The sequence below is a fragment of the Zootoca vivipara genome, chromosome 5 (assembly GCF_963506605.1).
Source record: "Zootoca vivipara chromosome 5, rZooViv1.1, whole genome shotgun sequence".
In the NCBI taxonomy this organism is placed as follows: Eukaryota; Metazoa; Chordata; class Lepidosauria; order Squamata; family Lacertidae; genus Zootoca; species Zootoca vivipara.
The window spans coordinates 91,158,978-91,303,156 of record NC_083280.1 but is presented as its reverse complement, the minus strand read 5'-3'; the positions used below and the strand labels follow the sequence as shown (position 1 = coordinate 91,303,156).

General features: G+C 44.4%; 1 protein-coding gene across 4 annotated transcripts; it reads right to left on the bottom strand.

Moving 5' to 3' along the window:
- Window positions 1–32,547: 32,547 nt before the first annotated feature.
- Window positions 32,548–105,402, bottom strand: NTF3 (neurotrophin 3). Of its 4 annotated transcripts, none has more exons than XM_060275138.1 (3): window positions 104,885–105,402; window positions 47,396–47,449; window positions 32,548–40,226 (listed from the first exon to the last, which is right to left on the bottom strand). In XM_060275138.1, exon 3 carries the CDS (start codon window positions 40,203–40,205, stop codon window positions 39,429–39,431), a length of 777 nt encoding a protein of 258 aa, XP_060131121.1. In that variant the 5' UTR covers window positions 40,206–40,226; window positions 47,396–47,449; window positions 104,885–105,402; the 3' UTR covers window positions 32,548–39,428. The 4 variants fall into 4 exon arrangements, with proteins under 4 accessions (XP_060131121.1, XP_034993817.1, XP_034993816.1 ...); XM_035137926.2 differs by lacking the exon at window positions 104,885–105,402 and adding an exon at window positions 102,336–102,626 and having other exon boundaries at window positions 47,396–47,453; XM_035137925.2 differs by lacking the exons at window positions 47,396–47,449; window positions 104,885–105,402 and adding an exon at window positions 102,336–102,626.
- Window positions 105,403–144,179: the final 38,777 nt, after the last annotated feature.

Below are 144,179 nucleotides of genomic sequence, written 5' to 3'. Positions count from 1 at the left end.
GATTTTGCTCAACACCTACACAAACGACAGGGGAAAGCCCAATTCTGCTTGCCCTAAATAGTGATGTGCTCATTTGGAAATCTGGACTGAGTACAAGAATCCATGAAACATCACTTAAACTAGCTTTAATCAGGAAAATTTCCATTTTAGAATACTGAAGTTATCATTGAGGTTACGGTGCTGTAAATGACTGGCTGATATAAGTGATAACCTTTAGCTTCATCTTCAGCTGAAGCACAGCATTTTAGTTCACTGATATCCCTAAGAGGGATTTAATGTAATTTTATACATTAATTTAGTACTTGATCACACTTATTACTTGCTGCTGTACAATTACAGTAAATTAAGATGTTCCCATGTAAAATTCAGAAAGTTAGCACTTAGGCATGCTATCTAAATGTATTTAAATAATACTGTTATGCGGGGCATTTTGTTATGAGGGGATTTTTGGCTGCCCCTCTTAGTCCTTGATCAACTTTCTATTAGTTAGAAAGACAAATGGCCAGAGTGGAGATTTGAGCAATGTGCACCAGAAGCTGGATGCAAAAGCAGCAGGCTGAGAAGCCAGAGCGAAAGAGATTCTGCTGAAATTTTAGGCTGCAGCTATGTGAGAAGAAAGACACCTTTGAGTGTTGATGCTTTGAACCCCTCCATCATAGGCTCAGGTTGTACATATGTGTAAATAAACCATACATCATAAAGACACCAGAGTCTCCGCTGTCCCTCATTCCCAAAGGAAACACAAACCCCGAGTAAGTTCCTGAATCTCCTGGAATCTTACACTGCTAAGAGGTAGGGATGGTGGCATGCAACAATAATTTTATTTCTATCAAGATTGGGCTTGCACCAGGGGGCAAAAAGTTTTAAAAACCCTGTGGTGAACCCCACTTCATAGACCCTATAACCACCACGGGTTATCTTATGGGTTTTTGTGTGAGGTAAAACTTTGGTATTTGGAGACTTCACTCATTACAGTGGTACCTCGGTTTATGAACACAATTGGTTCCGGAAGTCTGTTCATAAATTGAAGCGTTCATAAACTGAAGCGAACTTTCCCATTGAAAGTAATGGAAAGTGAATTAATCCGTTCCAGATGGGTCCACGGCATTCGTAAACTGAAAATTCGTAAACCGAGGTGTTCATAAACCGAGGTTCCACTGTATAGTAAATCAAGTGGATGGATGTTACAGGCTTCTAGACCAGTTGGTTGAATGTTCAGCTTGTTTCTAGTTTGGCTACTTCAGTTCTGAAAACTTCATTGCATAGGTCAGGCACCCCCAAACTTCGGCCCTCCAGATGTTTTGGACTACAATTCCCATCATCCCTGACCACTGGTCCTGTTAGCTAGGGATCATGGGAATTGTAGGCCAAAACATCTGGAGGGCCGCAGTTTGGGGATGCCTGGCATAGGTGTTAGAGCTTAACACTTTGATTCTCAGACAAGGTGGTACTTTCTGTCAGTTTCCCAACCTCTCATCAATCCCACTCCTGTGGTATTTCCAAATAGTATAACAGACCCAGGGGATCACCACCCGCTCCTAAGCTGGTTTGAGAGTCTTCTCTTTATGGAAAATCTATCCTCTTGACTGGAATGAGACCTGAGGAGACTTTATCTCCTCAGTTCTTCTGCAGTTCAGACTCAGCCCTCCAGTAAACTCCTGTCTATATACTTTCACAAGACACTAAGCACTGTCTTACAACCAAACTCAGAGACTCCTTTCTCTGGCTGTAGATATTTTCCTCAGAGTAGATGTTATACACACAGAGATCAGAACCAATTCTCCAACTCTCCCTCCAACTATTTCCCTTAAACTATATGCCAAACTATCTGAACCCTCCCTCAGAAACGGCTATTTTCATTTTCCCTCCAAAAACTGCAGGCGCCACCAACCCCGTCTGCCTACCTGCCTTGGTAACCAATCAGAGAGAAGCTCCGTCCTTCTGATGGAATTTTGAGGCACTATATCACCACACTGGTCTGGCTCAGCTGTCCGTCACAGCCTCATGCCTCCCCATGCCAGGGTCTCGATTCTGATTTTGGGCCCTTGGCCAGTTATTTATGAAGGAAAATCCTGCTCTTATGGGGGCAAACCACATAGTGCAAATCTTGTGCACAATGGTCCATGATATGCACAAATGGGGTCACACCAGAATCACTTAGCGTGATCTTTGGAACGTCTTGGACGGTTGTGTCCTCATTTATTCATAGATCATTCAGAGCACCTCGAGGAGAAACATTTCCAATGTTTAATGCATTTTCATTGTATATCGCCTCCATTGTTCCACAGAATCTGAGAAAGTTGAGCCACCCGGGGGGGGGGGAGAGAACGAGCAGGTGGCTGTGGTTAAATTGCATCTAGAATTTCATCCTTTTTCTGTGAAAGTTAATGTATGTTAGTCTACTGGACAGCCTCTGGAGTCTTGCATAGTTCCCCACCCCTCCACCCCATCCCCAAGCTCAAGCAAGCCTGGGAAAAGAAAAAGGCTGGTTTGCTGGGTTATCAAAGCCTTGACTGACAGCAGCTTCTCTGTCTGCATATGTGATACACTATCTATTTTTATCTTGATCCTGAAAGCTCAGTTTAATAGAAACTTGGCAGGTTGGTTCTTAGAGCTGGTTCGGTCCCCAAGGATTAACATTCCCACAGAAACCTTTCACTTCTCTTCCCATCCCCCAGGTCGCAAATGAAAGCCTTTCCTAAATGCCTATAACTGGAGATCTGCCGATTGCCCTTTCCTGCCCAAGTCCCCATTCCATTGTTGAACTCACCATTTTCTCACAGTGCAGTCCTTCCTTATCAGCCTGAAACTGGTAAGGCTACCCGTAAAGTGAATGCCATTGTACTTTCACCTCTCTGAAGGGTCCTTTCCCCCTCTCTTTCTCCAGCACAGTCGCCCAAACAGCTTTGCTCAATAGAAACCTAAAAGCATATGGAAATATAAAGTAAACCCAAACAATGAGCAGTGCTCAATCCATTAAAAACGATGAAAAAATGTTCTTGGGATATGATGGGAAATGATGGAAGACCACACCCAACAGAATTCTGCACAGCTAATACTGAAATCAGTGGGTTCAAGTACACTTTTATACACAGTGGGAAAATATGAGGAACTATCTCCATGACAAAAATGCTTTTCAAAACCAAATACAAAAAAGGGCTCCGTTCATCTTCTAGAACCAGAAAGAGTTTCTCTGGTGCCACAGCTAAAGTGCGGGAAACACACATGAAGAAAAAGAAGAGTTTTGTGTGTGGGAAGCGAGGCAGAGAGAACGCAGGGGAGGGATAAACGAAGAGAAAATTACTAAAGCTAGGCATTTCCATTGCACTTGAACTGCAGCTTAAGAGAAGCTGAGCTTTAGTGCATTTTGTTCGGATGAAAGATGTTGCAATTAAGGTTAATACTTGGAGACAGGAAATGACCGTGTGATGTAGATGAAAATAAAGGTAAAGGGTAAAGGGACCCCTGAGCATTAGGTCCAGCCGTGACCGACTCTGGGGTTGCACGCTCATCTCACATTATTGGCCGAGGGAGCCAGCGTATAGCTTCCAGGTCATGTGGCCAGCATGACTAAGCCGCTTCTGGCGAACCAGAGCAGCACATGGAAACGCCGTTTACCTTCCCGCTGTAGCGGTTCCTATTTATCTACTTGCATTTTGACGTGCTTTCAAACTGCTAGGTTGGCAGGAGCTGGGACCAAGTAACGGGAGCTCACCCCGTCGCAGGGATTCGAACCGCCAACCTTCTGATCAGCAAGCCCTAGGCTCAGTGGTTTAACCACAGCGCCACCTGGGTCCCTACGTAGATGAAAATACGGCAGATTTAATACTCGGGTCTCCTATCACATCTGCAGCAGCACCAAGTATGGAAACAGATTTTTGCTCAGGGGTCTACTTCACCTTTGAATCTGGCTGCTATCATATGCACACTATTCATACTCTTCTGCTTCTACTACTTCCCCCCCGACCTTATACTATCCTGTCTCAAAGGCAAACTGAGGGTGGTGTATATAGTGCCTCCCCTTGCTTATCTTCACAACAGACATGCGAGACACATCAGACTGAGAGTTACTAGCCAGCCATGACCCAGTTAGCTTCACAGTTGAGTGGGGACTTTGAACTTGGCTAGTCCAGGCTTGCAGCCCCTTCAGCTTAGTCAGAAAGTTGCTTCTTCCTGTCAGGGACTCTGGTAACCTCTGACTGCAAACTGACAACTGTGTGAGCTACCTAAGGCTTGTCAGGCTCAGTCTGAAAGGAAAGGGAATGTGTTCCCTAAGGTGCCCGGTACTAGCAAACAATATATCACTTTGGACATTTTTTTTTAAGCACAGGTGGGGGCAAAAAGGATTCATTCAGAATCAGGGCAATCCAGGATCAAGGACCTTCCTTTTTTTTTTACTTACAAACTGAACACGCCAAGAGGGCTGGTTAGTAACACAACCAAACCAACAGCTGGTTCTGAGCTATGACTAATCTTGTGTCTTAGTTCATGGTCGTTACCTAGTTCATGGCTTATGGTTGTGAACCATACTGTTTTCCTACAACATGCTTGCACTTGTGTCAGCCAAGTCAACCACAGTCTTGTTGGTTTCTCGGGAGTTCACCCAGCCTCCCTTTTTTTGCTGTCTACAAAGGGATTGCAAAAGCAGTGGAGAGGTTAGGAATCAGACAGCCCACAATTCGGGCCAGGAGGCCCAAGCTGTACCTTGCATGACATACCTTGCATGTTCAGTCTCCAGCTCAAAGGATATGAGGCAACCAAGCCGGAAAGGACCTCTCTGAAAGCCCTCGCTGGCTCATATATTGTGCAAGTGTGTCCTACAGTAAGTGGCTAATAACAGAGTATGCAATCACAATAACAGAATACTTGCTTTTTAGATATATATTATATGAGGAAAAATGTCCCATATGTTTACATGACTTCCTTTTTATGATACGGTACTTTCTTTCATCCTTAATGGAACACAATTCCATTAATAGAATGCCTCGTGGGAATTTTCTTCTTCAATTACATGGCTTCATAAAACGGTCTTCTTCTTATTAATATTAATAATAAATAATTTATAGTTTAAAAGCCTGATTTTATTCAGCTCAAGTGTACATTTTTCATAGGAGAATTTCATAGTGTACCGTATAAAGTGCTTTTTTTAACAGGACATGCATTTGCTTTCCCTTTAGTCAGTGAGGTTACTTCCCATATGGGCTAAGGTGTGTATAAAAAAGGATACACACAGACAAAGACACACACACACACACACACACCAGTCAATGGTGTAGATGCTCAAAGACAGATTAAACAGAATGCTCTCTTGCGCAAGGCTACTGAAATGAATAGGCACCGTGCAAGACCATAGTCCTTGACACAAGAGCATGCTAGGTCTTCTGTGGTTCTTGGATAATTTAATAATGAATAAGCATTGGTGCTTTTTTTTCTTTTTACTACCCATGTTCTTTTCATATTATTGGTTTAACTGTTCTGGGAACAGTTTGTTTAAAAATAATGAACTATGTCAACATTCTGCGGGAAATGAGGCCATAAGGAGAAACAGTCTTTCTTCTTTCTAAGGATCCTTCTCTACCATGCCAGCATTGTATTAACATTCAGAGTTTTTATTTTTAATTCATAGGAAAACTTACGACATCCGTAACCAAGAAGCAAACAATGTGAAAGAGAGTGACTGTGATTAGATCTATCCATGGACATCTATTGTCTTATATGACAGGGGAGAAATTACATATGTAAGTCATGCAATAGACTCCTGGCCAGAAGGTCTGCAGAATTTCTGACCCAGCACAGCTCCTCAGATGGTGCCACTGCTCAACTCCCTTTCTGAAGATTTGTGGGGTAGACTCTCCAAGTGTCCCTATTCAGTTCATGTCCAGAGACCTCACTGCTCAAGGCTGTCGCTTTCCCAGCTCCCCCTATTTGTAGCTTAAGGCCTCAGTTGCAGCAACTGACTTCAGAGACCTTGGGCTGGAGAACAGACCTTCCAGGTAGATTTGGGTAGAGCACCCAGTGGCCTACTCTGCATGTGGACTGACTTTCCCGCGTGAATTTGAAGCAACACCATCAAAATTGCAGCCTTTTTCTTTGATTCAAAGTGTTGGTGCTGACCTTTAAAGCCCTAAATGGCCTCGGTCCAGTATACCTGAAGGAGCGTCTCCACCTCTGTCATTCTGCCCGGACACTGAGGTCCAGCACCAAGGGCCTTCTGGCGGTTCCCTCGTTGCGAGAAGCCAAGTTGCAGGGAACTAGGCAGAAGGCCTTCTCGGTGGTGGCGCCTGCCCTGTGGAACGCCCTCCCAACAGATGTCAAAGAGGAAAACAACTACCAGACTTTTAGAAGACATCTGAAGGCAGCCCTGTTCAGGGAGGCTTTTGATGTTTAATAGATTATTGTGTTTTATTTTTCTGTTGGAAGCCGCCCAGAGTGGCTGGGGAAACCCAGCCAGATGGGTGGGGTATAAATAATAAATTATTATTATTATTATTATTATTATTATTATTATTGATTGCCCAGAAGGTGGCATTTTGTTTCATCATGGCAAATAGAAACATAATAATCACAGCTATGCAAATCCTGAAACCACACACAAAAAGCCACAACTAGTGACCATACCCAAACTATTTGCAGATTTCCCCCCCCCTTAATAAAGAGCAATACCAGAAGCAGAAACAAAATTCTTAAAATACGTTCAGATGTCATAAGGAGTTAATGCAGCTATGGTAAAGCAGTGATCCAAAAATGGGAGCTGAACCACTCTTGGTCAATTTTGCTAGACTCCAGGGAGATTGGGGACGGAGGCGTGAAGGGAAAATAATAGATGTCAACATGATTCATCCAAGTATCTCGCACTCTACGTATTTCACAACACATCATTTTACAGTAGCCAAATCATTACCAATCAGGCAAATAAAAAATGGCTCATTTTAAAAGTAATGTTGATGTCTTCAGTGCGAGGAGCAATCCACACGGCTACAAACTGGGCTTGTATTTAAATCCACAACTTTACCTTATAATTAATGGAGCAGCCTGGTTGATCCTGTTATGGAATATTGTGTGACACTTAAGACAGCTTCTTGCGAGCCAAGACCCCCCCCCCCAGAAATTCCCCACCAATAACTCAGACAGATCCATTATTTTAGGTTTTGTTTTTGGCATAATTTTGGCCACAACTTTATTAAAAAATTACAATTAATTTTGAGTGTTGGCCTTAGGCTTTGGTTAATCTTCTGCCCCACAGTGGGACAGGACCAGCTCTGACTTCCTACAGTAGGAAAGTCAAGTAAACACCCCATGGTGGAGGAGATAGCTGAGACCAGGCCATCTCCCCCTCCAGAAATGTTCCCCAAGGCTCCTGCTCTGTCTTGGCCCCAGCCCTGCCCCATTGCGGGGGTGTAAGGACTAGAGCCCCGGAGCCCCAGGATTCATTTAATACTTCTGTAAGAGCAACACTGAGGGCCATGCACCTCCATGCCATGCCCCTCCCAAACTCATCAACCAAAGCCTAACCCGCCAACCTAACAAGTTGTGACTATTGCTAAGCAGTAGGCGAAAAACCAGATGGCAACAGCCAATCAGCCAAATGGAAAAAAATTCCTACTGGCCGCTGAATACAGGCGGCACCATAGCAAGGCCATCCTAAACCAGCAAAGAAAAAGGAAGTGGGTGGGAGGGAGATTGAATCACTAGCAGGAAGGAGCTCAACCCCAGAAACGCTGAATATTTAAGGATTCCCCTTGTCAATCAAGAATTGGATACATGCAATTCTCCGCAGCGACAGTCAGCCCTCCAATCGTCTTCTTCCCATTGGCTTAAACCCACCCCTACACACACACACAGTCATTTCTGCCAGGCCTGGTCGCAACCCTCACTATTCCCTATGGGGGTTAGTGAGCTTTGCCCAGGCAGAAACCTGAGTGAGGAGTTGAGGGGCAGGGAGGTGGGGGACATAAAAGGATTTCAGTGACACTAGTAAAATCCCTCTGCAGAGTTTTGCACATTCTTAGCATTCCACCAGATACCAAGATGCACACGAATAAGATTCAATGCTGTTTAAAAACCAACAAAACTCTGCAATGTTCCTCACAACGTTGTGTCCTCAGCCATGCTCTGTAATCGACACCTTTGGTTACAGAACATAATTGAAGATGCAGAGCATTTTAATGCATAGAGCTATTGCACCTTTAATCTTATGCACCTTTGAGACTCTGCCTCGCCTTCTCTCCGTGTGTCTGGTGCCTTCCCTCCTTCCTCCTCTCTTTCCACTGCAATTCACCAAAAGCAAAATGTGAGGCAAGGCTGGAGATTCCCGCTCAGGTGAAACTTCTGAGGGCTTGCCAAAAGTAGAATGGGTTTCATTGTAGCAGCAATAACAGCAAGTGGCTTAAACATGTTTCTGCTGAAGGCAACACATGTTTTTATAAGCAGAGACTGTGGGGGATTTAAATACCTGAATTCTCTTTTCAGTGCATACTTGCCACCCTCCCAGGAGAGGTTCACCTATTCCTCATGCCGTCATCAGGCAGGAGTGAACTGCCGATGTGAAGCCCAGTGAGATGAGAGGCCCAGACGAAAAAACCTGTTCGTACATGTAGCCCTCAAACATCCGCTGCCACTGGCTGCTACTGCATTTTATTTCGGAAGAATTTAACCATTTTTGTAGGAAAAGCAAAGAAGAGTGGAAGGGAGGGGAGAGAGCAAAACAACAGAAGACTTTTTCATTTATTTTATTTTATTTATTTATTTTACAAAGGTCCTGATTTTGCAAGTTTGAATTATGGCCATTTATTTTTAAACCACAAGTGTTACGCAAACAATTAAGAAACACCTTTACTATAATTTCCAGCTGGTGATCCGTTTTGATTTGTGTGTGGTTTTTATTGCATTATAATTGTTCTTAATGGCTTTGATATTTTATATGAAATTGCAGTACACAAATATTTTTGAATAACATGAACACAGAATAAAAAGTTAGCATATCAATAATGGTTCCTACCTGCTTTATTTGACAGAGGCCCTATGGCCAGGCAGAAATTCCACTGGTGCACATTTTCATAGCAGAGGAAACCAGAAGCTGTTGATCCTCTCTCCCTTGGTCAACTTCTATCAGTTTTTTTAAAGAAATATCTTTGACAATTTTTTCTAAGTTAAAAATGCAATTCCCATTTTCTATGTTAAAAAACAAACAACCTTAGGAATCAGTCTTACATATACAAACCATGACGATCTCTTGCATTTTTAGAGGTGTTTTTAAATTTTAATTTTCTTTTAAGTCGCAGAGTTACATTCCCCAAGTATGCAGAAGCCATCCCCTTATTTTGGGGGCATAGCTGCCAAGTACCCCGTTTTCCCCGGGAAACCCCCCGTTTTTACTTACCTTTTCCCGGTGGTCCCCCGAATCACTTTGTCTCCCGTTTTTCTCCGTTATTTTCTCCTGACGGCAGCCTTTTTTTTCCGATTTGCCCTTCTATGGGCACCAAAAATGGCCACCGCCGGCTTAAAAAGTCGCATCTACGCATGTCCGGAAGTGCATAGACGCGACTTCCGGTGTCGGCGGCGGCCATTTTTAGTGCCCATAGAAGGGCAAAGCGACACCGGAAGTTACATCGACACAACTTCCGGTGTCACACGGCTGCTGGTCCTGGATTCTGCAGTCCGGGACTTGGAAGTTAAGTTTTGGGGGTGGTCTCATTTCACTTACAAACTAGTTCATCAGTCAAACATTTGTAACAATGACTACCTGCTAAGTGCTCAGCCTCGGCTCTTTGTGGCATCTTGCATTGCATCTTTGGTTGTCTCTGCAGCTGAAGGAGGGGAGGACAGAGACTGAAGAAAGGAGCTGTGAGTGCGGTGGGCCGCTTTCCCCATTCTTTGGACCCCCGGGGAAACCCAACGTATCTGCTGCACCTGGAACAGGGTGTGGAGAGTGAAGCTGAATGGGACACAGCTGTGGGCAGCCTGAGGAAGGATCATCCACCTTGGGCCTGCGCATAAAAAGCAAGTCTAGAGGGAGAGACTAGAGTGACGTCCGCTGTTTCGAGGAACTCTTCTCATTGTGAGCTGAGAGTTTGTTTGGACTCTGGGTGAGAACCTGCAAACTCAGAGGGAGGTTATGTCAGAAGAGAAATGAACTGATATTGAATTCTATGCAATAGTAACTTTGTATTCATGTAACATTTTTATATTTAACTCTGCATTGTTGTAATATTTTTGTTTTGTCAGTTGTTGCTTCAGTTTTCCATACACCGCTTTTAGAGATATTTTTAATATATTAAACAGAATAGAAATCAAATAATCCATCAATCAATTAGTTGCCATCCTTGTATCACTCTTGTATTGACATGTGCTTGGAAAGGTTTGCACTACAATAATCAATTTTAGAACAGTTTTTTAATGGTGTTCCTGAAAGAGTTAAAGAAATGATCATTTTAGGAGAGGATTCTGTGTCACTCAACCACAATTTCCATGACTCCTTGGCAATTAAATTGTTTTAAGGCTGCAGTGCAGATGTGAGTCAAAACATCAGCTGACCATCTCTTGATTAATGGTGTGTGTTTTGGAAGTCAGATGGCAATTACAATCATCATCAAAGTATAATTCTAAAAGACTTAATAGTACACCTGCAGGATATTAGCATAATGAACAGTCAGAGATCATATCCTTCAGTTTGGAAATCTACTATATTCCCGTCTTACTGTCATGGGCTCAGTCCAAATGGAAAGCAGCTTACAACAACCCTGCAGTGTAGTAGTCTGATAATGTCCTGGGCCTGTTGTTGTTCAACATCTTTATAAACAACCTGGATGAGGGAACTGAGGGGGTGCTTATCAAATCTGCAGATGCCACCAAACTGGGAGGGGTAGCTAATGCCCCAGAAGACAGAATTGGGATTCAAAGTGACCTTCACAGATTGGAGAACTGGGCCCAAGATTAAAAAAAAATTAATATCTATAGGGACAAATGTAAGGTTCTACACTTAGGCAGGAATAATCAATTACACTAATATATGATTGGAGACACCTGACTTACCAGTAGTACATGTGAAAAGGATCTAGGGGTCTTAGTAGACCACAAACTGAACATGAGTCAACAGTGTGATATAGCCACAAACAAGCTAATGCAGAAGTATAGTGTCCTGATCAAGGTAAGTAATATTTTCACTCTATTCTGCCTTGGTCAGACCACACCTGGACATAGCTGCCAAGTTTTCCCTTTTCTCGTGAGGAAGCCTATTCAGCATAAGGGAAAATCCCTTTAAAAAAGGGATAACTTGGCAGCTATGCACCTGGAATTCTGTGGCCAGTTCTGGGCACCACAATTTAAGAAAGATATTGACAAGCTGGAATGTGTGCAGAGGAGGGCAACCAAGATGATCAAGAGTCTGGAAGCCAACCCTTACAAGGAACAGTTGAGGGAACTGGGTATGTTTAACCTGGAAAAGAGGAGAAGATGATGGTGTATTTATTTGCTGCCCATCTGACTGGGTTAGCCCAGTCACTCTGGGCAGCTTCCACACAGATAAGATAGCCATCTTCAAATATCTCAAGGGCAAGGTGGAGCAAGCTTGTTTTCTCTTGCTCTGGAGGGTAGGACTCGAACCAATGGCTTCAAATTACAATAAAGGGGATTCTTACTAAACACCAGGAATAACTTTCTGACAGTAAGAGCTGTTCGGCAGTGGAATGGATGTATTTATCCTGCCTGAAATACAAGCCTGTGGTTTCTTCTTGGAAGGAAAGATTTCCGAGCAACATTTTGATGAGACCGGCTTTGTATTCACCCTAACAATGGGACATAAACTACACACAAGCACCATAAGGAATGAATTGGAATATGAATTCCTAAAAGCACTGGATAACTTGCCATGAAGGCACTGCGGAAAATACATAAAGAGAAGAAGGTGATGTGAGAAGAGAGCCGTGTGCATAATCTTCAGCAGTCATGCAAAGACCACCTGGGAGAGCTCGTCTCATTTGGTGAACCTCTTCTTACAAATGGAGTGGGGAAAAACCAAACACAACTTCACCATCCTTGCAGAAAAGGGATTTTGCTGAAACAAATATTAGACCCAAACCTCCTTGCCAAGACTGTTGAGTCCGGCACCTTTTTAGTCATTTCCATGGCCCACTTCCCCTGCTCGTGGGCCAATTCGAACCCAAAGGAGACAGCTGAGTAAACTGGTATTTTGGGGGGGGGACATTTCTGGACCTCCTCAGTGGTATAATTTATTAGGGGATCTTTAGTTTTGCTTCTGGAGCAATGTTGACATATCTACCTGGGCAAGCGAAGAGGGGAGGCTGTTTCCTCATGCCCATCCCTGTACATTTGTGAGCACTACAGTGGTACCTCTACTTACGAATAACTCTACTTACAAATGTTTCTACTTACGAATGGAGCTCTGTCCGCCATCTTGGATGCGGTTTAGATAGATTTTTACTACTTACGAATTTTTAGATAGGGTTGCTTCTACTTACAATTTTTTTCTCCCAATGCATTCCTATGGGATTCGACTTACAATTTTTTTCGACTTACAAATGTGTGTTTGGAACGCATTCAATTCGTAAGTAGAGGTACCATTGTACATACATCAGTGCCATACCTATGGGGGGGGCAGGGGGCTAGCCAGGTTTTTTGCCCCAGGTAAAGCCTTCAGAGGGGCGCCATTGACCCAGGTGAAAGAAAGCCCAGTTTTGCCCCTGCATAAATCTCAGGCCTTCCTCTGGTCTGAGCCTTCTTCCTCTTATTCCAGGTTTGTGGCATTCAGCAGATTAGTTACAGGTGGGATCCGTAGTTGAAACTGTGTGTGGCGGCTGAGGAAAAAAAGCCGAATTCCATTAGGGATCGTAAGGAAAGGAATTGAAAATAAAATGGTGAATATCATAATGCCATTATGCATATCTATGGTGTAACTGCATTTGGATTACTGTAGTTCTGGTCACCTCACCCCAAAATGGTATTATGGCAGGCATCCCCAAACTGCGGCCCTCCAGATGTTTTGGCCTACAACTCCCATGATCCCTAGCTAACAGGACCAGTGGTCAGGGGAGATGGGAATTGTAGTCCAAAACATCTGGAGGGCTGAAGTTTGGGGATGCCTGTATTATGGCATTGGAAAGGGTTTAGAAAAGGGGATGGAGCAACTCTTATGAGGAAAGGTTGCCATGTTTGAGACTGTTTAGTGAAAGTGTGAGCGAGAGGCGACATAATAGAAGTCTATACAAATGCATGGCTTGGAGAAAGTGGAAAGAGAACAGTTTTTCTCCCTCTAACACTAGAACTCATGAACATGAAGTGAAGCTGAATAGTGAAAGATTAGGAACAGACAGAAGAAAGTCCATCACACACCACATGGTTAAGCTACGGAGATGGCTTCTCCCTTGGATGGCTTTAAAAGAGGATTAGACAAATGCATGGAGAGGGACAGCAATGGCTACTAGCATCACTACCAACTCCTAGAGGTCCAGGTCCCTCTAGGAGCAATAAAATATTTGAGGGGCCTGGGGCCTTGCAGCCTTTCATTCTCCTCCACCTTTGGATTTTGTTTTGCAACAAGTCATGCAAAGGAGCTTGTAAAAGGGTTGCTGGATGACAAGAGAGCTGGGATTGGGGGGAAAAACCTCTGGCACCATTTCTTACGGCCCTTGCAACTGGAGGAAAGAGAGAGAAAGAGAAAATGCAAGCTGCTTACTCTGTGAGCAGGTTCACTGCGCTCTGCTAGGAGAAGAGAGGAAACAGCTTCCAGTTGCTTATCATTTTTTTAAAAAAATTGAACTAATTCAGACAACTTGGAGGGTAAAGCTCCCCACCTATAACGTCATCATTAATTTGCCATTTACCCCAAGGTACCTGGGTGCATTACGAGAATTAAAACCCAATATTTAAAAGCAATTTAAAAGAACTTACCGTAACAGAAATAAGGTGGGTCCTAAAAATATGCCCAAGCAGGCAAATGCATAATTTTGTAGCCAGCCCTCGTTGATTGGGGGGGGGGGGTGCTGAGAGGGGCCTAGAAATTTGAGCTTGGGGAGAGTTGAGTTAAAGTCCCTTTTAGTGTTAAGAATTCAGAGTAGCCCTGGACCAGTCGCTATTCCTGAGACCAGTCAACCTCACAGAGCTGTTTTGTGTATAAAACGTGGTGTGATGGGGGGGGGGAGTAACTGTTTCACCAACACTAGATACGTCTGTTGCTAGGATTGGGGGCAGGGGCTTATCTCCCCCCCCCAATAATATTTTGTTGTGGCCCTGACTACCCAAAATGTATACCAAAAAGAGTGTCTATGTTAGGAAACTTTGTTATGTGTTTAAAGAACAACAAACAAATACTGTGGGCTTGCCGATCAGAAGGTTGGCGGTTCGAATCCCCGCGACGGGGTGAGCTACCGTAGTTCAGTCCCAGCTCCTGCCCACCTATCTGTCTGAAAGCACGTCAAAGTGCAAGTAGATAAATAGGTGGGAAGGTAAACAGCATTTCCGTGTGCTGCTCTGGTTCGCCAGAAGCAGCTTAGTCATGCTGGCCACATCACCCGGAAGCTGTCTGTGGACAAATGCCAGCTCCCTCGGCCAGTAAAACGAGATGAGCACCGCAACCCCCGAGTCGTCTGCGACTGGACTTAACATTCAGGGGTCCGTTTACCTTTACCTATATTGCAGGTCAGAATGTGGGAACATTTTGTTCAATTTAGTATTGTTTTAAAAATCACTTCTTTGAATTTTTAACGTACCAATGCAATATTCAAATATTGGCCAATGAAGAGCTCCTCTGTCGTATCCTGCTTTATATGAGTATCATTGTGGGCAAAATTCCCGTAACTTTTTTTTAAAAGGAACATCCCACCTGATCAGAGATAGTTGGCCATCTAGATTCCAGACAGTTCGCATTGCAAGGCTCAGTTACAGGAAGTATGTCTAAATCCTAATGTAGCTTGTCCCCCACAATGCCTGTGGGAGAGCAAAGTATGTTGGTCAACTTTGTTTCTTTCTTATGGTCCCATGCATCCATTATGAGTGAGATAAGCAGCTCCTTTGTTCATAATTAAAAATAAGTCATGCAATAACAGGAGCCGAGCTGAGATTTTTGTTGTTGTTTAAGAAAATGCAGAAACTGCGCACATTCAAATGGACAATGGAGAGTTGTTTGCTCCTGTTGCCATTTTTGAGGGAAAGTAAACATTCATCCATGCTACACCTGGCAGTCTTAGGTGTAATAATAATAATAATAATAATAATAATAATAATAATAATAATTTATTATTCATACCCCGCCCATCTGGCTGAGTTTCCCCAGCCACTCTGGGCGGCTCCTAATCGAGTGTTAAAAACAATACAGCATGAAATATTAAAAGCTTCCCTAAACAGGGCTGCCTTCAGATGTCTTTTAAAAATAGGATAGCTGCTTATTTCCTTGACATCTGATGGGAGGCATTCCACAGGGCGGGCACCACTACCGAGAAGGCCCCTCTGCCTGGTTCTCTGTAGCCTCACTTCTCGCAATGAGGGAACTGCCAGAAGGCCCTCGGCGCTGGATCTCAGTGTCAGGGCAGAATGATGGGGGTGGAGACGCTCCTTCAGGTATACTGGACCGAGGCTGTTTAGGGCTTTAAAGGTCAGCACCAACACTTTGAATTGTGCTTGGAAATGTAAAGGTAAAGGGACCCCTGACCATTAGGTCCAGTCGTGACCGACTCTGGGGTTGCGCGCTCATCTCGCATTATTGGCCGAGGGAGCCAGCGTATAGCTTCCAAGTCATGTGGCCAGCATGACAAAGCCACTTCTGGCAAACCAGAGCAGCACATGGAAACGCCGTTTACCTTCCTGCTGTAGCGGTTCCTATTTATCTACTTGCATTTTGACGTGCTTTTGAACTGCTAGGTTGGCAGGAGCTGGGACCAAGCAACGGGAGCTCACCCCGCCACAGGGATTCGAACCGCCGACCTTCTGATCAGCAAGCCCTAGGTTCAGTGGATTAACCACAGCGCCACCTGGGTCATTGGAAATGTACTGGGAGCCAATGCAGATCTCTCAGGACTGGTGTTATATGGTCTCAGCCGCCACTCCCAGTCACCAGTCTAGCTGCCGCATTCTGGATTAATTGCAGTTTCCGGGTCACCTTCAAAGGTAGCCCCACGCAGGACCATCTTAAGCGCCCCTGGCGCCGTGGTGCACCGGATCTCTCCCAGCGCGGTGGGCGGGTGGGCGCAGCGCGCAGCTGCACAGCAGACCAGCCGGCCAGCGGGCGGGCAGTCGCAGCAGCTCGTGGTGCCCTCCTGGCGGGCTGGCACCGTGGTGCCCTGCGCCACCCAGCCTGCATGTAGGGCCGGCCCTGGCCCCACGTAGAGTGTAGGCCGGGGGGGGGGTTGCTACCCTGCTTAAGAGAGCAGATACAATGAAGCTTAACCAACCACCTGCCTACCTGCATTTCAGACTATTAAATGGGATGGATCTGGTCAACAAATGGACAATCTCTGAAGGCCGAGAAGGGTTTTATTTATTTAAAATGGGGGCAAGACTTCTGCATCCTAAAACTAGACTGCACAATATATTTTTTTAAGCTGAAAAGAACAAGGATTCCCCCCACCCGCAACTTCTGCAGCCATCTGGAAGAAGCCTGGTGTGTCATGACTTATAGGGCAGGGTGGAGGGAAAGGGATCTTGTTGTGAGGCAACCACAGGCAGCAGCTCTGTCGACAGCAAGCTAAGGTTTTAAAAGAAAGAAAAATGGGGGGGGAGAGTTGCTGCCTGTATCACTTATGGGCAAGATTTTATCCCTCCACATCTGTAAGAGGGATTTAGGACGCCTTTCACTAACCCAATATTTGAGATGGATTTTCTCATTGGAGAAATGCTGGCTGAATTCTACAGAAGGTCCATATGAATCTGCCTGTCTTTCTGTTCAGTGCAGAAACCAAGCTGGAGCACACAATAATGTATCTTTTAAAAGCAGTATTAGGGGACCCAGGTGGCGCTGTGGGTTAAACCACTGAGCCTAGGGCTTGCTGATCAGAAGGGCAGTGGTTCGAATCCCTGTGACAGGGTGAGCTCCCGTTGCTTGGTCCCAGCTCCTGCCAACCTAGCAGTTCGAAAGCATGTCAAAATGCAAGTAGATAAATAGGAACCGCTACAGCGGGAAGGTAAACAGCGTTTCCATGTGCTGCTCTGGTTTGCCAGAAGTGGCTTTGTCATGCTGGCCACATGACCTGGAAGCTATACGCCGGCTCCCTCGGCCAATAATGCGAGATGAGCGCGCAACCCCAGAGTCGGTCACGACTGGACCTAATGGTCAGGGGTCCCTTTACCTTTACCTTTAAAAGCAGTATTATAACTGATGGCCGTTTCTCCAGGCTCTGGGAGATTTCCACTGAGACTAACCTGATAAGTTTCGCCAGGTAAGTTTCCCCAGGCTTTTCTGAAGGAGCAGCAGAGAGGAAGGATATCATTTGTTTACCTATTATTTTAAAGGGAGAGGGAATACTACACACTCCCTAGGCACCTGGCAATCTGTGAGATAGGCAGCCATATGCTTCATTCATTCATTCATTCATTCATTCATTCATCCCTTTGTCTGTCTATCTATCTATCTATCTATCTATCTATCTATCTATCTATCTATCTATCTATCTATCTATCTATCTATCTACCTACCTACCTACCTACCTACCTATCTATCTATCTATCTATCTATCCATCCATCCATCCATCCATCCATCCATCCATTCACTGCTAACAGTATTTAACAGAGCAACGGAGAAATAATCCAGTGACACAAATTAACCTGCATGTCTGCCTGCATCTTGGATGATGATCAGAGGTGGTGCTGGGGAGTCTAAGTGAGCCTCCTGGCTCAGCTAGACTGCCCCCCCCTCCCGTCACAGTCTGGGATGTTGACAGTTTTAAAAACTAAAACTAAAAAGGCCCCTTTGCCCTTATGAAATTGTTTCTTTGCTTCTGTAAAGTAGCAATCCCATGAGGGACTTTGTTTTTGTTTTTTGTTTTTACTTTCCCATGCCAGGATATCAAAGGCAGGCAAACAACAAAACAAAACAAAACAAAACAGAACCACCTCCCTTCGTTGCAGTGGAGTCCTGACTGTATTTTGAGACTGGCTCAGACTCCTCTGGAGAGCAAGCAGGCTTTGCAGCCATTCCCTAAATGCCTCCACCCCCACCGGAAACAGTGATTCCGGCTCAGATTCCAATGGGGGTGGAATTCTCCCTGTTTGCTGTGCTCTGGTTCAGAGTCTGGGGCTGCAGGAGAAATCACCCACATGGTTGTGCAGGATTATCAAGTGGAGTTGATAATGCCTGGTCTGCCATCAGATTCCATGTCAAGTGAAAATTCAGGGTTTTTCTTGGAGCTTTATGCTTGGGGGGGGTGGAATATGAAGAAAAGAGAACATTTCAATTGCCAACATTTCTCAGGGAATATGGGTCCATGCATCCTATATCTGTGTACTGTACCGTATGTACCCTGTTTCTCATATTTTAAGACATACCCATAAAATAAGCCATAGCAGGATTTTTAAGCATTCAAGGAATATAAGCCATACCCCGAAAATAAGACATAGTGATAGGCGCAGCAGCAATGCTGGCCACGGCAGGAGGAGGAGGAGAAAAATAAGACATCCCTTGAAAATAAGCCATAGTGTGTGTTTTTGAGGAAAAAATAAATATAAGACATGTCTTATAATATGAGAAACACGATATGTATGTATGTATGTATGTGTAAGTATCGCATATACATTGATTAGTCTATACTGTATTTATTGTGCCCTATGGTGGAAGTTTTTAATTTTGAAATTTATTTCATTAAATTGTTCTGTTTTGATGTTTTATAATTCCTCCTCTGTAATCTGCCTTGTGAAGGCAGTGTGTGTGTGTGTGTGTGTGTGTGTGTGTGTGTGTGTGTGTGTGTAGAACAGCTTTGGACAGAATCCTTTATTTAAACTGAGGTTTCAGTTTCCGGTTGAAACAGGAATGAATTGCTTCTGTTAAATCATTTAGGACAGCGGCATTTTCCTGCTATTAATTTCCAAAGCATTAAAATCCCAGCTAAGAAGGTGAAGATGAAAAGACAGTCTTTTAAACTAGGAGCTACAGCTAATTTGTATGGTTTGTCCTGCAGTGGCCACTGAACACCTCTCAAATAAAACTCTGGGATGGTTTTAGCCATTTCTGCTCAGGTAGGAAAACTGGTACCCAGGCTCCTGCATTAGTTTGCTTCTTGCCCTTTCCTGCTTTCTTAAAACACAGGGTACCTTTCAGAAAGGTACGGGCTATACAGTATGTTCTCATGCATGCAGGACCTCAGAACCCTACTATATAATTTTTACTTCATTCTTCTACACGTGTTTATAGTAGGTTAATATGCCCTAGATCCTCTTTGCCCTATTCTTCTGATTGTAAATTGTTTTAAATGGTTTCATTACTGCATTTTTATATGTGCTTGTATCCTGCTGCCCTGGAGCCTTAAGGTGACAGGTGGGTAAGAAATCCAGTCGGTATTATTAACCACCACCACCAGTATTATTAATTAAGTAATTAATAGCTAATTAATGCACCACTGCCAAAATGGCTCCTAAGCAGCTAACCACTATAAAATCACCCCATAATTAAAATACACAACATTAAAACATCCTTACTTAAAATATATAACAAAACAAACAATTAAAAAAAATAAGAGTTAAAAATAGTTTAAAAACCACAAATTCAATTCAGCGGAATTCTTGTCTGAATAATTATGTATTAAGGAGCCAGTAGGATGCCAACACTAATGGGGCCTCCTTTTTTGTTTCAGCAGGGAGAGGCATTCTAAACTACTAGTGCCAACAAGGGAAAAAGCCCACCTCCATGTGGAGAAGGAGGAGGAGGAGGCCCCTAGGAAGTCCATTAGAAAATGAGTTTCAGGCATCAGCATGTTAAAAAGGCATCCTTGCAGATCAGTTGTATGCAGATTGACAAGAAGGTGTTGACAAGAAAATGACTCTGAATATCCTTTTCAGTGCTATATATCATTGCACGGAACAGGTTAGGCTATGAATTCTGAACCTAATGAACTTAAATGAGAATACCAAACACCGCAATGAAGTTAAGAAACTATACTGCCAAACATATAATAGCAGTGGAGGTCTCTCTTTGACCAGCAAAGTGCTAGGAGGACAGAAAACCAGCAGAGATTATGGCCATTGTAACAACCCCTCACATCTATTTCAAACCTATTTATCACATATATGGTAGCCAACTCATTTCCTATAATTTGCTGCATGGAACGTCCAATTTGGACATATTATGACTGTAAATGGGAGACACAGCCATGCCCGTGAGGAAGGTACAATATGAAAAGCACATATATAAAAATTTGGTAAAAAAATTCCTTCAGTAGCACCTTAAAGACCAACTAAGTTTTTATTTTGGTATAAGCTTTCGTGTGCATGCACACTTCTTCAGATACGAAAGCTTATACCAAAATAAAAACTTAGCTGGTCTTTAAGGTGCTACTGAAGGATTTTTTTTATTTTACTTTGACCCAGACCAACACGGCTACCTACCTGTAATAAAAATTTGGGTTATGTACAAACACTCATCTTCAGTTACGCAAAGAATTATTATTCTGATTTGCAGAATAAATCAGCACCTGATTATCACTTGCATAAGAAATCAAAGAAAAAGTAAATGCAGTCATGTCAACCCATTAAGAAAAATTCCAAAATACATATGTAGGCAATATCTTTATTAGGCCAACCTAAAGTGCCCCAAAATAGCATGGAACATCTTGAGTTCACAGAATCGTAGAGTTGGAAAGGTCCTTGGGCATCAACTTGTCCAACCCCTGCAATGGAGGAATCTCAACTAAAGCGTCCATGACAGATGGCCATCCAACCTCTGCTTAGAAGCCTCTAGTGAAGTCTCTACCACCTTCCAATGGAGTCCATTCCACTGTCAGAGGATGGGACCCAATGGCTTCAAATTACAAGAAAGGAGATTCCAACTAAACATCAGAACTTTCTGACAGTAAGAGCTGCTTGTAATTGTAATTGTAATTTATTTATGCCCCACCCATCTGGCCGGGTTCCCCACCCCCCGCGCTACTCTGGGCAGCTTCCAACACACATTAAAATACATTAAAATATCACAGATTAAAAACTTCCCTAAACAGGGCTGCCTTTAGGTATTTTCTAAATGTCAGGTAGTTGTTTATCTCTCTGACCTCTGATGGGAGGGCGTTCCACAGGGTGGGTGCCACTACCGAAAAGGCCCTCTGCCTGGTTCCCTGTAGCTTTGCTTCTCACAGTGAGGGAACCACCAGAAGGCCCTCGGCACTGGATCTCAGCTGCTTGACAGTGGATCCATGATTCTATGATTTGGCCAATCATTTTCAAACTATTCCTTACATAGAATGCTACCTCATACCAAGTCAGACCATTTATGCATCTAGCTGAGTATTGTCCACACTGACTGGTGGTAGCTCTCCAGGGTTTCAGACAGGGAATTCTCATGGCCTAATCTGGAGATGCTGAAGATTGAATTTGGGATCTCCTGTATGCAAAGCAGATGCTCTACTAGGGAGCTACAACCTGTGAAGCTTATCATGAATCACTCGATAAGATGGTCAGAAGTGACGGACAAGATTTTCTGAGACAGTGTGCCATCCAATACTCATCTTTCCCTACAATGGAGAGGCCAAGACAATGTTGGATGTGTTCTTGGTCACACTATCCTGGCTAATGTCCCATATGAGAGGAGCATAAACCCTTGTAGATTCACTAGAATCATTTGCAATGCACTAATGTTGCAATGCCTCTTGACAGATGAGTCGATATGGGAAGGGGAGTTCTTTGGGGGGTAGAGAGTTTGAAAACCACTGCATCCAGAAACATACACTTCCTTCTCCCTTTAAATCTCTTCTAATCTGAGTAATGGTACCCAATTTATACTTCACAGTTACTTTTGGGAAATTTTAATAGCACGGCATGTTTAAGAGGATAAGCTGATCCTTTTCAAAAAAAGAAAAGAGGATTTTAAAAAATCTGGCTCTTATTAACTGTTGTGCTTGCCAAAGAAAACTAAGTGTTCTCATTTTCTGAGAACAACTGGAAAACATTCTTTCTCCTGCTGCCTTTTTGCAGTTCAGCTGCTTTTGTTGGGGAAGGTATTGTTTTTATTATTTTGCGCAGTAATGCTAAATATATGTCCTTGATAGACTAGCCTCGAGGTCTGTGTCAAAACTCATCAGCACCTCTGCGTGTGTGTGTTTGTGCGTGCGTGTAAAGGCTACACCTTTCTGGAGACTGCTCAGGTGTGGCAAATAGAGTGTTAGACTCAGACTGGAGATACTTTACATTTCCACTCAGGCTGGGACTATGTGAGCTGCACGCCGTGGGGGGAAAGGGAAATCCCGTGCCGTGTTATTCCCTTGTACCTCCCAATGCCAGCAGAAAGCGATTTGGAGCATGACGGGGATGTCGTAAGCAGGCAAAACACAGCGCCATTCCCCCAGACGTGCATGTTTTATTTGTAGATGCAAATCCCTCTTTCTAGTTCCAGAAGGAAATGCCCACAACACTTTACACCCAGGAAGCAAAAAAAAACCCTGAAAACATTAGGAAATCAACAACAGCGGGTGCTTCCACATTTTCAGTTTTCTTGAAGTGTTCCAGGCACTCATTTTTGGGTCCATATCCATATGGCATTGTGCTGGATTTGAGCATGCCCCAATTCCTCCCTTAGATTATTTAAGTTTCCCCTAGCTGGGAAAATACCAACCCTGATAGGCACAGAAGAGGCATGAAACGTTTCAAAACTGATTCAAACAAAAACCATTCAATATTTGGAGTCGTTATTTGTCTGGCGCCTTAAAGTGAAACTTCTTGTTGTGGGTTTGCTATCCCACCTCAACTCGCCTGTACCTTTTTAAAAAAATATTATTATTCAGTTTTCCATTTTAATAATCCAATAAAAACCACATTAAAACATTCTAAATGACAATACAGTCAAAATAGCCAAATATATAATTTGCCTTTTATATACAGTGGTGCCTCGCTTAACGAATGCCCTGCTTAACAAAATTTCCGCTTAACGAAAGGTTTTTTTTTCTAGCGGAGGTTGCCTCGCTAGACGAATGCATTTTACGAAAAATTCGTCTAGCGAATCACGGTTTCCCATAGGAATGCATTGAAATTCAATTAATGTGTCCCTATGGGCAAAAAAAAAAAAATTCAAAAAAAATATTCAATGCATTCCTATGGGATTCGCTAGATGAATTTTTCGTTATAAGAAAAGACCTGTGGAACGAATTAAATTCGTCTAGCGAGGCACCACTGTATAATCTTTGGGATATATATTCAGTGCTCTGAATTTCACGGATCATCTAATATCACATTGTATTTCTTAGTTAGTCAATAAACCATTCCGATGTTGATCCTTCGTGTAATATTCATTTATGTTTGCAACCACTGGTCTGTCCAACTTTCGCCTTCGTAGTTCTGTATGAAATATTTTTCCCTGTTTCAACTCACCTCTTCCATTTTGGTACAGCACAGCAGACCCGGCACACTTCAATTAGGCAACAGCCGTAAAAGTCTGCCTTTTGCTTTCACCTGGACTAACAACCACTAAAAAGAAGCAGAGGTTGCAATGGCGGCAGCAAGAGACCCTTGACAACAAATATCAGTTGGGGGGAAACAAAAATCCAGGAACAACTCAGCAGCCGTCACAGATATTTTGATTATTTAGAGCACCTTATTCAATATCTGTTTGCTTGGCAGCACAAAGTGGACAACAGGAGTGCCACAAGAAAAGTAAGAAAGGGGAAGGACTCTGCAGTGTGGTGTAGTGGTTAAGAGCGGTAGACTCCTAATCTGGTGAACCAGGTTCAACTCTCCGCTCCTCCACATGCAGCTGCTGGGTGCCCTTGGGCTAGTCACACTTCTCTGAAGTCTCTCAGCCCCACTCACCTCACAGAGTGTTTGTTGTGGGGGAGGAAGGGAAAGGAGATTGTTAGCCACTTTGAGACTCCTTAGGGTAGTGATAAAGCGGGGTATCAAATCCAAACTCTTCTGCATGTACAAAAAAGTGACATTCAAATAGTGACAGGATATAGCAAATGCCAATACAGTGGTACCTCACAAGATGAAATGAATTCGTTCCACGAGTCGTTTCGTATTGCGAAAATTTCATCTTGCGAAGCGTGGTTTCTCATAGGAATGCATTGAAATTTAATTAATGCGTTCCTATGGGCAAAAAAAAAGCGCAAAAAAGCCACGGCCGAAAGGCGGGAGGAGCCGCAGAGGCCTCCATGACCACTGAGGAGGGCAAGGCTGAGGCGATGAGCATCGCGCTGCCGCAGGAGGCAGAAGCAGCGGCCGTGGACATCATCCCTGGCCGCAACGGCAGAGTCCTCAAGGTAAGCGGTGCCGGCGGGGGGGTGGGGGTGGCCGCTGCAGTCTGAACCCCGAGGGAAAGGGGCGAAGCGGGCGCCCGAGAGAGGACAAGAAGCCTGTTCGCCTCCCTCACAGCCCCGGCGCTCACCACCATCATCTCCGGCGGTGCCGCTGAGGCCCGAGCCGGCCGAGCCGAGACTCTGCTCTGAGGGAAAGGGGCAAAGCGGGCGCCCAGCAGTGGGGAGGCGTGGACGAGGCCTGCTGCCCACCTGGGCTGGACGGAGGGCCAGCCTTATTCAGGGGGCTCCTTTTCTCCTCAGTTGTCGTGGCGGTGGCGGTAGCGGCTGCAGTGGCTTTCCTTCATCTTGCGAAGCACAGCCATAGACAACTTCGTTTTGCGAGTCTTTTTAAAAAAATCGCAAAACGCTTTCGTCTTGCAAGGTACCACTGTATATAAAATTTGGAAAGTTGTGGAAGAGGCTGTGCCAGTCCTGACTCTGATTAAAATGGGATGAGGAGGAGAGGAAAGCAGAATAGTTTATGTAAAAATAAAATAAAAAGCCTACTGGCAAAGTGGGAGGCAGAAGAACCTCCTGGGGCAGAGAGTTTCATGTTTGTTCATTCTGGGCAAGTTATGCCAAGAGTTAAATACCCCACATAGTTGCTGAGAGGACAAAATGGACTAACTTCAAGAAGGAAAAAGAACTGTGTAAAAAGAGGAAGTGCCATATATTTCAAGTAAAACTTATTTTCATAGGAAATAGTCTTTAGAAACAAGTAGTGTAATTACATCCACTCACATTTGCAACATTCATCCTCCCCGCCCCCCTTTCCATTGCTAAGTCTCTGAAAGAAAGGCAGTGGGCTACCTCCAACCTTTGTTTAAGCATGGGGACTGGCTTAAACAACTGCTTTAAGAGTCATTTCCCTTGAAAATTATTTCCATTTGAAATGCATCAAAAATAAAGTGTAACAGCATTATCGTCATTATTTTCCCACCTGCATATTTTACAGCTGTTTTTATCTCTCTTGTCTTGTCTCATGGTGCAGCTACCGGTAGATAGTTTTAGACAGTGGACTCAATGTTCTTAATGGATATTACTTCAAATGCGACCTGCACAATTATTCCTGGTCTTAATGTCTTTATTCAGAAATTCCACTGTGTTCAAGAGAAACTCGTTCCATCTAAACGAATTCCTCTTAATTTATTTCTCCAAATTAATGTTCTGCACAGACGATATATATTTCTCAAATTCATTACCCACTTAGATCGTGCCTCAAATCAATTCTTCCTCAATTAACCTGTAGTCCCTTTTCTGACCCCAACTCCAGGCATGGTGAGATTAGACACTGTTAAAGTGTCCCCCCCCCTTTCTTATAAGGACGAAGAGCAGGCCGGCAAGGCACTGTATCCAGGAAATGCTGTATGCTGGTGCAAAGAGCTGTCTTGCTGCATGTTTGAATGCTTCCTAGGAGAGGGGACCTTCCTGACATAGAAAAATAACATGTCAAGGGAAAAAAAGCCTATATTGAACTCTTCACCATGGCATAATTTTATATTTGCAGAGGCTGGGGAAAAAACAAAGTTTCACCTGGAACTTAAAAATAGGGATATCAGCGAATTCTGATGGAAAGGGAAGCAGCAATTGCTGGCTTTTACTTATTTGTCCCATATCAGGAATGGAAATCAGCCCAGTGGCATTCGCTGTTATTTGGTCTGTCCACATGGAATAGGAATCGGGACTTCAGTGTTGCAGCACCCACCCTTTAAATATTAGACAGAAGGGGTAGATCATTGCTAGTCTAACTCTGTGAATAGATCACAGTCCCTTGGGAGTTGGCCACCCCTGCATTTACTCAAACCTCTGCCATTGTTTTAAAATCACCACCTTCCCCCCTCTCAGTGTTACTCCACCCCTGCTTTATTTGAATCTATGGCATTTGCTTAAAGCCATTTTTCTCTCGGGGTCTCTCCACCCCACTTTACTAAAACTTCTGCCAGTCTTTTAAACTACCACTTTCCCCTATCAGTGTACCTCCCTTCTTGCTTCCATGCCACAACCACTGATATTGTGCAACTTTGCCTTCAATTTTTATTATACAGAGAAATGTCAAGCGCATTTGTACTCATGACTATATCAGTTGTATGGCTGGCAAAAAATCATTTTGGCTTTATTTTATATGTGGCATTCCTCTCAACCACTCCATCACCTAACCCAGGCTTCCTCAACCTCGGCCCTCCAGATGTTTTTGGCCTACAACTCCCATGATCCCTAGCTAGCAGGACCAGTGGTCAGGGATGATGGGAATTGTAGTCTCAAAACATCTGGAGGGCCAAGGTTGAGGAAGCCTGACCTAACCCTCGGTATACACATACAGCAGTATAATCTGGAGGCAGTAGAAAGAAATATATTATTTCAAGGTCGAAGGTCACATCTTGAATTCTTCCCTCCAAAAACTCCCTGCAAATAGAAAATTACAGCAGGGAATTGTTTTCTGCTTGTGAAGAGTTTTTGATTGATTTGGTGGTTTGTTTGTTTGTTTTTTAATGGTATCTCTACTTGTATCTGAACTGGTACAATACTCTCCATCACTTTAGGATTCCACCATCTCATTGCATTGCAAACAAACTGGAGTAATAAAGAGGGGAGAGTCTGAAAAAGGAGAGAAATTTTGGAGAGAAAACAGGTAGGAAGGAGAGGTATATATAACTAGCAGCTTCAGAGGTGGAAAATTTGTGATACTATGAAGTGAACAGACAAACTTTCTTTTTTCAGATTATCATTATTCTCTTGGCATTGAACTGATCTTCAAAAATCCTCTGACTGAAGGCTGGTGGAGTAACATTTTTCAAGAGAGAAATGTGCAAGTTGACTCTCTGCATGTTGGCTTGAAAACAAGGCTCATCTTCAGTAGCAATGTGTACAGGGCTCCAGCCTTAGTTTACAAACTCACCTCATTCATTTACATCTCTTCCTCCCCTTGCTTAGACTAATGCATTTGTTATATTTTTGACAAACAAATGTATTTTCCATCACCGTTTCTCTCCGCTTCATCTACACTGGTGGTCGATTTGATGTTGGCTTTGAAAATTCCATCTGTTGAGCAGTTTATGCAGATTGATGTCCAGCAGCCGTCAGCCGTATGGTATCAAGTTGCCATTTTAAAAGGTCTTTGGGCTGTTCAGAAAAGCAGGTGTGGGTCTGGGTAGAGGTGGGGAGAAATACAAAGCTCGACCAACTATTTCTTTATGTCTGGCTCTATATAGATTATGTTTTACTTACCCCCACCCCACGATTTCCAGACTCTGACTGGAGCAGGCCTTCAGGCATTTAGAAAAGGTCAGTATCTGGGTCTTATTCCCTCGTGTTCATCCCACCTCTATGACATCAAAATAGTAGTAGTTCATCCCTGCTCAGGAGAATTATTTATTCATAAAATAATAACATATTGATATACTGAGAACTCCTCTTCCTGCTTCAGTTCATTTTAACCTGCTGCCCTGGTTGTTCACCGTTTCTAAAGAAAAATTATATACATTTGCAAATTGATCATATTCATTTGCAAATTGCTACAGCAGATATATCTAACAATTGTTACTTCTTTTTGTAAATTTATTGTTAAAGAGCATTTATATCTCTTTCCTCGTTATAAGGGTGGCTTATGTTTACATGTTACAGCAGCCTAAAGCCAAGGAGTCGGAATAATGGCAGCCGTGATCCAAGATCTCAAGGGCAACAGAGGAAAGATACTTAGATGCCCTTTCATTGCCATTGCACCAGTATACATATGGCTTCATAAAATAACACCTGCTGTCAGAGGTACTTGCGGCTACTCTTGAGTAACAATGCTCCACACCTGCTTGTCTTTAAGGTGTTTTTATTGTGCATTCTATTTACACTGCAAAGAGTCTGGAAAACATGTCTGCTTAGTCTGAATCCGAACCTCGCAATGGCTTCTTTCTGTTTCGCGCCCAACATAACAGCTTGGAAACCCCAAAGCGCAGCCTTCTCGTCCTACGGGGTGCCGTATGCATCAATTCAGGCGATGGGCCGCCCTTCTGACTGGTCTCCCGTCATTTCCTCCCCAGCTGCCTCCTCCTTTACTCGGTGTTGAGGCCCTTTCATGCTGCTAGAGCCTCTTCCCTCCCTCTCTGCTCCCTGACTCCTGTAATCTGATCCGCTACTGGACTTACTGCTCTGAGAGGAACTCGACCTGATGAGGGGAGGGGGGGTTGTTCCCTATAAGCCCTCTCCCTTACACCTGCATAGAATAATAGAACTGTAGGGACCCCAAGGGTCATCTAGTCCAACCCCTGCAATGCAGGAATCTCAGCTAAAGCATCCATGTCAGGTGGCCATGCAGCCTCTGCTTAAAAACATCCAGTGAAGGAGAGTCCACCACCTTCTGAAGAAGAGTTTGGATTTGATATCCCACTTTATCACTACCCTAAGGAGTCTCAAAGTGGCTAACAATCTCCTTTCCCTTCCTCCCCCACAACAAACACTCTGTGAGGTGAGTGAGGCTGAGAGACTTCAGAGAAGTGTGACTAGCCCAAGGTCACCCAGCAGCTGCATGTGGAGGAGCGGAGACGCGAACCCGGTTCCCCAGATTACGAGTCTACCGCTCTTAACCACTACACCACACTGGCTCTCTCTATGTGTGATCCTGCTATCTGCAGCCATCATCCTGAAAGAGTGCATTTCACTCTTAGTCCCCAACTAAGCCTAAGTGTGAGCAGAGAAACGAGCACATTGCTCCTGTTTACACTTGTGCCACCTTTTCCTCTTTTCCACACATGTCAAATTTCCAGCCTCTGTCCTTCCTCTATCACCAGCCCTCTACACAAAATCAGCTAACCTTCCTAGGGAAGGGCTTGTCCTGTTGCACTCTGCAAAGTAGCACAGATATGGATGGCCTCTTGCACAATACCAATAATAGCATAAGCAAGAGAAACAGTCCTTTCCCGGAGAAGCAGGGAGATGGTGATAGATGAAGGAAAGGAGCTGGAAAGGAGCAAACCCTGGATCGATGCCAGAAATACTTCCACCCCACCTGCAACCTGCGGTTCCAACCTGGATTCCTGTCAGGGCGGAACTCAACCCCATGCCGACAGAGAATTGTGCTTATCGCAACATCTGTAAAACAAAAAAACCAACCACGAACCTCCAGCCTCCTGTATGCATTTTGAATGTTTGGAATTAATTATTAGGGGAATACAAACACACAACTGACAGAAACATACTGTCTGAACATTATATTATGATATGCCTCCCTTTGAGCTGTACCAAACTTTACGCTCAGGGAGGGAGTGGAGCTTGTGCAAGAGAATGTCACCCACTGATTTCAGTAGAGCAACTCTTCACTAGCAGGAGAATTACCGTATGTGTTTAAGGATTTTGAATGGCCCAAGTTCTGCTTCTGACAGCAGGGGAGACACGCGAGTAAACACAATTCTTTGCACATTAGCCTTAATGATCTCTTAAATTAAACCCACCCCGAATACGTGTTCCTGAAGAGCTAGCCTCTAAACCCACCCCCTCACACTTGGCTGGACTGAGTGGGAATACAGGTTTGCGTGAGGAATTTGCTAGGAGAGGTGTTGTCCTGATCGTAGACAGAGACCTACATAACATTGTATGCATGCAAATCTCACCGACAGTAGAATCGCTGGTTAGAGTAATTATTACTCTTTCTCTTGCACAGCAAGGTAACAGGTTTAGCAGGTCCATAATCTGGGAAGGGTAAGGCCTGTTGACAAAAGCCAAATAAAAAGACTGCAAATATCAGTTCTCACCTGATCTACTTTTAAAGGATGAAAGGCTTCCCACTGCTGACCTTCACCTTTGCTTGGGGCTCCTGAGAGTGGGTGGTGATTTCTGCTGAGCTTTCAAAAGCAATTTACACTTCCTAATTCTCCTGCCCAGTGGAACCTGCCTTTCACATCTGTATGTGACAAAATGTTCCATGACTGTTTGGTAGATCTTACACTCACTTATTCTACAGCAGGGGTGGCCAACTCCCAAGAGACTGTGATCTACTCACAGAGTTAAAAACTGGCAGTGATATTTTGGGGTTCAGGTCAAGGTTGTTGAGCTTTTTTTTTTAGGAAGGAAAGCCCTGTTTTGGGGGGGGGGGTGTTCAGGTCAAAGTTGTTGAACTTTTTAGGGAGGAGGAAAGCCACATTTTGGAGGGTGCAGGGCAAAAGTGTTGAGCTTTTCTTTAGGGGAGCCAAAATTGTTGAGCTTCTTTGGGGGGAGCCAGTGATCTACCAGTGATCTACCACAGATGTCCAGTGATCTACCGGTAGATCACGATCTACCTGTTGGACGTGCCTGTTCTACAGTAACCTCCACTGAACTCAATGGGACTTGTTTCAATGTATAGCATTGTACCGTGAGTTCAAGGAGAAAATATTCCCCCCCTGAATATTTTTTATTTTATTTTTTGCACAAATTTAACAAAATAATTAATTTGGACAATATTGTACAGTACCAGAGGGGCACCTGCATTCACCTGTTTCAGCAAGAAATTTTGTGGCACATTCAAAAACTGAACAATTTGTTATGCTTAAGCTGTCATGGACTGAAGTCCACTTCACCTGATAAATGACCCCCCCCCCCATTTCATTTCCCTGATTCTACTCCTAACAATTCTTCTCACCCTTTGCAAACATGTGCACAGAATCTGCAGTTGAAGATTAGGCTTCGTGCCTCTGAGAGTGGTGGTCTCTAGTCTATGAAAGGGTTTGCCATAATATAAGGATGCCGTGATGTGATATTACCATGCCAGGGCCTACAGGCATTTGCTCAGCCCAGATCACTGACCAGCTGAAGAAATGTGACAACCCTTTAGGTATTTGAGGAGATAGGATAGCCATCTTCAAATATATAAAGGGCTGTCCCATGGAGGATGGAGCAAGCTTGCTTTCTCCTGCTTGAATCCCAAGCCAATGGATTCAAGTTACAAGAAAGGAGATTCCAACAAAACACCAGGAAGAACTTTCTGACAGTAAGAGATGTTCAACAGAGGAACAGACTCCCTCAGAAGGGAGGGACAGTCCTTCACTGGAGGTTTTTAAGCAGAGTTTGGATGGCCATCTCTCATGGATGCTTAAGTTGAGATTCCTGCATTGCAGGGGGTTGGATTAGGTGTTCCTCAGGGTCCTTTCCAACTCTTCAGTTCTGTGATTCCATAAAATGGGCAGCCCCACCCTGGCTAATGTTTAGCATGTGCACCTAACTGGGAGATAGTTGCTGAATTGCAACTCATTAGCAAGCTTAAAACCATGGAGCCACCTGGAATGAACAAAGACATAGGATTCTTATCTCATTATACATGATCAAGCTTTCCTTAGCACCTCAGCCCTTGCTTCCCCCCCCCCGCAAGACCAATTGCAGTCATTAACAGTCGTTAACAGTCATCAACAGGTTTACCACTCCTATCAGCCCATCACCCCCACCCTCTGAATATACATAAGGGTCTGGTGGTTCCTGTTTCAGTGTATCTGATGAAGTGTGCATGCACACGAAAGCTCATACCAAAATAAAAACTTAGTTGGTCTTTAAGGTGCTACTGAAGGAATTTTTTTTATTTTGACCTAACTGGGAGTAAGAGAAGGGCTAGGCTTATTCCCATGTATACTGCCCCAGAACAGCTGCCCCAGAAGAGCACACAAAACACAATGTTGTTTACTTTTTCTTTGGGGAGGGGTGATTTGGGGAGGGTTACTTTCTTAGTTCCAACCTGAGCTAAATCTTCCAGATCTTGCACCCACCCTTGGACTGGCTTGGAAGGCGAGGAGGCTGGGCGTGAGATCCAAGAGATCTCTGTCACTTCAGTTTAAGATTCTTGGAAGAGAGTTTGTGTCCCACACACTCAATAACAGATTCAGGATTCAGTAACACCCATTCATAGTCCTCTTCCTCATGGCTTTGGGGAGATTTTGACCCTTTGGGGGATGTCAGTAGTGAAGTGATATACTTCTGCCCCGCACCCCCCGGTGTTCACTCGCATATGCAGTAACTTTCTTCTTGATGAAAAAATACCTTCAGTAGCACCTTAAAGACCAACTAAGTTTTTATTTGGGTATGAGCTTTCGTGTGCATGCACACTTCGTCAGATACCTGGGTATCTGATGAAGTGTGCATGCACACGAAAGCTCATACCCAAATAAAAACTTAGTTGGTCTTTAAGGTGCTACTGAAGGAATTTTTTTTATTTTGTTTCGAATCGGACCAACACGGCTACCTACCTGCAACTTTCTTCTTGATGGTTGGGAATTTCTGGCTAGGTTCTGGAAATTCTGAGAACACCCCACAACTTTTAAAGTCCCAACAAGCTCCTCTTGTTTACCAGCTTCCCTCTTCTCTTCTCTTTCCCACACATGCCTAAAGGTGCCAAGGCATCAAGCAAGCAGTGGGGGCAAGGGAGCAGCTGAGAGGGTTGGTGGTAAAAGCCTTTCCCTAGACTCCCATTCATCTGCAACTGAGAACAACAGCTGTTTTTTTTTTTTTTTTGGCCTGGTCAATGAGTCAGGTGGACTAAACAACAGCAGCAGCAGCAAACCTGCAGAACAGATTAGAGAGAGGTCCTTAACGTTAGCCTTGGCTGCCATTATCCCTCCTCTCCAATTTGCAACTTGGTAAACGTGTGACTGCATGGGAAATGGGGTGGAGGCAAATGAGAGGGCTAGTAGCATTGCTCCACCCCACCCCCCATTTTTGCGGAGTGTTTTCGATACAGAATGGAATCATTATTTTATCCCTCATGGGATAAAATATCCCTTCACTGGGTCCTCTTGGCTGCCATGCCTCTCTGTACCAGGCTGTGGGCAACCACCTTTCCTTATTTAGTTTGCCTGCTCCATTCCCCTCATGCTATATCATGGGCGGGATCTCTCTTCAGCTAGTTTGCACCTCACTCACCCTCTCTCCTGTCATTCAGAGTCTCCCACCATAATCCAAGGGTTCCAGTTCCCTTAGGGCAGGGGCCAGCAAACTTTTTCAGCAGGGGGCCGGTCCACTGTCCCTCAGACCTTGTGGGGGGCCGGAGTATATTTTGAAAAGAAAAAAATATGAATGAATTCCTATGCCCCACAAATAACCCAGAGATGCATTTTAAATAAAAGGACACACATTCTACTCATGTAAAAACATGCGGATTCCCGGACTGTCCGTGGGCTGGATTTAGAAGGTGATTGGGCTGCATCCGGCCCCCGGGCCTTAGTTTGGGGGCCCCTGCCTTAGGGCAAGTGCTTTAAATCATGCCTCAGAATCAAGTATACCAATCCAGAGTCAACTCATCTGCCCATGTACTATCTGAAACCAAAGCCACACATTGTTTGCCAGATGTGAAACATATTGGCATTATTTTCAGCTCCCTTTACCCCACTACAATGGATAGATAACTATAGGTAAAGGTAAAGGGACCCCTGACCATTAGGTCCAGTCGTGACCGACTCTGGGGTTGCACGCTCATCTCGCATTATTGGCCGAGGGAGCCGGCTTACAGCTTCCAGGTCATGTGGCCAGCATGACAAGCCGCTTCTGGCAAACCAGAGCAGCACATGGAAACGCTGTTTACCTTCCCACTGTAGCGGTTCCTATTTATCTACTTGCATTTTGACGTGCTTTCGAACTGCTAGATTTGCAGGAGCTGGGACCAAGCAATGGGAGCTCACCCCGTCACAGGGATTCAAACCATCGACCTTCTGATCAGCAAGCCCTAGGCTCAGTGGTTTAACCCACAGCGCCACCTGGGTCCCTAGATAGCTATAGGATCTACATATAAATAAGCGATTACAATGGCTAGGGAGGCATAGATAATGGAACTGTAGTTGGAAGGGTCCATAAGAGTCATCGAGTCCAACCCCCTTCAATGCAGGAATATCTCACCCAACATGGGGCTCAAATCCTGAGATTAAGAGTCTCATGCTCTATGGGCTGAGCTGTCCCACTGTGACATGACTCTGAGGCCACAGCCCTGATGAAGGGAGCAATGACTTGATGACTGAACTTGCATTAACCATCCCATGTTGGTGCCAAGAGGAAAGAGAATCCAGATTAGCCTTGTGCTGGCCCTTCTCCACTTGCGTAGCTGGCCTGTTCAGAGTGGCTGTCAAAGATGTGGCGCCTTTTGGAGATACTGAAGGATTAGAAGATGATGGTCCTCCCTACATCTGCATTTCATTAATCTTCCAATTAAGATGATTCATGGTTACAGCTCTGCTTAAAAGGGATTAACTGTTTAAGAACACAAGGCTCAGAACACCAGGCATATAGAATGCCCAGTTCTCAGAAGACCTTTTGGAAACCCTTATGTTTGTTTACTATTGTGCATCTGGGCATCTGGGCTTCCTTCAACCTCCTGCCATCCGCAGTAACCAAATACAGGCAAAGTATTTCAGAAAGCAAATTCCCTCACAACTGGCTCTTTACCCTTTCCTCCTCATTTCTCAGGCTCGAGGACCGATTCCCGTGCTCTTTCGCTCTCCCTGCCACATCCGTGATGAATTGCATTTGCAAAGTGCGCAGAAGGAACACAGGATCCAATTGATTTTATTTTGCTCCAAAATGTTTCTAACAGATAAAATGGATGGTTCTATATATTTCGGGCTATCATTAAAAAAAAAAACATTTGCTGAAAGGTCACGATATAAATAACAGGACTGAAAGGTCAAGATATAAATGGAACTTCGAATAAAACCAATTTCCTGTGTCGAAAACTGTCTCCTGCCTATGGTGAATTGGGGCATTTGTTTTATTTCTCAAGTCCTGTTGCTCCTCAGTCCCATCTTCCTTCTTAACATCCCTTGGTTTACCTCCTTTGTTTATACTGTTGCTTAGCCTTATTGGCTGCAGCAATCTTTGTGATCCTTGTCAGCAATATGTATGACTTGATGATGCCATAGGTGCAATTTCAGAATTGTTAGCTGATTTAAAAAAGCACCTTACTTTTTGTACTTGTTCAAATCAACTAGCCTCCACCTGGCTGTACACAACAGAAGAGTCTTGCTGGATCAGACCAAGAGTCCAATTAGCTCAGTGTCCGGTTTCAAGCGATGTCTAGCAAGTTGCCCCTAGGAAGCACAGGTCAGCACAAAGGAAAACACTTATCTACAGACCTGTTAGATAAATTAATGGAAGATAAAGAATCTCAGTATCACACACACATAACTTCACAGACCCAATACAGACAGTATCAATATCTACTCACCATGATAGCTATATGTCACCTCCAAGATCAGAGGCACCCAGCCTTTGAATATCTCCTGTGAGCTTCCTATAGACATCTAGCCAGATGGTGACAATGGGAGAAAATGCTAGACAATATAGAGCAGGCATAGGCAAACTCCGGCCCTCCAGGTGTTTGGGACTACAATTCCCACCATCCCTGACCACTGGTCCTGTTAGCTAGGGATGATGGGAATTGCAGTCCCAAAGGGCCAGTATGGAGGGCCAGTTTGCCTATGCCTGATATAGAGCTTTGGTCCATTCCAGCAGCTCTGTCGTGTGAAAGGATTATTTGCATATCAGAAACTCTACCAAGTTCCTTTTGGAAATGCAATTTCACATAAAGAACCCACAGAATATGCAAAGCAATAATGAATCAGTTAAGAAATATATAGGATATGAGGAGGAGTATGTTGAAGGATGCTTTTGAATTTTGGTGCTGGAGGAGACTCTTGAGAGTCCCATGGACTGCAAGAAGACCAAATCTATCCATTCTGAAGGAAATCAGCCCCAAGTGCTCACTGGAAGGAGAGATCCTGAAGCTGAGGCTCCAATACTTTGGCCACCTCATGAGAAGAGAAGACTCCCTGAAAAAGACCCTGAGCACTAGACTCTAAAGATTTTAAACACGTAATGTAGTTGAGTGGTTCATTTCTTCCAACACTAGAAAGCTACAAGAGAAGGTTGTTGTTGTTGTTGAAGTGTTAAAGCAGCATTTGAAGTGAGTGGGTTACTGAAAATTTCCGTGGGGTTGTTTGAAAATGCAACTTACTTACCTGTTGGCTTCTCCCTGGATGAACTCTTAGGCACCTTGGCTGCTTCGTTTCACAATACTTCGGAGCTACATTCCATACCAATTGCCTATTGTGAATTAATACTTTGGGGCTATTCAATGCAAAGTGCTAGAACTACAAACGTTTTATCCTTCACATATGTTTTCTTGATTGATTTGTTATGCCTAGTGGTTCACCTTTCGCTTTACTGCAACTTTAGCCAATAATGAGTATGGTAGAATACCAGAGATGTGAACTCCAGATTGCATACTGAACACACACACGCAATCATGGTGAAAATTAGGGAATGTGAGTTTACATCAATCCTTTAAAAGGTAAAGGTAAAGGACCCCTGACAGTTAAGTCCAGTCGCAAACGACTCTGGGGTTGCGGCGCTCATCTTGCTTTACTGGCCGAGGGAGCCGACGTTTGTCCGCAGACAGTTTTTCCAGGTCATGACTAAGCCGCTTCTGGCGAAACCAGAGCAGCGCACGGAAACGCCGTTTACCTTCCCGCCAGAGCAGTACCTATTTATCTCCTTGCACTTTGACGTGCTTTAGAACTGCTAGGTTGGCAGGAGCTGGGACTGAGCAACGGGAGCTCAAGTCCTAGGCTCTGTGGTTTAGATCACAGTGCCACCCACGTCCCATACATCAATCCTTAGGTAGCATTAAATATTATGTGTCAACTTGTCTCTTAGCTCTTCTGTTTGCCTTCCATTTGGGAATGTTTGTAAACCATCTACTAATATCTTGACAATTACTAAAATGTTAAATCACGTAATACTATCAGCCTCAAGCCCTGCACTGCTTGGGAATTCTAAGAAACAAACAAACAAAATCTGTGCGGTTTTGAAAACAATGGTTAAATCAGTGCAGTTTCTAAACGTTCAGTACCCCATACTGATTCAAAATGACATCCGGTTGTATCCAAGCATAGATGAAAACCTGCTTCTTGATCTCAGGAACCACCATGCAAAATTTGGTTATGATGTCTTAAGAGATGCCCAACTGCATATTGAAAAAAACAAGTTTCCAAACTATACAGATTTTCTTTTCGTTTGTAAACTGAATTAAACCATTTTCTCAGCCTCTGCAGCTCCTCCTTAGAAGTGGATGAACTTTCATATGTTCTTTCTCAGGAACATAATGATGGGCAAGGGCAGCAAGGTTATGCAATGTAGCATCACTGCATCTCATCATTGGTCCTGTTTCCAGACTAACACAGTAAAACACATTTTGCCACTGAATTCTGATGGAACAGAAGGAGAAACTAGAGACAGATTTCACTTCCCCCAAAATGAAAGATCAACTCCTCCTAGGGTGTGTCCAGAACTGGGAACCTGACCCGAGTGCAGAAAAACGTAAGAGATTATCTTCCTTAATGATATAGAAATCTATGTATAACTAAGCAATAAAATAGAAATGATTAGCTACAGGCACCTGTTTCTTTGTTCATATTCTTTCTTTCTTATTGCTGAATTGCTATTAAACCAATATACAGTGGTGCCTCGCTAGACGAATTTAATTCGTTCCACAGGTCTTTTCTTATAACGAAAAATTCGTCTAGCGAATCCCATAGGAATGCATTGAATTTTTTTTTATTTTTTTTTGCCCATAGGAATGCATTAATTGAATTTCAATGCATTCCTATGGGAAACCGCGATTCGCTAGACGAATTTTTCATAAAACAAATTCGTCTAGCGAGGCAACCTCCACTCGAAAAATCCTTTCGTTAAGCGAAAATTTCGTTAAGCAGGGCATTCATTAAGCGAGGCACCACTGTAGATACAATTAAAACATCTGCATGCTAATCCAGAAAGAAAGATTGGCAGGCAGAATCAGGATTGATCGTGCAGGATTGATCTACTAGCTATTCCATATGACCAGCTATGCAAAGTTGAAGGTGGACTGCATTGAGAATTGGAAGACTCAGAGTGCTTGTTCCACACAAAAGGGGTTTTGCTCAATTTTCAGTATGCCTTTTCCATTAAAAGTTCTCCAAAGCCATTTCAGCAGCTTTGAACGGATCTGGCTTTGATGCTTATTCCAGAAATATATCGTCTTTTATATCTGAATACTGTAGCAACTAAAATCTGAACCGGATTTTCCCCTACTGTACCAATAAACACATAAATGCAATGAAACATCGGGAGTAATACAGCTTATTCCAAATGGAAGAAGGCTGCTCACATTTTCTTTTAAGTGCTTATTTTGAGGAATCCCATCTTTTATATATTATATTAATGATCCACTTGGATTGCTTCTTGGCTATGGTAAGTTTGTAGGACAAATATTTTAGATTTTTCTCCTAGCCTTCTAAAAGACAAATTGGCAGCATTAAAAACAGTTGCAAAACAAATGCATTTTTTTTTAAAAAAAACAACAAACCTAAACTTAAATTGCAGACTTATTAGCAGTGGGTCTGGAACAGTGACACAGGGACAGGATTGGGGGGCGGGGGGGGGATAAATGGTAACTCTAATGGTTAAGCTGGCAGAACATACAGGAAATGAATATTATTACTAGTCAAATGCTGCCTACATTGATTAATTTTGTTTTTGGGGATGAAGGGATACAGTTAAACACTATATATTTAATCTTATCATCAAGGTATGGAAAAGCATGTACAGAAGTCTCGCCAACTAGATCTAATTTCTTTTAACAGGTTTACTCCATGAAAGTCAGTGGATTGACAGTTCTGGGCGAAAAAATACCAATGTTACACAAAGATTTTACAGGCAATTTATGGAAGGCTGAAGAGGAACAGAAGTCACAAGCAGTCATGAAAACTGGTGTAGCCCATTGTAGATATCCATACTTTACTGTTTTTTAATTGGTGTTGTTTGTGTGCATGCACATATATATGTGTGTGTATATATGTATGTATATATACATACACATACACATATACATACACACATGGCAGCTTGCTGGAATTTAATAAATAAGGACAACTTATAATATATAAAACAATATAAACATTTATATGCTACATGCATATCATATAATTTAGACGTAATAATTTATACGACAGAGAGGCACAGACCTATGTTCGTCCAATTTTTCTGGATAATGCACACACACAAGAAGTGTCTATTCTTATCCATCGCCAGGCCACAAGTTTATTGTTTTCTGAAGTCAATGCCCGTACAAATGTTTGGGATGTTTTGCACTGGGAGTTCCAGTGCTTATCATCGATACCACGACAGCCACTTTTGGCAGGTTTGGCCTGTTTACACTTTGTTTCATAGAAATACTGTTTGACTGGGGAAGGCCCTGTTCTGATTTCTCCCAGCACAGTAACTTGGTGTCCTCTAATGTCAATAGCAGAAGATTTGTCTGTGACCCATCGGCTCTCGCTGTCACACACAGAATACTCCCCACGATGACTCTTGTTTTCAGCAAACCGCTTCTGCCGAGACGTTTGGTTTGCCGCCACAGAACTGCCGATGTAATCCTCCGTAAGGTATAATGGTGGCGGTTCCAATGGTGTATTGTCACTCAGGAGGACCCTGGGGGAGCTGTAGCGCTTGTGATGCTTTAGTAGTTCTGTGTCCATTGAGATAACCGGCTGGAAATCCAGTTTCACACTTTCATTGCCGTCCATATCAGGCCCAGCAGTCTCTGTTTTCTTCATTGTGTCTTGAACGCTATCCTTAATATCTGTGATTTGCTTGGATATCTTATTTCTTAAGATGTCTGCTTGAATAAGTTTTATAATGAGAGAATTGATTGAATCTTCTGGTAAACTCCCTTGGTCCATGTTGGTCGACTGGATGCCACGGAGATAAGCAAGGAATATCACATAAAACAAGATGGACATCACCTTGTTCACGTGTAAGATCTGAAAAAGAACCGAGAGTCAGCTTGGAGACAAACAAATGAGCTTACATAGTCAACTGGTTGGTGGGGGTTGTTTTTCTTCCCATCGTTTTCTTTTCAATATTTTGCAGGTGCAAAGTTTTACAAACTGTGTGTGCAATACCAAAAGGCCAATAAATTCATGCAAGCTTCCCCCAAATTCATATGGTCATATGAAGCTTCTTTAGACAAACCATTGGCTCTTTAAGCTCAATATTATCTACTGTGACTGGTCGTAACCCTTTCCAGCCCAGGTCTTCCAGGCCCCTATACCTGGAGTTCCCAGGAATTAATACTGGGCTTTCTGCATGCTTTCTCGTTGAGCTGAGAAAAACCTATGAAGCTGCCTTATACAGTGGTGCCTCGCTTAACAAATGCCCTGCTTAACGAAATTTCCGCTTAACGAAATGATTTTTCGAGCGGAGGTTACTTCGCTAGACGAATGCGTTTTACGAAAAATTTGTCTACCGAATTGCGGTTTCCCATAGGAATGCATTGAAATTCAATTAATGCGTTCCTATGGGCAAAAAAAATTTCAATGCATTCCTAGGGGATTCGCTAGACGAATTTTTCGCTATAAGAAAAGACCCGTGGAACGAATTAATTTCGTCTAGCGAGGCACCACTGTACTGTTTAAGATCATATTGTCTGCTGTGAGTGGCAGGAGCTCTCCAGAATCTCACATGGAAATCTCTCATATCCCTACTCTCTGAGATTCATTTAACTGGAGAGGCCAGGGATTGAATTTGGGGTGTCCTGTAGACCAGTGGTCAGCAAACTTTTTCAGCAGGGGGCCAGTCCACTGTCCCTCAGACCTTGTGGGGGGCCTGACTATATTCTGAAGGGGGGAACGAACAAATTCCTATGCCCACAAATAACCCAGAGATGCATTTTAAATAAAAGGACACATTCTACTCATGTAAAAACACGCTGATTCCCGGACCATCCGCGGGCCGGATTTAGAAGGCGATTGGGCCGCATCCGGCCCCCGGGCCTTAGTTTGCCTACCCATGCTGTAGACAAAGAAATGTGCCCTACCCCTATCCTATGGCAAGCTTATCCTACCTATTTTTTAAACTCTCAGAAAAATCTGACCTGTTCTCACTGTTCTCAGGAATTCTTGACATGAGGTTCTAATTCACACATCCATTCCACTGATACCGGCTGAATTTTTACACGGCAAAACTGAATCCATGCATGATCCAGAAGCCTGTGTATTCATAGTGCCCCTCGTGTTGTCCACAGAGAAGAACAAAGATGTGTGCGTTTATTACTAAGTGTATGGTTGGAATCAAACGTTACAGCAGACTTGCGACTACCACTAAAAACAAAAATCTCACACCATCTTCTTCCACTCTGCCTTTGTAACATCATGCAAGTTTCTCACCCCTGCAAATAGCAGCCAATGAAGTGGAGTGGGAAAACCATGTGTGATTATATAACATATTAAGTCTTTCAATATCAGGAGTGAGCAGAAGAAAAAACCACTGGCGGGACCACCAGTGGACCAGCAGCTAGAGACTGCTGGTTGCTGGGATCTTGCAAAGAAGTCGGAGACTAGTAGACTGGCCACGTCTAGCACTGCAGATGTTCTAAGCTGAACATCTCAAGATCCCATATCCCATATTAAAGGTAAAGGTAAAGGGACCCCTGACCATTAGGTCCAGTCGTGACCGACTCTGGGGTTGCGCGCTCATCTCGCATTATTGGCCAAGGGAGCCGGCGTATAGCTTCCAGGTCATGTGGCCAGCATGACAAAGCCGCTTCTGGCAAACCAGAGCAGCACATGGAAACGCCGTTTTACCTTCCCGCTGTAGCGGTTCCTATTTATCTACTTGCATTTTGACGTGCTTTCGAACTGCTAGGTTGGCAGGAGCTGGGACCAAGCAACGGGAGCTCACCCCGTCACAGGGATTCGAACTGCCGACCTTCTGACCAGCAAGCCCTAGGCTCAGAGGTTTAACCACAGCGCCACCTCGGTCCCTATATATCCCATATTAGTTATGCCTTAATAATGCAGAGACCCTGACTATGCACTTTTGCTCTGTGAATATAAAACTCATTTTTCTTTCTAGCAAAAGAAAAAAGGGGGGGTGGAGTAGCCTGTTAGCCCACAGTTGCCCTAATGTTTTTGGTGCCATCACTACTTTTAGTTGCAACACTATTTTTAGTTGTAGACTCTGGTCCACAAAACTGTACAATACAGTGTAGTAACAGTGCAGCCTTAAGCATACTTATTCAGATGTCAGTCATACTGCACTCCATAGAACTTATTCTTAAATTGAGAATTTCATCCTTAATGTGTTAGCTTTTTGCAACTTGCATCTCCGGACAAGTTAGCCACAGCTTTCTGCTCTGGATGGGGGGGGGGGAGGGAGAAATGACTCTGTCAACGTGCAGGCTGCCCTTTTATGGTCAAGAAATGTGTTTTCTTCATTCCCATATTTTGTTATGAAATGAGCTCACCTAAGTCTAGACTACATTTTCCTTAATGCTTAAATGACAATTTCTTGCTGTTCTGTAAAAACAGAAGTCTGCAGAGAAAACATCGGAGTTTCTAACAGTAGATCACTGGAACTGAAGGACCGGCGCTCTTGCTGAAGCAAGCTGCTTGTGAAATAGTAACCCAGATCTCACAAAGGTGGGAGAGGGAAGAGTGGTTAGAACTTCTAGCATGGCTGATATCAACTGGAGAATGAAAATTGTCCAGCTGCTGCACTCCACCAAACTAAGCTTGTCCAGCAGAAGGCATGGAACCATCAGATATCAACAGTTAAGTCAGTGTCGAGGCTTTGATAGGAGTAAAACTGTTCCTCAACTATACTACTTCAAACTTATCGGATTGCATTTTTTTTTTTAAAAAAAAAAGGCCTAAAAAAGGCATTTGTGCACATTTCCCCTTTTTATGAACGCCCCCCCCCTAAAATATATGGTTTTGTGCAGTTTTTTGCTTTCACAAAATTTGGAGAAGTGCAAATTTTGAAGGGCAGCTTCATTTCAGTTTGGAGTCTTCCTCAGGAAGTGTGAAGTAAGTAAAATGAAAAGTGGACCAAGTTTCTCCTTATCCCAAGCTGCAGTCTGATGCTTTCTATGTACAGGAATTTCCTTTTCTTTTCCCCTGTGGTGAACCATTTCCCCATGCGGTCAACATAGCTGCCAAGTTATCCCTTTTTTACAGGGATTTTCCCTTATGCTGAATAGGCTTCCTCGTGAGAAAAGCGAAAACTTGGCAGCTATGCCGGTCAAGTCCAGGGTCAGCCTCTCTTCATACTTCACAAATCTTTGCACTCTGCAGATAAGTGTATGCAAATAACTAATTAGGGATGAGGTCAATAGTCCAGTAGTAGAGTATCAGACTTTACCACTCTTGGCTGGATGGAAGCCTGTGGATTGACCACAGGTGGGGTTGCCAGACTCAATAGTGGACAGGACTTCTGTGCCTTTAATTGCCCTGCTCCCTTTTGAGTCTGGAAACCTTAAAGAGAAACCAGCAGACCCTTTGCTTGGGAATTAAACAAAGGGTCTACTGGTTTCTCTTTAAGGTTTCCAGACTCAAAAGGGATCATGGCAATTAAAAGCACAGAAGTCCTGTCCTCCATTGAGTCTGGCAACCCTAACCACAGGCTCAAAAGATTGGGAGGATACTTTGTCCGTCCCCCCCCCATTACAGAGAAAATGCTACTACTGCATTGCTGCATTTTACTACTTTTGGGGATGTGTGAATAACCTCTTTTCTACTATAAATTAAGTTATTAAAATTTTAATGCTACTTTCCAACAAGTATGGACGCTTACTTATTAGCATAGCTGCCAAGTCTCCCGTATTCCCCGGGAAAACCCCATTTTTCCAGCTGTACCCAGCCGAAAAAACAGATTCCCCCCCCCCCGGTTTATTCTGGCACGGCCACCATTTTGGAACTGGGCGGAGCATGCTCAGAAGCGACTTTTGATGCTGTTCTGCCCAGTTCCAAAATGGCAGCAGCGCGACTTCTGGTGTGGCGGCCATTTTGTAACAGGGCAGAGCAGCATCCAAAGTCGCTTCTGAGCATGCTTCGCCCAGTTCCAAAATGGCGGCAGCGCTACTTCCGGTCCGATCCCTTATTTTTCAGGCAGGAACTTGGCAGGTATGCTTATTAGTAGAAAGGAAGAAGAAGGACAAGGCATTAGAAGATCCCCCCTTTTCTCCTATTCCCTGCCTCCATGGAAGAACAGCCATTGCATCCCCATTCCCAACCTCTAAGGAAGCTGCCTAGCTTGAGCAGAGGGGAGCTCATGAATTGGTTGCATAATACAAAATCCGAGTGTGGCTGCTTCTGCTGCTGCAGCCATGGAGCCAAATCTAGAGGGGCCGCAGTAGAAGCTGTCCAGCACCAATGGTGCCCTTAGGGCTGGAAAGAAAAGGCTGTCCACTCTTTTGGACTTCTTCCACCAATCTGCTGAGCAGCATCCAGGGGGAGGGGAGCTCCTTGGGTGGCTGCACGTAGCATTTGCAAGATTACGAAGAAGCCGGAGAGACTGGATTAGAAGGAACAAACTTTACTTAGCGGTGTGCTGCTAGCAAACTCAGCTTTCCTTCCCTGCTGGTGACGCCCAGAACTGATTCCTGCCTCCCCCCCCCAATACAACCATTTCTAAATCACTTTAGTTCCTGCTCACACTACAGCTGCAAGCTCCTCTGCAGGAGCTGTCACATTTTTGCAGCCCTAGTTTGGTTTATCGTTTAACACAAACCAGTGTTTCCCAATCAAACGCAAATTGCAATAAGGAAAGCAGAAAGCCTGTCGGGAAAAGCCACTTACTGATTGCGGTATCGCCATTTTTATTTAGCACCAGGCATTTCTGGTGCTTCCTTTAAAATAGTCCTTACGGAGCAGAACATCCAAACTGCAAGTTGGCAGCTGATTAAGGACCATCTGCACAGGCCAGTAGGTCCAGAGTGAGACAATATTACGAGCCTGGAAAAAGGCGAAGGCCTTTGGCAGAAAATAAAGTGAGAGTCTACTAAGTGAGAGTCAACTTAAACACGGAAAGCTGATGCATCTGGAGAATCATTATCCCGAGCTTGAGATATTAAAAGGAAGGGAGAATGTTAGGAAGTAGTGATATCTAAACAGACCCCTGGGGATCTAAATCTTTGCTTACACACATTTTATTAAAGTTAAACAAACATATATTGGGTGGGAAACGGATATGAACCTGGAAAAGGAAATGGTCCAAAATGCAAAAATGCACACAGAGAGATAGGAAGCTCTCTCCTCTCTCCATGAACAATTCTCAAACTGCGTGAACACCAGAAACAAATACAGTGGTGCCTCGCTAGACAAATTTAATTCATTCCACGGGTCTTTTCTTATAATGAAAAATTCGTCTAGCGAATCCCATAGGAATGCATTGAATTTTTTGCATTTTTTTGCCCATAGGAACGCATTAATTGAATTTCAATGCATTCCTATGGGAAACCGCGATTCGCTAGACGAATTTTTCATAAAACGAATTAGTCTAGCGAGGCAACCTCCGCTCGAAAAATCCTTTCGTTAAGCGGAAATTTTGTTAAGCAGGGCATTCGTTAAGCAAGGCACCACAGTAATTAAACACACCCAAGGTTCCGGGGGGGGTTCTTATTCTACCATATTTTTGCATGATTCGTTGTCCGAACTTGGCCCCTTCCAATCAACCTCTTCTGGAGAGTGATCATTCACCTGCATCAGGTGTGATTGTTTGTTTGTTTGATTGACTGATTGATTCAGTTATTCCCAATGCAGAGATGCAACAGGACCCACGTTAAGAGGAATCTGCTGTTGCATCTCTGCTTGAATCACCTCCTTCCAATCAAGAGGAATGTTCTCAGATCAGTGAACTGGGTGGATACAAAGAAAGCAGACAATTCTTACTCTTCTACTGTGTAGGAGCAAACTTTGGGGCGGTATCAGAATGGTGCGTCTCCAATTGTAACTGCCAAAAAGTCTGCCTCAGCTATCAAAAGGAAAACAACACGCTGCACGCTTCCAGACACGTCTAATGACTTATTTGGGTAAAGTCTTTTTAAAGAAAAACCTTCTTTCCAAATAGAAACTATCAAATACCCCACCCACCCCCTGCATTGTACACACAAAATGTTCCTGCTATGCTTTATTCTCCGCTTTGCATGAAATTTAGTTAATAACTGAACACTGCCCCAAAGATTGAGGGCACGAGGAGAAGGGGACGACAGAGGACGAGATGGTTGGACAGTGTTCTTGAAGCTATGAACATGAGTCTGACCAAACTGCGGGAGGCAGTGCAAGACAGGAGTGCCTGGCGTGCTATGGTCCATGGGGTCACGAAGAGTCGGACACGACTAAACGACTAAACAACAACATCCCCACACTTTGCAGATGCATAATTTACTGTGAGCCATGGCACACAACTGCTTTTTTTTGCTAAATACTAGTGAAATGCCAAAGTTTAACTACGGTTTGAGATGATTTGTAAAAAGGGCCAATGAAATTAATGGACAACAGGCTGAAGAAGGACAAAAGTGCTACAAACAACCCATTGTTATGGAATTCACTGGGGATCCTTAATCTTTTTAAAAGATCAGACTCATTCATGTAGAAGAGAGAATATTTGGGAGAAAAGTCCTATCGACGACTATTCACTAACAGCTGAATGGGACCCTCCATGTGAGGCAGTTTACCTAAGGAACATCTGTTTCCATATCAAACAGTCGGTGCCTATCAACATTTTTGCAGCGTGTTCTCCTCCGTAGAGACTTCGGAGGGGATCCCTGCCACCGTCGGACGGATTAGTGCTGAAAGGAGATTACTATAATCACTGATCGGAGTGTAGGTCTTTGCACAGTGCATTGCCCTACAATTAGCTCTAATAACGGTTCCCTTGTCCTCCTATTGATGCCTTTGGAGAACTAAGGGGCACCCTCTTCCCACAGGGGCCAGGCGGAAGCCCGTGGAAAGCCAGAGAAGCCTGTAAACAGCAGCACTCTCCTAGCCATGCAGACATATCATGGAGTGTAAAAACAGTGAGCAATCAAGAAAATAAAACAGTGTTCTATGGTAAGCCTTCTTGAAAGAGTTTTCCCAAAGTCAGCATATAAATATTTTTAAAGAATTAAAATAATACAACCTTGACATATCCAAACATCAGAATTTCTTACCCTATCTCAAGATTCAGAGGTGTTCACAATGGCAAGGCTCTTGTTAACCTGCACCTGGCTGGAAGAAAAACTTAGCTAGTGAATAGGAATTGAGTCTCACACTAGGAAAACGGCACAAATGGCACGGCATAGCAACAATATCAACCCTGATATATGTAATGGCGTAGATTTCATTCAAAATAATTCGATTTCATTCAAAATAATTCGAAGTACTTCTAACACTGTATGACTTTGCAGTTAACATTGAATACTAATTTACGGAAAATCACTGGCCATTTGAGAGATCAAATCATAACAGCGATAGGGTGGGATGAAGTTATGAAACTGTCTGTCTTAGTCTGAGTAGGGACCATAGGTGCCAAGTTCCGGATTGAAAAATCCGGGATCAGCAGCGCCGCGGCACTGGAAGTCGCTTTTACACACTTCTGGAAGTGCATAGAAGCGACTTCTGGTGCCGCTCTGCCCATTTCCAAAATGTCCGCAGCACCAGAAGTCGCTTCTACGTATGTCCGGAAGTGCGTAGAAGCAACTTCCAGTGCCGGCGTGGCACCAGAAGAACCTGGCCGCTAGCAGGAGCTCTGTAATCTGGGGCAATACAAGGTATTTTGCCATTCGGGACACCTGTGGGAAATGGTAAGAAAATACGGGGGTTTCCCGGAGAAAACGGGGTACTTGGCAGCTATGGTAGGGACCAAGATTCTTGGAAATGAGACTGCATGAATTTGCCCAGGAAATGATAAAATAGTTCTGGCATTAAGGGTCTCAGCAAGCTACTGACTGCTGGTGGAGGCAGACAACCAACAGTATGAGACATCTCTGCTAGAATATATGCACCGGATCCCATATGCTATTGGCTCAGATTGGTATATAAAGCCCTGAAGAACTTGGGTCCCACATATCTTAAAGACCAATTGAACACTTCCATCACAGCTCGGTCCCTGAGAGCATCCAGATCCCCTCATATCACAGAAGCTAAATTGGCCTCAAGTAGATACCAGGTATTTAATTCTGTTGCTCCCTTGCTATGGGATACTTTTCCAGCAGAAATTTGGCAGGCATTCTTGATTTTCACATCGAGGCGTCTCTCAAATTTTTATTTTTTTTATTCTGCCTGCAACTGCTTAAAACTTTCTTAATTAGCAAGTCATTTTTCCGATTATGTTGTACTATTTTAAATGCAGTTTTATGTTTTATTGTTGCATACCACACTGATATTTTATGATCTGGTGGCATATAAATACTTTTATAAATGAAAGAAACAAAGCACTACAGAAGAAACAGAGGGCAATATTTAATCACTCTCAGCAAATTTCAATGGGGCTGCTCCAAATATGACTTCTGGTTGTACATCACTCACTCAGCAAAGCAACATCTGCCTCCCTTCCCAAATACCTACTTCAAACAAAAAGTTTCTAGAGGATAAGAAGAGAACCAGCATGGCAAGCTTCCCTAGGGAGTGCATTCTGAAGAGCAGATCCCATTGCACCTTCATGCCACTCCCAAAATTATATAGGGTTTTTACTTGGAGCAGGTATTCTTCTGAAGATCTCAGCGTATGGGTTTCATTTTATTACTCTTCCTGTAGTCTATCACTGCCACCAGACATCTGTTCTCAATTACTACTTCCTCACCCAGGGCTGGTAGGAAAAAGTAGAGCTGGGTGTAATCAACTTATTGGTGCCATTTTATTTATAGGCAGCTTTTTGCCACCCAACTGGTGGCAAGATCACTCCAGATCTCCAAATACACTGCTCCTAGATATTGAAGAATGTGGTGGACAATATCAGATCTTGAGGAGCCACTAGACAAAATCCACAAAGCAGTGCAAAGCATAAATGCATTAACATAACTTTCTGGGATCTGCCTAACAAGGGGACTGCACAGTGCAATGCCTCAGAAGGTCACAAAGGTAGCAACAGAGATCCAAGAAAATCAGCCTGTTTGGATAGGCCCTGAAGCAAACTTTCCCATTGAAAGTAATGGAAAGTAGATTAATCCGTTCCAGACGGAGTCCGCGGAGTACTCAACCTGAAGCGTACTTAACCCGAAGTATGAGTGTAATTGGTTCCGGAAGTCCGTACTTAACCTGAAGCGAACTTTCCCATTGAAAGTAATGCAAAGCGGATTAATCCGTTCCAGACGGGTCCGCGGAGTACTTAAACTGAAAGTACTCAAACCGAAGCGTACTTAAACCGAGGTATGACTGTACAGTGGTACCTCGGTTTAAGTACACAATTGGTTCCGGAAGTCTTTACTTAACCTGAAGCAAACTTTCCCATTGAAAGTAATGGAAAGTGGATTAATCTGTTCCAGACGGGTCCGCGGAGTACTTAAACTGAAAGTACTCAAACCGAAGCATACTTAAACCGAGGTATGACTGTACTCTCATTTTCCTACTCATATTGAAATACTGCCCCTCAATGAGGCCAAAATGTTTAGGGGCATGTGTCCCCTCAGGAAAAAAGCACTGCATAGATCCACCAGTTAATCAACGCAGTTGCCAACCAAAACTTAAGCTGATGCCAGATTGATAACGATCTATATAATCATTTCCCTCCTGAATGCCCCAGAGCCATACCGCTACCATCCTTTCAGAGGAAGGGTAAGGTAGAAATTTAACAAACCAACCAACAATCTTTGGCCATAAAAGGTATGCTGGCAACTGACCAGAGTAGTCAGATTCAGGGGATCTAAGGATAACTTTTAAAGTAAAAACACACAATTGCCTCCTTCAAGAAAAGAAACCATAACAGAATGGACCAAACCCAGGGCCGGCCCTACGGCCAGGCTGGGTGGCGCAGGGCACCATGGAGCCGGCCGGCCAGGAGGGCGCCACGAGCTGCGCCACCCGCTGGCCGGCCAGTCCGCCGCGCAGCTGCGCCCACGGCACCCACGCTATGCCTGCCCACCCACCCGCCGTGCAGCAACGCCTGTGGCAGCCATGCTGCGCGCTGCGGCCACCCGCCCACCGCGGTGGGAAACGGGGCGGGGGGTGCCAGAGGGATCCGGCGCACCACGGCGCCAGGGGCGCTTAAGACGGCCCTGACCAAACCGAGTAGTTCAACTTGACTAGCTACACTCAGCCAAGTGTGTGTGTAACTGGCTAGAGACCCCCAAGAACTCTGTTAATATCCACTGGAAAAATCAGTCAAATTCAGCCAAGCAACTGCACCCAGTGGAGGTCAATATGGCATTCAAGTTGTAAACTCAGGTCCCAAGATGTGGGGGAAGATCCAAAAGGCAAACGGAAACACAATGAATTATATTTTTCATAAAATTTATACACTGCTTGACTATAAAAACAAAAACAAATCATGCTTGGCAGGTGAATTGCCATTTGGGGAAAAATAAGGGCGCATACAAAAAAGCAAAAAGATAAAACAGCAATACGCAATTATCAAAATCCCAAAGGCAGCCTGCACATATACAACGTTTTCTAGAGCCATTTCAATTGGGGTTTAGGCCCAGCTTTGGCACCAAAACTGCTTTGGTTGCCCTGTATGATGACCTCTGCCAGGAGAGAAGCAGGAGAAATGTGTCCCTCTTAATTCTCCTTGACCTCCCAGGAGCTTTTGATACCATCAACCATGGTATCCTTCTGGAACAGCTGTCCAAGTTAGGGGTGTGTGGCACCGCTTTGTGGTGGTTCTCGTTCTCCTTGGGTGGTCATTCCCAAGGGTGATGCTTGAAGAGTGCTCTCCGGGCCCCTGAAGCCTTCAATGTGGGGTTCCCCAGGGTTCAATTTTATCCCCCATACTGTTCAACATCTACATCAGGGTTCAGCAAGGTTTATCTTGCCTGGGCCAGATTGGGCCCGTGGAGATTCCTGCGATTTTTTAGCACCTACGTGATTTTTGGCACCGCGGAAGCGAGTCCCTGTTTAGCACTGGTTTAGCACAGCGCACGAGCGCGCAGCTCAGTTCGGGAGCGGCTCATGGGCCGGTCAAACGACCTCCGTGGGCCGCTTCCGGCCCATGGGCCTTAGGTTGCTGACCCCTGATATACATGAAACCGCTGAGTGGGGTTAGCCATAATTCTGGAGTACATTGTCAGCAGTATGCTGATGGCACACAGCTCTACTTCTCTTTATATTTGCAGGTGAGGCAGCGGAAGTGCTGGAGTAATTGAGTCTTGCCTCAGTAATTGACTGGATGGAGTCAATAAACTGAAGCTCAATCCAGATAAGACCAAGGCACTGTTAGGGGGCAGTTCTCTGGACTGGATGGCTGGATGGTTGCCTGCTCCTGATGGGGTTACACTTCTTGTTGGGTCCTTCTGGATCCATGGCTGCTCTTGAGACTCAGGTGACCTCGGTGGCACCGAGTGCCTTCCATCAGTTCCCGCGGGTGGCCCAGCGGCGTCCCTAACTTCTGCCGTCTAGGTTAGATTACTGCAACATGTTAGACGTGAGGCTGCACTTGCCGCCAAACAGTTTCTGTTCCGAATTCAAAGTGCTGGTCTTGACCATATAAGGAGAACTGATTTAGATTTAGCAAGTTTATTTCTATTAAATATGATAAAAACCATTTAAGTCAGTAATGGCCAAACTTGGGCCTCCAGCTGTTTTGGAACTACAACTCCCATCATCCCTGACCACTGGTCCTGTTAGCTATGGATGATGGGAGTTGTAGTCCCTAAACAGCTGGAGGGCCGAGTTTGGCCATCACTGATTTAAGTTGTTTTAGCTGTTTTAATAAGCTAAATTTGGCATACTTTTATGTGGAGTTTAGATATATTTTATATATTGCTGTAAACAAAAATGAAAAAGTTTGCCATATTGATTTTATGTGCCATCCAAATGTCTCCACGGTCTAATCCAGTGGTTTCTAATCCAGTGGTTCCCAAACTTTTCCAGCCCCCCCTGGAATGGTTACATAAACTCGCCTCCCGCCCCACCCTAAAAAAACAACATTGTTTTGAGCAGTAGTTTGCATGACCAACTAAGGAAGATTATAACACAATAAACTTCAAAACGGTAACAATTAATTGCACATTTGTTCAAAACCCAAATAAAACTATGTCGTTAAATTAATTAAACATCGATGAACAAGACTGTACCCCAGTGTGCCAGAACATTTGCGGTAATTTTATTGAGTATCCAAAACATTAGATCAACGGAGGATGAATTAAAAAAAAAAGCCTTGAAGGGAAGGCAGAAATTGCATAAATATAAATTAAAGAACAAATAGCAGCAACAGAGGTTGCAGCCAGTGTTGGAAACTCAGAGATAGAAGCTAGGCGTCACACCTCTATCCTTAGCAGGAGTATTCAGTGTCTTCTGTTTAGCTATTAAAGGCACGAGAACCACCACCGCCACCCCTTTCCTGGATCCAACATAGGTTGCCACATCCCATTCACAGCCTTCCCATTAACTTCACTTTTAATGAAAAAGTATTTCAAAGACATTGACAGCATCACCTCTGGCTTTAGGGTGGGCTTTGGGTTGCTGCTTACCGTATTTTTCCGTGTATAACACACACAACCCGTGTATAAGGCGACCCCTATTTTGGGGGGACACCAAATTAAGGAAATGGGGGAGAGGGATTGCCCAGAGTTGTTCTGCTTTCTTGGGGGGGGGGGATTGCCGCCAATCGCTCACCTGCCTGACCGCCACTGCCAATCGCACGCCTTGCCAAAGCCACCAATCGTCTGCCCGCCAGAATTGCCGCAGCAGCAGCAGCCAATCGTCAGAAGGCCTTGCCGCAGCCACCAATCGCCCGCTCAATCGCCACTGACAATCTCCTGCTCGCAGCTGCCACCAATCGGCCGTTCCCCCTATGCACTATCCGTGTATAAGACGACTCCCAATTTTTTACATTTCTTTACAATTAAAGGGGACGCAGGTGGCGTTGTGGTCTAAACCACTGAGCTTCTCGAGCTTGCCGATCAGAAGGTCGGCGGTTCGAATCCCTGCGACGGGGTGAGCTCCCATCGCTCGGTCCCTGCTCCTGCCAACCTAGCAGTTCGAAAGCACATCAAAGTGCAAGTAGATAAATAGGTACTGCTCTGGCGGGAAGGTAAACGGCGTTTCCGTGCGCTGCTCTGGTTCACCAGAAGAGGCTTAGTCATGCTGGCCACATGACCCAGAAGAACTTTCTGCGGACAAACGCCAGCTCCCTTGGCCTGTAAGGCGAGATGAGCACCGCAACCCTAGAGTTGTCTGTGACTGGACTTAAAGGGGTCCTTGACCTTTACACAATAAAAAAACATCCATCTTAACATTCACTTCCGTCTTATATATGGAAAAATACGGAACTCTGCAACAATCCAAACTCTGCTTAGTTGAGAGTAAGTGTCACCATAGCTGCCAAGTTTTCCCTTTTCTCGCGAGGAAGCCTATTCAGCATAAGGGAAAATCCCTTAAAAAAAGGGATAACTTGGCAGCTATGAGTGTCACTGAATTCAATACCGTAGTACTTTCTTCTGCTAGAGATCTAATGTCAATTCTGGGACACATTATATCACCCCACCAATCCTAGCATGAAACAGCAGCGGGTGAAATAATTTTGTGCAAGAACCTTTGCCCACCATTGAAGAGCGCACTGAGCCCCAGAAAGCACCATACCTTTTAGAAAGTGGTAGGAGGTATTCAAAAGCTTGGGAGAAATCCCAGATCATAGGAACCCTGGAGAAGGCAGAACATCAACTGCCTCAAGGGATCACAGAGGCACCACCCATCTTATATATGTTTACTCGCAGAAGTCAGTTTTGCTGTGTTTTATGGTGCTTGCACCCAAAAACAGGATCCAAGGATGGGAGTCGGGTTTTTTTGTGTGCCCTGGAGGCACACAATTCACATTTGCAGGGAGATCTTTTTGGCTGGAATTGTAAAAAATCAACACCAGAATTGAGTTGACTGTTGACATTCCAGGCTAAGGAATGAGGCCATACTAGTGTAACAAGTTTAGCGTCATGATGGACTAAGCAACTGTGACACAAACTTGGAACACAAACCCAGTTAAGAAAAATAAAAAAAATTCCTTCAGTAGCACCTTAAAGACCAATTATTTTTTATTTTGGTATGAGCTTTCGTGTGCATGCACACTTCTTCAGATACTGAAGTGGTATCTGAAGAAGTGTGCATGCACACGAAAGCTCATACCAAAATAAAAACTTAGTTGGTCTTTAAGGTGCTACTGAGGGAATTTTTTTATTTTGCTTCGACTCAGACCAACACGGCTACCTACCTGTAACCAGTTAAGAAAAGCCATGAGTTCCATCCCTATTCATCCCCAAGGGGAAATAAGCCCCAAACTTACACAGACACACCCACACACCCACACACCCACACACACAACCACCCTGTGATCCTTGGATGAAAGGCAGGATATTTATTAATTTATACTTTATTATATTATATTAATAATAATAATAGTTGTTGTTTTTGTTAGCACCTATTGGTTAGTGCCTAGTTTATCACTAGGGTTAAGTAGTACACTTCACCTCACTGCAACTGTTTTTAAAGGGGGGGTAAATAATATTTGTTTGGTGAAATGCTATATAATTAATAACAAGAACAGACAATACAAATGAGGCTCTTTAAAAATGTGGAAATTATGCTAGCTCATTGATTTTCCAACCCAGCAATGTGCCACCATTTTGAGATTAATTTTCTTAAACATCACATTCTTCATTAAGCAGAATATATCTGTCCCCTTCTAGCAACAGATCTAACATTGCCTGAGTTGTTAAAACTTTGAAAAATGGTGGCAGATTTGACTTCCCTACAAGCTGAAACATCTTCATTATGTTTGTACGATTATCAGACTGTGGAGATCCTGGACAGAGTCATTACAGCTGCCATGGGGACTCACTCGGAAAACCCTACATCTTTTCTGCAGCTATTATAATGAACTGTTACTTTGTATGGGAAAAACAAAAGGCCAAACTCCTGTGCACTTTGAGAGCAGAGTATGAAGTTTCTTCTACGGGCCTCTACCATAACATAGACCACAGCGCCACCCGTGTTCCTTCTAACCATTATGCCATGCTGGCTCTCCAGTGATCGAGTGGTAAAATCCGACAGGAGCTGAGAAGGGTCAGAACAAATCTTCCCCTGGGGCTGAAGGTGATAAAGCTGGTGTAAACTTAATTACAGGAGGTAAGGAACTAGGCATTGCGAGTACAGTGGTGCCTCGCTGAACGAATGCCCTGTAAGACGAATTTTTCGGTTAATGAAGAGGTTTTTTTTCGAGTGGAGGTTGGCTCGCAAGACAAATTTGTTTTGTGAAAAATTCGTCTAGCAAATCGCAGTTTCCCATAGGAATGCATTGAAATTCAATTAATGCGTTCCTTTGGGCAAAAAAAAATTCAAAAAAAATTCAATGCATTCCTATGGGATTCGCTAGACGAATTTTTCACAAAACGAATTGACTCACAGAACGAATTAAATTCGTCTAGCGTGGCACCACTGTAAAAGGTTGCAGGAGAGCAACTGAGAGACCACTGCAGGTTAAAATGTAAGTGCTGCAGGCAAGTGCTTATACCAGGCATCCCCAAACTTCAGCCCCGCCCCCCCAAATGTTTTGGTCTACAATCCCCATCTTCCCTGACCACTGGTCCTGTTAGCTAGGGATCATGGGAGTTGTAGGCCAAAACATCTGGAGGGCTGCAGTTTGGGGACGCCTGCTCTGAACCATGCTAGGTGAACTAGAGTGCTTGGTCTTATGGGATGGCATCTAATGGGAACAATGGGAATGTGGTGGAACAGAGAGAACCAGTGGGACACAGTTGTCTATGGATAAAATCTATTGGAAGGGCCTACTGGAGGCGGTGTCTCTATGTACATCAAAGAGAGCAGTGAGCCCAGCAAGCTTGAAACCCCCAAAGGGGCAGATGACTCCACATGATCGTTGTTGTGGGCACTGGTACCAGGAGCCATGAGTAATTTAGTACAGTGGTGCCTCGCTAGACGAATTTAATTCGTTCTGTGAGTCAATTCGTTTTGTGAAAAATTCGTCTAGTGAATCCCACAGGAATGCATTGAATTTTCTTTTGCCCAAAGGAACGCATTAATTGAATTTCAATGCATCCCTATGGGAAACTGCGATTTGCTAGACAAATTTTTCACAAAACAAATTTGTCTTGCGAGGCAACCTCCACTCGAAAAAAAACTCTTCGTCAAGCGAAAAATTCGTCTTGCAGGGCATTCGTCTAGCGAGGCACCACTGTACTGGGAATGCAGTACCATCCCCCTGATCAAAATGCTGAGGAAGATCTTATAGAACGGACCCAGAGAGTCATCTAATCCACTTCCTGCAATGCAGGAATCACAGCTAAAACATCCCTGGCAGGTGGCCGCGTTGGATCACAGGCTTCGGGAAGCAGGGGCAAACACATGTGGCAGCAGCTTCAGGGGGAGGGAAGATATAACTTGAGATTTCTTGGAGACACTCCAATTCTGCTCTGCGAGAGTGCAAGGTGCACACAACCTCATTTGGCAGCACAGCTGAACCACCTATTTCAACACCCTATTGCAAGAACAAAGCTTTCAGCTGCAACCATACTGCAACTAGGGATGGGCATTATCTCTCAAATCTGCTTTCTTATTTATGTGTATATATTTTTTTCTTTTAAAAAAGATCTATATCCCTTTAATTAAAAATAAACAGCTATTTATTTATTTTAAAAAAAGATTTCTCGTTTTTCAGTCTTTCCAAAGTTGCGTTCTCCATATATAATCGTCATCACAAACTGGTATCAAAAAGTTCTCATGAAAATTCAGCAAGATTTTAGTGCAATTTTTAAATATGCACAATTTTGTATGCAATTTTTCAAATTCGGTGCATTTTTGTTCTTATTTCCACCCATATACAAACTTTCCCCTGCTCTATGCATATTTGCACACATTACTTGGCTGGAAAACTGCACTGCAAAATTAGGAGACGTGTGGATTTTGAGGGCTGGCTGTGTTAGGGTTTGCATATTGTTTCAGAAAGAGTGTGAGTTGGGTATGTTTGCCTTTAAATGCAAACTGAACCAAATTCATCCTCCATTCCTAGCTGCAGGCTCCGCAGAGAAACAGCAACTGGAATTTAGAAGGCACCCCACCCCCACCCCCCGACTTGTTTGCTTGTCAGGGGCCTATAAATCTTCTACACGCTTCCAAAGCACTGTGGCTTTCCTTCAAGTTTTTATTCTGCCTTTGAAAAGTGATTGAAATTTTGCCAGATTATTTTATACGTTTGTGCATTCAAAACATTCCCACCATGTTGAGTCGAAAGCTCCCGAGAGGAACAGCTGCTCCTGTGAGGGTTCGGTAACTGGATAATTCACCCTTTCCACATTTGGCTCCTAGCCAAGCTTCAAGACTGCGCATTTTTTCATTTGGTTCTGGGGGATTCAGATTTTGAACCTGCAACCATATTCCTGAAACCTGAAGAGGTCTGAGCTCAGACTGCGCTTTAAGACCCAATCTGCTTATGTAAGCGGAAACGCACAGAGCTGCCGGACAGACACCTTGTCACAGGGGAGAGAGGACTTCTCAACACGGCAAGCCCATTCAAATTTCCTTGGGACTTTCCATTCACCCGCTGCTAAGTAAGCCCTTCTTCCTCTCTCTCCGTGGCTGGCCACCTAGTTCAGCCGATTTTATTGCTCTTCATACACAGTTTCAAGAGTTCTGGCTAATGATAGCACAAAGTCTCATTCAGAATCAAGATCCAATCAAGGCCATGCGCGGCTCTGTTGTCCATCAATCATGGATGTCAGTGCACATTACGTTTCAGGCAGAAAATGTTGGATTTGAAACACAATGCCAGATTCAGGAATGTGTCTTGTTTCCTACTAGGAAACACAGCTCCAGGCTTTTCAATTTGGGACGGAGGCAAGGAGACTAAGGTGTCATCTTCGGTGGGAACAGGATATGCTTATAAAATTATTAATGTCTCAAGGAGAGTGTATAAAGAATTTTTTTACTACCTCTCCTAAAAACACTTGAACTCGGGGTCACCAAATTAAACATACTGGCAATGGGTTCAGGAGAGACAAAATAAAGTATTGCCTCATGCAATACATAGTTAAGTCTTGTAATTCAGTGCTACAACATACGGTGATGGCCACTGGTTTAAATTACTAGAAGAAGATCAGACAAATTACTTATAAGAATAAATGCTGGTCATTGACCATAATGGGGGGGGGGAATGATTTTGACTTGTAACATTTTTTATATAAACTGTCGAATCATTAAAAAAAAATCAAGGCAGTGAACAATAAAATCATTAAACCATACACTGATAAAATACAGAATAAATGACCAACACTGAATCAGATTGCTTCTTGCAATGCAATTTTTAGGATTTTAAGTGCTTGTTTAATTTCCAGTGTTCCAAATTACTGGTGCCATAACCCTAAAAGCCTTGATTCGTGGACAAACGAAACCAATTTGAGGAATCTGTGAGAGGCCCCTTCTGAATTGCAGTGGAACCTCGGTTTATGAACACGTCGGTTTACGGTTTACGAACGCCACGGACCCATCTGGAACGGATTAATTCACTTTCCATTACTTTCAATGGAAAAGTTCGCTTCAGTTTATGAACGCTTCAGTTTATGAATAGACTTCCGGAACCAATTACACCCATGCTTCGGGTTAAGTACGCTTCAGGTACTTTCCATTACTTTCAATGGGAAAGTTTGCTCCAGTTTATGAACGCTTCAGTTTAAGTACTCCGCGGACCGTCTGGAACAGATTAACCCATTTTCCATTACTTTCAATGGGGAAGTTCGCTTCAGTTTATGAACGCTTCAGTTTATGAACAGACTTCCGGAACCAATTGCGTTCATAAACCGAGGTACCACTGTATACATTTTTAAAAGTATCACACACCACAGTCATGGCTTCCCCAAAGAATCCTGGGAACTGTAGATCCTGAAGCTGAGGCTCCAATACTTTGGCCACCTCATGAGAAGAGAAGACTCCCTGGAAAAGACCCTGATGTTGGGAAAGATGGAGGGCACTAGGAGAAGGGGACGACAGAGGATGAGATGGTTGGACAGTGTTCTCGAAGCTACCAACATGAGTCTGACCAAACTGCGGGAGGCAGTGGAAGACAGGAGTGCCTGGCATGCTCTGGTCCATGGGGTCGCGAAGAGTCGGACACGACTAAACAACAACAACAAGGGTGCTGAGAGTTGTTAAGAAACTCTCAGAGATCAAGTGTATATATTCTTTATTTCCTACTTCATATACAGTTATATTATTTACATATATATCATTTATGTGTAGGTATTCGTAATGTAAATAGTGTATGATTGTTCAAATGTAATTTTATGATGTATAAATCGTTGTTGAACTAAATAAAAAATTTAATTAAAAAAATAAAAAAGAAACTCTCAGAGATCTTCAATTCATAGAGTTGCTTGGGAAGATTGCTGAACCACTGAGAATTGTAGCTCTGTGAGGGTAATGCACACCAGGTTGGCCTCCTCATCCAACGAGGCACAGTGGAAGAGCAACCGGAGGCCTGTGGATGAGGGAAGAATGGCGTGCAAGCAGCCATACCCTCATCAACCACAATTATCCTTCCTTCCCTCGCGGAGGGTGGCTCAATGAACAAGTAATAGCTATGATAGCTACACGGAACTTATTGGAAGCAACCAACAGACAAAGGCCATGAAATCCATGTTGTGCTCATGGGCTTCCCAGAGTTATATTGTTGACCACCAAAGGAGACAGAATGTTGGATTTTTTTGGTCACAAAATCACAGAACCGAAGAATGCATTAGAAGCTATCTATGATCAATACAGAAAATCCAGACCTAAGGCGTGTCCAACAGATGGTTGCCCAGCCTCTGCTTGAAGACCGCCAGTACAGCACCAGTAAGGGAACTGGTTCCACTGTCTAGCTGCTCTTACTTGCCGAGAGGGTTCTCCTAATGTTATACATGCAGAAATTTGCATTTGTCTCTGCTGAATTTCATTTTGTCCTTAATCCAAGTTTTCCATCCTGTTAACTTCATTTTGAAAATATATTTCTGTTCTTCCGAGGTGCCAAATCAGTCCTCCAAGCTTTATGCCATCTGCAAAAGTTTGTGCCATCTGCAGACTTTATGAAGATTCCTTCCACCTCTGCATCCAAGATAAAAATGTTAAAGAACACCAGGCTTGAAAGAGCGCTGCAGCACTCCGCTCAAAACCTGCCTGCAGTATGAAGAGGAGCCATTTAATGAGCAGCTTTCCAACCAAAAGTGAATTCACCTTATAGTACTATCGCATATCCCAGGCATAGGCAAACTCAGCCCTCCAGATGTTTTGGGACTACAGTACAACTCCCATCATCCTGACCACTGGTCCTGTTAGCTAGGGATGATGGGAGTTGTAGTCCCAAAACATCTGGAGGGTCGAGTTTGCCTCTGCCTGGCCTATCCTGTATTTAACAAGTTTGCTAACAAAATATCATGAAGGGCTTCATTTCAAATAAACCCAATATGGCGACCAAGTTGGTGTCTTGAACTAATGCTTTCTATGGCTGTACAGTCAAACAACTGAATTTTGGCCTGGAGAAAAAGAAAACCACTCTCAAAGAAGAGTCCTATATTAGAATCAAAGAGAAAAATCAAGGGGGAATAGAGGCATTGGGTCCAACTTCTGAGGGAGCTCTGAATGGGTAAATATGAGGCAGCTGCTAAAGGAGAATTTCAAGGAATCACATCAGTATAAAGTATTTATATACACCATGTTTGTGTTATTGAGTTTAGTAGAATAGAACCACTGGTAATCCTCCTGTTGATAGAAAATGGAAAAACTAAAGCCAGCAAAGGAAAGAAACCCTCCAGCCTTTAGTCTCAGAAACTTGAATAAAGTGAAACTGCTGAAGATAATGAAGAAAGCAATGCAGCCTGACGGGGACATTCTACAGTATAAAGGTTTACAAGGCCGGCAGAGAAGCAAACATTTAAGGATTTTGCCTACATGCAAGTGAGCTGATATTGTATTTGACAGAAACCAAGAAAAACAGAAACACATGCAGATTCACACCAGTGCAGCAAGTGATGGACAGCAACCGCAGAGACGACTTGGCAATGCCTGAGAAAGATCCTGCTTGCTCCCTTTTTATCACCGGATCTCACATTCATACCAGAACCCTGAAGTTGTTGTTGTTGTTGTTGTTTAAACAATTTATGCATGGCTTAACTTCTGTAATCTCTAAGCGGTGTGTACAAGAAATAAGATGCAGGAAAGATTAAAAACTGGTTAAAACTATGTACAAAACTCCAAGCTGCAATTCAAATGCTTGGGGGATAAAAACATCTTCCGTGAGCACTGGGAATTCCACAAGGAATTTCTGTCTGACCTCAGCTGGGCCCGTTGTTGTGCAACGTCTTTATAAACGACTTGGACAAAGGAATTGAGAGGGTGCTCATCAAATATATATCTGTCTGATACCATAAGATTGAATGTACCCCTTATATTAGGGCTGTAAGAAAGCGTGCAGTGTGGAAAACCAAACGGGAACATGCAGAGCTCCACACCTAATTTTTTTACTATATTGCTTCCAGACCAAACTTCCCCTTAACCATTATCCCTTCCTGCTAAGATATATGGGAACAAATGCAGCCCCAGCAGCCTTTGTTATGTCTTAAAAATTTGTTATAATCTTTGGCCTTTATTATTTTGAATAATTTTATCATTTTGAATTAATACGTTAGCATCTTTTATGCATATATGAAATATGGACCCTAGAATTGACACACACACACACACCCCAAGTGAAAATGCACTTGATTTTAAATCTTAACAGTCACAACTTAATCTTATTTAGAAAATGTATTCGTTTTTCTGCGAGCTATGGCTGATTAAAAAGCGACCATCTGGAGCTCAGCACCGCAGACGAAAGGCAGAAAAGGCTAAGGAGCAAGCAAAGCGAGAATTCTTCCTGAAATACCTTTGTACACAGAAAGCAGTTGAAGAGTAAAAATATGCCTATATGCTCTTGTTGAAACCAGCTGCCTGGTGGTGCTATACTACAAATGACACAAACTCTAAGGCAGAAGTTTCACACATTAGATATATTTCTGGGAAACACACAAGAGGAAAAGGAGGATGTCAAGCAAAACGAGAGTATTGAGAAGTCTGCAAAATAAGATTTTATTGTGCCTGACAGTGGCAGGCTACTGAAAGGAGTTGTGTAGCTGCTGGCTGAACCCCAGCTAGGTCTGTGACTCAGTTCAAGCAGCAGCAGCAGCACCCACCCACACACACACACACACACTTTGCCTCTTACACCACTCCCTTTGGGCTGCGTCTGTTTGCTCATTGGGTTTCTTACTTGTGCTCTCCCTTGGAAATCATACATAACATAAATACCACCAGAGAGGCTCAAAGGCAATTTTAGTCTTGTTTTTGTTGTTGTTGTTGTTGTTGTTTAGTCGTTTAGTCGTGTCTGACTCTTCGTGACCCCATGGACCATAGCATGCCAGGCACTGCTGTCTTGCACTGCCTCCCGCAGTTTGGTCAGACTCATGTTTGTAGCTTCGAGAACACTGTCCAACCATCTGGTCCTCTGTCGTCCCCTTCTCCTAGTGCCCTCCATCTTTCCCAACATCAGGGTATTTTCCAGGGATTCTTCTCTTCTCATGAGGTGGCCAAAGTATTGGAGCCTCAGCTTCACGATCTGTCCTTCCAGTGAGAGCTCAGGGCTGATTTCCTTCAGAATGGATAGGTTTGATCTTCTTGCAGTCCATGGGACTCTCAAGAATCTCCTCCAGCACCCTAATTCAAAAGCCTCAATTCTTCAGCGATCAGCCTTCTTTATGGTCCAGCTCTCACTTCCATACATCACTACTGGGAGAACCATAGCTTTAACTATACGGACCTTTGTCGGCAAGGTGATGTCTCTGCTTTTAGTCTTGTATGCGGTATTAACTAACAGACTCGCCAACTTAAACACTGTTCTCACTGTTGTGTATTGAGTCAAAGGATTTTATATCTGTATTATTATTGTCTGTATTTGCATTAGGATAAAGTAACTGCCTTTTGGTTCCAGAGGGTACAGCTACTATTGGTTCATTTAAGCTGCTGTATTTGGATCCTCTGTCTTATTGGTTCCCTCCAAAAGGCAGCACTGTGATTGCCTGATATTGTTCCCTCCAAAATGTATCCCTTCCTAGCCAGTCCCCTGTCCCTATAAATGTAGCCTTCCTGCCCTCACAGTCAGTCTTGTTCACTTTAATAAAGAGCTGTTACTAGAGAACTGTCTCCAGCATGTTTTGTCAAGAGAGCTGAAATCACAAACCCCACGTCACAACAACTGGCGACGAAGGTGGGATCCGGAATGCTGAGGAGCGGTTAAACACAACCCTGCCTCAGAGTCCGGATTGCAGCTGAGAACAAGACTCACTGGCCAGCTGAGAAGACGACCCTGCCGCTAGGACAATGGAGAGTCCAAGGGTATTGGAGCCCTTCCAGCCATCAGAGCCCCACACCTGGGAAGACTACGTCGAACGCTTCGAGTTCTTTGCAGTGGCTCAAGGGATCACCGATGCCAGCAAAAGAAGGGCCACATTCCTGAGCTACTGTGGGCCCGAGACCTTCAAGCTGGCCAAGGCATTACTTGCTCCAGCGAAGCTGAGTGAGACATCTCTCAAAGATATTCTTGCCTGCCTAACAAGCCACTTGGCGCCTACTGAGACCAAGATGGCCCGGCGGATGGAGTTCCATAAGAGGCAGCAGCATGCTGGGGAGTCTGTATCCGCATTTCTGGCTGAACTCCGGAAGCTCGCTCAGCACTGCGGCTTCCAAAATCTGGAAGAGACTCTCCTGGATCGGTTTATTGGTGGTCTGAGCAGCAAGAAAGCCAGAAGACGCATCGTGGCTAAAGAAGAGGTTACCCTTGCTTCAGCCTTGAAGGAGGCCACCGCCACGGAGAATTATGAAAGAGAGGAGCTTGATGCCAGTCGCAAGGCCACTAAGCCACATATAGAAGTTGCGCATGCCATGGACGAGCTAGAGGCTACTCCGAGCCAGAGCCCAGTCCGTGGGGTTGAGTTGGTGCGTCAGGCCTGCACAGTGCACAAAGATCGCCGAGGCAGTTGCCCAGGTTGTGGCGGAAACCATGAGCGGAAGAGTTGTCGTTTCAGGGATGCTATGTGCCGGACGTGCGGAAAGACGGGTCACATCGCCAGGGTCTGTAGATCGGCGGCGTCGGGAGCGACAGGAGCACCTAGACTGGAGCATCGCAGACCGCCCACAGCACCTCGTTTTCTAAAGGACTGTCACTACGTAACGGAGATCAACGGGAGGGCCGTGCAGTTTCCAGCGCAAGGCAAGGCACACGTCAAGGTGAAGATTGAGGGTCAGCAGTGCGACATGGAGGTGGACTCCGGATCTGCATTCACCATCGTGTCGGACCAGACTGCGAAGACATTCTTCCCCAGGGGTAAGTTGCCCCCTCTGGAGCCTTTCCCGGCAACCTTGCAGTCGTACTCAGCAGGCCGCATCCATGTTATGGGAATGTGTGCCGTGAGAGTACAGTTCCGGGACAAACAGGCTGTACTCAAACTGGTGATTGCGAAGGGCAGTTGCCCCAGTCTCCTGGGCACTGACTGGTTCCCCGCCCTGGGACTGAGTATCTCAGGGCTTAATTCAATCCAAACCTGCCCTGAGATGAGCGAGGCATTATGCAAGGAATTTGCTGGTCTCTTTAATGGAAAACTGGGTTGTTATAAAGGGCCCCCAGTCGACTTTGAGTTGGACCCCGGGGTGGCCCCAATCCGACTCAAACCAAGGCGAGTGCCATTTGCACTGCAACCCAAGATCGAGGCAGAGCTGGATAAATTGGTCAAGCAGGGAGTTCTCTCACCCGTGGACTCTGCTAAGTGGGAGACTCCAATCGTCACACCCCTTAAAGCAAATGGGGAAGTCAGGATATGTGCAGATTACAAATGTACTATCAATAAGGCACTCAGGGGAAACTCATACCCCATTCCCATCGTATCACATCTGTTGGCTAAACTGGCTGGGGGCAAGGTGTTCGCCAAAATTGACCTGGCACAAGCTTACCAACAGCTGCCAGTAACCCCACAATCAGCGGAAGCACAGACTATTGTCACACATAAAGGGGCGTTCAGAGTTAACAGATTACAGTTCGGAGTTTGTGTGGCCCCAGGGATTTTTCAAGGGCTCATGGAACGCCTGTTAAGGGGTCTGCCGGGGGTCTTGCCATTTTTTGATGACGTTTTGATTGCTGGAAAAGACCCACAGGAACTGGTTGCGCGTGTCCGTGCAGTGTTGCTCAAGTTCAAGGAGGTGGGGTTGCAACTGAAAAAGAAAAATGCAGTTTTGGGGTGCCAACTGTGGATTTCTTGGGGTTTAAAATTGATGCATCAGGCATCCACCCCACAGATGCTAAGATTAAGGCCATCATCGAGGCACCACGACCACAGAACAAGACGGAGTTGCAGTCATTCCTGGGACTTATTAACTTTTATCATTCATTCTTACCCCAGAAAGCTTCGGTAGCTGAACCATTACATAGACTTTTGCAGAAAAAGACTGTGTGGCGATGGGGGCGGGAGCAGCAGAAGGCTTTTGACTCCTTGCGAGAAATGCTGAGTAGCAGGAGCGTCCTTGCTCATTATGATGAGTCGAAGCCGCTGGTCCTGGCATGTGATGCCTCTCAATACGGCCTGGGGGCTGTGCTGAGTCATAGGGAACCGGATGGGTCGGAAAAGCCCATCTCTTTCTATTCCCGTACGTTGTCACCCACGGAGCGCAACTATGCTCAAATTGATAAAGAGGCACTAGCAATTGTGTCAGGAATCAAAAAGTTCTATGATTATTTGTACGGTCGCCATTTCTCCATTGAAACGGACCACAAACCACTGTTAGGGTTGTTCAACCCAAACAAACAAACGCCACAAATTCTCTCCCCCAGAATGTTGCGTTGGTCAATATTCCTGAATGGGTTCCAGTACACCTTGACCCATGTGCCGGGGAAACAGTTGTGCCACGCTGATGCGCTGAGTCGATTGCCCCTTCCTGGCGGGAGCAATGAGGATCCTGCTCCGGCGGAGCACATTATGATGCTAGAAACACTTCCGGGGGCTCCTGTAACAGCTACTGATATAGCTGAGAAAACGAGGAAAGATGCTGTTCTCTCCCGTGTGCTCACTTGGGTGGGGAGGGGGTGGCCAGGTGGTCCGCATGAAGAAAAATTCAGGCCTTATGCGACAAGGCAGCACGAATTGTCCATGCATAAGGGTTGTCTCCTATGGGGAGATAGGGTGATCATCCCAGCACCACTGAGAAACAGGGTTCTTGAGACGCTTCACATGGGACACCCAGGAATGGTCAGGATGAAGTCGCTAGCCCGATGTTATGTGTGGTGGCCTGGAATGGACCAGAACATAGAACAATGGGTACGAACATGCAAGGCATGCCAAGAGGTGCGGCCAGAAGTGGCCAGAGCACCAGTCCACTGGTGGGAGCAGTCCAGGACTCCCTGGAGCCGGCTGCACATAGATTTTGCTGGGCCATTCCAAGGGAAGGTCTTTTTGGTTATCGTTGATGCATATTCCAAATGGTTAGAAGTGGCGATGGTCCCTAGCATGGCATCAGCTGCCGTAATCAAGGTGTTGAGGCAGCTGTTTGCAACCCACGGGTTACCTGAGACCATTGTATCAGATAATGGGGCAGCTTTTGTATCCCAAGAATTCAGGGCATTCTTGGCTGATAACTTCATAAGAGGGGTCACATCCGCGCCCTTTCACCCATCCTCCAATGGGCAGGCTGAGCGCATGGTACGAACAGCCAAAGAATCCATTGCGCGCTTAATGGAGGGTAACTGGTCGGCTCGCATTGCACGAATGTTATTTTTGCAGCATGCGACACCGTGTACTGCGACGGGCAAGTCGCCAGCCGAGCTGCTCTTAGGTAGAAGACTGGTAACGGTGCTGGATTATGTCCACCCAGATAAAATGCCAAACCGTAATTCAAGAGCAACCCCCCAGGCTGAGACTGACACAACAAGGTATCTCGCCCCTGAAGATCTGGTCTGGGTGAGGAACTATTCACGAGGTCCGCGGTGGGTGGCCGGTGTGATCACCCGGGCTAGTGGACCTGTGTCCTATTATGTGACCTTGGAAAATGGGCAAGTTTGGAAGAGACATATAGATCAGCTGAGGCGCCGGGCGCTCAGCAGGGAGGAGTCAGATAATTCATCCCTGGCTAATGACGCACAGCTGCGAGACCAGAGTGAAGATGGCCCAGAGGTGCAGTCACCAGGGGCTTCAGCAAATGAACCAGGGTCTGCTAGTCCTCATGATGACGGGGTACAGGTAGGGGACCCTGAGATGTCTGGGACTCCATCTGTTCCTGACGAAACCCCTATAGCAGCCCCTCCACCACAGGTAACACCCAATCCAGAACCTGCAACACCTGTTGTCAGGAGATCAGGTAGAAGTTGTAGGACCCCACAGTACCTGAGGGATTACGTCTGCTGTGCTCACTAGGGGGGGAGGGGTGTTGTGTATTGAGTCAAAGGATTTTATATCTGTATTATTATTGTCTGTATTTGCATTAGGATAAAGTAACTGCCTTTTGGTTCCAGAGGGTACAGCTACTATTGGTTCATTTAAGCTGCTGTATTTGGATCCTCTGTCTTATTGGTTCCCTCCAAAAGGCAGCACTGTGATTGCCTGATATTGTTCCCTCCAAAATGTATCCCTTCCTAGCCAGTCCCCTGTCCCTATAAATGTAGCCTTCCTGCCCTCACAGTCAGTCTTGTTCACTTTAATAAAGAGCTGTTACTAGAGAACTGTCTCCAGCATGTTTTGTCAAGAGAGCTGAAATCACAAACCCCACGTCACAACACTCACAACTGCAGAAATGGTGCTTAACCCCTGTTAAACTTTCATATATGCATAAATGTACTTCATCACTGTGCTGCCAATGGTGTGGGACACAGGCATCTATAGGCACTTGTGGTGGACATGACTGACGGGATCTGAGGGAACAAGTAAAATCACTCATCAGTGTATCAAAAAGCGTCCAGAGCTTGCATTACTGGATCTGTATTTAAATGAGAATTGGGACTTGGGGGCGGGGGGCGGGGGGGAGAGAACCACTACAGTCATACCTTGGAAGCCGAACGCATTGGCTCCCGAACAAATCGGCTCCCGAACGATCAAAACCCAGAAGTGAATGTTCCAGTTTTCGAACAATTTTCGGAAGCTGGACATCTGGCGCGGCTTCCGATTGACTGTAGGACGCTCCTGCAGCCAATCAGAAATCACGCTTTGGTTTTCGAATGGTTCCGGGAGTGGAACGGACTACCAGAATGCATTCTGTTCGAAAACCAAGGTACCACTGTACTTGGATTTCTCCTGGTCGCAGCATTTTAGTTATAGATACACTCTGGAAGGACTTAAAGGTGCGAACTTGAACACTTGGTACAAAAGACTATGGTGTATTGCCCTTACAGAAGAACAAGCATGAACTGAGACTAGCAAGAGGAACACAGCACAAATACACCTTTGCAGGAGAATGGTAGAGCTTTATATCATTCACAAATACTCCAGAAAACCAAGTATCAGTTCCAGAGGTGAATCACTTACTAAGAATGCGTTTTGCTGATGTATACTGTTACAAGTTGTGGTGAGTGTATTTTCTGGGGTCCCTGGGGAAATTGTTGGCTATGGGTTACCTTTATTTCCAGAATGTATATGTAATGATTCTCACAATAATGCAAATATTTTCTTTAAAAACCCAGCCTTATCAACTCATTGAAGTCGCCGAGTGACATGAGATGATGACCTCTAAGCCACTGGTTTTCAACTAGTTGGTCAGGACTCACTAGTGGGTTGCGGCCTGATCCAAAGTCAGCAGGGCCGGCCCTACGGCCAGCTTGGATGGCGCAGGGCACCATGGTACCGGCCCGCCAGGGGGCGCAGCGAGCTGCGCTGGCCCGCTGGTCCGCCACGCAGCTGCGCCCATGGCCCCCCCGCTGTGCCCGCCCACCCACCACGCAGTAGCGCCTGCGGCAGCCGCGCTGCACACTCCCGCCCACCGCGCTGGGAAACGGAACGGGGGGCGCCGGAGGGATCCGTCGCACCATGGCGCCAGGGGCGCTTAAGACGGCCCTGAAAGTCGGTCTCAACAAAAGGGTTGGCCACCATGCAAATATTTGGTAAAAGATTAAGAAATGCAGGTTTGGGTTAAAAGTGGGTCCTGGATCTGAAAAGGTTTAAGATACCTGCTCTAAGTTACCTGTTCTAGGGCAACCTTGATATCCTTATCAGAAAGAGTTGAACACTTATATAATCAGGGAAGAGTCGCTATTTCATGCTCATTAATTCAGCCCCAAATGTCTGTGATGTTAAAAAGGATTTCCTGTTGTATTAAAAAATCTGAAAGTGGGGGAAAGGACGTAGGTTTGTAGAAAATGAAATCACCATTAAACTATTGCCAGCATAATGTAGGCATTTTAAGAATAAGAATAATGCTCCTAGTAGTCTGTGTCTCAGAAAAGGAAAGAAAATAAATCCCTTATTCCGCAAACAAAAAATGGCTAAGCATATGTAGCTGCATTTGTGCAAGTCACGGCCTGTTACTCACTTCTCGTTTTGCCTCGTTTCCCTTCCCTCCCAAAGGAACGAGACCTTGGGGTCATAATGGATAGCTTAATGAAGAGCTTTACCCAGCATGTAGCAGCCACCCAAAAGACGAATTCCATGCTAGGGATTGTTAGGAAAGGAACTTAAAATAAAGCTGTCGGTATTGTACTGCGCTGATACAAATCTATGGTGTAACCCACACTTGGAATGCCTTGTACAGCTGTGGTTGCCTCCCATGAAGGATATTGACGGGGTGGGAAAGATTCAGATAAGGGCACCCAAAATGATAATGAAAGAGCAACTTCCTACCGAACTCAATTGGACTTACTGCTGAATATATCGAGATATATAGGACTGTGCTCTTAACCATCCTGCCATTCCTGTCTAGGCAGAGTAGGAATTCCATCGACCAATATCTGAACTCAAAACAAACTGTCTTTCGCACTTAGGGAAGCCAGATCTTCAAGAGGCCAGGGTGCTAGCACTTTTAACAGTTGTCTAGAGAAGGCCATTTCAGCAAGTATGACAAACTTATCAGAAGATCCCTTATAACTTTCAAAGATCTAGGAGCCCCGATCTCTTCAGCCTCAACACTGAACATGTGAAAAAAGAGAATAATGTTAATCCTTGCATGTGAGAATGGATTCTACAGGAAACTGGTCTGCCAGCCAAAGCCATATTTTATATCTGTTTTGTTTGTTTTAGAATTGGCAGCTTGCTTCATTGAGTGCCATTACACCAAAGTAGTTTGAGGATTACAGTTAACATTTGTGAAAGCAAAATAATAAAACTCAGTCCGCATGAGAAAAATATTGAAGACAGAAATGTCAGGGTAGGGGGGAAGGGGAATTGCATTAATTTGGAACACATGAGGACAAATGAGAAGGAATTCAAAATTGCAGAGCAAAAGAAAGAAATGGGAATGAGTAAACAATGCAAGGAAGGAAAGAAAAAAGCAGGAAACAAACAGATCGGATACAAACTTGAATGTATGCAATAAAGTCTTTTGGAAGGAAACTGAGCAATGAAATGATGCTACAGGGTGAAAAATGGGCAGCTCTTAGAACAGGGAACCTTCAGAGGAAAGCAGTTGGGACCACATGCCAGCCCCAAACAGGCTGGGGGCCAAATCACCCCCACCCCTCATTCTTACATACACAATTTGTCACCACACATACACTTCTCATTCGGACACATCTTACAGGAACGGGTCACAGATTTTTCCTTCCACGCTGAGAAAGGGCATGGAAAGCAAAACCATGGATCTGCCCACCCAGGACTTTTCCCGCACGGTCAGATCGCTTCAGGGGGGCAGGCTGCAGAGCGCACGGCATATCAGGAGGCACACGGAGGACTCGATGCAGCCAGCGGGTGAGATGTTCCCCGCTACCACCTGAAATGATAAAACCTATGGGAACCAAGCCTGTCAAGCACGTTGTAGTTCTCAAAGTTCTATCAGCACCACATCTAATAAAGTAACTTCTTCTGTGCAAATCAGTATTTGTACAAAGAAAGACACTGCTCTCGTTCCATGGGTGTTTTCCTGCCGGTGGGGAAGGTAGTTGGAAGGGGAGTGGGTGAAGCACAGCCTAAGTACTCTGGGGGTGTCGTTTGGGGCCCAATTGCCACTCTCAAAGAAGAAGAGGAAGAGTTTGGATTTGATATCCCACTTTATCACTACCCGAAGGAGTCTCAAAGCGGCTAACAATCTCCTTTCCCTTCCTCCCCCACAACAAACACTCTGTGAGGTGAGTGAGGCTGAGAGACTTCAGAGAAGTGTGACTAGCCCAAGGTCACCCAGCAGCTGCATGTGGAGGAGCGGAGATGCAAACCCGGTTCCCCAGATTACGAGTCTACCGCTCTTAACCACTACACCACACTGGCTCACCACACAAAGCGTGCTCCCTTATCCTGGGTCGTGGCAGCAGCTGGCTTCCCCATCACTGCCCTCCTCCTGCTGCTGCATCTGCCTGGGATGTGGTGACGGAGGCAGCGGCAGAGCGCCAGGCTGGCTGAGAAGGAGGAAGGTGGCTAGAACCTGCACCAATCAGCTTGGTACTCTGGGTCTGGGGACTCTAGGGCTGGAAGGCCTTGTACTCTTGGGGTTTCTGCAGCCTGTTCTGGCTGACCCTCCACAGTTTGCTTAGTCTGCCCACCCACTGCCTCTCCCTCCACTGAGGTTAGCAGCAGCACCTGTCTGCGGCCAAGCAAACTGCATCATGATGACATGACAGCACATTTATTTAATGCAAGATATAAAAGCTAGTTTTCAATATTCCATACAACCCAGATGAGTTGCTATATTTCAAACAGTGAAAAGTGCTGTTTTTTGGCAAAGTTGTTGAGAGTGTTTTGTTGTTGTTGTTGTTGTTGTTTTTGCCCTAAGTTGAGCTTTTCCCCATATGTGTCCGGGAAATTCCGGACGTATGGCAACCTTACCATACAAACTTTTTTGTCCACGCTCTAGCATGACTCAAGTGCCTAAACTGGGAAAGTTGAAGACCTTTATATAGACGTATCTGGGGGCCAATGGCTGAGACCGCAACTCTTCCAGTATTTTCATTGGGGGGGGAATCAACAAGTAATTTCAACAAGTAATTATTGTTGAAATATTGTTGAAAAAAATTTCAACAAGTAATTATTCTGAGAGAAAAGACAGTGTGGGGAATTAAGAGAGACTATGGTGCTAAAATTGTAGCAGCTGTTAATGGAATATGGTCACAAAAGGGAACATCAATAGTTAGAATACTTAGGTTAGCAAATTAGGGCAAGAAATTGGAATATTTGTTCATGGAAATGTGTGGTGTAGTGGGCTAGGACATGGGAGACCAGGTTCAAGGCTCCCTGGGTGAGCTTGGGTCAGTCAGTCACCATCTCTCAGCATAACCTACGTCACAGAGTTGTGAGGATAAAATGGAAAGTGTGCATGCCACGTTGAGCTCCTTGGAGAAAATGTGGGGTATGCATGTTAAAAAGCAAATAAATATATCACAGGTGAGAAGAGAACCTCTATTCCTCAGTGGGCCATCAACCTGAGGGCAAATGTGGCCATTTTAAAGGTATCTCCCCCCCCCCCAGTATCTGATTGATACTCCAAGATTAGGACTTTTAAGCAAAATATTCTGAGCCTTACAGGAACCTAGTTACTCTATTAATTGGTAGCATGTTGAGATCCGGCCCTAGGAATGTCCAGGAGTGAGCAGGTCTCCCAAGAAAGGGAGTGGAGAAGTAAAATTCAGTGGTACCTCTACTTACAAATTTAATGCATTCCGAACACACATTTATAAGTCGAAAAAAATTGTAAGTCGAATCCCATAGGAATGCATTGGGAGAAAAAATTTGCAAGTCGAAGCAACCCTATCTAAAAATTCGTAAGTAGAAAAAAACTGCATCCAAGATGGCGGACGGAGCTCCATTTGTAAGTAGAAAAATTCGTAAGTAGAGTTATTTGTAAGTAGAGGTACCACTGTACTGCACTTGTCCACACAGTCAACTGCCTAACCCAGGGGTAGGCAACCTAAGGCCCACGGGGGTCGTTTAACTGGCCCATGAGCTGCCCCCGAACTGAGCCACCCGCTTGGCGAGTCCCCGCATACTGGGCTAAACTGGCGCAACGTGGTGCGGGGACTCACTTCTGCGGCGCTGGAAATCGCGTCTGTGCAGGTGAGATGCCGGAATCGTGCTCACGCACACCCACAATCCGGCCCATGGAGGGGCTTCTGCGGCAGTGAACCCGCCCAGGCAAGGTAAAGCTTGCTGACCCCTGGCCTAACCCCAGTGATTTGGCAGTCCAGCCCACATTAGGGACCATCACACGTTTTATTCTTTATTTAATGTACGTGTCTCCTCCCTTGAAGCACCCTGAAGTGCTTTACAGTCCAACACAACATTTATGATGGCACAGCATGTCTCACCTGCACCCAGAGACGTCTTGCATTCGTACAGCCATACCATAAATGGCTTAGTTGTCGAACAAATCAGCTCCCGAACGCCAAAAACCCGCAAGTTAGTGTTCCGGTTTCCGAACATTTTCAGAAGCTGAACGTCCGACGCTTGAGTGCAGGAAGCTCCTGCAGCCAATCGGAAGCCGTGCCTCGGTTTTCGAACAGTTCGGGGAGTCGAACGGACTTCTGAAATTAATTAAGTTCGAGAACCAAGGTTCCACTGTATCTATGTTGAGCTCTTCAGGCAGGATATATCATAGTCGACCTCGCTTTCAACTGTGTAAAAATGTAATGGATCAACTAAACTTTAAAATTTGCCAAGATTTCTAGGAGACGTTTTGAAAAGGGGAAGTAAGTGTCAGCAATTGTGTGGAGTATTTGAAAATTATATAGTGCACTAAAAGGGCAACTTTTATATTTTCTCCTTGTGTTTCTTTTCTTTTTGTACAGTTGCACGCTACAATGAACATAGAAAGGAGCATGAGGTGCTAGAGATGATGTGGTCGAAGTCGAACTCAATGCCGTTAAGATGCTATGAAGTGGAAGCCGACTGTTAAGTCATTTGTGGTAGAAGTGCAATTGCAGGAAGACATTTATTCAGGCCAGAAATCAAAGGAAAAAAACACTTGGATGACCCAACCACCCCTTTTAACCCTGATTCAACTGGTTTCCTAAACTGGATGACAACAAAAGGGAACAAACATCCCACTTTCATCTAGACATACAGTCTTCCCATATGTACTATTCTGATTTCTACATATGCCAACGTTTGCAAAAACTCATATAGTGGAAGCACACTCCCTTCCCTTTTTTGACCAAAATATGTATAAAATACAATTTCTCCGCTATCAATAATAGGATCCAAATGATCACAAAACAGGGGGCGAAAGAGACAAAGGGGGAATGTTTAAAAGTACAAAAACTGTGTTTTTAGACAGTTATAAAACTATAAACTGATGTCCGTTTATAGACTCATTTCCGAGATGGAGATTGCAATTTTTTAAAAGTCCCTGCTAGGAGCTACAGACAGAAGTTTACAAACCTAGGGTCCTGTGTTATGATGTGAAGGGAGGAGGGTATTTTGTTAGGGGCTGCCCAATGGTACACAGTCCCAGCCTCCTTTTTTATCTTTTTTTTTTTTAAAAAGCACTGGTTGTGAAGACAGGTTGTTTATCTGAGTGCCGCAGATGTCAAAAGTGAGTTTGGTGGGAACACAAAAGAGCCGTTTGAAGTGGCCACACCCAGATTTTTAAATTCTTTACCTTCACTGCTTGGCCTCACACCTTTTGATGGCATTCGAGTATCTGACTTATTTTAATTCTATGTTTTCTGCTGCTTAAAGATATGATGAGGGGCTGTCTTTATTTTGGTTTGTTTCCTTGACTGAGATGTTTGTAGTATATTTTAATTGATGTTTTTATAGCCACCTTGAGCAATATTTTGTTGGAAAGGCAAGATATAATAAATAATAATAATAATAATAATAATAATAATAATAATAATAATAATAATATATTGTTTATACCCCGCCCATCTGGGCGGCTTCCAACAGAAAAATAAAATACAGTAATGGATTAAACATTAAAAGCCTCCCTAAACAGGGCTGCCTTCAGGTGTCTTCTAAAAGTCTGGTAGTTGTTTTTCTCTTTGACATCTGATGGGAGGGCGTTCCACAGGGCGGGTGCCACTACCAAGAAGGCCCTCTGCCTGGTTCCCTGAAACTTGGCTTCTCGCAAGGAGGGAACTGCCAGAAGGCCCTCGGTGCTGGACCTCAGTGTCCGGGAAGAACGATGGAGGTGGAGACGCTCCTTCAGGTATAAGGTAAAGGTAAAGGGACCCCTGACCATTAGGTCCAGTCGTGACCGACTCTGGGGTTGCGCGCTCATCTCGCATTATTGGCCGAGGGAGCCGGCGTATAGCTTCCAGGTCATGTGGCCAGCATGACAAAGCCGCTTCTGGCAAACCAGAGCAGCACATGGAAACGCCGTTTACCTTCCCGGTGTAGCGGTTCCTATTTATCTACTTGCATTTTGACGTGCTTTCGAACTGCTAGGTTGGCAGGAGCTGGGACCAAGCAACGGGAGCTCACCCCGTCACAGGGATTCAAACCGCCGACCTTCTGATCAGCAAGCCCTAGGCTCAGTGGTTTAGCCCACAGCGCCACCAATACTTTAACTCAGTAGAGATGGATACATTTTGATGTGCTTTCGAACTGCTAGGTTGGCAGGACCTTCAGGTATACTGGTATATAAATATTCCAAACAAACAAATAAATGCAATTCCTCTTAATTTTATATATGGGGTTTCCCCCCTGGTTTCTGTGCACCCTACCTCACTGTCCTCATGCTTAGAAGTAAGAATACGATTGATCTTGGAATAAAATGCAAGTAACCAAAACTAATTTAAAAGCATTCCCAAAGGACAGTCCAACATAAAAACTATTATTGGACCCCAATAAGTTATTTCAGTCCCAAAAGGGCACATACAAGAGAGCCTTCTGTGCTGAGCATTTCTGTCACTATGTCTCAGAGTGCCTACTGGAGGCAAACAAATCTGTGGCTGCATCAATATGGAAAATTTCATTGGGTTATCAAGGAGCCCAGAGGGAAAAAAGAAATCAGGAACCAAGAACAACCTAGATAAAATACAGTGGTACCTCGACTTACTAACGACTCGACAACCAAATTTTTCGACTTACAAATGGGGCAAATGGTCGCACGCTTACGAATGTATCGACAGCCGAAAGGAAACCGCGGCGGTTTTAGATAGGGATTTTTCGACTTACGAATTTTCAGATAGGGTTGCCTCGACTTATACGAATTTTTCCGTTTCCAATGCATTCCTATGGGAAATCGCGTTTCCAATGGCGCTTTTCAACTTACGAATTTTTCGACCTACGAAGGCACCTTCGGAATGGATTAAATTCGTAAGTCGAGGCACCACTGTCCTGGGCTCAGAGCAAATATTGGAAGGGATCCAATATACTGTATTTTTCCGTGTATAAGACGACCCCTATTTTGGGGGGTCGTGTATAAGAAGACCCCTATTTTTTTTGGAACGCAACGAAGATTTGCCCAAAGTTGGGTTTTTTGGGGGGAGGGGGAGATTGCCCAGAGTTGTGGAGCTCTGATGGGGGGGTCACCACTGCCAATCGCCAGCACGCCAATGGAAATTGCATGCTTCGCCGTGTCCACCAATCGTCTGCATGCTCACCGCTGACTATCTCCTGCTGGCTGCCGCCACCAATCGCCCGTCCCCCCTCTGCTATCCATGTATAAGACGAGCCAGAATTTCTGCCTATTATTTCTAAGGGGGAAATATCGTCTTATACACGGGAAAAATTGTTGTTGTTTAGTCGTTTAGTCGTGTCCGACTCTTCGTGACCCCATGGACCATAGCACGCCAGGCACTCCTGGCTTCCACTGCCTCCCGCAGTTTGGTCAAACTCATGTTCGTAGCTTCGAGAACCAACCATCTCATCCTCTGTTGTCCCCTTCTCCTAGTGCCCTCAATCGTTCCCAACATCAGGGTCTTTTCCAAGGATTCTTCTCTTCTCATGAGGTGGCCAAAGTCTTGGAGCCTCAGCTTCACGATCTGTCCTTCCAGTGAGCACTCAGGGCTGATTCCCTTCATAATGGATAGGTTTGATCTTCTTGCAGTCCATGGGACTCTCAAGAGTCTCCTCCAGCACCATAATTCAAAAGCATCCATTCTTCAGCGATCAGCCTTCTTTATGGTCCACGGGAAAATACGGTAACCCAATAGCCTAACAGGGTTCTCTCTTTTCAGAAGAATATAGCAATTAAGAAAGAAGAAGTGTGCATTGTAAGAGCATTAAGTCGCCTCTTGGAGCAGAACACGGCTCTGCCATACCATGCATTGCAATTTGTCTCTGAAGCCATCTGTCCGTGCAGGAGAAGGCATACATGGACAGATAGCCATGCTCTTTCTCATCCCCTACCTGAGATTCAGGCATGTCAGCTTCCACCTGCCGTCTGAACTGATGCAGCTCCAACACACAGGCTTACATCCTCAGAACCAGGCTTTAATAATATTAAGGACTGTTCTGTGTGCCTCAGTAATTTCAGTGGACTTAAGCACACACACAAGCCAACTGTGCCGGTATTCTTTTGGGAAATGATCATAGCATAACTATGTATGATAAGTGTAGCACAAGATAAAACAATTGGAACTTGCGTTCCATTTTTTAATAGGAAAATTAACAGTGCTGATGTACAGAAGTGCTATTAACTTCCAGTTTTAGGCAGTTTATAAAGTCAAAAACTACACAGGCATATTAACAACAGCTGCTACTGCATGTGGGATCAAGTGTTTTCACCGCGCCCGGGGTAAGCGACACTGGTGGGAAGCGCTTAAAATAAGCAGGGCTTACTTGCCACTAATATGAGGGCATCGCCGACAAGATTAATTCTGTAACACTCAAGGGCTTATTGCTATAGATAGAAATAAAATCTGCCTTTTATTGAGTGCTCCAAAGTAACCAATAGTATGGGCACACTGTATCCAAATAAAAAAGCAATAAAAGGAACAGGAAAGAACAACAACCTTGCAGCAGGAAAAGTAGGATTATATGAATTAATGCAAATTTATATGCATGTCTTTTTTTAAAAAAAACTTCCCTTTTGCATATTTTGTTTCTGGTTGTGCTGCTCAGGGAAATAGGTGGGGCACTGAAATCTGGAAATGGAAATCTTACTTAGCAAGTCCTCTAGCTTCTGAAATTTCATCAAACATAATTTTTAAAAAAACTACAGATGCAAGAAAGTTTCTGGCTTATTTTTTCAAGACAATGCTGAGTTTTCAGAAGCCAAATTATCTCGCCGCCCCCCCCCCAAATAATTCAGCAGAATTACAGTGCAGATCCCTACCCCCAACTTTCAAAATAAACCTTTGCTCTCCACACTTTCAAGGGGACCGCAGAAAATTTGGTGAAATTGCAGGAGGGGGGGGGAGGAGGTTGTACTTTTATTCTTAAATACAGATGGAAGAATTGTATGTTTCCCTTTTAAAAAAAACTCCCTGCATGACCTCTCTGTGGTTCAGGGCTTTTCTCACAAAAGATTACCTGTTGGCAGCATTTTCGACACTTTCTGTAATGACTATATGACCAGGCAACGTCACGTAGTCACACGGCTGGGAGGTAATGCTTTGTGCCATAGGGAACGTGTCTGGGGATTTTCTCTGCATTGTAAAAAGGAAGAAAAAGAGCACTCTGCCACCTCGTAAAATTGAAGAATGCAAGCACTGCCCCCACCCCACAAAAACCTCCAAAGTTCTCCCCTCACCCCACTGGCCTCTTTCCAGGGGACTTCTATTTGCCCCCCACCCCACTGAACTACTGGAAAATATTGGTGAGAAAGCTTTGGCACAGCTTTGGCTAAAGGTGCTATTTGCTTACCACTCCTGATGCTCAAAGACCAGGCATCCCCAAACTGCGGCCCTCCAGATGTTTTGGCCTACAACTCCCATGATCCCTAGCTAACAGGACCAGTTGTTGTGGAAGATGGGAATTGTAGTCCAAAACATCTGGAGGGCCGAAGTTTGGGGATGCCTGCTCAAGACCATGTGCAGGAGTTCCTTCTTCAGATTTCTCTAATTCCACCCACTTACACCAGAACACTAACTACACTGCCTACAAGTTTGAGCTACAGATAAATGCCATACGAGGGGCAGAAAAAATTTGATCCATCGTCTGCCTGAGGGAAGAACGGTGTGGCAGAATTTGCCCTGCCTTCTTGGCCTGAACCTTGTCACCTGCTCTGCTCCCGGATCTGATCAAGTGATGACGGCAGCTCTCCAGGGGAAGGTCCACTCTCCAAGCCATAACTAGACATAACTACAGGCTAGTCCCCAGTTACATGGGGGTTAAGTTTCAAGGCACCGCGTGTTGAACATAAGAGACGCATAAGCCTGCCCCATTCTGTTCTGCCCTGCCCTCCTTCTGGTGTTGAACATAATGCACGCATCCGTGGTCGCACACATGCTAAATGAGCACAAATGGGGTGTTTGTTGCCTGTATTCAGCTGCATTTCAAGAATGGTAACTTTTAAGAACTGTTGCCTGAAATTCCCTCCCCAACTCCTTCCTTCCCATCGCTTTTATATGTCATTTTTTAGGCCACTAAGTCTGGTGACAGGGTTTCTGGTGCACTACTGGTTTCTGCAAGCCACTCTAAAGAACAGAGTATAAAAATCCTTTAAATTAATAAAAACACAGAGCAGTCCAGAGTTTGCCAATCTTAATTCTCCCGATGCAGATGGTAGGGATAGCTTAGCAGATTATACACATGGACAGAGTACATTTCTCCTAGGGGATCTGAGGGTACAGCGTTAGAAACTGAGATAAGAAACCTAGGAAGAAGAAGATGAAGAAGAAGAGTTTGGATTTGATATCCTGCTTTATCACTACCCAACGGAGTCTCAAAGCGGCTAACATTCTCCTTTCCCTTCCTCACCCACAACAAACACTCTGTGAGGTGAGCAAGGCTGAGAGAATTCAAAGAAGTGTGACTAGCGCAAGGTCACCCAGCAGCTGCATGTGGAGGAGCGGAGACGCGAACCCGGTTCACCAGATTGCGAGTCTACCACTCTTAACCACTACACCACGCTGGCTCTAAATGGTACCTTAAAACCTAAGTTAGGGGCACAACAACTGAATGTCTAGGCATGCTTTTTTGTGACAAGAATACAAAGCTGAAAATGAATGAACTGCAGCTAAAAGATTATGTTCGTTTTTCACATGGGCTAGTCCTTCTCCTGTCCGCCCCTCTAATATTCTTAAGATGGTCTCTTCTCCAGTCTTCAGAGAGTAGCTGGAAGTGGGGAGGCAGAAAAAGGTCCTCCTTTCCTTCCACCCTGTAGTTTTAATCTGAAATCTTAGGCGCAGTACTGTGCCCAAAGCTCAGAAACTGTTCGCCTTAATGAAATTCCCCGTCGCAAAAAGCGCCTAGAACAATGGGAGTTTCGAACACTGTGAGGGTATGGCCTGAAGTCTAGATGGAGGACTGCCCAGGAACCATGCGCACATCACCTTGGATTCAGCCATGACAGAAAAAGGTGAAGTATAAATGCAAGAAAAGGGGGCGGGGACTATGAGGATAAATGTGCACCAATGCATAGATCTGTCCACTCACTGTTGCTGTCCGTGAAGAGCAACTGAAGGATGCTAGTGTGTGCCATAGCCATGCAAAAACATCAGGGCGCTGTAGCAGTTGAATTTCTGCTCTGTGTTGCTCTCTTTCCTCTAAGACATTCCTCCTCTGTCGTTCATCCAGCCACCCTACTCTGCTGCTTACCCATAGACGCTCAAAAGCATGCTCATATTAAACTCCAGCAGAAACCCATCTCCTTTTCAGATCTCGAAAATCCTTGGTAACTTAGCTCCTGGCTGCAGAAGGGGCGTCCCCCCTCCCCCTCCCCCCTCCCCATCTCCCAAATCCATTTCTCACAGAAACTCCTGACCGATTATTTTGCACCATAGTACTGAGAAGCATGACTGCATGTGCATGTGTGACAAAGAAAAAGAAAGCACTTTATGGATGCCAGATGTTTCGTATCACAAGAAAGGACCCCTATTCCAGACCACAGCGCAGTCCATAGAGCATAATTGGATACACATTCCCATGGCATCCGCTCGGCCCCCAGCATTCCAAGACCTGCTCCCCATTCACATTATTTTATCAGACACAATGAAGTGACCGTTCCTCAGCTCCGGAGAACAACAGTTCGGAGGGAATCCCCCTCTTCACAGACTTCTGTAAGGCAGCCCCTACAATCTGGATGTACAGACTCACATATGCAGAGTATTCTGGGTGTGATAAGGAGAGAAAAATGATTGCCACCCCCCCCCCCAAAAAAAACACTCCAATGCAGCATTCACTATCCAAGGACAAACTATTAATTTGAAAATATTTGCTAAATTCTCGGGGATGGTGGTACCCTGAATGTTAAAGCAGGTTCTCACGATAGGTGAGAGCATGGGTTGCGGAAGGGTTAACAAGATGCCCCAGGGCTGTTGGAGGCGGGTCAGTCTTGATGACCTTGTTGTATCTTATTGGAGGGTTGATTGTTGCTGGGGAGTTTTAATTGTTGCAATTTCATGATTGACATTTCTAGTCTTACTTAAGCTTAAGAAGCAGTTTGTGCCTCCTCTTTGCTGCTTGCTTTGAATCTCCCGCCCGCCGTCCGCTGTGTTTAGGCCCCTTGCTTTGACCTTGCAGTGCCTGTCTAGGTGGTCGCCTGTATTCAGGGGCCTGGTAGGAATTTTGCCACTTGGCTGATTGGCTGGTTTTTGGTTTTTGCCTACCATACTGCAATTAGTCACAACTTGTAAGGTTGCGGTTAGTCATTGGTTCAATGAAATTGGTCGAGGGGTACGGATATTGGATGGGTCTGACCCTCATTTGATTGCTGCTGCCATATAGAAGTATTTTGTTAAAGGAATCCTGGGCTCTACATGTTTGTCTGTTTATCCCCGCTAGGGGACAGGCTGCGCATGAGCATCTGGGGAGAGGACAATATGAAGGGCGTGTGCCCCCTGCCCCGTCCTCTCTCAGGGGGTGCTTACTTACTGACTCCTCTACTAGGCTAGAGGGAGTCAGATCTGTCCCAGGCGGGGGACAGATGGCTGGGGAACCAATGCCTAAGCAACCACTCACATTATTATTTGTATTTTAATAAAGTTGTGGCCAAAATTAATGCCAAAAACCCTTAAACAAAATTTATGGTGTATTGTGTGAGTTATTGGGGGAACATCTTGGTACCTCGGCACGCAAATACCCTCCCCTAAAATGTTTATCTGGCGCCAACCTTGGCTCCTTTCCAACAGGAGATAAGACCTGGTCACGTTCCTTGGGGATTTATGAATTGTTAACTCTGCAATGCAATAAAATGGTAGCCAGCTCCTCTTTGCTTTCATGTTGCTTGTTTAATGGAATTGTTTAATGTTGTTCTATTAATGGAATTGCTTTTTAAAAATAAATTCTTGAGCTCAATTTGACATCAGACAAGTTATCAATATTTTTTAAAATAACTAAAATACACAAAATACTGATCATTCAGTGGCAACATCTAAATGCTGCCACACATTTAGTCTGGGTGCAGAATACCTTAGAGACAACTTCCCTTCATCAAACCAGAGCCAGCACTATAATTAGGCAAAGCAAGGCCACTCACCCCAGGCAGAGGATATTGTGATAGAATTAAAGAGCAGCAAAATGCAAACAATTTGGTTTATTCTTATATTTTTTACTAAGGAGGGCATAATGCATGTTCTGCTGCAGGCAGTAAAATGTTTTCAGACCCTTCTGCATCAAACAAGGTTCAGCGCAGAGCCTGCTGCCCTCCCAAAGAGGGTCTGGTGTGTGCAAGAAGCAGGGATTATTATCCAATTGGTAGCATCCACTCTGTGGGACTCACTGCCCAGAGAGGAAAGTCTCACCATGCCTGTTTGCATGGAATAAAGTGGAGTCCTGTTTTTTTTTTAGATCCAGAGGAATTCAGGGACACAAACTGACTGCTAGATCTTACGACTTGAGTGCTTTAAACTATTTAAATTCCCCTTCATTACGACAGGCCAGGTTTCTCTGTTTTCTCTGCTTTCGAACTGCTAGGTTGGCAGGAGCTGGGACTGAGCAACGGGAGCTCACCCCGTCGCGGGGATTCGAACCGCCGACCTTCTGATTGGCAAGCCCTAGGCTCTGTGGTCTAGACCACAGCGCCACCCGCGCCCCTATGGGCTTTAAAGGTGAGCATCAACATTTTGAATTGTGCTCGGAAACACACTGGGAGCCAACGTATGGCTTTCAGAACAGGTGTCATATGGTCTCGGTGGCCACTCTGCATATTTCGACGATATCTTGAGAGTATAACAGCCCTCAAGCTGGGAAAATTTGTCACCGGGGAAAATTTGGCCCTTACCTCAACAGTGTCCCCAAGTGAAGCATTTTACTTTTTGGCATAGAAGTGAATAGTAATTTCAATTGAGATTTCATTGCTGGGGTTAGACTAGATGACCAAGGGGTACTTTCCAACTCTTCCATCACTGCATCTCTATTTGTTTTAAATGAAATTGTACCTCATGTCCACTTGGCAATTAGTGGGTTAAACCAGAGAGCCTAGGGCTTGCCGATCAGAAGGTCGGTGGTTTGAATCCCCGCGATGAAGTGAGCTCCCGTTGCTCGGCCCCTGCTCCTGCCAACCTAGCAGTTTGAAAGCATGTCAAAGTGCAAATAGATAAATAGGTACCGCTCTGGCGGGAAGGTAAACGGTGTTTCAGTGCGCTGCTCTGGTTTCGCCAGAAGCGGCTTAGTCATGCTGGCCACATGACCCAGAAGCTGTCTTGCGGACAAACGCCAGCTCCCTCAGCCAGTAAAGCGAGATGAGCACCGCAACCCCAGAGTCGTCTGCGACTAGACCTAATGGTCAGGGGTATCTTTACCTTTACATCCCTCTTAGTCACTGCATGATTCTCTCCCTTCCCCCTTATGTTGCAATCAACAGCATGAGATGCTGAGATCTGGGGCTTGCTCTTGAACTCTGCTCTTCCGGGTCCTCCAAAAGCACAAACCATATCCCGGTGTCTCCATGACCCAGCTTGATCTCTGAGAGTCCCGCCTGAGCCTTCTCCAAAGGTCTGCATGGCTATGCACACATCACACATTGCAGTTGCTTGCCTTAGTGCTTATGTGCAAGCGTCAGAAATAAGGAAGACTATTTTCAAAACAAAGGGCTGACCATTTAAACGGCCCCAGCTGAGAAACTGGGGAAAAGTCACCTGCTTCCCAGAGCTGCTTCTCCCCCCTAAAGGCAAAAAGGAACATCACCAAACTGGTCCATCAGGCTACCACCACCACTCCCATGTTCAAAGGTAACCGTGGCATTATTACTTGTTCACACTGCAATCACTTGCGCAAAAATAGCACCCAAGTAAACAGCTTTTAAAAAGCAGAACGAAAACAACATAGCAGGTTGAATATTGCACACGAGTGTGGCTTACAAGTGAGAAAGACATTAAAGCCCTCCCCAGCTGCTGGGCTGTAACTACTGCACTATCAGCCTCAGTTGGGGGGGGGGAGGGGGCTGTTTTCCAGCAATGTCTGGGGGACCATGGGCTTCCCTACACTTGCAGGAATGCAATCAACTAAGCTCAGCCTGGATAGCTCAGCTGGTGCTGATAACGTGGTGCTAATAACACCAAGGTTGCAGGTTCAATCCCTGTATGGGACAGCCGCGTATTCCTGCATTGCAGAGGTTTGGACTAGATGATTCTCAGGGTCCCTTCCAACTCTATGAAAGACTTGTTAGTTTTATTATTAGCAGAAGTATTTGTGCCTCGACTTCCAAATTTAATCCGTTCCGAAGGCACCTTCCTAAGTCGACAAATTCGTAAGTCGAAAAACGCCATTGGAAACGCGATTTCCCATAGGAATGCATTGGAAACGGAAAAATTCATAAGTCGAAGCAACCCTATCTAAAAATCCGTAAGTCGAAAAATCCCTATCTAAAACCGCCGTGGTTTTTTCCCGGATGTCGAGACATTCGTAAGCGTACGGCCATTACCCCCATTCGTAAATCGAAAAATTCGGTTGTCGAGTCATTCGCAAGTCGAGGTACCACTGTACTAACTTATGTAAAGTATCACATTCACAGCACATAAAGAAAAAAACACACAGCATCTACAAAACAGAACAAAAATACAGTGGTACCTTTACTTACGAATAACTCTACTTACTAATGTTTCTACTTACGAATGGAGTTCCGTCCGCCATCTTGGATGTGGTTTAGATAGGATTTTTTTTCTACTTACGAATTTTTAGATAGGGTTGCTTCGACTTATGGATTTTTTCTCCCAATGCATTCCTATGGGATCCGACTTACAATTTTTTTCAACTTGCAAATGTGCATTCAGAACGCATTAAATTCGTAAGTAGTAGTAGTAGTAGTAATAATAATAATAATAATAATAATAATAATAATAATAATTTATTATTTATACCCCGCCCATCTGGCCAGGTTTCCCCAGCCAGTAGAGGTACCACTGTAATCTATAAAGAGCTGCAAAGTCCCATCAACATAAAAGGTCTTCAAGAGACATGTGAAAGTCAGTAGCCTGCCAAACCTCTGCTGGAAGGGTGCTCCACAACATGGGACCGCCAATGCTAACTGCCTGGCTACTAGTTGAGGTCAGTTGGGCCGCTGTGACATGAGGGACAGCTGGCAGCACTCTTCCAGATAATCGTGGTGATCAATATGGTGCAGACGGGTTTGCCCCAGCAGTGAGGCACTGGTCCATGGCTTGCAACCCCTCCTGGTTCAGATGTTATGGAGAAACAAGAGTGCTCAAAAACTCCTAAGGACCACTCCCAATGGGCTTTATGGCATTGGGGATGAAATGGTCCTTGCGGAACACAATGGCACAAATGCCAAGGGGAGCAGAACACTCCACTAGTGCTCCTGTCTAGATTATAAGAACAGAACCACAGGCATGTTGAGCCTTCACCCAGGCAATCCAAGAGAATACCTAGGACCCTCGTACTTACGGGACCGCCTCTCCTGGTATGTCCCGCAGAGGATCCTAAGGTCCATGAATAATGATAGCTTAAAGGTCCTGGGCCCTAAGGAAGCCAGACTATCCTCCACCAGGGCCAGGACTTTTTCAGTGATGGCTCCAACCTGGTGGATGTCCCACGAGACTAGGGCCCTGCAGGACTTGATCTCCTTCCGCAGGGCCTGTAAGACAGAGCCATTCCGCCTGCCCTTCAATTTGAATTACCCTGATCCTCTATTCCCTTTTCCCTTTCCTTTTCTATGAAGAAACCCTTTCTGGTACCCCACATTGAAATCCTTATTCACACCCCTCATTGCTGGCCCTAGTAGGACCAACTTGGCCAGTTAGTCCTGGTGATCATTTGATGTCTACTGACTGGGTTTTTCTTTTCTTTTCCAAAAATGACCCTTGAATTTTTGAATTTTATTGATATTGATGCTGCATTTTATGTTGTATTTTATGCTGTTTTTAAGTCGCATTTTAATCAATGTTTTAGATTTGCTGTTAGCTGCCCTGAGGCAGGAGATGAAGTGTTGTGAGCTAGCGTTATGTGTACACACACACACACACACACACACACACACCACCTTTCTAGGCAAGAAGTCTACTGAAAGTCCTCTAGGTCATGATGGTGAAGTATTAAGTTTGAAAAATTAATAAAATAAACGAAGTTATTTACTTATACCAGGGGTCAGCAAACTTTTTCAGCAGGGGGCCAGCCCACTGTCCCTCAGACCTTGTGGGGGGCCGAAGTATATTTTGGAAAAAAATATGAATGAATTCCTACACCCCACAAATAACCCAGAGATGCATTTTAAATAAAAGGACACATTCTACTCATGGAAAAACATGCTGATTCCCAGACCGTCCGCGGGCCGGATTTAGAAGGTGATTGGGCCACATCCGGCCCCCGGGCCTTAGTTTGGGAACCCCTGACCTATACTGTACACCAGTGTTTCCCAACCAGTGTGCCTCCAGATGTTTTGGGACTACAACTCCCATCATTCCTGACCACTGGTCTTGCTAGCTAGGGATGATGGGAGTTGTAGTCCCAAAACATCTGGATGCACACTGGTTGGGAAACACTGCTGTACACCATCTCTCAGAACATACTCTCCCAAACTGAAAGAGGACATTTTATAGAACAGTGATTTAAACACACCCATTCCACACACGGGCAACAGAGCCATGAAGGGGACAGCCAAGTCTAAAGGCTTACAAAGATACAGAGGTGTTAACATCTGCGCCAAGCATAGAAGCCTAAATTATTACAAGCTTGTGGCATGAGGTCTGAGGCAGTAGAGGGGAACTGGGAGCTGGTGGAGGAATTCAAAAAGGGAAAATGGCATGACCATACCCAAAAGCAAGAAAAAAAGGATCTCAGTTTACAACAGCGCTTGTCTGGAGGGAAGAGGAGGCAATGTGGGTGCATGGAAGCTGTTAAAGTAATAAAATGCAGCTTTCAGACAAATGCAACACCAGACACAATTTCTCTAATGCTGGATTGCACCCACCCACCCACTCAGCACTCAAATGATGGGCAGCACTAAAGCATTCGCAGTAATGAAAAGCAATAACGTACCAAGGCAGGGAGAGTGGCTGGGGGTATATACTACAAGTATCAGAAGTTGCAGTGGTATTTGTTTTAACAAGAACGCTGAATTATTTCAATGTGACGAGGGTCAGTGGAACATAGCTAAAATTGACAGGCTGCATTAATCTGGGACACGTCGTAAACAATAGGGCAATAACCAGAAGAACAACAAGACCAACGGATCAAGGAAAGTTAAAAAAATATGGCTAAAAATCAAACATTCTAGGCTGGAAAATTCCAAACAAATACATATGAGAGAAAATAATCTAAAACACAAGCAGGCAAAATCTGTAAGGCAGTATGGCAAAAAAAAAGTAGTGGGGAATAGTCGTCCTGGATAAGATTCTGGAAAATGAATACTAGAAATGAGTTTGTAATGTGAAAATAGTTTGGAGGGGAGGGGAACTCTGGCTCAAACAGCACATTATGATAAATGCACAGGTGCCATCCGAACTGAAACTTGCAAATCTATTTACTGTTCAAAAGATCATAATAGACTCGATCCCTCACAAAGTTCTCCAACATTGCATATTTACCTAACAACATTTTGTCCCTGCTTCTTAGGAAGCTCTCAAAGTAGCCTATCATTATATCAAGTAAGCAATATTAAAGCAACATAAAATCCAAAGCAACAAAATTTAAACACTCTAGAAATAAATACTGCCGAACCCAGGCTCTTGTGCAGCTGTTGTTCATTTCAACAAATCTTCCACAGAACAACTTCCAAATGGATTTTATCTAATGTGCTCAATTGCTGATGCACAACAAAGACGGGATATTGTAAGTGCAATGCTTAAATATTGACTTTAATAAATGTAAATTTGCAGGCATTTCCTAGAAGAGAAACCAAGAGGGAATGGCTTATAAGGAAAATTTAGATGGGTACTGAATAACTTGGAACCAAAAAATATGTATGACTAAACGAGAGGAGAACTGTTGCAAAATAGTAAACACCAATGTAGGGAATAAACTGTTTAGGATAACTAGTAAGCTACATGAAGTAACAAGACCACTGTTGATTAAACAAATGCTCATTTATTTCGGCAGTGATAGTGGGTGAAAATCTAATAACAAATGCTGAAATAATTAAGAGTTGCAATAAAAGAGCATCTTTAGTAATATGCAAATATTAATTACCTTCTACCAAAATACATTTGCCACACATACAAGCCGCAGATGTAGTACTACCATGCTTATTGAAATGCAGGTGCAGAGGAACCATTGGTCCACAGGTTGAATGTGGCCCATGACACCTTCCCATCTAGCTCACAGCAAGAAGATGGACCAGGCTTGTTTTCTCCTGCTCTGGAGGTTAGGACCCAAATCAATAGATTCAGGAAAAGAGATTCTGGCTCAACATCAGCAAGAACTTTCTGAGAGTAAGAGCTGTTTGACATTGCAATGGACTCCCTCGAGAGATGGTGGAGTCTCCTTCCTTGGCGGTTGGATGGTCACCTGCCATGTGATCTAGCTGTGATTCCTGCATTGCAGGGGGTTGGGTGACCCTCAGGATCCCCTCCAGCTCTCCAGTTCTATGATGATGAAGTGAATCTTAACCTTCCCCTCCCACTTCGCTGTGTGTACACACCCCGAAACTGCCCTCACACTGCAATTAAGCTTGGGGGGGGGGAGTCACCCGCTGGTTCCGAGTCTAATTTGTTCACGCCTAATTGTGGGGGTGGGTGGAATGTTCTTCCTGGAAAGTGCAGCTGGAGGGGGAAGGAATAACCCTCCTTCCCCAGCTGCAAGCTCCAGGAAGATCACATGCCACCATGCCAGCAAATAGGCTTAAAAATGTTAAATACAGTGGTACCTCTACTTACGAATCTAATGCGTTCCGAACACACATTCGTAAGTGGAAAAAATTCATAAGTCGAATCCCATAGGAATACATTGGGAGAAAAAAATTGTAATGTGAAGCAACCCTATCTAAAAATTCGTAAGTAGAAAAAAATCCTATCTAAACCGCATCCAAGATGGCGGACTGAGCTCCATTCGTAAGTAGAAACATTCGGAAGTAGAGTTATTCGTAAGTAGGGGTACCACTGTATGTTTTTAAATCCTGAGTGCTGGTGGGGGCGGGGGGGTGAATGTTTGTGCACATGTGTGCATGCCATGTATGGTTTGTGGGCAACATGAACTATGAGTCAAGATGGGACCCTGGGTAGCTTATTCATTTGTGCATGCAATTGTTTTATTTGCCTGAGAAGAGACTTGTGGCAAATTGCAGTCAAACATAACTAGTAATCCTGAAGCTGAGGCTCCAACACTTTGGCCACCTCATGAGAAGAGAAGACTCCCTGGAAAAGACCCTGATGTTGGGAAAGATGGAGGGCACAAGGAGAAGGGATGACAGAGGACGAGATGGTTGGACAGTATTCTCGAAGCTACGAACATGAGTTTGACCAAACTGCGGGAGGCAGTGGAAGACAGGAGTGCCTGGCGTGCTCTGGTCCATGGGGTCACGAAGAGTCGGACACGACTCAACAACTAAAGAACAACAACAAACCATGTCTTACTATTGTCTTGGCTACCTTCCCATTGACATGTCCCCCCAGCGGTCAAGAGAGAATGTGGCCCTCAGCTTGCACCTCTGCTGCAATGTGATACACGTGACTCCAGCCTTGGGATAAGAAGGAGACTTCTTTGCATTTCAATGGGTTTCCTTCTCAGCAAATTCCACTGTCTAGGGGCTCTACGGGCCAGAAGTCAATGAAGGGGCTATGTGCCCTTCAGGATGGTGGGTGACGAAACCCTTGTTTTTGGGGTTGATATGATGTGGAATGACCCCTGAGGAACTTTGCAATATTCTCTTCCCTCCACTCTCTCAACATCCGCCCCTTGCCCCAGGGAATAGTTATTAACCGTAACAGCATTTTTTTTACATTAGAGCAGGCATCCCCAAACTGCGGCCCTCCAGATGTTTTGGCCTACAACTCCCATGATCCCTAGCTAACAGGACCAGTGGTCGGAGAAGATGGGAATTGTAGTCCAAAACATCTGGAGGGCCGAAGTCTGGGGATGCCTGCATTAGAGCTAAGGCTGGAGACAGAGCTGTTAATATGCACAGTATCTATCTTTCTATCAGTAACTTTAAATTCGATATTTTTTTAAATTAAAAAAACCAGCCTACATGCTACATTTTGTCGGTGGGTAAGACAACAGAGTTCAAGGTAGCATGCTAGAGTCATAATTACACCCTAATATATGTATTTGAAGCACCACAAAAACATGCAAAAATCATTTAATCATAGACCACAGTGGGAGAAGCATTAAGAAAAAGAGGTAGGAATCAGACAGTAGGCTATATATGTGGACAGTTCCTGGATAAAGTGAAGGTCCACATATATACTGTCTAATAATCAGTTAGCCCATCATTTGGAAAATAAAACTTTAGAGCCGTCTTGCCTGAAAATGGCAACTAGACATTCTGTTTGGGCGACTTTAACCCTGGTTTAAGGACTCATTTGGCACCTGGCTTATATATCTGAGTTTCTAACACTGCTAAGTGACACACAAGAAGCTCAATGCAATGAAAACGAAAATGAGTTAAAACTATTAAAAACACGGAAGATTCGGAACCAGCAGGACCAGACTCTCCTAAAGGAATGGAATAAGTTTTTCGACATATCTGGAAAGCAATTGTAATCAATTGAGATTGCTTGTAGGGCTAAAATACGTTTTGTAAGGAGTAATTTATAAATTATTGTGAAGAGAATTAAGAATAGATTTACAGTCGTACCTTGGGTTACGAACACCTCAGTTTGCGAACAGTTCGGGTTACGAACTGCGCAAACCCGGAAGTGTTTTCGCCGTGCGTGCGTGCGCAGAAGCGCAGCGTGCGCGTGTGGTCTGCGCATGCGCAAAATGGCGCTGCGCATCGCATTCAGGTTACGAACTATTCGGGTTCCGAACTACGATCCGGAACGGATCGCGTTTGTAACCCGAGGTATTACTGTATTAGAATTTTGAGTTTATAGCAATAACCATAGTAACAAAATGCATAATTAGAAAGACTTTAGAAAACCATCAGTCGAGGTTGAAGGACGTCTCAGACTATGATAGCCAAAAAATTTGAAATGATGTTTAAAAGGGTGTTATGCTGGAAAATATGTGTAAAAACTAATAAAATTTTTTTATAAAACTATTAAATTCAGAATGCCTGCTGGATTCTTTTTTTAAGCCCTCAGTAGGGCACCTGTTTAACCTTACATTGGCCCACAATACTCAACTCACGGCTCCTGGTGGAGACAAAGAGAGAATCCTGGTCAAATTATGGGATAGGCATGCTCTAGCAACACTAAAGTGCTCTACAGAAGAACAGGCCAGCCATTTTACCTAGCATAGAATTGTGGGTTGCTTCCTCAGTAGTGGAATGTCAAAATAAATTCTGTTGCTCTAAGAGAAAAAAACCCTACTTAGCCATTAGATCTACTTGTATTTAAAGATAGGAGAGGCCATATGAACCAGCCTTGCCTGCTTCACTCCCAATCTTTCCACGTTCAACACAAAGGTCTAAGGAGGGATTCTGAACATCTTCAACGCTTAGAATACCCCTTCAGGTCTTCACATTCAGTATGCAGAGATCTGAAGAGCAGCCAATGGGAATGTTTGCAGCATCTGTCCCCCTGCTTTCCCTCCATGCATTTGCTGAGCATCAGGAGACCTGATGACTGGACAGAGCTGACAAAATATAGACCAAGACATACCAACATTTTTTTAAAAAAACTTAGACAAAAGCACATACCAAAGGTGAGTATTTTGATGGCACTAAGGAAGTGGTTAATTCTGATTAACAGGCAAGCAAATGAATTTAATTTACAGTGAAGTTTAAGGATGCAATTCTGTACGCTATTTGGCATATTGAAGTCCTACTGAACTATTTCCAGATCTGCAGGTTTAATCTAAAATGACTAACCAAAATGCTGTTTTGGCGGTATGAAATAAAACCAAGATGAGCATCTCATAAGAAGAAGAAAACAATTGTCCAGACCAATAATGATATCTAATTATTATTATTATTATTATTATTATTATTATTATTAATTATTATTTCTTCCCCAGCCACTCTGGGCGGCTTCAAAACAGAAGGCTAAAAATACATTAAAACATCCATCATTAAAAACTTCCCTAGACCACCCAAAGCACTTCAATACTTACAAAACCCTGCGGGTGTAGGACTGAGGCTGAAGGAGTGGTAACATGCCTAATGTCACCTTGTGAGCACATGGCAAAAGAAATATGAACTTCAGATTTGTTTACCGTCCAGTCTTTCCCAACCCTACTGCACAATCTGAAGAATAATAGCTTTCTAAGTGATACACATTTTAGACCTTATCAAAGGTGAGGGTGGGTGGAGACTATTGACAAAACAAGGCGGCACAATCACAGATCAATATTTGATTTTATTTTATTTTTTTCCCTCCAGCAAAAGAGAGCACTTACTGGATGCTGGTTACAATGCCTACTCCCTTTAGGAATAGGATAGCGGGGTGAAGCAGCTCACCAAACGTTTGAGGCATACAGGCAAATTTGGAAACTACACAATAAAATCTGCACTCCAAAACACCCCACCCAACCTGCTCCAAACTGAGCTCACACACACACTAAACAAAGTCTAGTATTTCCATAAATTTCCTTTAAAAAAACAACAACTAAGAAACCCAACAAACAAAAAACACTGCCAATTTAAGATGAGTGTTAAGGAGTCTCTCATGTTGGCTCAAGCCAATTCTTTCCACAACGCTGGAAAACTGGAAGCCAAGCAAGATGCTTCTACCCTCCATGGGCCCACCTTTCCCTCGGTCTTTCAGGGCCAAATCTATGTGGGGATGATGAAGTGACTGGGACTAGCAGAGATGCCCCCATATTATCCTGGTCCTGTAGTTCCTCATGGAACCTCCAGACCTTACTGTTCTGCTAGAGCAGGGATATATATGGGACCTTTTCTTCAGCCTGAGGACTGCATTCCTGCACGGCCAACCTTCTAGTTGGGGGGAATCACATGTCTGGGGTAGGTGGAGCCAAAGGCAAAAGTGGGCAGAGCAACAGGTGCGGGTTTTACGTTTGTACAGTACCTATAAAGATAAAGGGGCCCATCAGGTCCAGTCGTGTCCGACTCTGGGGTTGTGGCGCTCATCTCGCTCTATAGGCCATGGGAACCAGCGTTTTTCCGCAGACAGCTCCCGGGTCATGTGGCCAGCATGACAAAGCTGCTTCTGGCGAACCAGAGCAGCGCACGGAAACGCTGTTTACCTTCCCACCAGAGCAGTCCCTATTTATCTACTTTCACTTCGATGTGCTTTCGAACTGCTAGGTGGGCAGGAGCTGGGACCGAGCAACGGGAGCTCACCCCATTGCAGGGATTCGAACCGCCAACCTTCTGATCAGCAAGCCCTAGACTCTGTGGTTTAACCCACAGCGCCACCTGGGTCCCTTTTGTACAGTACCTATATACCTATACAGTGGAACCTCGGTTTATGAACACCTCGGTTTATGAATTTTCGGTTTATGAACGCCGCGGACCCATCTGGAACGGATTAATTCATTTTCCATTACTTTCAATGGGAAAGTTTGCTTCAGTTTATGAACGCTTCAGTTTATGAACAGACTTCCGGAACCAATTACACCCATGCTTCAGTTTATGAACGCTTCAGTTTAAGTACTCCGCGTACCCGTCTGGAACGGATTAATCCACTTTCCATTACTTTCAATGGGAAAGTTTGCTTCAGTTTATGAACGCTTACTCCGCGGACCGTCTGGAACGGATTAATTCACTTTCCATTACTTTCAACGGGAAAATTCGCTTCAGTTTATGAACGCTTCAGTTTATGAACAGACTTCCGGAACCAATTGTGTTCATAAACCGAGGTACCACTGTATAAAGGACAAGGGTTTCCAAAATTTCTGAAACCCAGACATATCTACCCATCTCCATCTAGGCAAGCTAGAGTCATCATCATCATTCAAGAACACATTCCTGCCAGGCAAGGGTACTTGTGGAGCAAAACCATTAACGGGAGATCATTATCAGGATTTTTAAATGCTATAAAATGTTTTTATTTTATTGTACACATTGAATTCTTAATGAGCGTGTTCCTGCACAACAGGGGACATGTGTAAAACTCTGGCAGATAGTTCACACTTTGATTTCCTTTTGAGGGGGGAGGTTCTTTAACATCCAGATGGGTGGGGGTATAAATAAATATTATGGGTATAGGGTGGTATATTATTATTATTATTATTATTATTATTATTATTATTAATTTATTTATACCCCCGTCCATCTGGATGTTTATTATTATTATTATTTATTTATTTATTTATACCCCCGTCCATCTGGATGTTGTTGTTGTTGTTGTTGTTATTATTATTATTATTATTATTATTATTATTATTATTATTATACTTAATGTGCAGTAGTTTCTGCAGACAATAGCTTCTAGTGCAGGCACCCCAAACTTCGGCCCTCCAGATGTTTTGGACTACAATTCCCATCATCCCTGACCACTGGTCCTGCTAGCTAGGGATCATGGGAGTTGTAGGCCAAAACATCTGGAGGGCCGCAGTTTGGGGGTGCCTTTTCTAGTGAGCACCTGATTTCAGACAAGCCCACCACAGGAAAGACAAATCTTGGTTGCTAGCAAGGGAGGGAGGGAGGGAAAACAAACTACAGATTTTTCCAAGGATTATAAAAGGAATTGGGAGCAGGAAAGAATAGTGCGCTAAAAGAAAGGAAGAAATAGCAACCCTTTAGCACCCCAGGGAGGGATGCCTATAGCCCAGTTTCTAAACTTGTCAATCGCAACTTGTCAATCACAACTCTGCTTTCGCTCGCTGGCCGAAAGCACCGAAAGGGGTGGGTGGGGAACAGCCAGGCTGACTCATCACATAGCTGCTTGCACGCTTTTGTTTTATAACAGGGGTGGGGATCCTTTTTTGCTCCACAGACCAGATCCTTATCAGGACCGGCCTCTCAGGCCAAATTTGACAGATGGGGGGCCCCCAGCCACCTCTCAAAATCCCTTGTGCAGGTTTTCCAGCTGGCTTTCAGGCGCTTGGGAACCTGCAGTTCCTTCAAAGTTAAGACAGCGCTCGCCCTCCTGTTTGAGCCTCTGGAGCTTCAAACAGGAGGGGGAGTGCGGGGGGGGGGGCTGTCTGAAAGCCATTTGCAAAATCTCTGTTGAACCAACCTCCCCGTCCCTCCTGTAAACGTGATGTTTAAAGAAGGGGGGGGCTGCTTCAAAGAGTGCTTCTGCAAAGCACTTTAAGACAATCTCCTCACTCTCATCTGAGCAATGGGAATATCTTTTTTTTAATCTATTTTTTATTGATTAAAATGAAAATTTACAAAAAAAAGAACAAACATAAATACACAAATACAAACACAAAGCACACAAACACAAACACTAATACAAATACAAACACATACAATTCATTTCAGTTTCTACTATTTACACTATTTTCACTTTCCGTCGACCTCCAATTATACTTGCTTCATCGTTTTCAGTTAAATGAGTAATTCCGCACAGTTTTTTATCTAAGTTACCTTTTTCCTTATTCTATTCATATTCTCCGTCATATTTGTAGTATCAGTTAATAATTTACCAAGCTCAGTCTAGTTTTGCCAGTGGAGTTCTTATTATTATTTTTTAGATATTCTTCAAATACTTCCCAATCCCTGTAGACATTTTGTTTCGTCTGCCCTCTCATTTTGCCTGTCATTTTTGCTAGCTGCATGTATTCTACCATTAGTATTCTGTTATTGTGGGTACACTTTTGTTTTTCCAATCCCTTGCAATTATAATTATTCCCGCCACCGTTCCATGAGCAATGGGAATATCTTAAAGCACTTGGCAAATGTGCTATCTGAAGCAGCTCCAGGTTTCTGCGTTAAGCGGGTGGGGGGGGAGGGAAGGAAGGAGTAAGAAGCTTGCATTATACAGACTACTTTGCCCTCTCACCTGCCTGCTTATAGGAGAAGATGACATTACTAGCCATGGCAGCAAGTGGACATGTTTATGGGCCCAGGCATTAACTAAACCAGGCATAGGCAAACTGCGGCCCTCCAGATGTTTTGGGATTACAACTCCCATCATCCCTAGCTAACAGGACCAGCGGTCAGGGATGATGGGAATTGTAGTCCCAAAACATCTGGAGGGCCACGTTTGCCTATGCCTGAACTAAACCACAGACCCATCCAATCAATCAATCAACTCCTACTAGATTTCATCTACCATTATGGGAGGGGATCAAGAGGGCTTCTATCTGACCTGACTTCTCTGCAAGCATCCACAACAACCCAACCTGCATTGCAGGAGGTTGTAACTAGTCAGTGCTCCAAGGATGTGTATTAGCTGTGGCTACCAGTCTGGGACAGATCTGGGGGATTTTGCTCTCAAAATACATTGCAAATCTCTCCCAGCAGCCTATTGAGTGGTCCGTTGTTAATAATGCCACGCTGGACTGAACTAGCAGGTTCCAAGCATAAATCTGCAGGTTTATCAAGAAAATGGAGTTGCACTTTTTCACTTGGGTGGTTTGGGTTCTTGTTCCTGATAACAGATGGTGAACTCTTACAGTATTATGCTCTTCCCCAACCTCACCCCACCCTGGAAATAGGCAGGCATTCTCCTTGCATCTTCAAGACAGACCACCTAATAGAATCATAGAATCATAGAGTTGGAAGAGACCACAAGGGCAATCCAGTCCAACCCCCTGCCAAGCAGGAAACACCATCAAAGCATTCTTGACATATGCCTGTCAAGCCTCTGCTTAAAGACCTCCAAAGAAGGAGACTCCACCACACTCCTTGGTAGCAAATTCCACTGCCGAACAGCTCTTACTGTCAGGAAGTTGTTCCTAATGTTTAGGTGGAATCTTCTTTCTTGTAGTTTGAATCCATTGCTCCATGTCCGCTTCTCTGGAGCAGCAGAAAACAACCTTTCTCCCTCCTCTATATGACATCCTTTTATATATTTGAACATGGTTATCATATCACCCCTTAACCTTCTCTTCTCCAGGCTAAACATACCCAGCTCCCTAAGCCGTTCCTCATAAGGCATCGTTTCCAGGCCTTTGACCATTTTGGTTGCCCTCCTCTGGACACGTTCCACCTTGTCAGTATCCTTCTTGAACTGTGGTGCCCAGAACAGGACACAGTACTCTTAATACTCTTAATGTCCTGCTCTCCCTTCCATTCAATCCAAGCTCAAGTGCTTTGGGGGAAGTGATGTTGCTTCTGGGCCTCCGCTGCACTGGTCAGCTGCAATGCAAGCTGCCTCACAGAATCCCATGGCTCCCTTGGGACAACATCACTGCAAGGAGAGCGAGGATCAATGCTGCTCTGGGGTTCCCCATTCCAACCAGCAACACAGTGGAAATGTGCAAGATGCCGGCAGACCTTTAGGCCAGACCCTCCAGTTATTGCTGTGTGCCCTATCACACTGTTTGGAAATTACTGCCGTAGCTTCGTGCCTCAGGCCCCAGTACCTGCTCCTCCTGAACAGAACTATGGCTGCCAAAGAAGCAAGTTCTGATATGAACTGCAGGGGGTCTTACCTTCCAAGTCCCGGACTGCAGAATCCGGGACCGGCAGCCATGTGACACCGGAAGTTGTGTCGACGTAACTTCCGGTGTCGCTTTGCCCTTCTATGGGCACCCAAAATGGCCGCCGCTGGCTTCGAACGTCGCTTGTATGCATGTCAAGAAGTGCGTCAACGCAACTTCCGGTGTCGCTCCGCCCATCTATGGGCACCAGAAATTGCCGACGACGACACCGGAAGTCGTGTCTATGCACTTCCAGACATGCGTAGATGCGACTTTTGAAGCCGGCGATGGCCATTTTTGTGCCCATAGAAGGGCAAATCAGAAAGAAAAAAATGGACACCGGCAGGAGAAAATAACGGAGAAAAACAGGAGACGAAGTGATACGGGGGACCACCGGGAAAAGGTAAGTAAAAACGGGGTTTTCCTGGAGAAAACGGCGTACTTGGCAGCTATGCAGGGGGTGGATTCAAGCAAAGCAATAAAAGGGATTTTGAGGGGAGCCTGGAGCATTTCAACAGGATGAGCAAGACTTTCCAAGTGGGCTTTGAACATCTTTCCATGAAATTTGACTCCTTTTGCCTACAAAACATTCCTGTCTTTCCCATTTCAGCTGGCTGAGATGGTAAATATATCGTCTAGCTATTAGCTTCTGGTTCACCATCTACTATCCAGGCTACCAAATGCCAGGTTTGTTTTATTACATCTGTATGCAGCATACATGGTTGTCCCTACCTCCATAGTTTATCTTCACAACAACCCTGTGAGGTAGATGAAGCTGACAGAGAGAGTAACAGACTCATACTCACATCCTGTGAGCATCACTGGCCAGTGGAAATTTGAACTGTGTCTCTCCAGTCCTAGTCCAACACACAAATCACTACTTTGAGCTATTTTGTATGCAGGTGATAGATGTGCTAAATCAGGCATCCCCAAACTGCGGCCCTCCAGATGTTTTGGCCTACAACTCCCATGATCCTTAGCTAACAGGACCAGTGGTCGGGGAAGATGGGAATTGTAGTCCAAAACATCTGGAGGGCCAAAGTTTGGGGGTGCCTGTGATAAATGCTCGATGAAGTGCACTGCAGTGAAATTTTAATATTATACTTTATCACTCACACAAATCTTTCATGAGGAAGACCATATTTGGGGCAATTCATATGTTGCCAACAACAGTGTACAGTACAAGCTGCTTCCATTCAGACCTTTGTGGTGCAATGGGTCAGTGGGTCTGGCTGTTAACCAGAAAGTTGGTGGTTTGAGCCCACCCAGGGACAGCTGTGGACCAGATTCCTGCATTGCAGGAGGTTGGACTAGATGACCCCCTGGGGTCCCTCCAAAGTCTACAATTCTATGATGATCTACGATGATGGCTTCTTCCCACACTAGTGATCCTGTTGGGAACATGGTTCCTTACCATCTTAACTGTCAGACAGGTGATTTCTCCTTTGAATGGCTTTACAAAAAAGAACTGGACAAAATTCACGGAAGATGCAATTTTCATTGATAAAGCCGATACCTAAATAGAACCTCCACGTTCAGAAGCAGTGGCCTTCTTTTGAGTACCAGATGCAGGGGGTAAAATGGCGGTCATCTTCCTGAAGCATCTGGCTGGTCAGTGTTAGAAACAGAATGCTGAACTAAATGGACAGTCTGTTCCATCAAGGAAGTTCTCTGCACTTAAACATCACAGTTTTCTATACCTTCACATTTTGACTGGAAAATATTCTGACATCATAGCCAGTTTACCTCGTGTTTTCAACCCAACCTTATTTACTTTCTGCAGGTAGTAGAATGATAATGAGGTCAGGAGGAGACTTTTGAGAGTCCCATGGACTGCAAGAAGATCAAACCTATCCATTCTTAAGGAAATCAGCCCTGAGTGCTCACTGGAAGGACAGATCGTGAAGCTGAGGCTCCAATACTTTGGCCACCTCATGAGAAGAGAAGAAAGATGGAGGGTACTAGGAGAAGGGGACGACAGGGGACGAGATGGTTGGACAGTGTTCTCGAAGCTACGAACATGAGTTTGACCAAACTGCGGGAGGCAGTGGAAGACAGGAGTGCCTGGTGTGCTATGGTCCATGGAGGTCACAAAGAGTTGGACACGACTAAACGACTAAACAACAACAAGACTCCAGTGGCATAGCATCCCCGGGACAACACCGCACCAGACAGGAAGCAAAAGGTTGCCAGAATCAAAAAAACCAGACCTGTACACACACAAAAAAAGTGTGTGGGAGAGAAAGAAAATGAGCAGGTGGGGGGGAGAGAGATTCAGCCTAATCTTTTCCCAGGTGTGCCATTTATTTATGTGCAGAGAATTTTGATTTGTTTTATTTTAATTCCCGGGGTGGGGAGGGGAGAGACATTCAACAAACAGACACACACATACACATATACCCTGAAATACTTCAGGCTATAAAAGGGTTTATACCGCTTTTCTAAATTGCCGCTTCTTCCCTAAGAGGCGTGTTTGGAGATTACAGATTACGGTTGCATTATTGTGGTTTTGCAACAATGCAGCTGGATCCCTGGAATGTTGTTTTTTTATAATAATAATAATAATAAATTTGTTTTTGCAAAGCTTGCATTTTCTTGCACGCACGTGGTTTCCCAACTGCCTGGATGCTAGGGGCAGTGGGGGGGGGATACTTCTCTGGAGATGCAGCCTACCTAAAATCACCCATCGAGTCCGACTCTCCCGCACGCGCCTCGCCCCTGCTATACCGCGAGGGAGCTGGCGTGCGCAGCGCGCAGGCTCCGCTTCACAGGCGCTCGGGATCCTGCTCGCCTCTCGAAACAGCTGCGCCGCAAAGTGACCGAGGAAGCCACCCTGCAGCAAACTTCATTCAAACCCAAAACCTGCCTCTCTCTCCCTGCCGTCTGTCCGTCCCGGTCCCCCGTCCCGTCCCCCCACTCTTCTCTCCATCTACCGGCTATTTCGAGATCAAGACCAACTTTCGCCCTTTCCTAGTTTTATTTTAACGGGAGGATTAAGGGCTGGCTCTGAAAAGTATCCAAACCATGTCAGGATTCCGCTCGCCTCTCGCCGCCTCTCCCTGCCCGCAAGCCATCGGGCTGAGCGTGTCTCCCGAAGAAGCTCCCGAGAAACTCAGCGACTTGCAGGAGGAGGAGGAAGGCGGAGGAGGCTCCTCTCGCGCGCTTTCCCTCGGGCGCCCCGAGGGGGGGGGACTCTTCTTCCCCCTCCGCACCCGCGCAGAGGACGGGGCGCTCTCCGCCTTTGATCTTCCGGCCCGGAGGAGAATTATTTGCGCCATGCGGGACCTTTTTTTTGGGGGGGGGGATGTCCCAGCCTTGGAGAAAGGGGAGGGAGGAGACGACCCCACACCTTGAACGGGCTGCGGGAATCGGAGTTACCTGGAGTAACAGAGACGTGGTGGGGGTGGTCTGGGGGGAATCCCCCGCGCGCGTCTTCCCCGCCTGCTTTTGTTAGGAACCCAGTTTGCTCGATGTCTCCTCCCAAGCTGGGGAGGGGGGGGGAACCAGGGGACTCCCCCCCCCGACTTCCTCGCACACATCCCGCTTTCCCTCGGAAGAGGACCGAGCTCCCCAACCTGGGCAGCTACGAGTCCGGCGTGGCTTTTACTCGCGAGTAAGCAAGCCCGGTGCCCGAGTGAGGCCCAACCTCATCGGACCGAGGAAATGGGGCGCCGGTGGGGTGTGGAGGTGTTCCGGCGCCCTCCTCGCCTCCCTCCCGCGACCCCCGTCCCCTTACCGTGGCAGAAGTGACCATGGCATCCGCGGGGCCGTTTGCAGGGAAGCCGACATGAAGAGAACGAACTGGCTGCGCAGGATCCGGCCCTTGGAGAGGCGCGCTCGCTCGCTCGCCCGACGGCAGCAGCACCAGGCCCCCCACTTGCTCGGCTCCGCGCCGCGAGACGAGCTGCAAACTCTGCGCCCGCGAACCTGAATCTGCGCGGCTATAAGAAACCCGCTCCGCCAGATGGCTCGCCGCCTTAACCCCTTGGCTGCCGCGCACTCCTCCGGCGCCGGCCCCTTGCAAATCCTGGCCGGGAAACACCAGCAAGAAACTCTCGGGAGGCGAAGTTTTCTTTCTCAGGCGGCTTGGGGGGGGGAGAGAGGGAGGGAGGGGCAGCGTTTGGGTGCTCCTCTTGCGCTCCCGGGCATTAAAAGCAATTTCAAGCGCTCGACTGGCATGTTTTGGAAGGATGGGAAGTGGAGTTGCCATGAGCAAAGCTTGGCCGGGAAAAAACGTGCGGTGCGTGGTTTCCTCGGAAGCAATCCCCACTGTATTGCAGGAGACACTTGCACCTAGGTAAGTGCGTGCAGGGTGGCAGCCTGGAGGCCCATCTCCCGCGCGGCTACCCGGAACTGACTTGCACTGCAGCCTGGAATTATTAGCATGGCTTGCAAACGTCGAGGCTGCAATCCTGAGCCCATTTACCTGGCAGCAAGCCCTACCGAATTCTCAGTAGACATGCTTAGATTTGCACTGTTAATTCTCAGAAGAGATGCCGCTGACAGTCCTGTACCACGTCGTCTACTCGAAACGGCCCCATCAGATTAAATGGAGTTTACGTCCATTTTAGTGGGTATAGGATTGCAGCCATAACATCTCTATATTGGCAGTGATCTACCCGCATCTACAAAAACGCACACGGAGGCTGCAAATTGGTAGATTCCGTACATATCATATAAAGGCATTCAAAATAGTGGAGGCATAGCTGCCAAGTTTTCCCTTTTCTCGCGAGGAAACCTATTCAGCATAAGGGAAAATCCCTTTAAAAAAGGGATAACTTGGCAGCTATGAGTGGAGGTGAGGGGAATACTGGAAACTTTCTCACTTTCTTTTACAAATCAGATTTCAGCTTCTGGTGGCTTGTTTTTTTCTCCTCTTTTGCTAATGCCTATAAGTCAAATGAATTCTACAGATACATATTTCACCAATAACATTTGCAAAACTGGGCAAGGTTTTATATAACCAAAACTGGTTCAAGGTTTTATATATAGGTGAACCCATTATGAAAATGGTGTGTGTGCAAAACTAGTGAATTCCTCAGCATCAGTAGCAAAGGCCACTTGCCTCCTCATTTTTCCTTGAATTTATATCACTAGCTCACTAAGAATGGAGATGATAATTTTAGCTTGCATGCCTCTTTAATTCTCCCTCTAAATTTACATGCTTAAATCATCGGGTATGAGTGTGTGTGTGTGTGTGTGTGTGCATGCATGCTCTTTCCTCAGCCAGATTAAAATAGAACATGAAGAGCAAGTTACAACCAATATCTTTGAGGTCACAGAGGACGATTTGTTCCGAGCAAACTTTCCCACCCAAATGTTGATGCTACAGAAAGTTTGTATCTCTACAGAATAATGTGGATCAGCATACTTTCCTTCCTTCTTCCATGAATAAGTCTTATCCATTTCTTTACCATTTAGATTGTAGACTCCTTAGGATAGAGATCAGTCTTTTTGGCTTATCTCTATCCTTTCAAGTACTGTACACGGTGAGTGCTATGGTTATTGCAATAATATATTGTCTAAGCAAATGGTCGGTACATCTTTTCTGTCTACCCTTCCGTTTTATTTCCTTGTCTATACTTTTGCACTTTTCATAAGCAACAGGCTTAAAATAGTTTCGCTTAGGTGGTTGCTCACATCTGCACATGCAGGCGAATGAGATGGTAAAAAGGACTCCACCAGTTCAGATGAAGGAGAATTATTATTATTGTTGTTGTTTCCCTATGCTACAAACACCATGGAAACAAACACCAGCACAGCAGGCAAACATCTGGGCTAAAACCTTTATGCCAGTTTTCTATTGTCAGGGAAAAAATTTTATATACATTTATATAACATTTGAAAATGCCACCCCAAACCTATAGTATGACACCATAGCTCATTTTATTGCCGAGCATTATACCAGTCCAGTCTGTTTCATCTGCACCCCCCAGCTTCTCAGCACCCCCAGCTTCTCAGCACCCCCCTCATATGGATATCAAACAGGTGGAGGTTGGTTCATTCTTAAGGTTTTAGGATGCCCAGTGTCAGAAATGACTCTGTCACAAGAGTTATTTCTCATTCCTATAGCCCAAAGTTTGACAAATGTCCTTTGAAAATGGAGATCACACTCTGACAATCGCCATCTTTGAGACTTTGTAAAACACACTCTGAATATAATTCATAAATCAATCAGAAATTGCACACACATATAATAAATGTAATCATGCATGTATCTAGTATATATATATTTCCCCCTATTAATGAATTAATGTTTACGCTCCATATTTTTACACATTGTACCTGCCTCATCATCATCATTTTCACTGCTTGGGCTGACTTTCACCGAGGAAATCTTCCTTCGCTGATGCTTCTCAAGTAAAATTATTCTTCTGTCGTTCGCTGCTTAGCCTCCAGTCTGTACGGAAATTTATCCACTCAACACTTTGCATCTTCCATCCAGAATGTAGTAATAATAATATTAAGAACAACTTTTTTATTTAAAAAAATGGTTCGCTTGGAGCAAGAATGTAATGCTCGCAACAGCTCAATCCTACATTTAATCTCCTGCAGAAAATGCTAGAATTAAAAGCAGGCACTGTCCTGAGAAATATGGACAGCCAAAGGGTTAGCCATTTGACACGTGCTCACAGCCTGGGAAACTCGGGGTGCCAGCGCACTCTCAGTCCAAGCATAAGGAAAGGCAGAAAGGAAAACCCTCTAAATCAAGGAGCCTGCAGAGAGGCTGGTTACCAGCAACTTGCATTGTTCGCAACTGGAAAGGTTCCTGCCATTCTCCACTGGTGCCTGTGGCCTCCTGAGATCAACGCCTTGTAATCTGAGACGCAACACCTAATCTTGCCAAATATGCATCCCTGAGTTGGGGGTGGGGGAGGCAGGGTCTCTCTTCACAACTCTGCAAAAGGGAGACAGACCCATGTTTCCTGTTTCCTCAGCTATAAATGAAAAGAAACGGCTTACTGCTTGGGTTCCTCCCAAAAAGTTTCTCTCACTGAGAATCTTTTTTTAAACAGTTTTGAAAGGTGTGGGTCTACAACATTTTGAAAGATTTACCTTCACGCTGCAGAAATACTTGAAGCAAGACCAACATTTTAATAAGATGGTAAAAAACCAATTGCAAAAATAGTTTTTTTGGGGGGTTACATATCTCATTTTGCAAAATTCTGCCGTGCAGAAGCCAAGACAGGGATGTACAGATAGGAGCAGACTCCGCTGTTTGGGTACTCAGGGGCAGACTGCTTGTTTAGCATGCTGCTGCTGCTTCTTTGGCGATCACTTGTAGCCGAATAAGATTGTCTTCCATAAACACAGTTTTAACAATGAGTCTGTAAGTGACTGTGGAGGCCAATTCTGGATCCACACGTCCTTCCACAGTGGGGACCATTGGTTCCCGGGCAAGGGAGTTGATCACGGTGTGGATTTGCCAAGCGTCCCTTCCTCTTAGCACGTTTCTCCTTTGCGTTCTGAGTTCGAGTGTCTTCAAAGTCCATGACACCTTTGGTAAAGGCTGTTCTCCAACAGGACCGCTCACAGGCCAGTGTTTCCCAGTTGTCGGTGTGTATACTACATTTGCTTTAAGACAGTCTTTAAACCTCTTTTGTTGACCACCAGCATTACGCTTTCCATTTTCAAGTTCAGAATAGAGTAGTTGCTTTGGAAGACGATCATCAGGCATCCGCACAACATGACCAGTCCAACGAAGTTGATGTCGAAGAATCATTGCTTCCACACATGGAGTCCCTACATGCACCTGTTTCAAATTCACCCATAAAATTGAATAGTTGCTGTTGACTTCTGTGGGGGGGGGAGTAAAGTGCTGCTTTTGGCGCTGCTGCAGTGAGGACAAGACTTGCCCACAACTCCTCATAATAGGTGACCTAGCCTCCCATGACTATGAAACTGATGTACAAAGCAATGCTCATCTTTCCCCTTCTGGAGGCAGATAAGAGTTGGGGGATTTGGGGTAGTCAGTGCAGGTGGGGAGTTGCTTTAGGAAAACGATTAAAACTCGCCATCCCTCCATTCATTCCTCTTGCCCTGAAATTTAGTGGGCTTTTGTCTACATTTCAATTTTTTCCTGGATAGTGAATTGTAAGAAATATCTGCCACATCTTCTGTTATAGCTATTGATTTTGATACACTGTCATGTGATTGTGTATCCTATATATATAAAAAAAATTCATATGACTTAAGACGGGGACATACAGGAGAAATTTTATAAATATAAATCTTGAGGGCAGTTGCCAGAGATTCCTCCCTGATATGGAACCAACTGGAAACAGCATTTCAACATGACTTCCAAATGACAGAGGATCAGATAGTGAGAATTTGAGGTGAGGAAAATGGACACCACCAAGTATTTAAATTAATTGGTAATTAAAAGTTGTTGAAATAATGTGATGTGGCAATGTTGCAATGTAGCACTAGGTGTCTGAAGTGCTGAGATGGTGAATGGTTGGCTAGAATGAATCACTATTTGGGTTTATATGTATAGCCTTGATGCAAGAATAATCCCAATTCTCTTTTTAGTAATTGTTAGCTTTCACAATAGCACCGCTTTGTGGTTGAAATATTGCATAGAAACTGAAAAGGGGGGAATGATCTGGGTGTTGTGAGCATGTTATGAGTACAAGTTCAACAAGTCTGTTGTGTTTCCATGGTGGTTGGCACTGATACAGACAAGCAGGCAAAACATACACAGCTGCCATGGAAATTCTTTCATGAGAAGGGGGCTGCTGAATGATGAACAAACAGAATAAAAGTGTGATGATTGTGAATGATTGGGGAAGGAGAGGAGCAGAGAATAGTTCAGGAACAGTTTTTTTGGCTCTTCAATCATAATCAGTTTAAAGGATGGCTCTCTAAACACTGACAGAAGAAATAGAAACCATTGCAGAAGCTTAAAAGTAAAAAAATGAAAAATAGCAAGTTAACGATGAACCTTTGAATATTAACCAGGGATAATTGCTCCATGAAGGTATCTAACCTCATTTCATGGTTAATTTTTATTTGAAGATATACCTGGGTCAAGTCTGTCTAGGAACTCTAATCCTTTAACCTGAGAGACCTTTCTTATCCTGTATGTGGGATTTTTTTGGTGATTATTTAGTGGCGAGGCAAATGTACTCTGCATTTGTTCAGGGATGTTTTCATACATTCTTATTACGTACGTTACAGTGTGGAATCGTAGTACTGAAAACAAATACAGGGGTTGAACTTTCCAATACTTTAACTCAGTAGAGATGGATAAAGGTAAAGGTAAAGGGACCCCTGACCATTAGGTCCAGTCGTGACCAACTCTGGGGTTGCGCACTCATCTTGCATTATTGGCCGAGGGAGCCGGCGTATAGCTTCCAGGTCATGTGGCCAGCATGACAAAGCCGCTTCTGGAAAACCAGAGCAGCACATGGAAACGTCGTTTACCTTCCTGCTGTAGCGGTTCCTATTTATCTACTTGCATTTTGATGTGCTTTCAAACTGCTAGGTTGGCAGGAGCTGGGACCAAGCAACGGGAGCTCACCCCATCACAGGGATTCGAACCGCCGACCTTCTGATCAGCAAGCTCTAGGCTCAGTGGTTTAACCACAGCACCACCTGGGTCCCTTGCACCACCTGGGTCCCTTGTACATCCCCTCAAATCCAAAATTAGCTACAAAATTAGCTGCATAGGAAATAGATTTGAGGTGCCTGGCACTTGCATTCAATAATACTGTAATCCAAATCTGAGATCCTCAGTTGTGATGTCTCCTGGTTCAATCGCACCCCTGAAGATGGGTAAAAAACTCTGAAATCTCCCAGCTCAATCAGTCTCCCTGTTAAGAGATAGCTGCTTTCCCTGACTTGAAAAGTGCCTGCAGCTGAAAGAGCAAGTTTATCAATGGGCCTAAAAATACCATATGATTCAAAGAGCCGAGGATCCCAATTCCAAGCAGCAAGAAAATTAGGCCACTTATTTCCCTGGCACAACAATTAATCTCCATGTTAGAAAAAGTGGTATATGCATGAATTTATCTCCTATCAGGAAGCTAGTTAGACAAAGTTCATTTACTCAGCAGACAAAGTAAATGAAGAAGTGTGCATGCACACGAAAGCTCATACCAAAATAAAAACTTAGTTGGTCTTTAAGGTGCTACTGAAGGAATTTTTTTATTTTACTTCGACCCAGACCAACACGGCTACCTACCTGTAATCAGCAGACAGAGTTTCCCAGGAAGGTAATCATGAACTGTAAGCCATTCTCCAAGATCATTTACACGTAACTGGCTAAAAATAAGTTTATTGAGGAATGACAACAAAAAGAGCTGTAGCTGCAGGGGAAGGGCTGTGGGGCAGATATGGCTGGAGAGGCCACTCTCTGAAACCCTGGAAAGCGATTGCTAATCAGTGGAGAGACAGAATCATAGAGTTGGAAGGGACCACGAGGGTCATCTAGTCCAACCCCCTGCAATGCAGGAATCGTTTGCCCAATGTGGGGCTCGGACCCCACGACCCTGAGATTAAGAGTCTCGTGCTCTACAGAGCTGTCCATGAACTAGGTGGATAAATGGCCTGGCAGCTTTCATCATTCCTACAGGTGCCAAGAACGTGCCCAAGACCTGCTCTTCCAGCCGTTTAAAGTTATTATATGGAAAACAGTTTCACCACTGTTGGTGATGCGTATTTATGGTTGCCAATTTTTAATCTAAAAAAGAATCTGACCCCTGGATGGAATGCTGAGATTTTTAAGAGCTTGAGTTAGGACCAAACTGGACATGACATGCTGTTACATGCATTCCCCCCCCCCCACACACACAGTTTTGTTGCTATTTTTAATAACCCAAACAGATTCCAAAAGTAGCCTTAGAAAGTTGCTCGTTTGAGTGGAAGAACAACTGAGAGGGTGGGGGAAGGGGTGCTTCCCTTTTTCACTTAGACCATTTTCTCACTGAAAGCCAGCTTTGGGCAGACGCTATTTTGTGTGGGAAAACGGCAAGCAAGAACAGCTCCAGACTCGTTTTCTCTCACTCCTGCCCTGGCTGTTCCTCCACTCACACTCACAAGGTCCAAACCTCCTTTTGCTTAAATAGAAAAACATTGCAGGATAGTACCTTTGAAGGTGACTCAGAAACTACAACTAATCCAGAATGCGGCAGCTAGACTGGTGACTGGGAGCGGCCGCTGAGACCACATAATGTAGAAAGATCTACATTGGCTCCCAGTACGTTTCCGAGCACAATTCAAAGTGTTGGTGCTGACCTTTAAAGCCTTAAATGGCCTCGGTCCAGTATACCTGAAGGAGCGTCTCCACCTCCATTATTCTGCCCGGACACTGAGGTCCAGCACCAAGGGCCTTCTGGCGGTTCCCTCGTTGCGAGAAGCCAAGTTGCAGGGAACTAGGCAGAGGGCGTTCTTGGTGGTGGCACCTACCCTGTGGAACGCCCTCCCAACAGATGTCAAAAAGGAAAACAACTACCAGACTTTTAGAAGACATCTGAAGGCAGCCCTGTTCAGGGAGGCTTTAAATGTTGAATATATTATTGTGTTTTATTCTCCTGTTGGAAGCCGCCCAGAGTGGCTGGGGAGACCTGGCTAGATGGGTGGGGTATAAATAATAAATTATTATTATTATAGCTTTATTCGACATTCAAAATTGCAAGAATTATCACATTAGGCAGGAGAGCAGGCCATGCTTGCTCACCTCATGGCAGCCCGTCGCCAATCCTGCCTACCCACTATCTACAGCAGGGCAGCCAACCAACAGGCCTAGGCTGGCCCTCCCCTCAGTGCTCAGAGCAAGTCTGTTGTGTTTCCCCTCAGTGCTCAGAGCTCTAGCTCACAGGGACAACCCAGGCGGGTTGCCCCATTGCTGACATGCTCCCAGATGTGTAGGCAGCCTTGGAAAGTGGCTGCTGCAGGTTGAATCCTAGAATTGTGGAGTTGGGAGGAAACCTGAGGGTCATCTAGTCCAACCCCCTGCAGTGCAGGAATCTCAACTAGATGACACATGACAGGTGGCCACCCAACCTCTGCTTAAAAACCTCCAAGGAAGGAGAGTCCACCACCTCTTGTGGGAGTCTGTTCCAGTGTCAAACAGCTCTTACTGTCAGCAAGTTCTTCCTGATGTTTAGTCAGAATCTTGCAAGGTTTTTAGCTGGGGCAATCAGAATAAGATCCACTATTTGACTATGGATTTGAAACCTTAAAATTTATTTTATATAATTGACTTTTTATTTCTTTTCTTTGTATATCGTATTGTTGTCTTATTGCTATGGCCAATGGCTTGATGCAAATAAAGATTCGCTCATTCTTCTTAGTCAGAATCTCCTTTCTTGTAACTTGAAGCCATTGGTACAGGTCCTACTCTCCAGAGCAGGAGAAAATAAGCTTGCTCCATCATCCATGTGACAGCCCTTCAGATATTTCAAGACTGAGATCATATCTCCTCTCAGTTCCTCATAAGGCTTTGTTTCCAGACCTTTGATCATTTTGGTTGCCTCCTCTGTACACGTTCCAGCTTGTCAACATCTTCCTTAAATTGTGGTACCCAGAACTGGATGCAGTACTCCAGGTGGGGTCTGACCAAGGCAGAATAGAGCAGTGCTATTAGTTCCCTTGATCCAAACACTATACTTCTGTTGATGCAGCCTAGAATAGCATTAGCTTTTTTTTGCTGCTGCATCACACTATTGACTCATCTTAAACTTGTGGTCCACTAAGATTCCTAGATCCTTTTCATATGTACTACTGGAAAGCCAGGTGTCCCCCATCTTATATTTTTGCAGCAGGTTCTTCCTGCCTAAGGGTAGAACCTTACATTTGAATGTATGCAATCCCTCTCTCCTGCTTCACACAACCATCATGTGTTTTGAATGCCAAACATAGCTACCAAGTTATCCCTTTTTTACAGGGATTTTCCCTTATGCTGAATAGGCTTCCTCACGAGAAAAGGGAAAACTTGGCAGCTATGATGCCAAAGGCGGCTGCTGTCATATCTGGTTTCAGCCAAAGAGAGATACATGTTGAATACTGAATACTGTGCGGGGCAGGATGCAGCCAGCGGGCCGGATCATTACCTGCCCCGCCCCCTGCAGGCCACGTTTGACCACTGAGTGGCTTACAGCGAACAGGATATTAATGCAAGCTAATAATTGAATGCATCAACAAAAACAACAATATGCAGCATGCAACTTTCAATTTCCTTACTACACTGGGTTGGGACAGTAGGGTATATAGAGGAGAAGGCAATATTTTTGGAAAACTGGCCCCCAGACATTACAAGCATTAAAGGTTAAAACCAGCACTTTCAGATTCAGCCCAGAAATGGTCCCAGTTAATTATTCATTCCTGTTTTGGTACATCTGTAGTCCAGACCTCCTTAAAAGCAGTCACATGGACAACACGTTGCCATATACTAAATGCCACGGACAACTATGGCCAAGCTATTGTCACCCAGGTACGGGCACAGCTGGTGTATCAGCAAAAGCTGTATGCAAAGGGCCACTTTAAGGCACAAGAGCCACTTGGCCCTCCATTTGGCCCTTTCATAACAGGTTGAATACCACTCAACTTTGGACAGTCAAGGCTCAGGAGAAGCAGGTTTTGTCCAGTGAAAGCAAGGCAAGGCACATACAGCCAGGTCACAGGGAGCACAGCCAAGTCATGGCAAGTGAAGGCAAATCAAGGCAAGTCCAATTAGATCAGGCATCCCCAAACTGCGGCCCTCCAGATGTTTTGACCTACAACTCCCATGATCCCTAGCTAACAGGACCAGTGGTCAGGGAAGATGGGAATTGTAGTCCAAAACATCTGGAGGGCCGAAGTTTGGGGATGCCTGAATTAGATGCTGCCTTAGGCAGAGGTCAGGCAAAAACAAGACCTTGGACAGCTCCAAGTAAAGCCAAATGAAGCTGAACATAGGCTGACGAGACCTGTATTGTGGGTGGCTCCAGCTCCACTTCCCTGGAAGAGCTGGGTTATTAAATGGATATCACATGATTTTGCAATGTGTGATTTCTGCAAGGCTGAAGAGGTGGAAGGACTCAACCTCGAAATCTGAGGGTGGTGGTAGGGCAGGATCCTCTGAACCAATGGCTGTTCCCCTGAGGGAGTGGCTTGAACCTCGTAAGTGTCCTCTATTGCACACTGTGGTTTCCAGGGTTAGGGGTTATGGCACCAGTTGATTGAATCGCCCACCAATTAATTGTATTCCCACCTGGTCTGGCTTGAATGTCAAGTTTGTTCACCCTCATCCAGGCTGTTCCTGGATTACAGTCCAGCAGTAGCCCGCAGCATCACCTTCTGAAGCTGACCCTCCAAGTGTTGCCTCCCACACCTCCATCAGAATGCATATTCAAAGGAATATGGTGGATAATGGTACTGAAAGCTGCTGAGAGGTTTGCTGGAATCAGCAGGGTCACATCCATCCCCCTGTCTCTCTTTCATCCAAAGCCTTCCCACAGGGCTCCCTGGGCAACTTTGATTCCAAAACCAAGCCTGCAGCTTGATCTGTTTCCTCCTTAAAAGTGGAGTTTCCTCCTTAAAAGTGGAGTTGACCATGGCCCGGCCAACATGCTTTTGAATACCTGGCTTGAGAGCAGTACATGTGAAAAGGATCTAGGAGTCTTGGTTAGACCACAAACTTGACATGAGTCAACAGTGTGATGCAGCAGCTAAAAAAGCCAATGCAATTCTGGGCTGCATCAATAGGAGTATAGCATCTAGATCAGGGGTCCCCAGACTTACCGAGCGGCGGGCCGGTGCCCGCCGCGCCGACCGCGCGGTGGGCCGGACTGCAGGGGAGTGCGCGCGCAGCGGGCCGGAGGGCGGGGGAGTGCGCGCCCGTGCGCATGCGCACACGCACACGGGCGGAAAAAATCGGCGAAAATCGCTTGTGCGCATGCGTATGGGCCTCCCCCGACCCGGAAGTGCACCAGAAATGACCTCTTCCGGGTCGGGAGAGGCCCGTACGCATGCGCACAAGCGATTTTCGGCGATTTTTTGCCGATTTTTCAGATCACCGCTGCGCCGCGCGCCGTGAGAGCGGGCGGCGGCAGCGGGCGGCGGGGGTCGTCGCGGGCCGGATTGGAAGGCCGATTGGGCCGCATCCGGCCCGGGGGCCGTAGTTTGGGGACCCCTGATCTAGATCAAGGGAAGTAATAGTGCCACTGTATTCTGCTCTGGTCAGACCTCACCTGGAGTACTGTGTCCAGTTCTGGGCACCACAGTTCAAGAAGGATACTGACAAGCTGGAACATGTCCAGAGGAGGGCAACCAAAATGGTCAAAAACCTGGAAATGATGCCTGATGAGGAACGGCTTAGGGAGCTGGGCATGTTTAGCCTGGAGAAGAGAAGGTTAAGGAGTGATATAATAGCCATGTTCAAATATATAAAAGGATGTCATATAGAGAAGGGAGAAAGGTTGTTTTCTGCTGCTCCAGAGAAGTGACACGGAACAATGGATTCAAACTACAAGAAAGAAGATTCCACCTAAACATTAGGAAGAACTTCCTGACAGTAAGAGCTATTCAGCAGTGGAATTTGCTACCAAGGAGTGGGGTGGAGTCTCCTTCTTTGGAGGTCTTTAAACAGAGGCTTGACAGGCATATGTCAAGAATGCTTTGGTGGTGTTTCCTGCTTGGTGGGGGGTTGGACTGGACGGCCCTTGTGGTCTCTTCCAGCTCTATGATTCTATGAATATCTAGCCCACATCTATTAGCAATAGATCTATGGTTGTTAAGATGGGTCCAGGTTAAGGTTGGGTCCAGGTTATGTTTCTTCAGGAGTAGTCAAATGATAATTCCTTTTAAGAAATCGGGGGCCATCCTGCACCCAACCAAATTTTCCTTCCCTGCTAGATTTAAGTCATGACAGGAAAAAGGGAGGAACATAAGTCACACAAAATCCCCCAACAATGCTGGACTCCATGCAGGAGTCCCAGCTTGGCTCCGCAACCATGACTGCCCAGGGCCGTGGGTGCCATTCAGCATGCATGGCCCTGGTGCCGAAATGGTGCCGGGCCCCTTCATGGGGAATCTTGTGGAACCCAGGGAGCTGTCACTGACTCCATGGACTAACTATGGAGCCCAAATCATGACATCAACTTTATCTTCAAAGTGTCTTCCACATATGTCATAACTCGCTACCAAAGATTCCACAAAATCACATATTTATACTGTTCATAGGCATCACTGCCAGATTTTCATAAATAATAATAATAATAATAATAATAATAATAATAATAATAATAATAATAATTTATTTATACCCCGCCCATCTGGCTGGGTTTCCCCAGCCACTCTGGGCGGCTTCCAACAGAAATATTAAAATACACTAATTTCTTAAAGATTAAAGGCTTCCCTAAACTGGTGGCAGGGCGTTCCACAGGGTAGGCACCACCACCAAGAAGGCCCTCTGCCTAGTTCCCTGCAACTTGGCTTCTCGAAGCGAGGGAACCGCCAGAAGGCCCTCGGAGCTGGACCTCAGTGTCCGGGCAGAGCGATGGAGGTGGAGACGCTCCTTCAGGTATACCGGACCGAGGCCGTTTAGGGCTTTAAAGGTCAACACCCACACTTTGAATTGTGCTCGGAAACGTACTGGGAGCCAATGTAGGTCTTTCAGGACCGGTGTTATGTGGTCTCGGCGGCCGCTCCCAGTCACCAGTCTAGCTGCCGCATTCTGGATTAGTTGTAGTTTCCGGGTCACCTTCAAAGGTAGCCCCACGTAGAGTGCATTGCAGTAGTCCAAGCGAGAGATAACTGGAGCATGCACCACTCTGGAGAGACAGTCAGTGGGCAGGTTGGGACTCAGCCTGCGTACCAGATGGAGCTGATAAACAGCTGCCCTGGATACAGAGTTGACCTGGGCCTCCATGGACAGCTGTGAGTCCAAAATGACTCCCAGGCTGCGCACCCGGTCCTTCAGGGGCACAGTTACCCCATTCAGGACCAGGGAGTCCCCCACAACTGCCCGCCTCCTGTCTCCCACAAACAGTACTTCTGTCTTGTCAGGATTCAACCTCAATCTGTTAGCTGCCATCCAACCTCCAACCGCCTCCAGACACTCTCACAGGACCTTCACCGCCTTCACTGGTTCTGATTTGAAAGAGAGGTAGATTTGGGTATCATCCGCATACTGATGAACACCCAGCCCAAAACCCTGTTATTTAGCAATGCAGTGCTTCACCCTTCTCTATACCCATGGAACTGTTCCCCCTGTTTTGAGCATGTTGGGTGAGCCTATTTAATTTCTTTATCCAGCATAATGAAGAACAGAATAATAGCTGAGGTTCGCATCTTATGAAGGAATGGGAAAGGGCTGTGGAGTTCTGCAGGGTATTAAACACAACAAGCACAAGATAGTGATGCATTGCTCACAAGTAGCAAAGCCCAGCACATGAGTCATGAACATTTGTAACAAATAACAGTAGAAAATAGTATTGGTCCTCTGATGCTCACACAGCTGTCTTAATTGAACGGACTTTCCATAATAGTTATTTGGGGATTTTCTTTTTCCCGTTAACAGGAAACAAAGCTGGCTTTCCCTTTTTTTTATTTCAAAATGCATTGTAGCAAAGTAGTCACAGCTGTTAACATATATAGATGTCTACTCAGAAGAAAGCCCATATGAGTTCAGTGGGACTTACTCCCAGGGAGGTGCATATAGGATTGTAGCCTGAAGCGGCAAATGTGAATCCTTTTTTCTCATGAAATGCCAGTGCTTCCAGCCTTCTCTGCTACAAACTGATACCCCAATTGATAAGCATGCTAAATGCAGTGGGATATAATGGATCACTTGCATCACTGAAGCTCAAAATTAATCATGTGAAGCCAGAGAGCTTCACATCTTCATATGTGTTTAGGGGGGAAAGGATGCTCACAAATATGATAAAACAGAATATTTTAATTTGACTTTAATTTTTTTTGAGAGATTTAAAAGTCAACATTTTTCTTCTGTTTTTATCGCTGTGTAATGTTTGTCACTTTTAAGCGGGTATGCCTCTTAAAAAGCCAGCTATAAATCTAATAAATCTATCAATTAAAAAGAACTCATCTGGTGCTGATAATCAATCTATTTGAACCATCTAGTGTCACTAAGGTGAATATGGCAAATATGGCCACTTCAATTTTCACTTCAACTGAATATGTAAAGCAATGGTTGCGTTTTGGATTTTTAGCTTGAATCACTCTAAGGGCCATCAGAATTTAACAGCGGAAGTTAAACATAATCCCATTAGAAAAAAAATCCAGGGATTAGACACAGCTAAAGAATTGCAAGATGTTTCGACTTCCTTTTTTCTCTCTTCCATTTTGGACAAGAAGCCAAATTTGATAATTTCTCCGCAGCTCCCTTGTGTCTACTGATGTCATGCACAAAACAGGCGATGCTAGTTCTCAGTATTAGGGGGTCAGTGAAACAGTAGCAGCAGGAGGATTCGGTTTGGTCCCAGAGGAAGAAAAGAATGTGACCCCTGGATGGAAGGCAGCCATAGTTCTGTTGAGACAGTTTCCTGCTGTTGCTTTAGGATTGCTAGAAAGAAGTGCTTGGCAAGGCAAACTCCTCTCTCTGCCCTTTTGGCCTAATTAATACGAATGAATACTCAGAAGAAGAATCCTTAATTACAAGCCATTTGTTGCGTAAAAGGTAAAAGTAAAGGGACTCCTGACAGTTAAGTCCAGTCGCAAACGACTCTGGGGTTGTGGCACTCATCTCGCTTTATCCGCAGTTTTTCCAGGTCATGTGGCCAGCATGACTAAGCAGCTTCTGGCGCAATGGAACACCGAAACCAGAGCAGCGCATGGAAACGTTGTTTACCTTCCCACAGGAGTGGTACCTATTCTTCTATTCTTTTGGGTGTGCTTTCGAACTGCTAGGTTGGCAGGAGCTGGGACCAAGCAACGGGAGCACACCCCGTCGCAGGGATTCGAACCGCCGACCTTCCGAGCGGAAAGCCCAAGGCTCAGTGGTTTAAACCACAGCGCCACGCACGTCCCTCACCATGTGTTGTGTCGTGATCAATATTTTAGCATTAACCTGTTCACGTTGTCATACCTGAGACACTTCAGAAACTCTTTAACCCAGAGGTTCCCAAGCTTCCCATAGGTAAAGCAGCCATTCTATTTTTTTAATGGATTAAAATAAGAGACCCACTTCATACCTAAAAAAGTTTACTTTCTGTGTGAGAAGAAAAATTACCCACACATAGTTGTAGTACAGTAGTAATTTATTATTTATACCCTGCCCATCTGGCTGGGTTTCCCCAGCCACTCTGGGCAGCTTCCAACAGAAAAATAAAATACAATAATCTATTAAACATTAAAAGCCTCCCTAAACAGGGCTGCCTTCAGATGTCTTCTAAAAATCTGGTAGCTGTTTTTCTCTTTGACATCTGGTGGGAGGGCGTTCCACAGGGCGGGTGCCACCACCGAGAAGGCCCTGCAACTTGGCTTCTTGCAACAAGGGGAACCAGCAGACGGCCCTCGGCACTGGACCTCAGTGTCCGGGCAGAACGATGGGGGTGGAGACGCTCCTTCAGGTATACTGGTAGTAGAGCCAACTCCCTAGGTTTCAGTGTGAGTCGCTTTTCTCAGTTTCCCTCCTGACTGGAGAAAGGCAAGCCCAATGCCAAGACCCGTGAAGAAATGCAGAATGCTTTAAAATACACATCTTCTCAATGTAATGGAAATTTTTGCTGCACCTCTGTATTAAGAGTAACTGAATCATCCCACCAGACCCAAAGCAGAGATGTGGTATAATTGCCTGATACTTCTCTGAATACAAGTTCGGGCCTACCTCGGAGATATTGGTGGTTCCATACCTGCCAAGTTGCTGTCAGAAAAATAAGGGACCGGGCGGAAGTAGCAGGCCGGAAGTAGCGCTGCCGCCATTTTGGAACTGGGTGGAGCATGCTCAGAAGTGACTTTTGATGCTGCTTTGCCCAGTTCCAAAATGGCTGCCGCGCCAGAATAAACCGGGGAAAAACAAAAAAAATCATTTTTTCAGCTAGGAACAGCTGGAAAAAACGGGGATTTCCTGGGGAATACGGGAGACTTGGCAGCTATGTGGTTCAGTTTCACGCCACTGCAGTAAAGCAAATATCGCAACAAAGCAAGCCACCCATTATTTATTTGTTTGTTTTGTTTCACAGTGCATATATAAAAGTTATATTTACACTGTACTGTACCCGGCTGCAGCCTGAGCCAGATCCACGCCCACGGCCAGAAGAGAGGCAGTGGCAGTGAGGGGGTTTCATCCGCTGCAAGCAGCCGGGCTCCTTGTAAGGAGCAAGATCTGTGAAGAAGCACAATAAAATGAGGTGTGCCTGTACTTTGCACTCACAGGAAGACTTCAGTGATTCAATCTGTTGGCAGTTCTCCCATGACACACAGTTTGGGAATTACTATGCTAGTATATTCCTAGAGTCCTTTTTTAAAAAAGCAAACCAACATTCTCAGAAATTTCACATAATACGGATGTAATATTTAGAATGCAAATTTAGGTCAGAGAAATTAGAATCTTTTCCTGATTATGCTGTTTTCCTGTGTGCAGCATCTTTTTAACATGGAATACTATCCTAATCTGTCTCCCAGTGGTACTTTGACATGGTCCAGCTCCAGAAGGGCTGCACCATGCGATTTTCTTTTCTCTTTTTACAATATATTTTACTGTTCTTTTACACAGAATAGCAATTCACATCCCAAGATATAAATATTTGGGTGTGGTCCTCTAAAGAAATAAAATAAGTTTTAAAGAACTTCATTACCAACCATTTTTAAAGGAGTATTTCAAAAGATTTACAGAGATGGAGGAAAAGAAACCTATCCTGGCCTCTGTAAAAAATGTATCTCTTACCAGGTTTAACTTACCTTTTCTAGGTGTTGCCTATCCCTCTTGCGGCACCAACCTCTCCAAAATTGGAGAGTAATCCAATTTGTTTGCACTGATTTGGGCAACGCCTAAATCATTATGCCTTTGTTTGCAATGATTTAGGCAAACCAAAGGAATGTGCAAGTGAAGACCTTATGTTTCTTTGAGCCATACTATTTAAAGAAGGAAATATTAAATTGGATACTGTAGCTTGGTTTTTAAACCCTTTCTTGAAGCACACTCTGCAGGTATGGCAAAGGGGGGGATTATTGCATCAGAACAAACACTGTTATCACCTATAATATTCCATCCATTGTTCTATGCAGTGCTATTTTTCTAGAAAAAGAGGTGCCAGAACTCACCATGAACACCTCCCTTGTTCTCTTATAATGGCCACGGCACCCACCGGAGAGGTGCCAGTACTGAGTTCTGGTGAGTTCCAGCTAAAAAAGCCCTGGTTCTATGGAAAGGATAATATACTGCAATTTAAACAATGGGAGTATAGAGGCCTTCATAGGGTGAGGGGGCTAGTCAATGGGTTGGACTCCTAAAACTGGGGAATAACCAAAACATCAGCTCCAAAACACACAAATGTCATGGTTCCAACTACATCATAGTTTACATTTTAACAATTAAAAGATGGTATAAGCTAAAAGCACTAAGCCGAACTAAAATGGAAACAGAGCCTGCAATAAACCCAGATGCCAACTTTGCTGCCACATACACCCGGACAACACCATTACTGGCCCCAACAACATCCAACATACCATCTCAGGACTATTTAATTGCTCATCTTCTAACATTGTGTATGCCATCAAATGCCAACAGTGCCCTTCAGCTCTCTATATTGGACAAACAGGCCAAACCCTACTCCAAGGGATAAATGGACATAAATCTGACATCAGGAATTACAAGACAGAGAAACCAATAGGAGAACACTTCAATCTCCCAGGACATTCTACACAAGATCTCAAAGCAGCTGTTTTATTACAGAAAAATTCAGAAACAGACTGGAAAGAGAAGTTGCTGAATTGGAACTCATTACCAAGCTTAAAACCATGGAAACACCTGGGATGAACAAAGACATAGGATTCTTATCTCATTATGCATGATCAAGCTTTCTTTAGCGCCTCAGCCCTTGCTCCCCCCCCCCCCGTAGGACCAATTGCAGTCATCAGCAGTCGTTAACAGCCATCAACAGGTTTACAACTCCTATCAACCCATCACCCATTCCCACCCATTCCCACCCACCCCCACCACCCTCTGTATATACATAAGGGTCTGACTCTTCTGTTTCAAGTGTATCTGAAGAAGTGTGCATGCACACGAAAGCTCATACCAAAATAAAAACTTAGTTGGTCTTTAAGCTGCTACTGAAGGAATTTTTTTAAAATGGAAACATTATTATCAGAATATTCTTCAGGTCTTAAAAGAACAACTTCTTTCATCTTTAGGATCCTTACCAATCACTCAAAATGATTCCAGTTCTGAAAAAAGTTTTGGAAACAGATTTCAATATTAACATTTCAGGTGCACAATGGAATGTCCTATTGAGTAAAAAGCTATGGAAATTTGTTTCTGCATGCACGCATGAAAACACACCAAAACTGATCTATAGGTGGTACTTGACATCTGTTCCATTGAACCACCACAACAAGTTGATGTGCAAACACTAAGGAACCTTCTATCATATGCGGTGGAATTATGTGGCAATAAATCAATTTTGGTCTTGGAAGAAATGGGTAAAATAGTAGATTGCAAGTGTCAATGTATTCCTCAGTGTTGTCCATATTTTTTTTTATTGTGGTTGCTTGTCAGCTGGTAAGTAAACACTGGAAAACTGGTCTAGGCTTAACAGTATCCAGGCGGTATACAAACATTTGACAAATTGCTTTAGTTGAAAAGTTTACAGGAAGATTGAAGGCTATGAAAGGGGTGTGTGTGTGTGTGTGTACGACTTTGACACAATTTTGTTTTATTTCACTTATCTACAGAACTAAAAAGGTAAAAAAAGGTAAAGGGACCCCTGACCATCAGGTCCAGTCGTGTCCGACTCTGGGGTTGCGGCGCTCATCTAGCTCTATAGGCCGAGGGAGCCGGTGTTTGTCCACAGACAGCTTCCGGGTCATGTGGCCAGCATGACAAAGCTGCTTCTGGCGAACCAGAGCAGCACACGGAAACGCCGTTTACCTTCCCGCCGGAGCGGTCCCTATTTATCTACTTGCACTTTGATGTGCTTTCGAACTGCTAGGTGGAGCTGGGACCAAGCAACGGGAGCTCACCCCGTTGCAGGGATTCGACCTGCCGACCTTCTGATCAGCAAGCCCTAGACTCTGTGATTTAACCCACAGCGCCACCTGGGTCCCTATCTACAGAACTAGCTATCATTAAATATGCCCCGGGTTTGAAAACAGTGTTCACCTTTAACAACAACAACAAAAATGAATATTTGTTAAAGACGGCTGGTGCTCACATAGAAACAACCGCCTTCCCATGCTAACAAATGAGCGAACAGCTGCAGAGCTCGCTTTCACATCCAATTGTTACAGAATTCTCCACCATCCTTATGCTTGACACTGAGATTTTGCTTCAATAAAATATATGCTAGTATTGGGGGGGGGGAGGCGTTCTTCTACCAAGAGAATGTAAACTTCCTGAGCAGATCCTTTTACCATCTCAGAACTTTACTGACCCCAAATCTGTTCTTTGCTACTGCGTGAACCATGAAGAAAACAATGTGCCTTCATGTTGGCAGAGATCCATCCTACTCATTGCCTGTTGCTTGAATTAATTTGCCCCTTCTATTTACAGAGTGGTTTCTGGAAGCAAATTATGCTATTGCTCTTGGCATGTGGAGTGGAAATTGAAACCAATGTGCGGTTTTTGTAATCACCGCTTGAAGATCTCACCCTGCGCACCAGCTTCCTTTAAATAAACCGCTAGCTCTTTCCGTTTGAATAGTTAAGTATCTCTCATTTGCTTCTGGCTTGACAAAGATCTCCCTCCACATAATGTGCACAGTTTACTTCTATCCGTTGATCTAACTAACTGGAATTATTATTGCCCAAATAGGAATTTGCTTGCTTAACTTCTTAAAGGCATTATACTCAGGGATGTGCAGAAGCTTGCCTGAGTACTCATAAATCCCAGGCTGTGCCACCTGGCGGCCCCGATTCCAAACTTTCATTGTTATGGTTGTTGTTAAAAAGGGAGCGAATGTGCAGGTAATAAAACGTAATCTTGACCGCATCTTGCACCCACTGAATGGGAGTTACTGTAATGATTGCCTTTGAGTACTACAGTGCCAAAAGCAGAAATTATCTGTGGTAAATGGTTAGATACAAAACTGTTGCTGTACCCGAGTTGTCGGAATCTTAAAATGGAAGGAAAATTCAGTACATGACATGAGTCAATTTTCCCTCTGGGTTATTTTGCTGATATCTTACACCCATGACATTTCCTAGTTATCTTTTCAGAACTTCAAGAAAAGGACAAGAAAAGGACACATGCTACTTCTTTCACCCAAGATCTGTCAGCAAGAGATGCATGTCATTGATTCTGCTGCTTTTGCTACCATGCCCACTTAAAAACACTACAGTATATGCATTTATAACCACTGCAACGATATGGAATGCAACTTCATACACATTTTGGTGGCTTAAACCTCCTTGCCTTCTGTGGCTTTTGAACAGCAGAGCTCCACACGGGATCGTATTCTGCATTTCTCAGGTTGCAAAAATAGGCCTGAGCTGAAAAAGAATCTGTTCTTTTTCAGCTCAGCCCTATAAAATTATCAGATCCATAAACACAGTTGCCATCTGCAGCTTAAAACTCCCATATGTGGCTTTACAGGTGTCAAAGATGTGGGGTGGAAGATAAGCCACATTTGTTGCCTGTTTAACCTAACCATTCAAACGTATATATACTTTTTAATTGTGTGTTTACATATAGATACCACATATTTATAATGAAGCCTTCGTCCTGTTCCCTGCATTTATTTATTTTTTATGTGAACCTGCCAGTAGGTGACGTTAGCTTTGTGGAATTGGTTCCAAAAGACAACTGGGTGTTGTTTGGCTGCAAAGTCTTCCATCTTTAAGATCTTAAATGGAACCATGATGTGCTAGGCTAGAGAGTGATTGTTTGCAATACAAACACAAAGGTTTTCTGCAGAATAAGAGCTTTTACAGACTCATCCTGAACGTCTGGCACCTAATCCAAGCACATGAATGCCAGGGTGGCACATATAAAGAAAGGTCAGAAAACCAGAGTGATAGCTCCTAAAAGTATCTGGAAGGAATTCTGAACAGTTGATCAGTGCTGCACCGAATACATGACATAACCTTAACAGCCAGCTTTGAGGAAGAACGTGTCATTCAGCTCAGATCATCATAGAATCATAGAATCATAGAGTTTGAAGAGACCACAAGGGCCATCCAGTCCAACCCCCTGCCGAGCAGGAAACACCATCAAAGCATTCTTGACATGCCTGTCAAGACCTCCAAAGAAGGAGACTCCACCACACTCCTTGGTAGCAAATTCCACTGCCGAACAGCTCTTACTGTCAGGAAGTTCTGTTTAGGTGGAAACTTATTTCTTGTAGTTTAAATCCATTGCTCCGTTTCTGCTTCTCTGGAGCAGCAGAAAACAACCTTTCTCCCTCCTCTATATGACATCTTTTTATATATTTGAACATGGCTATCATATCACCCCTTAACCTTCTCTTCTCCAGGCTAAACATACCCAGCTCCCTAAGCCGTTCCTCATAAGGCATCGTTTCCAGGCCTTTGACCATTTTGGTAGCCCTCCTCTGGACACGTTCCAGCTTGTCAGTATCCTTCTTGAACTGTGGTGCCCAGAACTGGGCACAGTACTCCAGGTGAGGTCTGACCAGAGCAGAATACAGTGGTACTATTACTTCCCTTGATCTAGATGCTATACTCCTATTGATGCAGCCCAGAATTGCATTGGCTTTTTTAGCTGCTGCATCACACTGTTGACTCATGTCAAGTTTGTGGTCTACCAAGACTCCTAGATCCTTTTCACATGTACTGCTCTCAAGCCAGGTGTCACACATCCTGTATTTGTGGCTTTCATTTTTTTTGCCCAAGTGTAGTACTTTACATTTCTCCTTGTTAAAATCAGCCAGCTAGCAATCTGTGCCTCCACCCAGGGCCGGCTCTAGGGGTAGGCTGGGTGGCGCAGGGTGCCAGGGCGCCAGAGCGATCTTCGCACCACAGCGCCCGACATGCTTGAGACGGCCCTGCCTCCACCTGAATTTGGATACTGCTGCAGAGTTGGTGTGCCTTGGAGATCCTGCCATCTTCCTTTCTCTGGGCATGACCATGCCAGTGCAGACATTGCTGAGACAGAAGGGTGAACATGCTGGGAATGTGGACTTGGGAGAGCACACCTTTGTTTGAGACTCTGTCCTGCTGTACTGATACTGAATTGTGTGATGAACCATGGGGTGGGCAGCAACCAGACAGCACCACATCTGCATCCATCCACCAGAAGCAAAAAGCTGTGTATAATTTTTTTGTATTGTGTAAGGGACGTGGGTGGCACTGCGGGTTAAACCACAGAGCCTACGGCTTGCCAATCAGAAGGTCGGCGGTTCGAATCCCTGTGACGGGGTGAGCTCCCGTTGTTCGGTCCCTGCTCCTGCCAACCTAGCAGTTCGAAAGCATGTCAAAGTGCAAATAGATAAATAGGTACCGCTCTGGCGGGAAGGTAAACGGCGTTTCCGTGCGCTGCTCTGGTTCGCCAGAAGTGGCTTTGTCACGCTGGCCACATAACCCGGAAGTTGTACGCCGGCTCCCTCGGCCAGTAAAGTGAGATGAGCGCCGCAACCCCAGAGTCGGTCATGACTGGACCTAATGGTCAGGGGTCCCTTTACCTTTTAACCGCTACCTTATTGTCTTACGCTCAAGTATCCGTGTACTTAAAAATTGTGTTTTGAATTTTGAGGACTTTGTCTGCGGGGAAACACTGGAAGCTATCACCCAGAACAGACGTCTCTCAGGGCCTCGTGATTCATCTGCAGACTCTTATCTTCCAGTTTGACTGCCTGGAGTGGCTCCATCTCTGGCAGTGTGAACATTCAAAAATAGTGGAAGGCCTTTGTGTGGTGGCGCACAAATGGTTGAAAGCGGGAGCCAGGTGCCTCTCCACTCCAGACTTGTTTTTATTCTCCCAGTATTTGCACATTAAAGAGACAGGTAGCGGCACTCAACATCATTCTAGAATGTGAAGGCAGGAGGTCCATTTTTTAATCATCCTCAAGGTGTGACACTTACTAGCTTATTGATGGTTCCCTGATTTCCTAACTGTAATTTGAATTGGGCTCTGACTCCCCTTTGAACCCATGGCCAGGGCTCTCCTTCAGCAACTGATGCTGAAGACTCTTTTCCAGGTAATGGTTACTTCAGCTCATAGATTTTTGAAATGGGTGCTCTGTTCTCAAACACAGAGCTGCGTATTTTTTACTGGGGCGAGATGATTCTCTGCCTGGACATGCCTAGGATAAAGTCAGTCTTTCATAGATCATAGATTGCAACAAATTGTTCCTTCATCCCTTTGTCGAAACCCAGTTCATGCAAAGGAAAAAGTATGGCATAAACTAGATGTTCATAAGGGATCTTTGTTTTTACCTTGACTGGGCAGCTCAGTACAAGAAGTCTCAAACTCTGTTTATATCTTTTTTGGAGAGTCTCATATGGGGAAGAAAGTTTCCCGAGTTGTCTTGGCTAGGTGGTTGTGGGACTCAGCAAAATTCCTCTTGAGGGAATGGCTATGTCCTTGGCATTTTGAATCAATGTTTAGAGCATGGGTAGGCAAACTAAGGCCCAGGGGGCGGATGCGGCCCAATTACCTTCTAAATCCTGCCTACGGATGGTCTGGGAATCAGCATGTTTTTACATGAGTAGAATGTGTCCTTTTATTTAAAATGCATCTCTGGGTTATTTGTGGGGCATAGGAATTCGTTCATCCCCCCTCCCAAAAAAATAGTCCAGCCCCCCACAAGGTCTGAGGGACAGTGGACCATAAAGAAGGCTGATCGCCGAAGAATTGATGCTTTTGAATTATGGTGCTGGAGGAGACTCTTGAGAGTCCCATGGACTGCAAGAAGATCAAACCTATCCGTTCTGAAGGAAAACAGCCCTGAGTGCTCACTGGAAGGACAGATCCTTTTTTTTTTTTTAAAATATATTTTTATTAATTTTCCAATTAAAACCAATTATATCACATTCATTATTTCAAATTATACACATATATATATCAATCAAACCGAATGTTATGCCAAATCGTCTAGAGAATTTTTTATTTGGGTTCCCATGCTTCAAGAAATTGGGGATTCCTCGCAACCGTCCACTGCCGTCTTTTTTCTAAAGTTCAAATCGTCCTCCAAGTTCATAATAATCCAGATCTTCCCCTTACAGTCACATAGATGTTTTCCACTTTCAACCGATTGTTTCCCAGCTGCTGAGATAAATATCAAACAAGGTTTCACAAATGTTATTTCTCCTGTGTGGGTTAATCAGTCCAGCCTCCCCATAAATCTTCTTAGTCTGGAGCTCCCTGTTGCGTCGAAGCAGCGCCATCTTAAAAAGCTCAAATCACTTTCGTTTTCTCTCATAGCCATGAAGATTAACGATCTTTATAAAATTTACAGCTTTTCCAGGCAGAAGACCCAAACATCAAACCATAAACTCTTGGTAAATTAATGGATCTCCTTGCCCTATAGCTGAACTTAGCTTCAGGTCGCTGCTCCAATTCAAAGTGCGTCACAGCTCATAAATCCTCCGAACGCGTCCAGGACTCCTTCCGTCCGACTAGGGGGGGGGGGCTTTTCTCATCGGCAACTCCACATCTTTAAAAAATATGCTCAGTAACAACAGTTTATAAAGTTCAACTCACACAGTCTTTTGCTTCTCTTTCACTCCAAACAAGCCAGGACATCGCGTCTGGGAAAGTACGAAGTAACTCATATGAAGAAGAAAAAAAAACTCAATTCCCTTATCGCTCCGTCCCCATCAATCCTTCTTCCAGATGATATACAGCCTTTGACTCCTCTCCCTCAGCAGCATAAATTTCTCAGCAGTAAACAGCGCTTCTTCCCCTCCTTCTGAAGTATGTCCATAGATTTAAGCCTAATTATCTTCTTTAACCATGGAAATCCCCGCCATGCAGATTAGCGTCCGGGAGTCCTGGCCCTCGTAAGTGCTTTTCAGCCCAAGCTCCCCCCACTCCATAAACAGTTGGAGTGGGTCTGGGGGCATCGCGGGCCAGCGGCCCCTCTCCGTAACCCCCGGAGAGGGTAGGGGGTTGCCATTTACTCCCCTAGCAACCGCCAAATTCCTTACGAAGGTCAGAGGGATGGAAAACAGGTCCGCCATTCCTGCCGGCGGAAACCGGAACCGGAAGGACAGATCCTGAAGCTGAGGCTCCAATACTTTGGCCACCTCATGAGAAGAGAAGACTCCCTGGAAAAGACCCTGATGTTGGGAAAGATGGAGGGCACTACCGTAGGAGAAGGGGATGACAGAGGACGAGATGGTTGGACAGTGTTCTCGAAGCTACAAACACGAGTCTGACCAAACTGCGGGAGGCGTGCTATGGTCCATGGGGTCACGAAGAGTTGGACACGACTAAGCGACTAAACAACAACAACCAGATTGGCATCAGCTGATCTCCAAAGGGAAGTTTACTCATTGCTTTTTATGTACAGACTGCATTTCCTTCCATAAATATCCTGTCTGGGGGAGAACAAGAAGGAGATTTGACCCACCCTATTGTATTTCATGCGAGAGAATACTGTTAGCTAGGGACTCCTGGGAGTTCCATTCTGTGTTAAGCACATTTTTTTTCTTATGTTGGTTCATGGAAAAGGCCTGACATGTTTGGGATTTTGGTTACTAACGTGTTTTCTTTTTGTAGGAAGTCCCTGTTCTTTCTAGTCAAGCCTCAGGATAGGTAATCCTCCCTTGCAGAGGATTCAAAAATTGAAGCTCACCCTACCCCCCCACTGTAACGTGGGGCAATTCCAAAGGGTGGGTTTTTTTAAAAAAAAATCTGTTTTGACAATATGTAGCAAAAGCCATTATATATCGAACATCCTTGCTTCTCATGCAAAAAAAGGAAAACATATTTTGCTTTCAGTTTCATGTCTCAGCTGAAAACAACTGAACAGTTGGGGGCATCTATGCTTGAGTATTATTGTTGCCTGTTCATATGAAATAATTTGGTCCTGCACAAACCAAATGCCATAGTTAAGCAAACGGTTCCATTAAAAATATATATATAAATTGCCAAAAATGGTTATCTACAAGATCTTTTTTTAAACTTGGAGATAATGTTCTCTCTCTGTATTTCATTGGTTGCATCCTTTAAAGCTCTTGTTCTGCTTTCAGCAATGGTTCATCTGTATCACTGGTGCAGTCAAGTTTTGCTGCCTGATACTACCTTATAAAGTTTCACAGGGTTTTTTTTCCAGCTGGAATTCACTGAAACTCAGTTTCGGCACCTCTCAAGTGGGCGCCATTGCCATGATAAGAGAACAAGTTCTAGCACCGCTTTTTCTAGGAAAAATAGCATTGAAGTTTGGTATTCTAATGCCTCCCTAATTTTTCTGATATAAGCTTTTATTTGCTGTCCTATTTGGTTTATTTGGCCATATGAATCCAAATCATATGGTCAAATAAACCCCAAAGAAGAGCAAATAAAAGGATGCTGTCAGGGAGGACCCCTACAGGGAGCCTCCCCCCATCATCCTGACCAGCGCTTCGCCCAGCGACAGCGCTAGCAGCGGGTCAGGGGGAAGTGGGATGGAGGAGGGAAGGCTCAGCGAGGCATCAGAGCCCCTGCCTAGGGGAGGAGGGACAGCTCAGGGATGCTTCGAAGCCCAGGCACTGCCCCAGCCAGCAAGGGGATGAAGGGGCACAGCTCCTTCCGGCGCCCGAATTGAGGCGTGCGCCCAAGCGCAGGGTTAGGGGGCGGCGTTTCAGGGTGCCCAGGCTATTATGCTGGCCCTGAAGCAGAAGGGTGCCATTGCCGGATTCTATGAGTGACTAGGAAGCCATGTTTTCTGCTATCTCTGCACTGTAAATACGGTAGTATGCACAATAAAACCTTTAAAGACAGAACGGACTGGAGCGTCTTTACTCGGGAGTAGCCGCAACAACTCCCTGACAGATGCTCTGTAAAGAATTAAGTTTCACATAATCTGTTTCCAGTGGTGGAGTAGAGAATAGAAATAACAGCTTGAGTGGAAATATTCACAGAAGTAGCTGATTCAAGAGAGTTTTAGCATCTGCATCTATTTGTGTACTTATTTTCTTATAGTTAAGATCAACAATGGTTTGTGAATCTGAGTGCACCCAAACTCCTAAGTATTTTATTGGGCTATTTTTAATTGAGATCCAAAGTTTATACAGAATGTATTTGTCACTTGAGTTATTGGATATATTTTAAAAAATGACTGATTTAGTAATCTTAATCTTGAAACTGGCTGTTTTTCCAAAAGTGTTTATTAAGGTCCACATTCCTGCCAACCTTGAAATTATTAGCTATAAGAGTGTGCGCCTGTTGTACATTGTTTTAAAAATGCTTTTAAATCGATTTTATTTGTGATGTTATTCTTTTACCACTCTTCTGTTGCTGCCCTGGACTCCCTTGGAAGGAAAAGGGGGATAGAAATTTATTTTATTTGTGATGTTATTCTTTTACCACTCTTTTGTTTGCTGCCCTGGACTCCCTTGGAAGGAAAAGTGGGATAGAAATTTAATATCAGGAACAACAGCACTGCCAAACTTTGAGTGGAGGGCGTAATGAGAAGGTACAGAATCTAAGGTTGCAGAATTTACAGTGAATAGTTTCCAACATGGAGAAAAAAATAAGCAAAATAATGGAAATTGCAAATTTCATATGAGAATTTATCAGAGACCTACTATACATGCTTTGCATTTTTATGAGAGCAAAGGCATTTTCCCATGAAGCTGAGCCGCGGGAGCCAAGAAGGAAAGCTAAGACGGATTTCATTGTCACAGAAGTAACAAGAAAGAAAAAGCACGAGGCACGATGTGCTGCTTAATGCAGGACATTCTTTCCACTGGGCAGATTTTGGCACAGGAGGACTCACTCAAAAGCTGACGTTGTGGCTTGGAAAAAAACGACAGCCAATCTCACAGCAAGTGAGCACGTATAATCACACCATGGCTCACTTCCAGAAATACTATGGCATATTTGTAAAAAGGGGAACCTTTCCTCCCAAAGTCGGCCATGTAATTTTAGTAGGATGGGGGGGGGGAGAGAGAGAGGCACTGCGTTATGTTATAGCATTAAAAAAATGAATCTCTTCACATAATTTGCAGGCAGTGGGGGCACACTGTTATCAGGGCTGTCTGGCCCTTTTCCATAAAGCAAAGTGTTCTTTGGCGAGTGATGATATCATAGAGTGACAAATATATTTGTGACAACTTGCTGCAAACTAAAGGTCAAAGCCCAGTTCCTTTGGGGAGTTTGCTGTTGATTTCAGCGTAGGTCTCCAGCTAAAATTACTAGGATTTTCTCCATGCCCATCCATATTAGGTAGGGACGGTATTTTGGTTTTGATTCATTCATTTGAGGAATTTGTATCCCACCTTTCCTACACAATAAAATAGTAAACTAAACACCAAGATAAAACAACAAAGCCATCAGGCAATATATATATATAAAATAGAAAGGTATACAGTGGTGCCTCGCTTAACGAATGCCCTGCTTAACGAAATTTCCGCTTAACGAAATGATTTTTCGAGCGGAGGTTGCCTCGCTAGACGAATTCATTTTATGAAAAATTCATCTAGCAAATCGCTGTTTCCCATAGGAATGCATTGAAATTCAATTAATACATTCCTATGGGCAAAAAAAATCAAAAAAAAATTCAATGCATTCCTATGGGATTCGCTAGATGAATTTTTCGTTATAAGAAAAGACCCGTGGAACGAATTAAATTCGTCTAGCGAGGCACCACTGTAATAGGAAAGAAGATAGTGCAGCTAAAAGGCCATTGAAATGATATGAAATGCCATTAAAAGCAGGATAGACTTTTCTTAGCATCCCTCTTGGAAGACAATTCTAAAATTTGGGCACCACCTCAGAAAAGGCCATCTCTCCAGTGGTCACCCACTTCACTTCAGAAAGCTAGGACACCCAGAGAAGGGTTTCTGAAGAACTCCTCAACAACAAGCTACAAGGAGCCCCATGTGATGAATGGCCAAGTAGTAGTAGAATGGCCAAGCAGTGAGAGGGCAAGTAACACCAATGTGTTGTTGGTGGCAAGGGAAAAAATATAGATATATAAAAAAGAGAATTACCTAGATGCCAAGATCCAGGTTTGGGGGCAAGTACTCTTTGATGAAGGAACCCCAGGAAATGAAGTGTGGAAATATAGGCTGCTAGACCTTTAAAATATGCCCTTGTGAGTTCCAAAATAGTCCCTCTTCCTCCAGCATAGAAAAATGACGGCACGTTTGGCGAGTTAGAAATGGTTTACTTGCAAACTCTCTGATGGCCAGATTAATGTGCTTTTCCATACGTCAGTCAGAAAACAAAGGCAGTAAAACTTGAGTCAGTTACAGTGGTGAAAATTCTTAAATTCTTGGTATAGGAACTCAAGGGAGGCTTGTTAGAGCCATGCATTCTGAGCCTGGAGCAACCAGCTCTGACCTCTTTACCCGCTGAGCTTCTCAGGTAGCCTGAAGGGAAGAATAGACTTGATTACGTTCCTCCAAAGGTGAGCGGGTGTGACCTAGATAAGCCTGGCAGGACAGATTACTCTGGTCTTAAGCATGTTGGTTATACAAGGCTGGTTATCCCACATGTATTTCATTATTTAATTAAAGTAACAGCTCGAACCAATAAGGACACAGCAAGACCACTGCATGCAAGGAGCCAAATCTTCTACCGAGGCATCATAACTCTGGAACTGAATTCTTGAGGCAGGAAGTCTATAGAAACCTAGTTTTCAGTGCTACCCTGAGAGGAACCTTGAGGGACCACAATAAGCCAGTTTCCCAAACCGTGGTCTGTGGATCACCACTGATCTGTGAGCTTTATGCTGGTGGGCCACAACGTGTCTTTGAAGAGCGGAGGAAGCAGAAGATTCTTCATCATGATCTAAGCCTCTAGCAAACATTCAGTGTCACCCTCTTCTGCCCAGTCCTAGCGGCAGTAGCTGAAAAAGGCTGGGAGCCAACATTTTCATCAGCACCAATGTCAATTCCGGTGGCTCTTCGCCTGCCTTTCTCTCTCTTGTTGCTTGTGCATGCCTGCCGCAGGTCTGTCCAGACATGGAGTCAGTCTACCAAGCCCACCCTTATCCCATCCCAACAGCTTCTGTTTCTCCACACACCCTTCATTTTCTCCTCCCCCTGTTTTGTAGCCCCCTTAAATGTCCTGCCTTGAAGCTGACGTCTCCTGTCCCATTCAGCAGCAGTAAGGAGGAGCGGAACTAAATTTCCAGGCTGCCAACCATAGTGCTTACTTTCACTTGAGTAGAGGCACAGACCTATGGACATCTACCATTGATCTCGGTGGGGTTACTTCTGAGTAAATATGCAAGGGATTAGCTGTATGATGAGCTTCAGGGCAGGGGGGAAAGAATCAAAACTGCAATTATGTTTGGGAGGGAAATAGAGAAGGAGCAATATGGGCAGATTTTAAGAGATTTTTGTAGATACCGTGTTTCTCATATTATAAGACATGTCTTATATTTATTTTTTCCTCAAAAAAACACACTATGGCTTATTTTCAAGGGATGTCTTATTTTTTTCCTCCTCCTCCTGCCGCGGCCGGCATTGCTGCTGCGCCTATCACTATGTCTTATTTTCGGGGTATGGCTTATATTCGTTGAATGCTTAAAAATCCTGCTATGGCTTATTTTATGGGTATGTCTTAAAATATGAGAAACAGGGTAGCTGAGATCATGTCTGTGGAATGCTTTGAGTACAAGCCTTTTCAGCTCTTTCCCACCTTAGAAAGATGACTTGCCCTTTTGCAGCTAATCCCACCTACACACACACACAATCCCTCAGTAAATTCCTCCCATTTCTGTTCCTTATGCTCATGGTGCTAGTTGTAAAATCTTTAGGGCTATTCAAATTTAGTTTAATATGCCCAAGTTGTCATTATAATGTTAATTATAGTGGAGGAGCTGATGGAGCTATGTCAAGAAGCCAGTTAGGTAAGTGTTACTGAGATGATTGCCAGGAATTAGGGACAGGTAACAGCTGATCTGACATGCTTTGGGAACTTTTCAAGAGGATTTTACTGTGAAAGTCTTCAACGTGTGGGGATATAATGCACTTTCCATGAGCAAAACAGTTTGGGAAGGGCTGTGGCTCAGAAGCAGAGCACCCGCTTTGCATACAAAGGTTCCCAGGTTTAGTCCCTGAAATCTCCAGCAAGGAGACCCCATTTGAAAATATGATATTAAACACAACCTGAACTTCTAAAATTATGCCGTCTGTAATATATATAATAGTTAATGAAACTAGATTCTTAGAAGCAAATATGGGACTGGAATTGAACAGGCCAACTGGTGCAATAGGTGGACAAAAACAAAAAACCCCATGCAGTCTCTTTCTAGGTAAAGGTAAAGGGGCCCCTGACCATCAGGTCGAGTCGTGTCTGACTCCAGGGTTGCGGCGCTCATCTCGCTCTATAGGCCGAGGGAGCCAGTGTTTGTCCGCAGACAGCTTCCGGGTCATGTGGCCAGCATGACATAGCTGCTTCTGGCGAACCAGAGCAGCGCACGGAAACGCCGTTTACCTTCCCGCCGGAGCGGTCCCTATTTATCTACTTGCACTTTGATGTGCCTTCGAACTGCTAGGTGGGCAGGAGCTGGGACCGAGCAACGGAAGCTCACCCCGTTGCAGGGATTCGAACCACCGACCTTCTGATCAGCAAGCCCTAGACTCTGTGGTTTAACCCACAGTGCCACCTGTGTCCCTGAGTCTCTTTCTACAAAATGCCAAAAACATTCTTTCAAGCTGCACCACCGTTGGCACTTAATGCTACTAAATTGTAACCTTTTCCGTTCTTCTCCTTTCTGCTGGTAGAGATGCACTGAAATGAGACCATTACACATATGTGGTGGACATGTAATAAGGTTCAAACAACCATGGCTACTAGCCCTTATGGCTATGCTCTACCTCCACAGTTGGAGGCAGCAAAGCTTCCAAATACCAACTGCTGGAAACCACGGGAGGGAAGAATGTTCTTGTGCTCATGCTCTGCTCCATGTTTTCTCACCAGCATCTGGTTGGCCGGTGTAAGAACAGGATGCTGGACTAGATGGGCCATTGGCCTGATCCAACAGGCTATTCTTACGTATTCTGCTAAATATGTGGTTTCTACCTGGGATGTCGGGAGTGCATTGTTTATGTTTGCTTTTTTTTGTTGATGTACCAAATACCTGGATGCTGATCTCTGTGTCCTTCTGAACCCTGGTGTACTCTGGAGTAAGTCCCGAAAGTGCACACAGTCCCAAGGGCAGCGCTTTAGAGGAGTCAGACAGTCCAGTGGTCAAATACAGGTTCAGGTCCAATGCAATGAGATAGGTTCAGAGTCAAACCATAAGGCCAGGTTCCCATCTTCAAAGAAGATCCAGGGTTAGAATCCTAGGGTCCATCCTGTGGTGTTTCTGAAGCAGCCAGGCCATGGTCCATTAATGGAGAAAGTCCACCTCCTGCTGTTCCTGGTGCCTCAGAGCCCGCCATGTTTGCAGAGATGGGGGTACCTCTGGCCCCGGTGATGTGTCAACTTCCCCTGGCTCCTGTGAACTGTAAGTTGCCCCTTTGACATCCTCTGATGTCCCTTAAGTCCCCAGTCTCCCCTTCCCCATCTTCAGCTGGTTCCAGTGTGTACCGATTGTGGCTACACCCCTTGCCAGGATCCTCTTCTCCTTCCTCAGTCCAGTTCATGACACCCTGTAAGATTGAATACCTCATTGGAAATTCAAAAATATGTGTATGTGTATATATATATATAAACCTTCCATTTTAATCCAGAAAAAAGAGGACTTCTGGTATCCAAAGTATAGCAGGTTCATTGTCTGCTCCCCGCCACCTTGCCTCTTTCTTCCTTTCCTCCCTCTGTGATAATGGAGAGCGTTTGCTTGAACATTACTTACACCTCTGCTTTATGCATTTCAACTCTGGTGAAGGTCTCTGCAATGAATCTCCTTCTGTTGCCGTTCTGTTGAGTTTGCTAATTGCCCCCAAGGGATAATCCATCTTCTTTTCTAGGTGTTCAATTAGCCAAGATTTTGAGAGCTCCCACCTCCCATCCCTTCCAGCCTCCAAAGTCATCTTTCAGGAAGCAATATATTGTGTGCTCCCTTTAACATCCCTGGCTCCCTGCCCGTTCTGGAACTTAAATCCCCTTTATTGTGATGTGGGGGACAAAGGATAAAGCAAATCTTTAAAAGCCGGAAGACAATCTAATGAATTCCTCCTTAAGGGTCATTCCCAGATTGTGTGCCTGGGAACATGAGTGTGACTTAAGTCTACCAAGAGAAATGCTTCAATTAAAGAACCAAGTGAGGTCCTGGGCCCGCTTCCTCCTAACTAGGCTCCTCTGTAGTCTCTCTCTGCACCTGGAGTGACCAACCGCAGTGGCTGGAGATGCGACCAACAGACAACACCACTGAGCAGCTTTCTTTATGCATGTATTGTCCTCAGCTGTTGTGGCTGGTAGGACAGCATTGCTCACCTGGCTTCTCAACCCTGAGCATTGCTGCCAGTTACCCAGAAGGAGAATGGCAGGGGAGAGGCAGAAGGGAGCTGAACATGGTTGGGGGGTGTCAGGTGGGCTCTTCTGCTGTGCCTGCCCCATGGCAAACTCCCTGATGCCTTGCCTCTCCTCCTCAGTAAGCAGGTGGGACCCTGACCATACAGCCTATCAGAAAATATTGACACCATCTGAGATGGGTGTGCTGCGATTCAATATTTCAACAGTTCTCTTTGATTCAGTACTTTTGTTGTCGCCATTAAGTTGTTCTGTTCTCCATACTTCATACTGCATAACAAAGGTTTATTTTCCATTTCACTACAGTATGCTATTGAGAAAAGTGAGAGACCTGGGCACAAGTTTATTCTTAAATTTCAACAACAACAACAACAACAACAGCAACAACAATACCTTTATTGTCAATGTACAACCTGTGTACAATGGAATTAACTGAGCCTCCCTCCACCCCACACAAACACTCAATCTCATTGCACTCTGTGTGCTTGTCGCACAACACACCAACCTCAAAAGTCAGTTGCACTATATTATTTTCCGTTCAGCAGCCTACCAGCCCATGGATAGAAGCTGTACTTTAGCCTGATTATACTTCTACCCGAGGGTAGAAGATTAAAGAGGTGCTGGCTGCGGTGTGAATCGTCCTTGAGAATTTTTCTCACTCTCCTAAGGCAACGTTCCCTTGTGATGATCTAGCGGGCTCAAGGGACAGCCCATGATATCATGTGCTGTGTTCACCACCCTCTGTAAAGGCTTTCTGTCCGTGGCTGTCAAGCCAACATACCACACTGTAATACAATATGAGATGACACTTTCTATTGTGGACCGGTACGTCCCAAAATGTTGTTATACGTCAAGTATGTGTTGCTTATATACCATATTCCCATTGGCATCTGCTTGACCACTTATGAAAACAGGGCATGAGATTAGATAGGCCTTTGGTCTGATCTAGCTGGGCTGGCCTTACATTCTTAAAGCATAGGTATTAAAGAGGCACAGGAATAATAGATTAGAACTAGTGGAAGTGAGGGAGATAAAATAGAGGCTATAGATAATACAATGGTGTAAAATAAGTATTGTTAGAAGTTGATGATAATTTAATTAAGAGGAAAGATTTGGATAGAATATAAAAGGTTAAGATGTAAAAGATAGAGAAATAAGGTAATATCAAAGTAATAATTAGAAGCATATAAGATTTAGAGTTTACTACGGAAGATATGTAAAGAATCGCAGAAGGAGCAGGAATGAGGAAGTCAATAGAATGATAATAAGGGTTATAAGTTAGAATTTTTATTTTTGTATTTTTTGTATTTTGTATTTTCTATTTGTATTTTGTATTTTCTTTTGTGTTTTTGTGTTTTGTATTTTGTATCTGTTTCAGAAAATCTTAATAAATATATTATAAAAAATAAAAAAATAAAGAGGCACAGGAACAGCTACCAGTAGTTGTTTTCATGCCAAAAAAACAACTTTTCATTTTGATTTGTTTTTACTTTTTCCCCACTCCATTACACATTTAAAAAATACACTCACAATCACACCAAGAAATAAACAAAAATATCCAAAACATAGCATACAGCAACCTAACATAACATACAACAACAAAACTTCAAACAGAACAAAAATAGGAAACAAACATATCATAATCATAATCATAAATTAAATCATAAATTACAATTATAAATTAAATCATAAATTATAATTATAAATTAAATCATAAAGAACATAAACATAATCATAAGTTAAATCATAAAAAATATTTAACTAATTCTCTCATTCATTCTCTCTTTCATACCCCAAAATTCCCATCTTGTCCTTTTCTTAAGATTAAAGCCCTCTATCCCCTCCCCCCCACCCTCCCCTACTTCCAGCCCTTCCTATATATTGAGTCATTTCATTCTTGATTGATGCATTCTTATTTTCAATTTCTCTTTTTCTTTAATATCCTCACCCTTCATAAATCTGCCACAAGATTCGCGTTTTCTACCTTATTTTTCAAATATATCTCAAAGGACTTCCAGTCTTTCCCTGCTTTCTCCTTCCCTATTCCTTTTGAAATCCCATATTTTATAGCCAAATTTTTATATCCCATCAATTTCAATTGCCAATCTTCTATCTTTGGAATCTTTTCCCTCACTGCAAATGACAAGTTCAAGGGAAGAAAGGAGAGAGGCCAACTTCTCCCACCCGCTGTGATTCCAGTATTTATTGCATACCCTCCAACATTGCAAGGATAGAAATAGGGACATTTCTCACTCCCCTCCAGCTGACCCTCCTCAACCCCCTATTGCACCCGCAGCAGACACGTCATTGGGACACAGCACACACACCCTGAGAAAACCCCTGACTTTATTTTATTTTATTATTTGGTAGATTTTCAAAAAGAAAAACATGCACCAATAAAAAAAATTCAGAAAGGGGCAAGATAAGATGCAGATTCACAAAGCTTTTTAAAATAAAAATAAAAATCAAGACGCCTTGCACTCTGCTCTGCTCCTCCTTTCTTCCTGCCCAGGGCAACCCTGCCCTCTGCCTGCCCCTCACATGGAGCAGGGCCTCAGTGGTGGTGGCCTCACCTGCTCTGAAATAAGGATTGCTGGTCATTGGCCATGCTGGCTGGGGCTGATGGGAGCTGGAGACGATTCAAATGACATCTGGAGAGCCACATCCCTGTTGTAAAGGACTAGCGCATGATATTTACAGTCCCACCTCCCTGCTCTATGTTGGAGTTTGCTGACCTAGTGTACTATTGAACTACCTCATTGAACAGCTGAGATTTTAGCTCACTTTATACATTCTGCTATGGACCTGAATCGAGTTACACGTTCCGCATGCACAATACTAAAAGAAAATATTATGAAACTAATGTATCGCTGGTATTTGACCCCAGTCAAACTAGCAAAGATATATAGAAAGGGAGATAAAAAATGCTGGAAATGTAGAGAGGTGAATGGCGACATGTTTCATATGTGGTGGCTGTGTAAGAAAGTAAAAGCATTTTGGGAGGAGATTTATAACGAGTTAAAAAAAATGTTAAAATACACATTCCCAAAGAAACCTGAGTTATTTTTGCTGAGTTTAATAGGGAATGAAGTAAAAAAAGAAGATGTAAAAATATTTATGTACGCCATCACAGCAGCCAGAATGTTACTGGAACAGAAATGGAAGACAACCGAGGTCCCATCGGTGGATGAATGGAGAGGTAAAATGATAGAATATCTTAAAACGTATTGTCTAAATTTGAAAACACTTACAGGAATGTGGTAACACCTGCATCAGTAAGAATATGGACTACATAGAGGTGGTTGAGGTAATTGTAAATAAATAAAATTTGGAAACATAAGAGCGCAGGAGGTAAAAGATGGATAAATAAAACCAAGATTGTGGGAAGGGGAAGTCTAGTTCGGCAGAACAAATGATGAGTATGTTAGAAATTAGAAAATATCCCTAAATATTAGTATTGGGGGATATGTGTTTTTGTTAAGTGTTATGAATTTGTTTATGTTTATTTTGGAAGAAATAAAAAAGTTGTTAGGAAAGTGGTTATGATTGGAAAAACAAGCAGAAAAGAAGAGTTCTATAGGAAAGAAAAGAGAGGTAAATAAGGTACGTTACTCGGTCTGTTTGGCAAAATACTTTTATTGGAAATTTGTATACACACTTGTTTACTCTTTCTTTGTATGAAACATTCGTTACTTGTGTTTATGTTTGTAAACTTTCTTAAAGAAATCCAATAAAAATAATTTTTTAAAAAAGAATCGAGTTACACGTTTATATTTTAAAAATTGCAAATCAAACTTTCATCAAAAATTTATTTCAGGGTTGGCACGCACCACATAAAACATTAGACAACAGCACATGAATGGAGAGGAATAAAACTACCTGGCTACTTCATCATACAATAATTTAAAATAGAAAATATGTTGACTATGTCGGAATTTGTAAGTGTCCTCATTCATGAGCAAATGAATGACGTTCTCCCATGTCATGGTAGACACGATCCATTGCTAGCACATAAAAGGTCCACTTTTTCCCTATATGCATAATGCGCTTCAGAAGGGCCACCCCTGATTATGTTATGGCATGGGCAGTTTGTTACAGGAGGAGGCACAGCTTCAGAAATATGGGCCCTAAGGCATTTAGGCCTCTAAAACAAAGTACCAGCAACTTCAGTTGGGCTTGGTAGTGAACTAGGAGCCAGTGTAATTGCTTCAGAACTGACAGAAAGTGGCTCCATCAAGCTAACCAGCCGGAATTCCAGCAGCCACGTTCTGTACTGGTTGAATCGTCTCCTTCTGAATTGTTTTGAAGGGCAGCCCAGTGTGTAATATATTACAATAACCTAACTTGGAGGCCAACAGAGAATTGATCATTGTAGCTGGGCTGTCGTTATCCCGGAAAGGCTACAGCAGATGAACCAGCCAAAGCTGGTGAAGAAATGTTCTGTCATGGCCGGAATTTAATTAAATGTCTCTAGAGGATCCATTCAGATACAACAAGGGAAAAGGAGATACTTTTATTTTAAATACTTTCTTGTCATGTTCCAGGCAGAAAGTCCCTGTTGCATTATGAGATAAATTCACATGAAACAATTCATGTTTATCTTATTCACTAAAGTCCACCTTCCAGAGCTATGGAAAATCTACTAGCAGAATATCTCCACATAGCAGCTGCTAAACCCTGAAATTCTCTTGCCTCCTTCCTGATCTAGAATGGCAGTCTCCTTCCTTCCTTCCTTCCTTCCTTCCTTCCTTCCTTCCTTCCTTCCTTCCTTCTTTTCTTATATTCCATTTATGAATCACTTCCCATTAACATATCTCAAAGTGATTTCACAATTTAAAAAATCAACAAAATTTGAACAAAAACAATTCCATACATGTGTTTTTAATATTTTATTGGCAACTGCCCAGAGTGGCTGGGGCAACCCAGTTGGATGGCCAACATATAAATAATAAAAATGTTGTTGTTGTTGTTGTTGCTGCTGCTGCTGCTGCAATAATAGACATCAATTCCATATATAAAAACAATCAAAGTCAATTCCATATATATATATATATATATATATATATATATATATATATATATATATATATTCTCTAATAGAGATACAGATTAAACCTCCCCCATTAAAAGGCTTGTTGAAAATGGAAGGTATTGAAGTGGTACCCAAATGCCACTTGTCCAATGTGCAAGGAGGGGCTCTGTTTGGGCTCTGCTGGTTGTAATCCATGTCTCTGCTCTCCTACTATGAGTTAGTTTTTTTTTCCCTATTTTCACCCATTTTGGCTGAGGGCGTTGCTGGCAGTGCCGGATTTACGTCTAAGCTAAACAAGCTATAGCTTAGGGCCCCACTCTGTTGGGGGCCCCAAAAAATGTTAAAGAAAAAAACCTGGATGTACTTTTCCAAAATATAAGATAAAAAACAAATAAAATAAAACCTACATACAGCAACAGTGTTTTATGTTGTGTAGGCTCCTATGATGTCAAGGATGTCCAACCAGTAGATTGTGATCTACTGGTAGATCCCTGGATGATCCTGGTATCGTGTACAAAATGTTACGGGGGGAAAGCTTAAAAAGTCTGTGCATCCCTCTCCCCCAAAAGCTCAACAACTCTGGGCACTTCCCTTCTAAAAAAAAGCTCAACAACTCTGGGCCATCCACCCACCCTACGCACACACTCCTCCTCCCTCCAATGGCAATGGGTAGATCACTGTCAGTTTTTTAATACTGGGAGTAGAACACAGTCTCTTGGGAGTTGGACATGCCTGAAAGTAATGAGCCCGTCTGCTAGCCTGCTCCCGAAAATATCACTGGTTTGCCTGCATTTTGCCTGTGCAAATGGCTTTAAATACCTATTAGCTCCATAACTTAAAAATGTAAAGGGACCCCTGACCATTAGGTCCAGTCGTGACCGACTCTGGGGTTGCGGCACTCATCTCGCATTATTGGCCGAGGGAGCCAGCGTACAGCTTCCAGGTCATGTGGCCAGCATGACCAAGCCGCTTCTTGTGAACCAGAGCAGCACATGGAAACGCCGTTTACCTTCCCGCTGTAGCGGTTCCTATTTATCTACTTGCATTTTGACGTGCTTTCGAACTGCTAGGTTGGCAGGAGCTGGGACCGAGCAACAGGAGCTCACCCCGTCACAGGGATTCGAACTGCCGACCTTCTGATCGGCAAGCCCTAGGCTCTGTGGTTTAACACACAGCGCCACCTGCGTCCCTAGCTCCATAAATTACCATACAGCATATAATCAACACAAAAAACAGCGACAATTTGTTGTTGACAAAAGACAGCTGGACATATAACGGGGTCCATTACCTTCAGTAGCTTAGGGCCTCATCAAACCTAAATCCGGCCCAGGTTGCTGGCCTTCCATCAGAAGAGACCAAATCTTTCACTAGACTGGCAATGGTTCACATAGTCCAGTCTGAGTCTCAAGGAAATTCTGGGGATACAGAATTGAATAATTCTAACACCTTCCACTCGGGTTGCCCAAGATGCATGACAATGCCGGCCATTCCTTGAAGGTCTTTAAAAGGCTCTTTCCTCTTAACCAATATCCCTTTCTTCACCCTTCCTTTTAATCTCCCTACCTTCCTGGTCCTAAAGAAAACTACTGTATCTAGAAAGCTTTAATCCCAAACTGGCAAATTCTCATTCCCTTGTAGAAACCGAACTGCACTATTCTGAATAAATTGGGATCTTTATGAACATTCTAAACCATCACATCAGTTCAGCTATCTTGTCGCAACCGCAATGCAATATATATGCCATGTAGATATAATGTGCCTTGATTAGAAAAATATTAAGGGATATTGTTTTTATTTTATTTCACTTCCATGTATCAGAATTTGGTATGAGGTTGGGTGAATTTCCTTTTCTGATAGTGCCTTTATCATGAAAAAAAATATTATTGCCACATCTTTAGTTAACTTTATCCATTAATGTTCTTATTCTATATCTAATCTAATATATTTTTATTGCATGATAAAAGCTGTCATCCAGGAAATTGCTTCCTCAGTAGGCAAATTTACTGCAACAATGATGTATTTGAAATTAATTCCTCCATTTTACAGACTACTCTCAAATTGCTTGGCTAAGAGAGCAAAAAGAACAACAGCAGCTAATGAATACTTGAAAAAAATGTGAATTTTTCATTAGTATGAGTTTTTCATAAATAGAATCACATTTTAAGGAATCTCCTAACTATAAAAAGAAAAAGCTCAAGTCAGCTGCATTAGTAGTGAACACTCTCCGGAGAAATTTAAGTATCTTGTGCGGTCTAATTATGTGCATGTTTACTCAAAAGTAAGTAAACACACTGGAGCTTACTCCTAAAGCAATGAAAAGTGAACACTTATTAAGACATTCTCTGAATTGTATTCAGCCACTCGGTCTGATCGGAGGCTCTTTGTCAATGGGAACAGAATATTGTGAATTTCCCCAGCTTGATTCAACAGGTAGTCTTTTAAAAAGCTGAAATCTGACTTCAGCAGGTAGTTGGGCGACAAAGCAGGCAGGTGGCCTTCTCTCCATCTGAAGTTATTCCTGGATTTCTGGGTTCTCAATTACTGCTCCTGTTTCAAATGTAAGATGCGTTAGTAGGGATGACAGAGGGATTTTTTTTTTGTCTGGATTTTGAAATGAGCTCTTCTGATCTGCACCTCCTAGACTAACAAGCAAATTGGAACGCAGTTCTGTTTCGGAGTGTGCATCTTATTGTCACCATTAAAATGCAGCTTCTGAAGACTGCTTCCTGTGTCTACAGAATATACTGAACTTTTGCACCTTACGTCTTTTGTTTTGCTTCCTATCTCGAAGCCTTCCCATTCGCCGACTCCTTCGACTGATTGGATCATCTCCAGCCCCTTCTGTTTCCGATAAACTCTCTGTGTGTCTGTTCCCACCTATTTGACCTTCCGGAGAGCTTTGGCTGCGTTCC